This window comes from Schistocerca cancellata, chromosome 8, assembly GCF_023864275.1.
Source record: "Schistocerca cancellata isolate TAMUIC-IGC-003103 chromosome 8, iqSchCanc2.1, whole genome shotgun sequence".
In the NCBI taxonomy this organism is placed as follows: Eukaryota; Metazoa; Arthropoda; class Insecta; order Orthoptera; family Acrididae; genus Schistocerca; species Schistocerca cancellata.
Window position 1 is genome coordinate 41,163,103 of NC_064633.1, and position 144,179 is coordinate 41,307,281.

Here is a 144,179-nt window from a genome sequence, read left to right on the forward strand (position 1 = left end):
TTGTGGCGATACTTTCGTTGCGTGTGTGAACCCGGCTTAACATAACAGTCGCGACACTTCACCTCGATTTTGTTGCCTACCGCGCCAGCAGCGTCCTAAGTGGCCAGTAACTTAAACTGTGAGTTCGACGCGATCGTGAAAGCGAACAGTGGTTGTTTATTTTGATTTCTACAATGACTTTCACAAGCGGAGCGTTTGTAGCGCAATAAATTGCAGCAACAATAGGAAGAAGACACCACAGCTGTCTTTTTTTTTTTAGGTTTCCTAAGGATCCTGAGAGGTATATACCATCATGTTACTAAACTGTATCGTCAGGATTCACTTGCAAACTACATGTGCATTAATAATTAATGTTAATTTAATCCGGTATTTTTTGAAATTAAATGTGTTTTCCAGCCTCTAGCACGAGTGCAATCAAGGCTGGGCTCTGTTAAAGACAATCTCGGCCTGAGGAGACCAGGAACATATAAAATCCCGTGCCACTGTGGGAATTCTTATATTGGCCAGACGTGTCGTACGGTTAAAGACAGATGCGACGAACATAAACGTCACACGAGGTTGGATCAGCCAGAGAAATCTGCAGTTGCTGAACACTGCCTTGACACGGGACATGGCATTAACTATGAAGAAACCAAGATACTCTCGTATGCTTCCACACTTTGAGACTCCATCATCAAAGAGGCGGTCGAAATACGTACAAACAGTTACCTAATAAACAGAGACACGGGGTTTCACGTGAACAAAGCCTTGGAGCCAGCCTTGGTGGCACTAAGGAATCGTCAGCCACATGTTAGCAACTGCAGCGAGTCAACACAGATGGGAAGCCTTAGCGTAGACGCTTAAATCGCGCGCCAACACCTCGCGCGCGCGAACGGACTCCGTCGCTCCCGGCCGCAGTTTCCTGCGCCGCCGCGCGCCACCGCAGACCGAGACCCTTTTTTCCAGCAGAGGGCTCTGGTATTCAACGCCGTCTACGATTGGCCTTCGATGACGTTATGCCACCGCTGGCGCCTGCGCTGTTCAAGAAAGCCAACATATAAATTGGCGAGCCTCTTAGCGACGCTACATCCACCCTCACCGCCCCGCCCTGCCTCCACAGGCTGTCCTTCTCCTTCGGGAGTCCCGCCGCCTCTACCGCTCTTTTCTCCGCACTCGTGACCGGGATACACTTACCCGCCACCGGCAATTACAGCGACACATCCGCAACCTGCTTGTTGCGAAGAAACGCCGAGCCTGGCGCCAGACATGTACACACCTCAACACCACGCTCCCCATCAACTCTTCCAAGTATTGGTCTGCTTTCCACCGCCTTACTGGGAACCGCCCCACCCCCCAGTACCCTCTCCTCCTTAATGACCGTCCCTTTCCTGACAACCTCAGTAAGGCCAACCACTTTGCCTCCCACCTCTCTGATGTTTTTTTCCATCCCAGATGATCCCCACTTTGATTATTCCCTCTTCCCTGATGTCATGGACCGTACGAATACCTCTGTTCCTCCCCTTGCTCCTAGCTTCCAGTACTTGGGCCACACCCCACCATCTGCACTTAACACTCCCATCACTACACAGGACGTCAGCCTCACACTCCGCGCTAAACGCAACACTGCTCCCGGCCACAACTGCGTTACCTACCGCCACCTCAAACACTGCCCTCCCTCCTTCCTTTCCCTCCTTGCCGCCCTCTACAATGTTATCCTTGCCACTGGCTTCTATCCCGACCTGTGGAAGACCTCCCGTATCCTGATGTTCTCCAAACCCAATAAGCCTCAATCTGATGCCTCTTCCTATCATCCTATCTGTCTCACGTCGGTGTTCAGCAAGCTCTTGGAATCCATCCTTTCCCGGTGCATCCATCTCCACCTCCACCAAAACCACCTCCTCCCAAACACCCAATGTGGCTTTCGACCTTCCTTCTCTGCTGATGACCAACTCCTCCGCCTCACTCCTCTCCTCTCCCTCCAGCTTAACTCCCATCGCTCCGCCATTTTTGTCTCACTTGACCTTGAAAAGGCCTACGGCCGTGTCTGGCATCCCGGTCTCCTGTTTAAACTCCAAACCTACGCCCTTCCTATCAACTACATCCATCTGGTGGCCTCCTTCCTCTCCCGCCGCCCCTCCTACGTTACCATCCATCATGCCAATTCCCACACCTTCTACCCCTCTGCCGGTGTGCCCCAGGGCTCTGTCCTCTCCCCTCTCCACTACCTCCTGTACACGGCAGATATGCCCCAACCCCCCCCCCCTCCAGTGCACCTCTTGCAATATGCTGATGACACCGCATTCCTCGCCCTCGCTCCTACCCTCCAACGGTCCCAACGCCTTCTCCAGAATCACCTTGACCTTTTTGCTGCATGGTGTAACCAATGGCTCCTGAAACTCAATCCTTCCAAGACCCAGGCAATCATCGTAGGTCGTACCACTCGCTCCTTCCGGCTCCTGGATTTCTCCCTTACTGTCTGCGCACGTCCTGTCCGTCTCACCCCCACCCTCACCTACCTTGGCCTCACCATTGACCGTCACCTCACCTGGATCCCTCATCTCCGATCCATCCAATCCAAAGCCCACAACCGCATCCGCCTCCTCAAACTCCTCTCTGGCCGGACATGGGGGTTGCACCCCTCTACCATCCTCCACACCTACAAATCCTTAATCCGTCCCATCCTCTGTTATGCCAGTCCTGCCTGGATATCTGCCCCCCCCCAAATTCTATCAGTCCCTCCAGATCCTTGAGCGTCATGCACTCCGCCTCGCCTTCCGTATCCGCCTCCCGTCCCCCACGCGGATCCTCTATGATCTCATTCCTTTCCCCCATCTGCTCCTCTTCCTCGAACATATCCGCATCCTCTACACCTCCCGCCGTCTTGAACCCCCTCACCCCCTGGTTGCTCCTCTCCTCTCCCATCCTCGCCCCCTGCCACGTCTTCACCGTTGTGTCCCCCCTACCCTCCATCTCTACACCCTCCATCTCCTTTCCCAAGGTGGCTTCTGTCAACTCCCCCTCCCGGATGATGCCCTCTCTCCCTCCATTTATCCTTCCTATCAACTCTGATCCTCCCTCCCCCTCCTTTCCTCTGTCCTTTCCCTGGGCTCCCTCTTCCCCCCCCCCTTCCGTCCTGTTTCCTCCCCACTACACCTCTCCCTACCTCCCTTCTCCCCCCCAGTCCTTTTGTATTCCCCTCCTCTGCCTACCCCCCTCCCTGTCGCGTCTGCCCCCCACCCCTCTTATGGGTCCTCATCCTCCATCAGCTCCTTTCCCGGTTCCCCCCCCCCTTCGCTTTTACTCTCCTTTCCCCCCCTTTTTGTTTTCCCATCTCCTGTCCAGTTTCCCCCCACCTGCTCTCGACTGTGGTGTCACCTTTGCCGCCTTTTTCGTGCTGTGTTCTAGTGACTATTCAGTGTTGTGTTGCGAACAGAAACCATGCTGTCGCTGGGTGTGCATTTTATATACTTTGCGAACAGAATCCAGACTGTCGCCGTGTTTTTTTTAATTGTCTATTGTTTTCCCTGTCTGCTCCGTATGTATTTTTATTCGCTTCATCATCCCTCTGTTGTTTGTTTTAATTTCCCCGTTTTCTTTTCACCTTGTTACTCACTAAGTCCCCGATTTTATCACCTGTTTTTTTATTATTATTTATTCTCCTGCTCTTTGTCAGAAAACCTGTAGGCTGCAGAGCGGCGTCCTAAGCTGCTGCCAGCCCGCCCCCTTCGGGGGGAATTGAAATTCAATAAATGAAAAAAAAAAAAAAAAAGCGACGCTACAGTAGAACCTGAAGATGGTGGGCAGTTGTCTCGCTGAAATATTGTGCGGTTTTTACAATACTATCCGGCGTAATCCCTGGGAACCTATTAAACATGGTAATTGGATGCCTCTATAGGCCCCCTGGCTCAGCAGCTGTTGTGGCAGAGCACCTGAATGAAAATTTGGAAAATGTTTCGAGTAGTTTTCCCGACCATGTTATAGTTCTGGGTGGAGATTTTAATTTACCAGGTATAGACTGTTAAATATTTTTTTTGTGGGATCTAAAATTTAAAAAACCTCTCCCACACCGGCCTGATTTAGCTTCACTGATCAGGATAGTAAAAACATGCGTATGTTAAGGGAATTTTCATTCACAAAGCAGGCTTATCACATTCACACAGTTCAATACTGTTCTATCCTGATTAAATCGAGCTTAACGTAAATTCCATAAGGCATTGAAGCAATTTCGAAGTCTCGGTGCGACGAAAATTGTCAGTCGATCTCCTGAAAACATTTGTAATAATTATTAACTTTCGGTGATCACATGGGGAAGACTGGAGATCTGCTGGTAAGACCGTGTTAGCCTATTTATTTGAAGTAGCTGGATATCTTGAGCATACAAAACGGCAGGTTCGTTCACTGTAAATCAGACGTTCCCCACTGATCCCGTGCAAAAAAGCGTAGCAAGGAGACACTGTCAATAATAATCAGTTAAATAATACGCGATCACACTTACTTTAGTTTAGTTCATGTATTAAATTCCTTCTCATACAGAATCTCATCAAGATGGCACTAGCTCAACAATACATACGTATACATCCTCCTTCTTTCACGACTAATCGGCAAGAATTCCTTCATTCTTTTCCTAAGAGAAAACATAGATAGCAGAGAAGCTATTCCATGGAGTAAATGGACGCTCCAAGGAATAATTGGGCTTGAAACTACTTTGCATTGATAATCGGTAAGATAAGAAGAGATATTTCGAGATATGTACTGAGTTATATAATTTATAAAATTTCTGAAAATATCACGGAGAGACCACTGCAAGAGACATTACAACTGAGAGACTCAAACGTTTATAACGGGTAGGATAGACAAAGAATCCAGTGAATTTTTTTTAAAGTGCATTATCTGAAAACTAAGTTGAGCAGTTAAACAAAGAACAGACTCAAAGCGCTAACATATTAGACCTTGTGGTGACAAACAGACCCGAACTATTTCAAACAGTTAACACAGAACAGGGAATCAGCAATCATAAAGCGGTTACTGCATCGATGATTTCAGCCATAAATAGAAATATCAAAAAAGGCAGGAAGATTTTTCTGTTTAGCAAAAGTGACAAAAAGCAGATTTCAGAGTACTTGACAACTCAACACAAAAGTTTTATCACAAGTACCGATAGTTTTGAGGATCGGTGGACAAAGTTCAATACCATCGTACAGTATGCATTAAATGAGTATGTGCCAAGCAAGATCGTAAGATATGCAAAAGAGCCACCGTGGTACAACAACCGAGTTAGAAAACTGCTACGGAAGCAAAGGGAACTTCATAGCAAACATAAACATAGCCAAAGCCTTGCACACAAACAAAAATTACATGAAGCGAAATGTAGTGTGAGGAGGGCTATGCGAGAGGCGTTCAACGAATTCGAAAGTAAAATTCTATGTACTGACTTGGCAGAAAATACTAAGAAATTTTGGTAGGTGGATAAAAACAAAATGTCCAGACACTCTGTGACCGAAATGGTACTGAAACAGAGGATGATAGACTAAAGCCCGAAATACTAAATGTCTTTTTCCAAAGCTGTTTCACAGAGGAAGACTGCATTGCAGTTTCTTCTCTAGAATGTCGCACAGATGACAAAATGGTAGATATCGAAGTAGATGACGGATGTATGGAAAAACAATTAAAATCGCTCTCTTAGGCTAACCTGATCATCAAACTGAGTAATAATGATGTCAGCTGCATCAATTCTTCCATTATCGTTTTCCTTCAATATCGACAGTGTGAAAGCTCCTGGATCAAATCGTAGCCTCTGTAGAGCTTCTAGTCTGCCAAGATTAGCACAGTGAAAAAATAAACAAACATAAAATGCTGCAGCTTCGCCAGCAAACCATTACAGAGTTTACAAATGTGAGACTTCAAGGTTTTGACAAGAATAACTGTGTTACAGGCATACATTTAGACTTGTGCAGGACTTTTGACACTGTTAGCCATAAAAAAACTAAGAGAAATTGCAAATGTTTGGTCAGTCTTGCCTGAAAAATAGGAAGTAAAATTTAGAGATAATTCACATGTCTCTTGATGATAAATGTTTAGTAAAACCATTGTCAGAGAAGAAAAATAAAATACTGGCATGCCTCAGGGTAGTGTATTGAGCTCATTTCGGTTCTTAATGTATATCAGTGACGTCCCAGACAGTGTGAGATATGGAAGAAAATTCTCTTTGCTGATGACAGTAACATCATGTTCCCTGATAAAACACCAGAATTCCTCATAGAGACGACGAATGAAACCCTGAAGGATGTTTACAAGTGGAGAGTATTTAAGAAATTACCGTTGGTCAGAAAGAAAACAAAAAGCATGCACTTCAACACAAAGAGGGGAAACAACTTTTTCACATCCAATATAGATGATAAATCTATAGATCATGTAACAAACACTAAGTTTATAAGGAAGAACACCGATTGTCAACTGACATAGAATGAACACACAAAAGCAAAGCAAATCCACACAATCTTGCCCCGATGGACCAGTCGTTACAGACTGGCCATTGTATCATCTACTGCCAAAGGCATCCTCGGATGGGGTACAGAGGGACATGGGGTCAGAACACTGCTTTCCAGGACATAGTTGGCTTTCTTCGCCTTGGAGCCGCTACTTCTATCTCAAGTAGCTACTCACTTGCCACGTAGAGGTTGCATGCACACCATTCCATTGTTCCAACCAAGGATAAATCCCTGCCAGTACTGGGAATCTAATCTGGGTGCTCTGCATAGTAGCCAAGTATGCTGACTACTGAGCTACAGAGGCAGACAATGAACACACAAAAAACGTCATCAACATGCTTGAACAAAACATTTGTTTAACAGCAGTTTGTAGCAGCCAAATATCTTGTGATGACAGACTCACTTCTTAGCGATGAGATTCTTTTTCTGGGGATCAAAGGAGTGAAATGTGGGCATACTTTTTAAACTGCAGAAAAACATCATTAAATAATAACTAAGAGCAGCTGTTGGGCTCTTTTTGAAGAACTGTTTTAAAAACTGGGCATTATTACTGCACCACATATATCTATCAGTCTCTTGCACATATAAGAGAAAACATTAATAAATCTTTCACTACATATTAGTTCTATACTTAATCGTCGAATAAGAGCCAGTTTGGACTTGCATTTACTTGCAAAACCTCGAAAAAGCGTTTTCTACTGGGGAATAAAATTGTATAATAAATTGTGCAAGGAACTGACAAAGATTACTTAAATATGTCTGTTTAAAAAGGCAGCTATAGCTTACCTCATAAATATGTCATATTACACAATTAAAGATTAATTAGATGAGTCAGAGTAGGTTTTAATAACATCTGCAACACCTTGTCATGTTACAATAATTAGTCACTGATGATGATGATGATGATGATGATTTATGGTGGAGGACGCTAGTTAGTGGACTGTGGTGCAATTGCTTGTAATAGCAATAGTCGCAATGTAATGCTATTACAAGCAATTGCGCCACAGTCTATAGTATCCTGTCACTCTCTTGAACTCTATGTCTCACTCATCAGACACCACTGGCGGTCCTTAGTATATGCAGTGAGACAGTGCAAAACTATGTTTGATATCTTATCTGGCGCGTAATGTGTGTAAATTAAAGAGCATTGTAGAACAGAGACACTAAATAAGGCCATGTAATTCTTGAGAAACTGACCTGATGGAGTTTGCTCTGTCTAGTCATAATGGTTCCTTCAACAAAGCAATGGCTGACCTTCTGTCCTGTTCTCATAAACATACGTATATATTTTATGTGCATGTGAGTTGGAGCTATATTTGGTTCCATTGTTTTTCATTTTATTTTTTTTATTTACTCGTCACGTTATGTAGGACCAAATTGAGGAGCAAATCTCCAAGGTCATGGAACATGTCAGTACATGAAATTACAACATAAACGTAATAACAGGTAAAAAAAAATTTTCATGAACCTTAAAAAAGTCAGTTCATAAGTTTAAGTAAACGCTATCAGCAATACAATAAAAATCAGCTTAATTTTTCAAGGAACTCCTCGACAGAATAGAAGGAGGGACCAAGAGGAAACTCTTCAGTTTCGATTTGAAAGCGCATGGATTACTGTTAAGATTTTTGAATTCGAGTGTCAGCTTTATTGAAAATGAATGCAGCAGTATACTGCACACCTTTTTGCACAAGAGTTAAGGAAGTCCAATCCAAATGCAGGTTTGTTTTCTGCTGAGTATTAACCGAGTGAAAGCTGCTTATTCTTGAGAATAAACTAATATTGGTGACTAGAAACAACAATAAGCAATATACGTATTGAGAGGCCAATGTCAAAATACCCAGACTCGTGAACAGAGGTCAACAAGAGTTTCATGAACTAACACCAATTATAGCCTGAACCGCCTGTTTCTGAGTCAAAAATATCCTTTTAGAATGAGAAGAGTTACCCCAAAATATAATACCATACGACAATAGCGAATGAAAATAAGCAAAGTAGACTAATTTTCGTGTCGAACGATCGCTCACTTCTAATACCGAGTAGTAAAAATGGCAGTATTGAGTCTTTGAACAAGATCCTGAACGTGGGCTTTCCACAACAGCTTACTATCTATCTGAACACCTAGAAGTTTGAACTGTTCAGTTCAACTAATCATATGCCCATTCTGAGAAATTAAAACGTCAGGTTTTGTTGAATTGTGTGTTAGAAACTGTAAAAACTGAGTCTTACTGTGATTTCGTGTTAGTTTATTTTCTACAAGCCATGAACTGAGCTCATGCACTGCAATATTTGAAACCGAGCCAATGTTGCACACAACATCGTTTACTACCAAGCTAGTGTCATCAGCAAACAGCAATATTTTACAGTTACCTCATTGTTATAAATAAGGAACACGAGTGGCCCCAACACTGATCCCTGCCCCCCCCCCCCCCACTTGACAGTACCCCACTCAGACCCTACATCCCAGCCGTTATCAACATTGTGAATAGTGCCCTTTTGCTGCCTGTTGCTAAAGTAAGAGGTGAACAAATTGTGAGCTACTCCCTGTATTCCGCAATGGTCCAACTTCTGGAGTAATATTTTGTGATCAACACAATCAAATGCCTTAGTTAAATAAAAAAAATATGCCAAGCGTTCGAGACCTTTTGTTTAACCCATGCAGTACCCCACAGAAGAAAGAGAATATAGCATTTTCAGTTTTTAAATGACTTCTAAAGCCGAACTGTACATTTGATAGCAAAATAGCAAATCGTGTGATATAAAATGATTAATTATACTTAGATACAAAACCTTTTCAATAACTTATGCAAGCACTGATGGCATAGAAATAGGTCTAAAATTATCTACATTATCTCTTTCTCACTTTTTATAAAGTGGCTTTACTACTGAGTATTTTAATCGCTCAGGAAACTGACCATTCGAGCGGTCTAAGGCGCTGCAGTCATGAACTGTGTGGCTGGTCCCGGCGGAGGTTCGAGTCCTCCCTCGGGCATGGGTGTGTGTGTTTGTCTTTAGGATAGTTTAGGTTAAGTAGTGTGTAAGGTCAGGGACTGTTGGCCTTAGAAGTTAAGTCCCATAAGATTTCACACACACACACTCACACACACACACACACACACACACACACACAACTGACCATTCCTAAAGGAAACATTACAAATATGGCTAAATACAGGGCTAACATGTGCAGCACAGTACTTTAATATTCTGCTAGACACTCCTTCATAACCATGAGAGTCCTTAGGCTTCAGTGATTTAATTATTGACTCAATCTTCCTCTTGTCTGTATCACAGAGGAGTATTTCAGACATCAATCTCAGAAAGGCATTTGCCAAGAAAGTTATATGATTTCCTGCAGAAACTTAAATTTTTATTTAATTCACCAGCAATGCTCAGGAAATGATTGTTAAGTATTGTACATATATCTGATTTATCAATAACAACAATATTTTTTACTGTGGACTGACTTTATATCATCGACCTTGTGCTGCTGACCAGACACTTCCTTCATAACTGACCATATGGTTTTAATTTTGTCCTGTGAATTAGGTATTCTATTCGCAAACCACATACTCTTTGCCTTCCTGATAACATTTTAAGCACCTTACAATACTGTTTGTAATGGGCTACTGTAGCTTGATTGTGACTACTTCTAACATTTTGATATAATTCCCGATTTGTTCTACATGATATCCTTATCCCACTAGTCAGCCACCCGGGCTGCCCATTACTGCTAGTACCCCATTTAGAATGTTCTAATGGAAAGCAACTCTCAAAGAGCATAAGAAATGTGTTAAGGAAAGCACTGTATTTATCATTTATAGTATCAACACCATAAACATCCTGCCACTCTTGTACCTTGACAAGGTTTAAAAAACTCTCTATTGCTGTTGAATTAACTTTCCTACATAGTTTGTAATTAAATATGACATTGGTTTGAGTACAAAAGTCTTTAAGTGTCAAAATTTGTGCATCATGGTCTGAAAGGCCATTCACACTTTTACTAACAAAATGCCCATCTAGTAATGAAGAATGAATAAAAATATTATCTATGGCTGTGCTACTGTTCCCCTGCACACTAGTTGGAAGAAACACAGTTTGCATCAGATCATATGAATTTAGGAGAGCTACCAACATTCTTTTTCTTGCACCATCATATACAAAATTTATATTGCAGTCACCACGTATAACTAGTTTCTGGTACTTCCTACAAAGGGAATCAAGAACCCTCTCTAGCCTGTGCAGAAATGCTCTGAAGTCGGAGTTAGGGGACCTATAAACAACAATTGGAAGTTTTGTTTCACTAAATACAACTACTGCTGCACAACATTCAAATATCTGCTCGGTGCAGTGTCATGATACGTCTATGGTCTCAAATGGAATACTGTTTTTTACATACAGAGCCTCTCCCCCACCACACAAGGAACATTTTGAGAAACAGCAAGCTAATCTGTAGCCTGGTAAAGGAAGCCTCTGAATTGTCAGATAATTTAAGTGGTGCTCTGATATACCAATAATTTCATAGTCAACATCTATAAGTAGTTCACTAATTTTATCCCTAATACATTTTGATGAAATATGCTAATTCCTTCTCTACTTGGAAACATTATATCCTCAGAAGACGAGCCCTTAGTTAGAGGGACTTTCTTTAAGCAGGTATACCTATCAGCTGCCTTCAATCTAAAAAAGGTTCACCTCTAACACCAACTACTACAGGAGTTTTTCCATGAGTGACATCACCACAGACACTACCCACTACACTGTCACCTATAAGCTTAGCCAGCATCCCCTTCCCATACCTATTGAGGTGCAGGCCAAGCCTAGTTAAACCCGATCTACTGATGTATTACAAGAAATCCTATATCATTTTAAAATGATCCCTATATGAATGAATAAATAAATAAATGAAAATATCTAAATAAATTATGTGCTTGAAGTTGCCTGTTGCTGGAATGACTGAGCGAAAATAACGTTGTTATTGTTATTATTACTTTTACTTATTTCTTAATTGTGCTGATGTCCCTCGAAAGAAAAGCTGATCTCAGTCACTGGAAGAAGTCACTGGTTACACCCACTTACAAGAGGGTGCGTACTTTATATAGGCTTCTCATAAGATTGTGTGGTTGCTGAACTTGTAACTGTAAATTTCAGCTAATATACTGTTATGCTTCATAATATGCTGTTATGAAGTATGGGCTTTTTACCGTAAAGTTTGACACAGAAGTTTGCAGTAGTTTCAATTAAATGATAACAGTCAGTATTACGAAACTTGTCCCATATCTGTTTCTATCCATGTGCAAAACTGATGAAGTGGATCAATAAAACAATACGATACAATACAGATCCTTTCTGTAGATGTGATTCCAACAAATAAGCTAGTAGCTTTGGAAAGATAATTTCTTGCAGTAATATGCTGACTTCAGGTTACCATAATACATTTTATTATCATTTTGTAGCAACTGCTGCAAACTTCTCTGATGAACTCTTCGGTAAAAATTGGCTACTTCGTAACAGTATATTATGAAGTTACTTGAAGCAGCAAACGACGAAAGAAAACTCTACTTTTTCGGATAAGTTGACAAAAGATATGTTAATAAACAGTTCACAGAATGTTGGAAATCAAAAGAAGTGTGAAAGCAGCGTAAATTTTTCCCACAACAACGGCTGTGAAGTGTTATCTACGATAAATTACGAAAACTCCAAAAGTAAACAAAGTGCTCTTGCATTGTCAAGAAGTAATGTGTTTAGTAACTCCTGTAAAATAAATAACGACAGCTACGAGAAAGTTTTAAGTACTGGAAAGCGTGCAGATACAAGACACAAGATTTTATTTCTATCTGATAGTCATGGAGGACACTGCGCTAGTTTATTAAATCAGACACTTCCACCAAGATTTTTGAGACGTCCATTGTCATGCAAAATACACAATTGAAATATGTTGTTAATAACATTGAAGAAAAGGTAAAGGACTTCGGTAAATTAGACTGTGTTATTGTTATAGCTGGAAGAAATGATGTAAAATAAGGTACCAAGGATTACCAATGCACTGTGAACATGTTACTAACATAAACTATGAACACTAAAGTGATTCTGTGTGCAGTACCCTACAGATTTGACAGGGTGGACTGGAATGACAAAATATACAAAATGAACATGCTCTTGATGAAATATGTGCCCAGTACAGTCACGCTAAGATATTGGACGTTAATATGTTTTGAAGGAGGACTGATTATGCGAAGCATGGGCTACATTTGGTGCTGTCACTGATCTCTGTTAATTGCTTGCAACAGGCAGATCAGTCACTCGTCGAAACTGTATGCTTACAATATGGGAAAATAACAGAAGGCGAAACCAAAAAATTAACAGTAAATATGCATACTATGGAACGAACAAGTGACAAGGAAGCAACACAGAAGACAATATCACCACAGTATACAAAAATAACAGAAGAAGAAACCAAAAAGTTAACAGTAAATATACTTCCAGCAGAACGAACAAATGGCAGGGAACCAGAACAGAAGACAATATGACCATGTAAAAAGACTGAGGAGGAAGCCGTAGCAGAGTGGACAGAAGTAAAAACAAAAGATCACAAAGAAGCAGCAGGCAGAAGTTAGCATCCAAACAACATATGAATGATTTTTTTTATGGCCTGGCCCACTTCAGAGGAGACCAACTAAGAAGAAGTCAAGGACTCCCCGGAGATGAAAATCAGGATAGAAACGAAAAGAAGACTAGAGCCTACTCTTCAAAGAATTAACCAGGCAAAAAATGTGCCTCTCATTGAACTGATTAATTCATTAACTCTCTTGTATCATAATGTACAGAGCCTAACCAGTAAGGAATATGAGCTAGAGGTTCTTTTGAACGTTTCATTGGAGGAGATTTCTATCTTGTGTGTAACTAAACACTCGCTGCAAGAAACACAAAAATGTGCAGTTGGGATTTCAGACTTCCAGTTGATCAGCAGCTTCTGCAGGGAAACGTACAGAGGGGGTGGAATATGTATATATGTAAGAACAGGTATTAAATCAAAGGAAATTAGGCTTAAAATTTCTGCTGTATTGAAATAGATTTTGAATATAGTTTATGTGAACTAACAGATGGTTAAATTATAATGGCATGTTTATAAAGGTCATCATCTGGCAATTTAGAATTGTTCTCTGAACATTTGGAAAATCTTATGAACTATCTAGTTATTCAAAATACAGAACTGTGCTTGGGTATTTCAATGTTAATTTCAAGGACAACTGTAAAAATGAGCAGAAGCTGATTAATCTACTAAAAACATACAATACAGACATGTGTGTAGAAGATACCACAAGATACAGCACCAAAAGTGAAAGTACTGTGGACCAAATATCCACTGACAAATCAAAATGTGGCTTTAAATCTGACGTATTGGATATGATTTTCTCTGATCATCATGCAGTTAAATCTCATGAGAAAATTGACAACAAGAGATATATTGAGAGAAGGTTAATTAATGGTGACAGTATTTGGGTGTCTAATCTAATTTCAAAGAAATGTAAATCCAATAAGTTCTCGTCAAATTATAAATACTGCTATGATATTTCATTCCCTCTGAAGAGAGTGAAAATAAACAAAAACTCAAAATCAAGTGAAATCAAACAGTCATCAGAATGCTATATAAGTGTGCATAGCAAAATACTAGCTTGAAACCATATGTTAAGTGCTATAGGAAAAAGCACAGGTAAAATTGCTGAAAAAAAGAAGCACAATGATTAATATATCAGAAAGGGTAACAACAAAATGAAATCCATGTGGAAGCTTATTAATAATCATACAGGCAAACATGAAAATGCAAGTAATAATATCACCATAAATCACAGAAATGAAATTGTTGATGATCCATATAATGATCATTATATTAATGTAGCCCAAAACCTGATCACCACTCAATATAATCCAAAGACAAAGGTAATAACACTAATAAATGAAACGACAATGTACCTGTATCCCATAACACCCAAAGAAGTACAAACAGCTATCAGCAAACTAAAGAGTAAAATGATATGTGGATTTGCTGGTATCCCTGACAAAATTATTAAATATAGTACCAGTGATGTTGTCTCCAATGGCTCTTTTGAAACTGGTGTGTTTTCAAGTAAACTGAAGCAGTCAACAGTAATATCAGTTTATAAAAGTGGTGGCAAGATTGACATTAAAAATTTCAGGCCTCTATCATTATTATCTGCAATTTCGAAAATAATTGAAAGAGTAATGTATGACAGATTGCTAGACTTCCTAAACAAAAGTAAAATTCTTGTAAATGCACACAATGGTTTCAGAAAAGGAAAATCTACACAAACAGCTCTCTTCAGATTCCTAAAACTTGTTTACAAAGCTATTAAGGACAAGAAACTGATCTGTGGGTTGTTTATGGATCTTTTAAAAGCAGTTGATCGTATAAATCATGAACTACTGCTGTTAAAACTATAATTATGGTGTCTGTGGTGTTTCCTATGAGTGGTTCAAGTCATATTTATCTGATAGTAAATAAAGAGTACAAATTTCTCGGGATGGAAATGTGTACCATTCTAAATACAAAAGAGTTAATTATGGGGTGCTCAGTATTGGGACCATTGTTATTCTTGATTTACATTAATTACCTACCGCATCAGCTGATAATATATTATTTTGCTGATGATACCAGCTTCATTATAAAGGGAAGAATGATTATGAGATGCAGCAAAAAACCGACAAAACAGAAGAAGTGGCAGAAAAATGGTTTAAAGATAACTGTCTAGTTACCAATGACAAGAAAGCTGTGTGGATGAACTTCAACTATATAAGGAACAAAAATAGCACAATGTAAAACTCCCATTATTGAATAGCCAAATTCAGCAAAAGAATCACATAATATATTTAGGATTACGGGTGGATGTGCACCTAAAATGGGAAAAAACATGTAGAAATGTTTAACAAAAAATTAAGCAAGTACTGTTATATATTAAGAGTGCTTAAAAGTTGCTGCAATACTGAAACAGTGTTAAGTGCTTATTACGCATACATCAATAGTCTACTGAAGTATACTATAGTGTTCTGGGGAAATACCTCTTTTGCAAAGCAGTCTTTTAAGCTCCAAAAGAAAGCTGTAAGATTAGTAAGTGATGTTTCTTCCAGTGTGCCATCTTTAAGGAATTAAAAATCATGACCTTACCATCTATATTTATATTTGAAAGCATCTGCTTCATTAAAAACCATCAAGTCTCAGCTTTAATATTAAACAAGGAACAGGAATGACTATCACAGGGACATGGACAGTGCTGTTTACAAATCAAAAATTCTGTACAGTGCATTGCCAAATAGCATTAAAAATACCAAAAATTAATACATTCATAGAGGAACTAAATAATCTACTAACAAACAACAGCTTTTACAGCATTAATGAATACCTGGAATTTTCTCGAATCTGTAGGTCTGCTTCATACCTCTCTAATCAAAAATTCATAATTATCAAACCATTCCTAGATAAAGCCATGTATGTATCTTATTGCGCACCTAACTTTTGTTCCATATGTTACTATGCATAGTTACCTAAAGTACTGGTATTTAATAGTTTTAGTAAAATCAATCAAGGTGTTTCGCTAGCTTTTATTCTATCTGTATGTACATATATAATTTTATAATCTAATTAAACAGAATAATGTTTTTGTTGTAAAGATGTGTTGATACCAATGATAAGATTAAATACACAATGTAAATATGTAATATTTTATACTGTTCTGTACTTTGCCAAGTCCAGTATCATGAATGTTATAATACAGATGCTAAATAAATAAAATAAATCTGAGAGTTACAGCTACAAATTCAGCAGCCACACAGTCTTATGAGGTGCCATTATACAATATTTCCCAGATATACACGTGGTCGTTGTTCAGACTATGTTCTACGATTCTACAACAAAATGAATGTCAGAGATATTGGGTGGCAGTTTTGTCCATCACTTCTGCTACCATTCTTGTAGATGGTTGTGACTTTCCAACCGCTTGGAACGGTTTTCATTTCGATTACAAATTTAGAGCACCTGCCATGCCATCTGCACTCCGTGAAATCTAAAATATAATCTTGTCCTAGCCAGGCCATTGATGGCACAAGCTATACTGTTGGCTGCTTGATGACTTCAGCCCAGAGGTAGCTGTGTGTAACCTCGAAGATTACGAGATATCTCGAACACAATGACCTCTTTCATTTCACTCTGCATGGATTCCAGAAGCATCAATCGTGTGAAATTCAAGTTGCACCTTGTTCATGTGATATACTGAAACCTTTGGACCAAGGCAGTCATGTGGATGGTGTAGTTTTCGATTTCTGGAATCTTTTTGACTTATTACCACATCTACACTTATTACCAAAAGGACGATAACATGGGATTTCAAACGAATTTCGTGACATGACTAAGGATTTTTTGATGGTGAGAACGCAACAAATTGATGGCAAGTTACCTGGAGAGGTGGCAGTAACTTGAGATTTGCCCCAGGATAGTGTGCTGGAACTCATGCTGTTCATGTTGTGTGTTAATGACCTTGCGGACAATATTAATAGGTACCTGAGACTTTTTGTAGATGATGCAGTTATCAGTAACAAAGTACTGTCCGAAAGAAACTGCATGCATATTCAATCACTTGTAAACATTTCAAATTGATGCAAAGATTGGCAATTTGTTTTTAATGTTCAGAAATGAAAAACTATGCCCTTCATAGAAAGAAAAAACGTAGTATCCTGTGAGTATAATATCAGTGAGTCACTGTGGGATTCGGTCAACTCATACAAAAATTTGGGCGTGACAATTTGTATGGAAATAAAATGAAACGATCCCCTACTTTTAGTTGTTGATAAAGTAGGTGACAGACTGCTATCCTGTGGTAGAATGTTAGGGAAATGCTATCAGTCTATAAACCAGACTGCATGCAAAAACTCATGTGCCCCATCTTATAATAATGCTCAGATGTGTGGGACCAATACCAAATGTGTTGAAGAGGGGATATTGAACAGATACAAAGAAGGGCAGCGTGAATGGTTACAGTTTTGTTCAAGTGATGAGAGAGTGTCACGAAGATACTGAAAGCATTGAACTGACACACGCTTGAATATAGATGCAAAATATCCATACGAACTAATTAGAAGGTTTCTAGAACCAACTTTCAATCATAAATCTAGAAAAATATTACAACCCGTGCATATTGTCCCATAGAGTTGCGAAGACAAGGTAATTCTAATAACGGCGTGCACAGAAGCATTTAAGTAACGAAGCTTCCAATACTCCATGTATATCTATCTACATATATAATCTGCAAACCACCATGGGGTGCATACTGCATGGCAGAAGGTACATCCCTTTGTAGCAATTATTAGGCTTCTTTCCGTTTCATTCACTTGTAGAGCGCGGGAAGAATGAGAGGTTGAATTCCTCTGGTAGTGCAGTAATGATTTTAATCTTATCCTCACGATTCCTGTGTAACCGATACGTAGGAAATTGCAGTATATTTCTAGAGTAACCATTGAAAGCCGATTCTTGAATCTTTGCTTTCTCGAGATAGTTTATGTGTATCATCAAGAGTGTTCAAGTTTAGTTCCTTCAGTATCTCTGTGAGCTCTCCCACAGATAAAACAGACCTGTGATCATTTGTTCTGTCCTTTTGCGTGTACATTCAATATGCCCTATTAGTCCTATCTGGTATGGGTCCCATACACTTTGGTATTATCCTAGAACTGTGATTAGAAAGCAATCTTCTTCATAGACTGCACTTCCCCAGCATTCTAGCAATAAACCAAAGTCTACCATCTGTTTTACCCACATACGAGTCTATGCAATCATCTCATTTCATATCCCTAAAAAGTATTAGGCCTACACATAGGCATTTGTATGAGTTGGCCGATTTCAACTGTGACTCATCGATATTATAGTCATAGGGTGCTACATTTTTACGTTTTGTGAAGCGCACAATTTTACATTTTTGAACATTTAAAGCATGGTGCCGATCTTTGCACCACATTGAAATCTCATCAAGATATGACTGAAAATGTATGCAGCTTCTCATTATATAGATAACTGCATCATCTGCAAATCCTCTGAGGTTAGTATTAATATTGTCTGCAAGGTCATTAACACACCATGAACACTAAGGGTCCCAACACACTTCTCTGGGGTGCACATGAAGTTACTGCTACGTCAGACGATGACTCTGCATTCAAGATAACATATTGCGGCCTCTCTACCCAAAAGTCATCAATACACTCACAAATTTCCCTTGGTGCCACACGTGATTTTACTTTGACAAAAGCAATGGTGTGGTATTGAGTCAAATTCTTTTCGGACAATAAATACTGCATCTATCCGACTCCAAACATGACTGGAACGAGAAAAACGTCTTTTTAACTGGTATAACAGGGCGTAACCTCAGCCATGCACTTCACTGTAGTTTGCTGAGAATGGATGTAGGTGTGGATATCCTTGATGTTTGCAACAATTTTAAAACAAAATGAAGTTGATATGTTCTTCGAGGAAAGTGTTGTATTAATGAGGATAGATCCAATGTAGCTGACATCCTGTATGGTGCGCCTCAGCGCTTGGTGCTTGGCCCACTGCTTTTTCTGATTATGATTAATGATTTACCATCTAATGTAAGTACCCATTCTACAATACAACCTTTATCAACAATGACCCTGACATTGAATTGTTAAAAAAAATATAACAGAAAATACCATCAGTGAAGAATCAAAATGGTTCAGAGGAAACGGTTTTTTATTAAATGAAAATAAAACACAGTTCATGTTTTTCAGCTTAAGAGATATCTTTTTTCCGAATATTTCAAATAATGTTAAATTTCTTGGTATATATTTAGAAGTAAACTTAATTGGAATTACCATATTAACTATATATCTGCTAGGTTTTCTAGAGTAATCTATTTGTTGAGAAGGTTAAAAGGTTGTGTATCAGATCAGTATATTAGATCAGCATATTTTTCCTCCCTTCAGAGAATTATTTCTTATGGTTTACTATATGGGGAAACTGTAGCCATGTACATGATATTCTTCTACTGCAAAAAAAGTTGTAAGAATTATCACCGATTCTGATAGACTAGATTCCTGCAAGCCATTGTTTGTGAAACTTCAAGTTATGACTGTTGTTAATCTCTCTATATATACTATTGTTCTACATACCATGAACAGTTTACCAAACCAGCAATTAAGAGAAAATACACATTCGTATAATACGAGAAACAGGAAACACATTGATGTACCTTTTCAACATTTAACTAAGTCTTTAAAAAGCTATCATGTAATAGGTTACAAATGTTTCAATGAATTTTCTCTGTGTAAATTCGATTGTCCTATTGAAAAGATCAAGCCAAAACTGTATGAGTGGCTGGTCGCGCATTCTTTTTATTCCCTTGATGAATTTCTTGATAGCAGTCAAAAACAAATAATATTATAAACTTTGGCTGCCCCTGATATACCATATTAATTATCTCATTAGCAGTTCTAATTACCTATTTGTTAGTAGCTAGTATTAATATTAATTATTTAATTAGCAGTTCCAGTTACCTATTTGTTAGTAACTAGTAATAAGCATTAATCTGTTTTTCTCTGCACCGTTGCAAAGGGAAGTTATTATAATCTGATGTAATATTTCTTTGTATATAATATGTTTTCATGTCTTGGTATTCTGACTTTTTCCTGTATTTTGTACTGGTACATTCTGATTGATTTGATTGTACTACCTCCTGTCAATTGACTATTTATAAAACTATTGTAATATTGTACCTATAGCTCCTGCATATAGTTTTGTCTATATTTTGCAGTTTGACGTTGTCTATTGCTTCTGTAAGCTTAACGTGAATAAAATCTTCTTCTTCTTCTTATTATTATTAATAAATTTGTTCGGAAGGGAGTGCAAACACTTCTGCGACCCCATTCGATTGGAGGAGGTCTTGCAAAGTCGATTGTTCTTTCGATTAGACTCTAATCGAGAGGCATTGACCAAGGATCGAAGAACTCGACTGTCGATTGTCGAGGGTGACACATGTTTTGAAATTTCGAAACGTGTTGCTGTGAGATGGAGAATAAATCTAAGCGATATGAAAAAATTGAATTTTTAGGGGAAGGCCAGGTACATTAATAAACACACAGATAACAGTGTAAAAAATTTCCTTCTTCATTGACGGTTACTGTGTGCGATGGAAGCACGTGTATTATATCTGTCATTGCATTTCCAGTTATATCTGATACTTCCACTGTTTACTATTTCAGTTTGCAACAGTTTATAAGGCGAGAGACATAGTCACTGATGCAATTGTTGCCGTTAAAAAGGTAAGACATAGTATGAAGGCATGACAATGTTTCTCGTAATCATGATCCGTAAATTTTCCGTTTCTACTCAGTTTGGACCTGTGTTTTTTCGTCTGTGTATTTTATTGAGCTTTATTTTTCGCCAATCGTTGTTTCATTCGTTTTGTGATCCTCTTGACTTTCGTGAGTTCATTTCTCGTCGGAATTCAACATCTAGTTTATTCATGAAAGGATAACGCACTAGATCGTAATCATGAAAGACCCATCCAAATCTTAACTGTAAGAGTAGATCGTAGAAATGAAGTAATCGCACGCTGATCGTTAACGTTTCTTCTGTTTGATTGCAATCACTTACTTAAAAAAAAAAGAAAGAAAGAAAAAAGGCGAAGCAAATCGACTGCTATATGTGGTCAGTTGCATATTTCTTTGAGTTGCAGAAAATAGCTATTTAAGTAATTCATTAAATTGATATTAATGTATTAGTTCAGTTGGTAAATAATAACCAGCACACACTATGTACTGACATGCAGTATGTTAGGTTGCATCTGCGTCTTGCATGCTATACTGTGCAAAGTATATCAACCAAGTTGCGTATTTATGTATGTGTGAAAATGCGTTGTTTTACTCTGTTCACCTGTGATAGTCCACTTATCTTGTAGAAAATGCCTTATAAAAGCCAATCCGTTTTTTGTTTAAGAGATCCACAATGTATTAGGGTTAAGAGATGGGCTAACTAGCTACAAGGTTTTTGAGTGCCACTGACATTGATGTATGTGTAATTTATTTTTGCAGTTGTGTGAGATTGAAATTGTGACAGTCGTTCTTGAACTTCCTTATAAATATTTATTCTTACAAATATTTAATAACTGAGTTCAGTAGTTTTACCTTTTTTGCAACACTTCCCAGAGAGCTGCATCAAACCAGTCTCTGGACTGATGGCTGCAACAACAACAATAGGCCTTTAGACACCCAAATATCTCTCTTTTACTGTTTCTTCCTGTTGAAAATTTAGATTGACTATAGCTAACTAGAAGAACTGATTTGTTTATAGATTATAGTTTGCCTTGTTTTGGCTACATACACTCAACTGTGTCTGCTGTACTCAACATCTCCTCACCCTTTTTTTAAAGTTAACATAATACGGGTGTTTCTTGAATCTCATTTTCTGATGCATTATTAATAGGCTAATTTAATAATATTGCTATGTTACTTCACAGATTTATATATCTTACTAAGTGTCGATATAATGTCATTTACCATATTGTTGGATGAACAGCTACTGAACCACATAAGTTGAAGTAGTCAGCTCTCATTGCTTAGTTTGAATACACTGTGCTGTTTAAGAACATCCATGAGCTTCATAAGTCACTCTAGTCTTTTATGCATCAAAAGCTGATGATCAGTTTTTGGAGATGCATCCTTGTCTCCCCTTGTGCTAACTACTAGTGGGTTCCTTTCACTCAGGCGTCTGAGTGACCTCTCCTTCCTTTTAACCTTCCTCTAACTATCCCTCTTTCCTTGCCAAGGAAGGAATGGATAGTTCTGAAAGATAAAACAGTTTTCTGTACATTCAGATGTGCTGATATTTTTTCTTTACTTTCTCTTTTTCAGCAACAGTGACAGACTTTACAATAGCAGTTTAATTTGAAATTTGTTTTTTAAAACTGCCTAGCACCATTCCATAAAGGTAACTTTTACCCCATTCTGATGCCTACTTGATTGTCAATTCTTAAATCATTAACTGAGCATGAACGTATGGCAATCTTTCATTGCTGTGAAAGGGCGTGTGAGGCAATGGTTATTGTTGGACCATGTTCTTTATTCTTCAGAACTCCTGTACCATTCATAGATTCATAGTGATGATGCATATGACTCAAGCGGTCCTTCTGTACGTCTGTTTAAGCAACTAAAATGAAAATATAACTCACCTCTCTCTCTCTCTCTCTCTCTCTCTCTCTCTCTGTGTGTGTGTGTGTGTGTGTGTGTGTGTGTGTGTGTGTGTGTGTGTGTGTGTGTGTGTGTGTGTGTGTGTGTCACACATAGACAGTACTTTCACAAATTGCATAAATTGTTATGTTCTGCTTCAGATTAAACTTGGAAGTCGAGATGAAGCCAAGGATGGTATCAATAGGACAGCCTTGCGAGAAATCAAATTGCTTCAGGAAATTAAGCATCCTAATATAATAGACTTAATGGGTGAGTTGTGTTGCTCAGTAGCTGTTACTGATATGTTTATAAGTAATAAAATTATTTGGTTTGTTCCATTTGATTGTTGTGCACCATGTATGTTTGTGATATTGGGAATTCACTAACTCATTCTAATTTTTTAATGTACAGTGTATGTGGCATAGTACAAAACTATTAACAAAAATTTCAGCAATAGTGAAATGTGTGGACACTGTATTGTGGCAATCTGCTGCAAATGTTAACAAACGAGAACATGACCATCAGAGGGTGAGAAGTGGAAAGGAGAAACAAGACCCGCCTCCCTCTCACAGGACTGGCAGCCAGTGTTCTGTGCTTCTATAAAGGCAGAACTGACATGTGGCCATACTGATCGCCAATCTCTTCTGATATTTCGAGAGCCTTGCTAGAACCTTGTGATGCATGACAATTGATCTCTACACTTACAACAAAATAAGAATAGAAAACAATGAACAATGTGTAACATGCAGCAAAATGGAGTACACAAAACTTTCTGCAATGGCTACTGCACAGTTGTTTGTTGAGATTTGCAGTGTCATGAACTTGGAAGTTCGAGATATATCGATGTCTTACATTACCGTAGTTCAAAACATAGCCCACATAAACTGCCTTCTTAAAGTGTCCACATATCATATACTAGTATGCAAAACTGAAGGACACAATTAACTTTCGGATAATTTGTTACTGCCAAGTTACATAGCTTGCTGAAACTTTTACCACAGATAGAAAGAAATGCCACAGTACAGTGACGAGGGTAACTGAAAGAAATACACAATGAGATGAACAGAAATGACAATTCAAAGACAATAATTAAACTGAATGCACAGCGATTTATGATGGTTTCTTGGACATGAAAAAAGGTGGGACATGGTTCTTATGGTTCATGGTATAGGTTCCTGTTGTCATGTCCTAGTTCATGAACCACGGGCAACGTATGAGTGGCCAAGTAAGTGGTCATGACAGTCAGGATACCAGTTACTTTGGAATAAGGCTGGGCATCTCGGACAGATTCTGAGTCGTGGTCACCTTTGTGCTCAGATGGCAAAGACTACCAAATCCAGCAGTTAGTCCCTCAACCGTTAGGGGTAAAACCCAATGGGATCCGGGGCAAGTAAGGCTAGCAACCTGCTTCCCTGGTACTTTAAATATGATGCTGGCAACAATCAGAGCAAAATGCCTCGGACCTATGGAGGTGACGGAGCCCCACCTCCAATTGACAAACCAGGGACTCCTAAGATAAGACTCGGCAAAAGAATGGTAACGAGATGGGGAGCTATTAATATCAATGGGGGCTACTCTGGGAAGAAGGTAGAGTTGGCAGAGGCTGCAAGTAAGATGGGGTTGGACGTTTTAGCTGTTAGTGACATTCGGGTAAGGGGTGAGAAAGAATACGAAGTGGGAGAATACAAGGTTTACCTGTCAGGAGTCAAAGCAGGAATAGCACAGTGGGGTGTAGGGCTTTACATCAGGAAAGAAATGGAATCCAGCGTAGCTGCAATAAGGTTTGTAAATGAAAGACTGATGTGGATAGATTTGACAGTGTCTAACAAGAAAATTAGGATTGTGTCAGTATATTCGCATTGTGAAGGGACAGATCAAGATAAGATGGATAGTTTTTATGACGCACTCAGTGACGTAGTTGTTAGAGTAAAGAACAAGGACAGTGTTCTGCTCATGGGTGATTTTAATGCCAGGATTGGAAATCGAACAGAAGGGTATGAAAAGGTTGTGGTAAATTTGGAGAGGATATGGAGGCCAATAGGAACAGGAAACAACTCGTGGATTTCTGTGCCAGTATGGGCTTAGTAATCACAAACACCTTTTTTAAACATAAGAACATTCATCAGTATACTTGGAAAGGCAGGGGAACCAGATCTGTCATTGACTGTATAATAACAGATCAGGAATTCAAGAAGGCTGTGAGGGACACACGTGTATTCAGGGGATTCTTTGATGACACTGATCACTATTTAATCTGCAGTGAAATTGGTATTGTGAGGCTGAAAGTGCAGCAGGTCAGGTCCATATGTAGGAGGATAAGAGTGGAGAAACTTCAGGATAAGGAAATCGGGCACAAGTACATAACAGGGATCTCAGAAAGGTACCAGTTAGTTGAATGTAGTCAATTACAGTCATTGGAAAAGGAATGGACAAGTTACAGGGACACAGTACTAGAAGTGGCTAAAGAATGTCTTGGAACAGTAGCGTGTAAAGGTAGGATGAAGCAAACAGCTTGGTGGAATGACACAGTCAAGGCAGCCTGTAAAAGGAAAAAGATGGCGTATCAAAAATGGCTACATACTAGAACTCAGATAGACAGAGGAAGTTATGTTGAAGAAAGAAACAAAACCAAACAGATAATTGCAGCATCCAAGAAGAAATCTTGGGAAGACTTTGGAAACAGGTTGGAGACTTTGGGTCAAGCTGCTGGAAAACCATTCTGGAGTGTATTTAGCAGTCTTCAAAAGGGAGGTAAGAAGGAAATGACAAGTATTATGGACAGGTCAGGAAAACTGCTGGTGAATCCTGTTGATGCCTTGGGCAGATGGAGGGAATATTTTGAAGAGTTGCTCAATGTAGGTGAAAATACGATCAGTAATGTTTCAGATTTCGATGTACAATGGGATAGGAATGATGATGGAAATAGGATCACATTTGAGGAAGTGGAGAAAATGGTCAATATATTACAGTGCAGTAAAGCGGCTGGGATGGATGAAATTAAATCGGAACTCACCAAATACCGTGGAATGTCAGGTCTTAAATGGCTACACAGGATAATTGAAATGGCGTGGGAGTCGGGACAGGTTCCATCAGACTGGACGAAAGCAGTAATCACACCAATCTTTAAACATGGAAACAGAAAAGATTGTAACAACTACAGAGGTATCTCTTTAATCAGCGTAGTGGGTAAAATCTTCTCAGGTATTGTTGAAAGGAAAGTGCGAATATTAGTTGAGGACAAATTGGATGAAAATCAGTGTGGATTTAGGCCTCTTGGAGGTTGTCAGGACCAGATCTTTAGCTTACGGCAAATGATGGAGAAGTGTTATGAGTGGAACAGGGAATTGTATCTATGCTTTATAGATCTAGAAAAGGCATATGACCAGGTTCGTAGAAGGAAGTTATTGTCTGTTCTACGAGATTGTGGAATAGGAGGCAAACTTTTGCAGGCAATTAAAGGTCTTTACATAGATAATCAGGCAGCAGTTAGAGTTGACGGTAAATTGAGTTCATGGTTCAGAGTAGTTTCAGGGGTAAGACAAGGCTGCAACCTGTCTCCACTGTTGTTAATATTATTTATGGATCATATGTTGAAAACAATAAACTGGCTGGGTGAGATTAAGATATGTGAACACAAAATAAGCAGTCTCGCATATGCAGATGACTTAGTTGTGATGGCAGATTCGATTGAAAGTTTGAAAAGTAATATTTCAGAGCTAGATCAGAAATGTAAGGACTATGGTATGAAGATTAACATCTCCAAAACGAAAGTAATGGCAGTGGGAAAGAGGTATAAATGGATTGAGTGCCAAATAGGAGGAGCAAAGTTAGAACAGGTGGATGGTTTCAGGTACTTAGGATGCATATTCTCACTGGATGGCAACATGGTGAAAGACCTGGAAGCGAGGTGTAGCAAAGCTAATGCAGAGAGCACTCAGCTACGATCTGCTCTCTTCTTCAAGAAGGAAGTCAGTACCAAGACTAAGTTATCTGTGCACCGTTAAATCTTTCGACCAACTTTGCTGTATGGGAGCGAAAGCTGGGTGGATTCAGGTTACCTTATTGATAAGGTTGAGGTTACGGAAATGAAAGTAGCTAGGATGATTGCAGGTACTAGTAGATGGGAACAATGGCAGGAGGGTGTCCACAATGAGGAAATCAAAGAAAAACTGGTAATGAACTCTATAGATGTAGCAGTCAGGGCGAACAGGCTTAGATGGTGGGGGCATGTTACACGCTTGGGAGAAGCAAGGTTATCCAAGAGACTCATGGGGTCAGTGGTAGAGGGTAGGAGGAGTCGGGGTAGACCAAGGACAAGGTACCTGGATTCGGTTAAGAATGATTTTGAAGTAATAGGCTTAACATCAGAAGAGGCATCAATGTTAGCACTGAATAGGGGATCATGGAGGAATTTTATAAGGGGGTCTATGCTCCAGACTGAACGCTGAAAGGCATAATCAGTCTTAAATGATGATGGTTCTTATCAGGGTGTACGATCACCACAGATGGCAGCACATGCTCCACAATGTGCTCCCCTGATGGCCACAAAGTTGGTAAAGAGCTCTTGTGGTAGGGTGTTCCATTCCTCCGACAGTGAGTTTGACTACTGCTGGATGCATCTTGCAAATAAGAAAACCTCTTCAGCTGTATGAAAATCCTTTTTATTAGGTTCATGGCCAGTTCTGTGGCGTTATACCGTATCTTCAGATGAACATCTAGATGTAAACACATGTACATTATATTTACCCTATAGTATAAGCACATTATTTAAAACATAATTGTGATAGAAGGTACTCGCATATCTCAGGCCATAAGATGCTCGACACTTGGAATATATGGCAGACACAATATTAATCATCAATTTAGAATGGAAACAAAAGTGCCAACAAGGCAGTATGTCAAAAATAAAAACTGTAATGTAACAATCCAATCACTGGTTAATTGAAAAGGCCTACAATAAAATACTGTGTGATACACAATTGAAACAGGTGAACTGTGTGTAGTTAAATAGCAAGTTAAATTGGATCAAAAAGAAATAACTTGCCAAAAGCTATTACCTGGAAGTATAAGTCAACTAGTTGAAAAGATAAATAGCGAAAACCAGTGATAGATCAAATGCTAGATTTGTACGGTAGAAAAACAAGTATCTGAGAACAAAATAAGTGCTGACAGTAAGAAGGAGCAGTAACTTGCTATTTACCTACATAATATTTGTATGGGTTTATTAACTGTCACGCAGTATCTTACCAATTAATTGGGAATTGGATTGTTATGTTGCAGCTTTTATTTTTAACATACCACCTTCTAAGTGATTTATTTTTCATTCTAAATTGATAATGAATGTTGTCTTCCATACATTTGTAGTGTTGGTCATCTTATTACCTAAGATACACGAGTACTTTCTATTAAAACTATGTGTTAAATTAAACTCTTATACTAGAGAGTAAACATAATGGTTGTGTGTTTATATGCAGATGTTCACCTGAATATGGGGTTCTAATGCCACAAAACCAGTTGTGAGTCCAATAAAAGGGATTTTCTTACAGCTGAAGCGGATTTTAATTTCCAATATGTGAATTTGCAACTCTGGTTGCCCTGACTATGTAGTCTTTTGCAACTGCTGGATGGTTGTTTGTAATGTGGACATGCTGCAGTACATCTTCCCAGTTCATCCCACACATGCTGGATGGGATTTAAGTTGGGGGAGAGGGTGTGTGTTCATTTCCCAAATGCTGTCCTGTTCCAAGAGCTGCTCTGCCTGCACAGTTTGATGCATTTATGTATTGTCGTCTATAAAAATGAAGTTAGGCCAAATGCACCTCTGCCAAATGCACACGGTAAATACTACAGTGTCATGATAATGTTGGCTGGGGAGTGTATGGAGCTCAAAGATTTGGAGGTCAGTATGCCCATGCAATATTATGTCTCCCTACACCGTAGCACCTGAACCACCAAAACAATCCCATTTGACTATGTTCTTAGGTATGATAGGTGTTCCGACCTTTCGCAATATGAGGGTAGTCCAGAATCAATATTGAGACTGAATCTGCTCTCATCCGTGAAGAGTGTGTCACCTCATTCATCGTTTTCCAGTCCTTATATTCTTAGCAGCATTGCAAACAGTGCTGACAGTGCGCTGGTGTCAATGGAACACAACATATATATTAGTCATCAGGCAAAGAGACCATGTCCGTGCAGTTTCCGTCCACTGTGCTGCATGAAATTGCGCACCTTGCAGTTCTGTTAAATGTGGTTTCAGTTGCACCTGCTGTTTGACGTGGGTTCCTTCTTGCCTGTTGCACAGTGTAGCTGTCATCTGCTGCTGTAGTTGACAGGAGTTGACTACCTCATCTCCTTCGGGCAGCAGTGCCTGTGGTTCAGAATGCTCGAGTTGCTCACGAAAGCAATACTGTGAACAATACCTAACTCCTAGGCTACACTCACACACTTAGTCCTTTTTCCAGTTTCCTGTTCAGTCTTTCCAGTGTGCATTTAAATGATAAAACCAGCTGAGACAAGTGTCACATAGTGAGAATTCTTGAGTGTGCAACTAGTAAAATGCCAGAAAGAGTCTGCAGTGCAATGAGAAGTCTTTTCCAGTGGTGCTGGAAGACTACTGAGCTTTGTCTCCAGGCGGTGGTGCAGTGAACAGCATAAGAGTGCACCATAACTGATCACTGATTGACACACCGTCTTTTCCCCTTCCTTCAACTACCCCATGTTGTGTGTGTGTGTGTGTGTGTGTGTGTGTGTGTGTGTGTGTGTGTGTGTGTGAGTGAGGTAGGGAGGCAGGGTGCAAGCCGCATTTTTCACTATAGTCATGCCGACCTCACTCCATGTGATGTCTGGCTTTTTTTGAGCAACTGGGCGACCTCTGACAACCTGCTCCTGCATTTTCATTCATTTCCCCTGAGTTGTTAATATGTTTATGTTATTTTATCTGTGTCATCCTTAAGTTTTTCAAAGCAGTGTAGATTTGTCTGTAATTGTTTATTTAAATGTTAATGTCATAAAGTGACATAGCCATTTTCTTGTCTATTGGCACACTTTAACACGAGTAATTATACAACATATCACTTCATTTAGTTACACATCTCCATTGTAAACTTTTCGTTTCACTAAGTAGTCCTTCAGCACCACTGGAAATCTTCTCACTTACAATGCGCTGTAGACTCTTTGTTAGACATTTTGGATAAATTCTAGTGTCAGATTCCACTCGTCAGCTTTGAGAAATGACGTCATACCTAAGGCAAAGACGCTGCATAAAGGCAATCTATGAAAGGAACGGATCACACTTGTAAAGAAGTGAATGTAGCATGTGATAAAATTACTCTCACATTTAATGCAATTATTATTTACACACACATTACATCCAAACAAGTTGAAGATAACGAAAATAAATAAGAACAACAATGGAAAAATATTATGTGTGATTAGAATTATCATAATTTATGCAAGTGGAGGGGCACAGAGAACCATTAAACTGCATTACAGTACAGAGCATGGTGAAATCATAAAATTGCATTAGTTTTAATATTAATTATTCATTCAAATGGGAGACCTGCAGGAAAATTGGGGTTTTTGGTGGGGAGAAACTAAATTACAACAGAAAAATTAAGCAGATTGTAACTAGTATGAATTACTAACATGAAATATGGAGACACAAATATCCTAAGTCCTAAAAAAAAGGAGGTACATAAGTAAGGAAAATCCATAAAAAGTAACAAATGTTGCAATTGATAACTAGAATTGACCTATATACGAGGTCAGTTGTAATTACCAATTCCAATGTTATTAACTTTTTCACAGAAGTTCAGAGAGTGGTTACGAGTGCAGAAATGGTATTACATTTAACACACGTCCTGGAAAAATGATCTAATTGATGGGCCATCGAATAGTTGGAATCGGTAACTAGAATTGACGTATGTAGGAAGTCAATTCTAGTTACCGATTCCAATTTTTATAGGTGTTTTGCAGTAATTCACAGAGCAATCACAAGGTGAAAAAGAATATTACATTTGACACACCTGCTGAAAAGACCGATCTGGTTCATAAGCCATTGAATAGTTGGAATCGGTAACTACAACTGACCTGTACAGGATGTTACAAAAAGGTACGGCCAAACTTTCAGGAAACATTCCTCACACACAAAGAAAGAAAATATGTTATGTGGACATGTGTCCGGAAGCGCTTACTTTCCATGTTAGAGCTCATTTTATTACTTCTCTTCAAATCACATTAATCATGGAATGAAAACACACAGCAACAGAACGTACCAGCGTGACTTCAAACACTTTGTTACAGGAAATGTTCAAAATGTCCTCTGTTAGCCAGGATACATGCATCCACCCTCCGTCGCATGGAATCCCTGATGCAGCCCTGGAGAATGGCGTATTTTATCACAGCCGTCCACAATACGAGCACGAAGAGTCTCTACATTTGGTACAGGGTTGCGTAGACAAGAGCTTTCAAATGCCCCCATAAATGAAAGTCAAGAGGGTTGAGGTCAGGAGAGAGTGGAGGCCATGGAATTGGTCCGACTCTACCAATCCATCGGTCACCGAATCTGTTGTTGAGAAGTGTACGAACACTTTGACTGAAATGTGCAGGAGCTCCATCATGCATGAACCACATGTTGTGTCGTACTTGTAAAGGCACATGTTCTAGCAGCACAGGTAGAGTATCCCGTATGAAATCATGATAATGTGCTCCATTGAGTGTAGGTGGAAGAAACTAAAATGAGCTCTAACATGGAAATTAAGCATTTCCTGACACATGTCCACATAACATCTTTTCTTTATTTGTGTGTGAGGAATGTTTCCTGACAGTTTGGCCGTACCTTTTTGTAACACCCTGTATATGAGGTCAATTCTAGTTACTGGTTCCAATGTTACAAATTTTCTTGCAGAAGTTCAGAGAGCAATTATGAGTGCAGGAATTGTATTGTAGTTAACACACATTGTGAAGAAATGATGTAATTAATCAACCATAAAATAGGTGGTCAGTTCTAGTTACCTATTCCTATAATAATAGTACTACGGAAATCCCATCACATTTCATTGCACACATCTGTTACAAAAAGTTCTAAATTATGAATGATAGAATAGTTGGAACTGTGACTAGAATGACCTACATAAGAGGTCTGTTGTAGTTACCAATTACAACTACTCAACCGTAGAATGGTGGTAAGTAGAATTGACCTATATATGGAAAAACATGGAATGTTTGGAATCGGTAACTACAATTGACCTACATACCAGTTATCAGTTCTATGCTTTCAATGGTAAATGATACATCAATATAGGTCAATTGTACTTATTGATTCCACAAATCATTTCTTCTCAATGTCTTATTATGTTGCAGTATTTCTATTTTGCTGTTACTTTCTGTAACACTGCAATAAATAAGTTGTCATGGTAGTACAGAGAGAAAAGAGGCAATGAAAATACTGAAAGAAACCCCTGAAAACACTTGTTGTAAAAATGCAGAACTTGCATACCTTGGAATCGACAAAAGATTTCTCCTATACAAGACAAATTTAATAATCCATTTCAAAGAACATTATCAGTAGTAAAGAAAACATTTCCAAAAGAAATGAAAATCTTTAAAAACATCATTACACACTCAAAAAGTAATACACAAAATCACCAGAACATTGGAACCAATAACTACACTACACGTATCTCACATCAGCGACAATAGCTCGAAAATGACAAACAATAGAATGAAAGTCAGATTGGCAGAACTATAGGGCAAAACATCGAAATGGAAAACATAAAACTGGCCACGTAAAAAGGAGCTTATCACATATAGACTTCCAAAGGAGTGAAAGATCGAGGCTGGCGTGAACAACAAAATAAGGACGTAACAAGAAATAACAATATTAGAAGGTCAAACTGTAACTAAATATGCAAAAACCAGAATAACTAATCAAAAAAATTAATAGGAAACACTAACTGCCAGGCACGAAAGAGGCAGCACTCAAATCAATTCTTCCCCACTGCCTGCCCACTAGACCCAAAATTTTAATATACTAAAGACAAATAATATCACAGGTCAGTCACATAAACCCACAGGTACAAGACACAGCAACCAAACACTTACCCCACCGTTTTACCCAAAAATTATTAAAATGACAGAAAAACCTCCCCCTAGAGAAACCAAAAGAGTACCAAACCCACCGATTATGGGAAAAAAAAACAGAAAACAAGAAAAAAATATGAAACCCACCCACACCTAACAGACAAAACGAGGCTAGTACATTTTGCTGACTATTTTCATAAATGCTAGAAATACACAATGACCTTTAGGAATATTCTTCCTCCAACAGTATTCATCCAAATGACCTTGCAACACTGAAATCCTTCTCTTTTCCTGCCCGACAACAGATTTTAAAGCCTCCCTAATACCCCTTGATAGTATTTGTACATGACCCCGTCTTGTAATTTTTAAACTCAGTATTTACAACCAAATAATAGCCCCTGTCACCCAATGTCTTGTAGGAAGCAAACCCATATGACATTACTATTGAACCTTCTTCCACATAATCTTCAGCTGAAAACGTTAACACATCTTTTGCACAGTTTGGAACGACCCTAAATACATCATCAGCATAATCCCCCCCAGAAATTATTACTCCAAAAACCCAAAGCCCAACAAACTCGTGCTCCCTTTCATACTTTCTGCTTCCAAAATGTGACTCACTACTTCAACTGTAACCCTCCCCCCCCCCCCCCCCCCCCCAAATTGATCGCTCTGTACTTTGTAAATTCCCCGCAGAATTCTCTACAAAATGAAAACCAGTCAACTACAGTGCTACATGCAACACCTGTTTTGTGCATGACAGATTTAGAATATCTATTGTAAAAATAGTAAGTTAACTTCACTATTACTTCTAAATTTAGCCTCAGTCTTTCCAACCGAGGCCCACTATGTCTAGACCTCCGTATATTATTTTTTCTGCACCTCCACATGTATTAATTGGAAGTTCTTGTAGATGGAACATTTGTCAACACCATATTATTACCACAGACACTGCACTTGCAAAATTCTGCAAATGATTGCAAAAATCTCATAGTAGATTTACAGTCAGTCATTCTGTCAAGGAGCATTTTCACTGTAAACACAACTGACCTTAGTGAAAACCAATTGTGTAAGAAATCAGAATCGTATAAATCACAAATATTTTCATCATCAAAAGATACCGATTACAAATTACGATATGAAAACAAAACAATATACATCAGATTTTTAATATATGTGTATAACAAAGAAACCCAGAGAAAGTATTTAACATTCATAATTACAATCTGCGGCGTAAACAAAATAACATCACACATGACATCTTTGGTCAAAGCCGACGGGTGAAATCGGACACTAGAATTGACCCAACATTTAATTAGACGTAGACTTAAGAATTCTCATCTTATGTGGCACCTGACTCAGTTGATTTTGTCAAGTAAATGTTCAGATATTCTCTTTGTAGTATCTTCGTTTAATGAAAGTACTGTTTTATGTTGTAGATTCACATAAACAGGAATGTCACTGTTTTGTATTAGTAGGAGAATTCACTTTGGAAAATGGTAAAATTAGAGAGGCAGAATCTCCAGACTGAAGCTGGCATAGGTTTTTACCACTAATGTACTATCATCAGGGTACGAAATTTCAATTGTTGCTGATACATGCATTTAAAAGTAGAAAAAAAAAACCTGTATCTAGCATTTGGAACTGTTAACTGTTCTTCACCTAGGAAAGAGGGGTAGTTTAGGGAAGGTTGTGAAAGAGGTACAGGACACTCAGACCCTAGGTTGGGAGGCAGCTACCTATTGTGATGTTGTGCGGAAAGGGGGGGGGGGGGGGGGGAGGAGAGGCAGACACAGATGAAGCAAAGGTGTCAGAGAGTAGGTGAAAGATACTACAATGGATAATGGATGTGATCTCCGGACTGAAGCTGCAAAGGTTTTACCACTAATGTACTATCTTTGATGTCTTGACTGAAGTCTAGATCAGGGCCAGCGACAGTCGTCCATTGGTGCACATCTCGTGGGTTAATTGCAGACATGCGAAAATGAACCAGATGTGGTGAAATGACTACGTAGCATACCAAGTTAGTGGATCAACGTTATTTAATTAAATCATTGTAAAAGGTAGATAGATCAATGTTTATTAGTAACAGAGTCAGAAATTTGAAATATTAATAAATATTGTTCCACCTACCTTCGCCCTTGATTTAATTAAGAAATTTTGATCCACTTACTCAGTGTGCTCGTGCAAATCGATTGCATAAGTACACAGAGTGGGAAAACATTTCACTGGTTTTTTGAAAATATTGCGGATTGTGATACTGTCCTTCGTTTGCAGACACTAACACAGCTTAAGTATCTGTGACTCAAACAAGAAGCAGTTAAATTTATAATCCTTGTGTACAGCAATTTTTCACCCTTTGTTTTGAATATATTATTTTGAAACAAGTTGTCTGCCTGCTGCTCTCTCATTGGTTGTGTAACACAAATGGCTGACACACCTTCTGTTGTTCCCATCATCCTTCACAGCAAGTGCCGACATCATTTCTACACGAGACATGTAAGTACTACACTGACTCTATTGTAGACATTATCAGTGCTGATGCATAACTCTTTACTCTTCTCTCCCATCCTCACAACAGGTTGGCCTCTTTGAATCTATGTTCTGAGTGACATTGCTCTCCTTTCCAACCTTCATCAGCCTATCCCTCTTTCCTCCCTAGTGAAGAAAGTGACAGCTCCAAATTCTAGTACAGTTCATTCGAAGTCAATGTATATCAGAAGGACTTGAATTCACCATTCTGTCTTCCTGTGATTTTAATATCAATATTTTTACATTTTGAAGTCATTTCCCTATGAATAATTAAAAAACTGGACTGTCTCAAAAAGTCTCTTAAATTTTGTGTTGGATCTTTCAGTTTTCCTGTAATATAATTCCATTCTAGTAAGTGTAGTTCAAAAAATACCCCAGTATATTATGCACTTTTGTGAGCATTTTTTGGTGTAAATATTAGTGTTTCACAGCGGCACCTGTGATCCTCATTATACGAGGGTAAGTCAATTATTATCCGCATTTTAGTTATATTTTTCTTTGTTTTGGTAGTACTGTTTTTTTTTGTTGATGATACATGCTTTGTTTATTTGTTGTTATATCTTTGCAATTTTCAAGCTGCTAGGATAGTTTCGTTATCGCTGCCATGCTGTTAATCATGGCTGCTTCGCTGTCTATTTGCAACAAAGAAGAGCAAAGTTCAGTAATCCATTTTTTGTGGTCAGAAGGCATATCAGGGGCTGAAATTCATTGACTTTCGGAACAGTTCAGGAACATTGTTTTGCTACAATGGAGTGTCTACGAATGGATTGAAAAATTCTGAAATGGTCGCACAAGTGTTATGTATGATGAAGGAGCCGGATGACTGTTTACCGCCACAAATGAAGACACCATTGAGCATTCGCATGAAATGATTCTCTTAGTCAATCTATTAACTATTGACGAAGTGGCACATCATCTGCAAATTAGCCACGGTTCTGCCTTCGAAATCATCCACAACAAACTTGGGTTTCATAAAGTTTGTGTAAGATAGGTCCCAAAACAACTCTCACAGTTGCATAAACAAACGTGCTTGGACATGTGCAAAAAAAATTTGGATTGATATGGTAATAAAGGGGACAGCTTATTAGACAGGATCATTACTAGTGATGAAACATGGATCCATCATTACGAGCCAGAGAGTAAATGGCAGATTATGGAATGGAAACATCGAAATTCGCTGTGCAAGAAAAAGTTTAAGACCCAACCGTCCGCAGGAAAACTGATGCTTACAGCTTTTTGGGTCGCACTGCCCCCACTGCTGAAATGCTCCAGAAACTCAAATTTGAAGTACTGGATCATCCTCCATATAGTACCGATCTTGCCTCTTCTGACTATCACTTGTTTGGTCCACTCAAACAGGCATTAAGGGGCCATCAATTTGCATTGGACAAAGCAGTGAAAGAAGTGGTGCATTCCTGGCTTGCAGTTCAACCGAGAACCTTCTTTTATGAGGGCACCAGGAAGTTTGTACAACGATGGATCAAGTGCGTTGAAACGCAAGGAGACTATGTTGAAAAATGATGTTCTTGTAAGTTTCCTATTTGATTACAATAAAGTTTTATAACTACTTTGTGGATAATAATAGACTTACCTCATAGTTGTATGATATAATTCCTAAAATTTTTGGAATCGTCTTCCTCCAAACTCATTTTATCAATAATTATGTATTTCTTCCCTTTGTTACCCAAAACTTTGAATACTTTCTTATTCAGATGTAATTAATTTTCCCTGTGACTCTGCACTGTATGTGTTGGACAATATTTGACTGAAATTGATCCCTATGACACTCTATACTTGACTGCTCTGACTTCAGATATGCATCTGTTCTCTGTAGTCAAGCAGCTCTTTCTGCTCCATAGCCATACTTGCTGCAGTATCTTGGTTAATACAAGAGTTACAAAGAGTCAGCAAAAAATGGTACTATGCACCCTTCTGCATCCTACAGTTTTCTGAAAAACTAGCTTTGACACTTTGCACAGTTCATATAACAGTGGTGTTATCACCTTGTATTCTTGTTACTGGTCTGGTAGATTGTCACTTTTTTCGTGGATAAGATGATGGGTCCACTATGCTGTTTGTAGTAGTTTACCCACACTCCTAAATTCTTGTTGATGATTAGGCCTCCTTGTGGATTACCTTAATTTGATTTTGTGTTAATAGCTCTGTACTCACCTGAGAATCCCTATTTCTTCCTGCCACTGAGCTTTACTAATTCCCATTATACAGTGTGTCTGAGAAGTCCTCGTACCATAGGTCAAAACAGTGAGCATGTGATGGAGTACTAACGTATAAAAGTTATGTATCCATCAGATCTCCGTGTATATCATTGTGACTTAGACAGAGACCTATGTACGTCTTGACATATTATGTCTTGAGGTGTAATTTGAGCAGCTTCCTCAACACCTATGTACAATCCTCTATTATTCTTGTACTGACATTGAGCCACATCTGACTTAATTATTCCTAAGAATAAGATGTCTTGTGCAGTAGATAGCAGGCTCCATGGTGACCATTTCTGTGGGTTTCATGTTTTCCTGTGCTCATTAAATGGCCTGTATTTGACACTTCCTGAAAGAAAAGCACATTTCTCCTCATCAGGCAGAGTTGGGCCTTGTCAAAGCAACTCTGTCATTATTTGCACACGCCGGGAAAGCATACATTCACATTTACTGTCTGTAATGTTCGTGCACCTCTAAATATGCCACTAACTGCTCATCAAAATTGTAACTGTGTCCACTTACATCAGCCATGGGTTAAAAAATAAAACAATGCAGTACTGGACCAACTGCACAACACAATACTAACGACAATGTTTTTTGGCAGCAACTATGTGGGGGGATACTAACAAAACAACTATTTATCCCCCAGGCTGTGCCGAAGTCAACAGAGGAGGTTCTTCTTGGATACCCTTTAACTTCAGTGTATCCATTTCTCTCTTTGGATACTTTCCTTGCCTACTTGATTATGGAGTCTAACAATCCGTACATTGATCTATAGTGCAGTACTAGGTCCCCCCTCCCCCCTTGATGATATCCCCCAGAGCATTCACTGCTCAGAGATACAAATAGTGGGGTATATTACCTCCAGAACATTTTGCTTAAGGGGATGTCATCAGTAAACCATGCAGTATGACTGTATGCCATCAGGAAATGTACAACTGTAGTTTACACTTGCTTTCAGCTATCTACAGAACTAACAAATGTTGGCTAACGTTACAAAGGCCAGATCAGTCTGGTGTCTAGACTGCTGTCCCTCTTCAGAAACTATGTTATTCTGGGCCTCTCTGCAGGTACTCCTTGAGTGTGGTATAGTTACCTATGTTGTTCCTGTAGGCAAGTCATCACACCATGGTGAGGTCTGTGACTCATAAGGGAGTACAACATTGTCACAAACAAATGTCTAACTGCTCCTGTGCAATGCAGTTATTTGAAAAATTCAAACTGAGTAGTCATTCATCTTATTTTTATGTAACAGTGCTGATTATTGTAATTAACTAACTGAACTGCAAGTTTAATCCCTTGTGTTAAACAGTTGCTTCCACATAGAATAACGATATCAGTATTTGGAACAGTAAATTTTGGTACACATGGAAAAATTACTTCGTACATTATGTAGCTTGAATTTGGTTGTACATGAATGGGTCAAGATTACAACCAGGCAAGATCTTATCCATCACAAGCGGTATAATCCTGTGGTTTCAACAGTCAGTGACAAAGCTGCTTCACTGCACTAATTTCCAGAACAATTAGCAGCCCCCAGTTTTAATTGACAGAGAAAAAATGTGCACTTAAAAAAAATGCACCACAAAGGAATTAATTTGAATGGGACTGTAATTGGTAGATGTGATGTATATGTACGGACAAACAAATGATTACAGTTTTAGAAAAATTGGATGATTTATTTAAGAGAAAAAGCAGATTCACAAATTTAACAAGTCAGTAATGCTTTGGTCCATCTCTGGCCTTTATGCAGGTGGCTTGGCATTTACAGTGTATTACAGGATTTTACAGTATCTTGTAGATTTGAAAATATAATATGGAGTGTAGAGATTTATTAGCATGTCTGATTACAGCTCTACCCATCATTCATGAGGGTGGGAAAGTGGAAGAGGCATGCAATATGATGAATGAATAATGCATACAGACACATTTCCAAGAAAATATTAAATCACAAACTTGTGAAACTGATTCCTGTATTGAAATGTATATGTGCATATATAAAAGACGTGGCAAAGTGTGAAAAGATATTGGTGTAAAAAAAATCTCATTTGGATTGTGGTAAGGAGAGAAAATATCATTTATAGTGAGCTGCTAAATAAGAAATACAGTAGTATTCAGCTTTTATGATTACTCATTGCGCATAGGATAAACTATGTTTTAGTTGTAGCAACTGCAACAGCTTCTCCAGGAGTATGGTTACTCAGACTTATTAACTTTTCTAAGTGTTTGTGTTATTTGTTTGCTTGTGCTTATTATTTAAAAAATCCCTCATTACTGCTTTCTTTCCATCAATCCAAACTTGTTCCTTTGTTTCTTTAAGTTAAGGTAGTTATGCAACTTTCCGCCCTCCTCAAGATACATTTTCTTTACTCTACCCAGTGCTCTTGATCTTCTGAAGAAACGATTTGAGATCTGAAAGTAGATGAAATGTTAGAATTGGTTTCATTATGATACACCATGGTCTGCGAAGATTTTGATCATCAGTTCTATTATTGTATTAACTTATAAAAATTAATCGTATTAGATAAATTTCCACTCAAATGAATATTTTAACTAAAAGGCTGCCTTTCATTTGAAACATACAGCTGACAGGAAATTTATCTTTTGTGTAATTAATAAAATGCAGCTTGAAGCCCACCAAACATATCTGCAAAGATACTATCTTCAGAGTCGTACATACTTCATTTTCAAATGGGTGCTAAAGGAGAAGGAAATGTAAAATAGTTTTGTCTTTGTTGTAAAATAGAACTAACATCTTATTTCTGCTTCTTTTTGTCCAACCTAGTTATAGCTTTATATTCCATATAATTTACCACCTGTCTGTTAATTTCATTACTGTTTTCAGTTTGACACTTACCTTCCAACTTCTTTGATATTTTCTTCTTTTTTATTTGAAGTGCACAGAAACAAATTATCATTATTCAACTGAGCAGCATCTGAATCAACTTGTGTCTTCATTGGGCATATATCTGGATTTTCACGTCAACTATTAATCTCAGGATTATTTCTCTTTGCATCCTTAGAAATTCTCTTTTTTTCGGTAACATGTTATCTAGAATTTTCAAACAATGTATTGATGATGTATGATTAGTTGGAGTAATAGCATAAAGGCATTTGCGTATCTGTGATCAATTTAGCAAGATGTTTGTTTTCTTACAGATGTATTTGGCCATAGGTCTAATGTTTCACTAGTCTTTGACTTCATGGATACTGATCTAGAAATTGTAATAAGAGATAACACTATTGTAATGACACCAGCAAATATCAAGGCATACATGCTTATGACTCTTCAGGGGTTAGAACATCTTCATTTGCACTGGATCCTACACAGGGTAAGAAAAAAATTCATAATACATGTGATCAGCATATAAAAAATTTCCACTTAAAAAGCTTCTCATTGGTGCATCATTATTTCATTAGTTGCTATGACATTGGATTTATTGCCACAGCCTAAGACAAGTGAACTGCACTGTGTGGTTCAATTTGAGTTTTGTTTGATAATTGGTTTTTCTGTAACTGGTTTCATACTGTGTCATAAGTGTAGCTGTTGTTATATCTATCATTATTTGGTTGAGATACTTAAGGACTGATTTGTGAAAGTCCCAGTTTTTAAAGGGAACAAGTTAATTTCTTTGATGCTTTTTATCTCCTTGGAATGTTTTAGATTGCTAAAAAAAAACAATTTGCAACATTTTTTTTGCAGTTTACAAATTATCCAAAATGTTCCTTCTTCTATTTGAGACCTTTTACCATAATCCTTTCCAGATTATATAGCTGTCATGATAGGACCTACTTTATATATTTCCTTGGCTGCTTCATTTTTTCAAATGTAGAATTAATTTGCAACAATAACAGTAGGGTGTAACAACAGTAATTAAAGGTCTGAATGTATCTCATTTGTAGTTTTAACATAATGTTTTCACCTGCATGATCCACAAATTCTATTTTTCTCTCAATATGGTTCATGGAGGGGTCCATAAATCTTGGGTGAGCAATTGCTGCTGAAATGTTTGGGATGTGTGTGTGTTTCGATGTTTTATGCCAGGATTTGGATTAAGAGTTGACAAGGTATTGAATAAATCAGGTTTTTATATACTGCACTTTGAATCTAGTGCAGGGTCATTATATAGATCACCAAACAAAATCACTGTTGTGTCGTGTTGTGGTTTTGTTTCTGGTTGAAGAGTTGTAAGTTCTGTAGTAAAATAGTGGTATCATCAGTTGATGATGCTCCCTGTACATTTGTAACTGCTTTCTTTGGATATTGTTTCTGTTCCTGATGCTAAGATGTGAATAAACAAGCTTGCATTTCATTTAGGTGCAGTTGTACCATAAAATTCAGAAATGGCAAAGCTATTTGGAAATACTGCTGCTTAAAATAGGAAGAAAATAGACCAGTTCCATTTAATGTGTAAGGAAGACTTTCTATTAGCACATATTTTAAATAATTTTATGTAATTTATTCACACTGGTAGACCAAGTGAAGACTAGGAAAATAACTTGGATACCTCACTTCACTGTATTCAGTACACATACTACATTCACTGGAAGTACTGAGATTCTTTCATGTGCAATACAGGGAAACGAAAAGAGAAGAAAATCTTTGGCATGAATACTGAAGAAATGTCTGAAATTTCCTCAGAAATAACAAATACTTCAGTCTCTTTAATTTCTGCTCCAAGTACCAAGTGTGTAAGTAAAGAATTTACCTTATTTCAGCAGTGGTAAGCATTAGCCCAATTGGTGCGTATTATAATAATGCATTTCTTTAAAATAAGTGGTTCTACCTAGCATTGAGACTTGATCACCAGAGACATATTAAAATGAATTAACCATTTTTCTCAAATAACTTTGATGTTATATAATTTTTTCCTCAGAAATTTGCCTTTGGTTGTACATTAAAGAAATATTTCTGTCAAAGACTCCATTGATACATGGCTCTAAAGACATTCCTTTTCCCCCTGAATGTTCAAAATGCATTTATTTTGTTGTTGGGAAATAATGACATTTCAGTTGTACTGGAGGCATCAGTGATATTTCAGATGCTTGTTTTGAAAATAGTTTGCTTTTCTGGCACAATTACATACAATTATATCTTATTGAAATTATGAGGAACAAGCATATTTTATTTGTGGCTCTTTCTATTACATATTTTTCCTATTTGAGTTTTGCACCCTATGCTTTCTTTTCAAATTGAAAGGTATTTAATCTTCTGTCTTCCAGTTTTCATCATCTGGAAATTCTTTGCCCAGCAGCTAATCACTTCTTAGTCTCTAAGATCTGTGAGTATACAAGCTTTCATATCTCCTGAAAATAGCACAAACAAACAACATGCCCCCCCCCCCCCTCTCCCTTAGTTCACTTTAATTCACTTTCTGGTAGTACCCTTTTTGTGTTCTTTTGTCTTGACTGCCTTGACTGTCAGCACCTGGCTCATGCTTGTTATAAAATTCACTTATTTGATGAAAAGAATAATGACTATTATTATTATTATTATTATTATTATTATTATTATTATTCTGTCTTGCTCAGAGGCCTGGTGCAAGTTTTTCATTGGGACACCACAAACCCAGTACTCTCACCAGGGGAAGGTGATCTACAGTTTAACATTAAATCCAAACCACGTGTTCTTTCTGGGAAATCTTCACATAACTGAGAAGTGGGTAAGAGTAACATGAAATATTCCATGTTCTGACTGGGATTCGATTCTGTGAGCTTTTGGTTTCCAGGCACGCACTTTACCAATAGACTACTGGACCCAACACTCTCTTTACATGTAGTACAGTTAAAACACACATGAACACAAGGGCACGCACACACACACACACACACACACACACACACACACACAGTACTGGCACTGAGTGGAATTATGCAGTGGTTGTAGCACTGAATTTGTATCGCAGAGAAGTGTGGTTCAGATCCACTTCCAGCCATTCAGATTTAGGCTTTTTATTGTGAAATCATGTCAGGAATGCTGATCTGCTCCCTTTGTGAGATATCATGAGTTATTTCCTTCCCCATCCTTGTCTAGCGTGAATTTCTCTCCTATGATCTCGACATGAATAAAATGGTAAACTTGCTAACTGCCCTTCCACTCTTCTCTCATTATCAGCATATAAAAGACATTGTACTTTGGTGTTAAATTTAGCAACTATTGTTTTATCTCTGCTTACAAATGTCAAGAAGTGAGAATGTTAATGTGAAACATTGTAGAAGATTAACACTGACAGCACAGTAAGGAAATGTCTAGAGGTTTGTAGTTTTTGCTGTTTGGCATTCATTTATGAGGAACTGTATAAATGTAAAGGGATGGTATTGATGCATTCAGCAAAACACAGTGAAGAACTCTAGCGTTCCATTGTAATAGAACTAGGGCACAATGCTCCTTGCATTTCTACCTTACTATTTTGTGTGTCCCATGGGTCATTTTAAAAAGCAAGCACTTCACAACCAATGGGTTCATTTAATGTGGCAGTGGATTGCTGACATTTTTGGAATGTAGTGGTGTTAGCTTAACTCTTTGGATTGGTAGCATGGTACAGATCTCTATAAAAACGAGGAGCATTGTAAGTAGCACACCAGTTTGTTTACACCCTGCACAAGCTATGTGGTGGGGATATTTTGTACTCAAAGTATGATAAGCTTGCTCAGTTATGCAGGCCTTTGTCTGAAGTGACTTCTGTTCTCCCAATATTTTGGCAACTGAATTGGAATCTGTTTGGCTTAACAAAAACATTCCTCATGTTTTGAGTAAGCCATTGATTAGTACACACTCCTAACCAAAAGACATAATGCAGATTTTCCTATTCTGGAGATTTATAAGACAAGGTATTTTCATACATTCATAATTGAAAAAATACCTGGTCTTCTTTATTTACAGATTGAGCCTTTAACATAGAGTTCCAAGTTTTATTATTTTAACAGAAAATTGAAATCCTGAGTACACTCAAGCAGCTTAAGAACATACCTTTGAAAAAATAAACCCTCACATACATCCATTTCAGCACTGATAGATAAGTGTTTAACCGCTGCAGAATGTCCGCTCCTACGGCAGAATTCCATTTTGGCCACAGTAGCTGGAGATGTTGGTCATGTGTGTGTGTGAGGTGTGCGTGTGTGTGCAAATGTGTTCATTTTCTTTTCTGTATAAGGCTTCAGCCGAAAGCTCAATGTGTAACTGTCTTTCCGTTGTGCCTGTCTGCAACTCAACATGTCATCTTTCCAGTGAATAGCAGTCTATTCTTTTCATAATATTATTGATACTCCGTGTACTTTCCATTGTTCAAATGTGATTAAAGTAATGTTTTGAAATACAATAGCATTAGCCAATACCATGGCTCTCTGTAGGGAAAGTATTCTGTTCAAGGCAGGTTTGAGTATGCAGTTTGTGCATTCTGATTCATTCCTGAACACAGACAGTGGAAAGGATTGCTTTTTATACTGGGCTTAAAACAGAAGGACCAAACTGATGCAACAAAGTAGTCTCTGCTCTATTCGATTTTCTCAGAAACCTTGAAGTGTGCCAGCCAGAAATTGGTCCTAATGAAATGCATTTATTTTATGACTTCTGTACCACTTAAAAATTGACACTAATGCCCTTCATGAGAGAAAGAACATTTAATGAACTGGTATATTATTTCCTTATTCTTGGTCACAGCTATATGGCTCCTGATAGAATATGTGGTAGAGTGGAAAAAGACTACTGAAAAAAGGAAGATATTCTTTCACATGAAATTTCCTGGCAGATTAAATCTGTGTGCCGGACTGAGACTTGAACTCGGGCAAGTGCTCTACCAACTGAGCTACCCAAGCACGACTCACGACCCATCCTCACAGCTTCATTTCTGCCAGTACCTCGTCTCCTACATTCCAAACTTCACAGAAGCTCTTCTGCGAACCTTGCAGAACTAGCACTCCTGGAAGAAAGGATATTGCAGAGACATGGCTTAGCCACAGCTGGGGGATGTTCCCAGAATGAGATTTTCACTCTGCAGCAGAGCGTGTGCTGATATGAAACTTCCTGGCAGATTAAAACTGTGTTCATATCAGTGCACACTCCGCTGCAGAGTGAAAATCTCACGGGCAAGTGCTCTACCACTGAGCTACCCAAGCACGACTCACGACCCGTCCTCACAGCTTCAATTCTGCCAGTACCTTGTCTCCTACATGCCAAACTTCACAGAAGCTCTTCTGCAAACCTTGCAGAACTAGTGCTGGAAGAAAGGATATTGTGGAGACATGGCTTAGCCACAGCCTGGGGGATGTTTCCAGAATGAGATTTTCACCCTGGCAGACTAAAACTGTGTTCATATCAGCGCACACTCCACTGCAGAGTGAAAATCTCATTCTGGAAACATCCCCCAGCTGTGGCTAAGCCATGTCTCTGCAATATCCTTTCTTCCAGGAGTGCTAGTTCTGCAAGGTTTGCAGAAGAGCTTCTGTGAAGTTTGGAATGTAGGAGACGAGGTACTGGCAGAATTGAATGTATGAAGACGGGTTGTGAGTCGTGCTTGGGTAGTTCAGTTGGTAGAGCAGTTGGCCGCGAAAGGCGAAGGTCCTGAGTTCGAGCCTCGGTCCGGCACACAGTAATTTTCTGAGGCGAATGTTTCCTGGAAGGCTTATCTCTCGGATGGGGGATCTCAAGTGACCCACACAAGCAATGGACTTAGCCCCATGTGATTTTTTTCTTTGGGTTACCATAAGTTAAAGGTGCATTACAACCATCCCAACAACCTGGAAGTCTTACAGAACAATATTGAGGCTGAAATTGCAGGCACACTATAAGACATGCTTGAAAGAGTGGATGAGAATTTCAGAAAATGGCTGTGGCAGTGTGTGGTTTGTGAAGGTAGACATTTGCCAGATACACTGTTCAAACCATGTACACTACTGGCCATTAAACCTGCAACACCAAGAAGAAATGCAGATGATAAACGGGTATTCATTGGACAAATATATTATACTAGAACTGACATGTGATTACATTTTCACGCAATTTGGGTGCATAGATCCTGAGAAATCAGTACCCAGAACAACCACCTCTGGCCATAATAACGGCCTTGATACACTTGGGCATTGAGTCAAACAGAGCTTGGATGGCGCGTACAGGTACAGCTGCCCATGTAGCTTCAACTCGATACCACAGTTCATAAAGAGTAGTGACTGGCGTAATGTGACGAGCCAGTTGCTCGGCCACCATTGACCAAACGTTATCATTTGGTGAGAGATCTGGACAATGTGCTGGCCAGGCCAGCAGTCCAACATTTTCTGTATCCAGAAAGACCCGTACAGGACCTGCAACATGCGGTCGTGCATTATCCTGCTGAAATGTAGGGTTTCGCAGAGATCGAATGAAGGGTAGAGTCACGGGTCGTAACACATCTGAAATGTAACGTCCACTATTCAAAGTGCCGTCAATGCAAACGAGAGGTGACCGAGACGTGTAACCAATGACACCCCACACTATCATGCCAGGTGATACGCCAGTATGGCGATGACGAATACAAGCTTCCAATGTGCGTTCACTGCGATGTCGCCAAACATGGATGCGACCATCATGATGCTGTAAACAGAACCTGGATTCATCCGAAAAAATGACATTTTGCCATTCGTGCACCCAGGTTCGTCTGTGAGAACACCATCGCAGGCGCTTCTGGTTGTGATGCAGCGTCAAGGGTAACCGCAGCCATGGTCTCCGAGCTGATAGTCCATGCTGCTGCAAATACCGTTGAACTGTTCGTGTAGATGGTTGTTGTCTTGCAAACGTCCCCATCTGCTGACTAAGGGATCGAGACGTGGCTGCACGATCCGTTACAGCCATGCGAATAAGATGCCTGTCATCTCAACTGCTAGTGATACGAGGCCATTGGGATCCAGCACGGCATTCTGTATTACCCTCCTGAACCCACCGATTCCATATTCTGCTAACAGTCATTGGATCTTGACCAACGCGAGCAGCAATGTCGCGATACCATAAACCGCAATCGCAATAGGCTACAATCCGACCTTTATCAAAGTCGGAAACGTGATGGTACGCATTTCTCCTCCTTACAAGAGGCATCACGACAACGTTTCACCAGGCAACGCCGGTCAACTGCTGTTTGTGTATGAGAAATTGGTTGGAAACTTTTCTCATGTCAGCACGTTGTAGGTGTCGCCACCGGCGTCAGCCTTGTGTGAATGCTCTGAAAAGCTAATCACTTGCATATCACAGCATCTTCTTCCTGTCATTTAAATTTTGCATCTGTAGCACGTCATCTTCGTGGTGTAGCAATTTTAATGGCCAGTAGTGTATTTAGAAACTTCCATTATTGTCCAGTATGAGGAAAATAAAAGTGTAAGTTTCTAAGGGTTCATTTTTTATTTCATTTCCAAATCAGCAATTTAGCACGCTCCACTGTATAGAAATGTATGATACTGAAGTGATACATTGTAGTATATTATTGTATTTCTATACAAAATTTATTGTAGCTTGCTTTGTAAATAATGTTAAAGGTAAAAAAAATCACTTTCAATGTGTATATTAACAAAACTTTTAACTTTCAATTATCAACTTAAAAAGCCCTTGGAAACTTTGTCCCCTTACTCTGATATAAACAATGAAATGTTTAGAAAAGTGAAAGATACAATTTTAATAGTATCTACAAAAGTAGTGAAAATGTTAAAGTATCTCATGAGTGTAATTTGTATTTTGGTGTGATATTTAAAAACTTCCTTTCTTCAAAAAGTTATTTTTTGTGTATTTACAGACTGTTGAATAAACATTCCTGAAATATATTATTTTCCCTTTTTTCTTGATAGGGAGCTATGGTTCACCCTCCCTGCACACAAGATCAGATCTTGATATGCGAGTATTCCCAGTTTTTATTTATGAATTGTGTGATTCATGCCAGCTAAACACTGAGACACGCATGGTGGGTGGCGTTGGGAAACATTGCAGCTATGGCAGTAAGCAGGAACAACAGAGTGTATCTGTTCGCTGACAGATGGCAGTATGTGACTTGCAATGTTGTTGTTTTCGTTGTTGTGGTCTTCAGTTCAGAGACTGTTTCGATGCAGCACTCCATGCTACTCTATCCTGCTAACTGAGTTGGGAAACATTGCAACTATGACAGTAAGCAGGAACAATGGAGTGTATCTGTTGGCTGACAGATGGCAGTATGTGACTTGCAATGTTGTTTTTGTTGTTGTGGTCTTCAGTTCAGATACTGGTTCAATGCAACTCTCCATGCTACTCTATCCTGTGCAAGCTTCTTCATCTCTGAGTAACTACTGCAACCTACATCCTTCTAAATATGTTTAGTGTATTCGTGCCTTGTTTTCCATCTACAATTTTTACCCTCTTCATTTCCCTCCAATACTAAAATGATGATCTCTTGATGCCTCAGAATGTGTCCTACCAACTGATCCCTTCTTCTAGTCTAGTTGTGCCACAAATTCGTCTTCTCTCCGATTCTGTTCACTACCACCTCATTAGTTACATGATCTATCCATCTACTCTTCAGCATTCTTCTGTAGCACCTCATTTTGAATGCTTCTGTACTTTTCTTGTCCAATCTATTTATGATCCATGTTTCACGTCCATACATGGCTACACTCCATGCAAATACTTTCAGAAAAGACTTCCTGACACTTAAATCTATGCTCGATGTTAACAAATTTCTCTTCAGAAATGCTTTCCTTGCCATTGTCAGTGTACATTTTATATCCTCTCTACTTCAACCATCACCTGTTATTTTGCTCCTCAAATAGCAAAAATCATCTGCTACATTAAGTGTCTCATTTCCTAATTTAATTCCCTCAGCATCACCTGCTTTAATTTGACTACATTCCATTATCCTCATTTTTCTTTTGTTGATGTTCATCGTATGGGCAACTGCCTTGCAGCAGTGGATACACCGGTTCCCGAGAGATCGCCGAAGTTAAGCGCTATCGGGTGTTGTTGGCACTTGGATGGATGACCATCCAGGCCGCCATGCGCTGTTGCCATTTTTCGGGGTGGACTCAGCCTCGTGATGCCAACTGAGGAGCTGCTACTCGACTGAATAGTAGCAGCTTCGGTCAAGAATACCATCATAACGACCGGGAGAGCGGTGTGGTGACCCCATGCACCTCCTATCCGCATCCTCCACCGAGGATGACACGGCTGTCGGACAAGACACTGTCCATTCCGTTCAACTGTTCTTCCAGGTCCTTTGCTGTCTCTGACAGAATTGCAATGTCATTGGCAAACCTCAAAGTTTTTATTTCTTCTCCATGGATTTTAATTCCTACTCCAAAATTTTCTTTCGCTTCTCTGCTTGCTCAGTATACAGATTGAATAACATAGGAGTTAGGCTAAAACCCTGTCTCACTCCCTTCTCAACCACTGCTTCCCTTTTGTGCCCCTTGACTCTTATAACTGCCATCTGGTTTCTGTACAAATCGTAAATAGCCTTTTGCTCCCTGTATTTGACTGCTGTCACCTTTAGAATTTGAATGAGAATATTTGAGTCAACATTGTCAAAAGCTTTCTCTAAGTCTACAAATGCTAGAAACATAGGTTTGTCTTTCCTTAATCTATCTTCTAAGATAAGTCTTAGGGTCAGTATTGCCTCATGTGTACCAACATTTCTACAGAGTCCAAAATGATCTTCCCCGAGGTCGGCTTTTACCAGTTTTTCCATTTGTCTGTAAAGAATTCATATTAGTATTTTGCAACCATGACTGACTTATTAAACTGATAGTTCAGTAAGTTTCACAACTGTCAGCACTTGCTTTCTTTGGGATTGGAATTATTATATTCTTCTTGAAGTCTTAGGGTATTTCGCCTGTCTCATACATCTTGCTCACAAAAGGGTAGAGTTTTGTCAGGGCTGGCTTTGCCAAGTTTATCAGTAGTTCTAATGGAATGTTGTCTACACCCGGGGCCTTGTTTCGACTTAGATCTTTTAGTGCTCTGTCAAACTCTTCACGCAATATCATATCTCCCATTTCATCTTCATCCTCTTCCATAATATTGCCCTCAACTACATCGCCCTTGTATAAACCCTCTGTATACTCCTTCCACCTTTCTGCTGTCCCTTCTTTGCTTAGCACTGGTTTTCCATCTGAGCTTTTGTGATTCATACAATTGGTTCTCTTCTCTCCAAAGATCTCTTTAATTTTCCTGTATGTAGTATCTATCTTAACCTTAGTGATATATGCCTCTGCATCCTTACATTTGTCCTCTAGCCATCCCTGCTTAGCTATTTTGCACTTCCTGTCGATCTTATTTTTGAGACATTTGTATTGCTTTTTGCCCGCTTCATTACAACTATATTTTTATATTGCAATGTTAAGCAGTCATAAAATTTGATACAAAGGGCATTGTCTGTCTGAAATTTGGTCTTTGAAAGATATAAGACTATACACAGTAATGGGTATTGGACTTCTTCTGTGAGCATTTGGGTTGAGAATTGTTGTTAATAAAGAATGGAGGAGAAATGTTAAACGTAAAATATATCTTGTTTATTAATATTCACTTTGACTGTCGTGAAGAAAAAATATAAGATCTATTGGAACAGAAATCAAACAGCCTTCTGATATATAATGTTTGCTACACTGAGTGTAAAATGAAGTAAGATATGTAGAAATTTTGCTTCTGAAGTTTGTTAGCTATAATGTTCTTGCAAACATAATTTTAATGCGGATAAAATTTAAGTCCAATAACTGAAAATTATATCATGATACTGCACAGCTTTTTCATTATCGCGTAATTTTTAAAATGAATTTAATTTGAATACTGCTTCATACAACGCTAACTGTGCCATTATTCCTATTGTATGAAATGTTTGTTAAAAGCCATGGCTAATTTTTCTCATGGTGCTATCACCAGAAATATCATATGTATCCCAACATGAAGACATCCATCTTACTCACAATGGATTAAAAATCTTTCTTTAATATTGCACAATAATCCATTAAACACAGTGATTAATTATTTTTTCTGTGAGGCTCGATGCTCCAGGATAGTTGCCTATGTGTAGTGGCAGCGTACACATTTATAGATACTACTATTAATAAAAAAACTGTACCTCTGGCCTGATATGAATTGGAAAATATTACAAGACGCCGTTTTCAGTTTATTGAGATTATTCTTTTTAATACGTTTAGCATTAAGTGACCGTTAAAAGAACTTATATGATTTTTGTCATCAGTGGCGTTGCTACAATAATGAGCCTACACAAAATGGCCAGGGCAACATTTAATTGTTACGTAACTGAATTATATGCAGGATAGGTACTTGCTACTGACAAAAATGCATATTGCCATAATTAATTTCATATATATTGAACAAAATGCTATTATTACTACAGATAATTGTACCAGTTACAGACCGTGAACAATAAGCGTTCGTCAGCTAGAACATCAGGATCGATAAGACAATGAAACAAAAAATAAAATACGCTCACTCTTCTTCTACAAAAAGGACAAAGATCGTAATACAAATTGCTATTCTGAGAGCGCAGATCACGCTTCCATTGTTGAATATCAATAACTTATTTATACTCTTTTTTTTTTTTTTTTTTTTTTTTTTTTTGCCCCCTGGAGGCTATGCTATATCATTCACATCAGCTTTATTAACCACATCGGTGGTAAAAGATATATACCATTGCAAAAAAGGTATTTCATTTTAAATGCTTAAATAGAGCTGAAATTCACTGTGTGTTTTTACTATATTATAGCACGTGACGCTCTGGCATGGAGCCAAGGATCAAATCTAAAATTGCAAACTTTTGTCTTGCAGACTTAATAAATATTTCGACTGCCAGTGACATACAATAGATGACAGTTTTATAATACTAAATTGGCACTGCTGTTTGTGATTGTTCAGCATCCATTGAGATGTTCTTAAATCAACATATTTTCAATAAAATGACACTTCTATTTCATGCATATAATTTCGTGTTAATTCCATGTTTTTCCTTCTCAGTCTAGATCACTTAACACTCGTGAAGCTTAAACTGGTCCTTGTAACATCATTGTAAGTACTCGGCATAAATAATTTTTTGTGTGGGTGACTACAGCAGCTAATAACACAGTTCAACATTGGTTATGATATTGCCTGCTTCACACATAGTGGTTGAAGTAAATCTTTCTAGCTTTTGGTGCATGGAATTTCACAGATATTGGAACCAAACAGATGAACACAAGCATGGAGATCCCTGATGACAGTATATAACTAAACTCTCGCTCGTTGGTGTTAATCATCATCCCTCAAGGGAGTGACGAAACACTTACGTTTTCTTTATTCTTCCATCTACTGCAGACTGTTAACATTCTCATAAGTCAAAATAATAGTATTCCGTTACAGTATGAAGAATGGTGATCAAGGGAGGAAGAACTTGTAGGACAAGATCATGGTGAACTGTCTTCCAGGAGTGCTATTTCTGCAAGGTTCACAGAAGAGCTTCTGTGAAGTTCGGAAGGTAGGAGACGAGGTACTGGCAGAATCGAAGCTGTGAGGATGCGTCGTGAGTCTTGCTTGGGTAGCTCAGTTGGTAGAGCACTTGTCCGCGAAAGGCAAAGGTCCTGAGTTCGAGTCTTGGTCCTGCTCAGAGTTTTAACCTGTCAGGAAGTTTCATATCAGCGCACACTCCCACTGCAGAGTGAAAATCTCATTCTGGATAATCAGAAATACTAGAATGGCAGTGAATGACCCAAAGGAAGCCATGTCAAAAAAATCAAGATAAGATTGAATGAAATATCCAGGATGGAATAATAACAATGTTATGAAAAGGAAAGATTGCTACTCACTATATAGCGGAGATGTTGAGTTATAGACAGGCACAACAAAAATACTTCTAAACAAGTAAGCTTTCGATCTAAAGGACTGCTTCTGAAGTAGACAAAACACACACACACACACACACACACACACACACCACACACACACAGTCTCTGGCTCTCAAGGCCAGTCTGTGTGCGTGCGTACGCATTGTCTACTTCAGAGATAGGTCTTTGGCCAAAAGCTCACTTGTTTAGGAGTCTTTTTGTTGTGCCTGTCTGCAGATCAGCATCTCCACTAAGTGGTGAGTAGCAATCTGTCCTTTTCTTAAAATTGTCAAGATAAGATGGAAGATTCCCTGAGTGACCAAGTCAACACAGCTAAAAAGATAAACAGGACATAGTTTATAACTGAAATGTTATTTAAATGCCATGTATTGTCAGCTGCTTTATTCACATTGTCATAGACGAAACCCTTTTAAACAGCATCTGTTAATTAATATTTTTGGAAAGAATTCTATTTCTGTCATAATGGAGGTTACTCTCTGATCGATATTCTCTTTAAAATTGTTTATTTGGTGCTATAATCATACAGAATTTCAAGAGAAATTGCCAGTTGCTGTCTTCTTCAGCTAGCTGGAGATGTCCAGTATGAAAACAGCGAAACACTGAGAAAACCACATTTTCAATCCACATTGTAAATGTAGGTGCACCTTATTTCACAAATATTTTTAATATTCGCTAGTGCTCTCCCATTTTGCATCAGATTTGAATAAGAAAATACAAAAAAAACAATGTGGGGAAAAACCACAACATGCTGACATGCTGACAGCAATTTTTGACATGATGACACCAATTTTTTAGGAGAAGGTAGAAAAAGATGAAGGTAAACTTGTGAGTGATGGCTCTTCTAGTTGCATTTATACAGATATAACAGTTATACAACTGAATTGTTAACTAACAGCAACAGAGTGAGATCTGTTTGGATTATATTGGTATTTTACATTTAATGTGTACAATATCCTTATTGTTGCAGTTGTAATGGCTAATACAGGTACTTACCTTTTTATCAATATATTCTTTGTAGAACATTAATATTTAATGTAATTGTTTGATATTTTGTTTAGGATTTGAAACCAAACAATCTCCTTGTGAACAGTAAGGGAGTTCTCAAGATAGGAGATTTTGGTCTTGCAAAGTTTTTTGGGTCGCCGAATCGAATGTACACACATCAAGTGGTGACCAGATGGTACAGGTAAGTAGCACAGGAATAGTGATACAATGTGTATTCATATATAATGTTTAATAATATCATATACATAGTGAGTCAGGAGGAAAGGTATGTGTTTTGACAGGTGATAGCATTAGTGATTCTGAACAGAAAACTTGATGTGGACATATGCCCTATTCCAAAATGATTTCCAAGATAGAACACATTTAATGTAAATTTCTATTTATTTTATTTTTTACAACGTACCACAATAGTATAGAGGAAGTTGAGATGAACATTTTGATACAGGACACTTGTGGTCTACCAAGTCGGAGAACTACCTCAAACTGGCCTACAAAAAGGTATTTAAGCTACAGTGCATGCACGATGCACGAGGTTTCCAATATTCTTGTGATCTCTTCATGCAAACTCTTAGTCCTAGACAAAATATAAACTGGACCTTTTTTGGTTGCAAATTTAATTTACTTTGATTGTGTACTGAGACGCACTTTTGTTGGAGTGTGTGGTTTTCGAGTTATTAAAGAAAAATGCACGAAAGTGATGTTAAACGTGTTGTATCTTGGAAACCATTTGCAATAGTGCATATGTCCATATGATGTTTTTTGTTCAGAATCACTAATACTATCACATCGCAAAGCATGTACCTTTCCTGCTGACTCACCCTGTATAGCATGGTTGTAGATCATGGCTGTTATATAAAATAAATTGTTGATGGTGTACAGCAACAAGCCACAAACTGGTTTTAGGTTACTTTATTCAAAAAGTACCGTTACTGGCTTTGAATTTTTAACAGTTGATTTTCAGACGGTTTTTCATGCTTTTATCAATACAGGTTAGAGATTGGTTTCCTGTGAGTTGCCCAAGGATAAACTATAATTTACAAACTCGAAACATGTGACCCAGATGGGTGCAAAGGTAATCTGCATATCAGATTACAAGTAAAAAATACAGGATGGAATAATGATGATAATATGAAAAGGATAGAAGCTACTCACCCTATAGTGGAGATGCTGAGTCATAGATAGCCACTGCAAAAAGACTGCCAAACAAAGCTTTCAGCCAAAAAGGCCTTCATCAGAATTAGACCACACACACACACACACACACACACACACACACACACTTGTGCGCGCGCCTGTGTGTGTGTGTGTGTGTGTGTGTGTGTGTGTGTGTGTGTGTGTGTGTTTTGTCTAATTCCAATGAAGGCCTTTCTGGCTTAAAGTCCTAGCCTTGGCAGCCAGGGACAGTGGTTTTGTGTGCACATGCAGATGTTGTCTGTCGTCTATTCTGATGGCCCTTTTGGCCGAAAGCTTTCTTTGACATTGTTTTTGTTGTGCCTATCTGTGATTCAGTATCTCTGCTACATGGTGAGTAGCAACTGTCCTTTCCATAAGACTGCAAGTAGATAATTATTTATTGTTAGTTTTTGCAAATAATGTTAGTCCTGTCCATAATCTTCATAACACCACACTCTGTCGTCCATATATTCTGTACATCAACTCTACTGCTTGCCTCTTGCTGATGCATTGTAAAATGCTTATGGAGGAAAAAGCTTCATCCTGTTACCTTGCCATCTATATTGCAGGGTCATTACCTGTTAGACATCGACTACTATGGGACAGCCATGTTGCAAATCTTGTCCGTGATTTAGTAAGTGTAAATGCAGTTTGTGTTGACTTGTGGGGATGACTGCATAACATGCATGTGGAGATGGTTGCATAACTTGCACTAAAAATCTGGTAGTCCATGAGTCTGTACCAATATTCAGTTATTGTTTTCATGTCCAAAGGATATGCAACATATCATAGTTTTCTCTGTTGTATTGCCACCACTTTTTCGAACAGCTTGTTATTCCATTAGTCAAAATATTCTGTACTATTTGTGGTTGTATTGTGTGTAATTTTCCTTATTTCCGCTCACGTGTTCACATCCTCCCAAATTTTAATCAGTCTTGCAATCTCACATACCTAACACCTAGGTCATATTGCCATCCTCACATGCCTCTATGTGACATTTTTACCTGTGTAAACACATTCTTATTTCCATTTCACCTTTTTACATTTTGAAACTTCCTGGCAGATAAGACTGCACACTCCGCTGCAGAGTGAAAATCTCATTCTTTTTCCATTTTCTTTAATTGGCTCTTAATCATATAATATTTTTGTGTGTGTCATCACTACGTAAGTGACTTACCTGATTTTTTTTAAATTTTAATTTTTTATTTTTTTGCCCATTCTCTTGTCCACATTATTAATGCACCTACCACAAAGAATTTTTCATTTCGTGTTGTATGTGAATCATACTAAAGTTCTGTTTGACACATTTGTTGACCAATGCAGTTAATGTTTTATTGAAACATTTTTATTTTGCTTATTGTAACTCTTTCCAGATCCACACAGTTACATTAATTTCAGACTTAATTTTGTATTGAGAAACTTGAAACTGGACATACAAAACTTGTGCCATTTACATAATGAAAACATTTTTTTTTTTTTTTAATTCTAAACACTAGTATTGATTTTGGTTACCAGTGTTGTTTATGACGTGTTGCCAGCCTTTCTACTTAGCATCACTTGGATGGCTTGCATATCAATGTAACTATCTCATGTAATTACTGTGATGATGACGACGGCGATGAGGAGAAAGCTTAATACCTGCAACTTACTCCTCATGAATATCGCCAAGGGGAATGCCATGCCTACTGATTTTGCCTGTGAGAGCTGTCACAGTCAACAACACTGTCACTTTCTTTTATTTAATAAGGTTTGTAATTTTGGGATATATCTCAGGATATTGGGTCACACGCTAGTGATCAGGAATTTGTTTGTGAAGGCAAAATCTAGTATGACTGACTGAAAGTACAGAGTAATAAAAAATCTGTGTGATGGCAGTATACTTGAGAAAGAACGAAGAGTGACCAAAAAAGGTAACACTCTGTCTCACAAGTTGCTTAATTTGGCGAAAAGAGGATGTGGTTTGTAGAGTACAATACTCATCAAGAAGTTATTAGGAACATTACGGTAGTTTCACAGTTAATCTCAACTTGACCGTTTTATAGTTACTCTCGACTTGATCAGTCATGCTCTAGGCAATGAGCTATTGGGGTACTATGAGTGTGGGAAACAAGCTTGGCTTAAAGGTCTTGTATCTTAACTTATGGTTCGTGTATAATATTTCCTTTTATTTGCATCAAGAGTAGATCAGTACAGTGTAAAATGTTAAGATGTCTTACTCTGTACGGTTGACGTCTCCTAAAAGACTGAACATTTTATATGTTGGCAGAAACTCGAAGTTACATATTATTTACCTCTGTGGTGAGGGAACATATCATTACTTGCCGAAGTTAGATAAATCACAGCTGCGCGGGGTAGCCACGCCATCTGAGGCAACTTGTCACGGTTCGCGCGGCTCCTCCTGTCGGAGGTTCGAGTCCTGGGTTTGTGTATTGTCCTTGGCGTAAGTTAGTTTAAGTTAGAGTAAGTAGTGTGTAAGCCTAGGGACTGATGACCTCGGCAGTTTAATCCCATAGGAACCTACCACAAATAAATCACAGCAGTAGATTGAGATGGCACTCTGGACTTTGGTTTTGGTACTGTGTCAAGACCAAACTGTTGTTCCAATGTTTGACATACTGTGCATGATATTGATTTTCCTGCTGCTGAGTGCAGCACTCAATGTACTGGGCTAGCTGTTGTTTATGAGTTTATCATTATACTTGTCGTCAGTTGGAGTTTGTTTCCAAGGAATTAGTTCGGCTTCTTTTGACGAGTGCTTCAAAAATTCAGCATTTTCTTGAGATTGGCTGGATGATGCTTCTTGGTCGCAGTCTGACTGGTAATTTCATTCTTAACTGCTCAGCATTTGAATGTTTCCGTGACTGAGAGAGTAATATAGTGAACCCCGCCTTTACTCTTTTCATTGTTGGAAAATGTAAAACGTGGGAAACAACATTTTATCAGTAAAGTTACAGATTGGATCCCCCTTTGCATTTTTGCACTTTATGTTTGATGTATACACAAATAGGCATCAAAATACTTGTTAAAGACTTGTTTATTATCTGATAAAGGTTTATTATCTAATAAAAACCAACGGTATAACTGGAACTGGTAATTAACTGGAAAGTAGAAACGTTTGACTTAATTTGATAAAACATAATTGATGTTTTTGGAAAGCCTGCAGCTGTCATTCATCATTTAAACAATGAAGCACTGCACCAGTTACATATTTTTTCATGCTTAACATGCTGCATTTCTAGAATTTTTTCTCATTGTCAAGTGCAAATATTTACGTAAGTATATTGTGTGTTGTTTGCATGTACTCCATCTCTTGCATTGTAGCCACCTTTTTGAGGTTATCAGGTGCTATGCTTCCTCACTTATGTAGAAAACCACACATATGCAAACTAAGACTCACATTGCTTGTTTGTGAAACATCATAAAAAATATGTACGTAAATATTGCACTTGGCAGTGAGAATAAATTCTTGAAACGTGTCTTGCTAAGCATGAAAAAATAAGTAATTGATGCTGTGTTTAAATAAAAACATCTGAGTAATGCAAAGTCAGTGAAGGTATCAACTAGTGCTACAAGTGGCCAAATGACGAGACATGCTAAATATGGTTCAACAAACGTGTCATACAATCACGAAGCTACGCGTGCGCATAACCATTTGGAAATGTTTGTGATTGGTTATGATATCTTCATTCGAGTAACCAAGTTACTCTGATCAGCCACCCCACTGAATAGAGCTTGGCGTGGCTGGAGATACAGCATTAATTGTTCCAACTTTTACCCATTTACCTCTCAGACCTGCTGAGTAGAGTGCTCCGGTGTCAAAAAATTTAAACCACGTATCATTTGTAAATATACTTGACAATCAGTGCCATGCCAATGTCATTTTACATCAGTTACATTAATTTTTTCTCCATGGGAAAATTAAAAATATATTAATCCAAAATCGTGTTTAAATTGACATTGTAGACATGTGAAATTTAACGGGAGCAATAAAAAATGCCATAAACAGCAGGAAAAAGTTTATTCCAGAAACATAAAAGCAGGGTTATACATCTCAACACTCTGTGACCAGTCTTGCGGAAAAAGCTCTGAACGATGCTGCTGTATCCAAGTTAGGGATAGGTTTAAACTTTACACTGACACCCATGTATTTTATAAGTTCTGTTGAACAGGCTGTTTTTAAACTACCTCCAGATGCTGCCAAGGTGGTTAGGAGAGAAGCATGTCATTGTTGACTTGGGCACTGTGATGTTGTCCTGTTGTAATTTTTATTTATTACATATTCTCTCCCCCAAATTTGTTGAACACCACGTAACAGTTCTGGCAGCAAAGAACCTCAATCAAAATTTTGTGTTCTTGGCTGTGTATCAAAATTCTTCATTGATCAATAATATTAATTTCCATTTTTATATAGCAGTTTTGGCTTTGTACAGCGTGAGAAGGAAAAGATAATAAGATAATGGAGACCAAAGATGATGACTGCGATAAAGTTGTAATATACAGGATGATTCAAAACAAAAGAACAGATTTCAGTTGTTTATTACAGACAAACTATGAAAGATAGAAACACACTGCACATGTTACTGAATTGTGGATGGTTCACAGTTTTACGTTTGCACAGATACTATACTGCACACTCAACATAGGCATCCTGCATTACTCGAGAAAAATTGATATGATAGACAATTTCATCCTACACACATATCAACAGGTCCCTAATTATTGAATTGGCAGCTTCAACAGCTCGATTTTTCAGCTCTTATAGAGTAGCTGCCAAAAGCAATGAACAAGATATTGTTGACCACCTCTTTCGCTCCAACCTTACGGGATGTTGTTAAGATAACACCACACTTTAGTGTGAAAGTGAAGTGGGGTGCCGTCGTGCACAAAAATGAAATCATTGGGATCTTCATAAAGTTGAAGAAACAACGAATTCTGTAGCTTGTCCAGGTATGGCATTCCTGTCACAGTATCCTCCACAAAAAAGAAAGGTCCATAAACTTTGTGAACAGAAATGGCACACGACATGTTCAGTTTCGGTGAGTCTCTTTCACATTCAACGACGACGTCAGGATCTTGTGACCCTCAAATTCTTACATTATGTACATTACTTTACCTGATACATGAAACATCAGTTTGTAAAAACATATGACGCGTTCAAAAAAGGTGTCCTCTGCCATATCCTGGAGAACTGAAATGCAAATTTCAAACCTTCTGTTGTGGTCACCAGGATGCAGTTGCTGCAATAAGTGCAACTTTTAAGGCTTCGTATGCAGGCATTGTTTCAGAACTTGTCACACTGAGGAAGTTGAAGTTTCTGGCCTGGCCATCTTGGGGACTTTCAAGGGCTCCATGTGACTGCATTTTGGATATGCTCAGCATTTTTGTCAGGGGTGCCTGACCGATCAGTTATCCTCCCTTTGAGTATGCCATCAGCTTCCAAGAATTGTATATGCCAGTCATAAATCTGCTTGTGCAGAGGTGGCCTTTTGCTGAATTGAAGTGGAAAGCATGTAGCGCTGAAGCAATAGATTGACTTCACGCAAATTCCAACACACATTATGATTTCTCTTGTTGTGGTGTAGTAGCCATGTTGCTACAGACAGACAGCAGCCCAGCTGTGTTAAACCTTCGAACCTTCTTCTATGTACTCACATGCGCATTGTATTTTTATCTTTTGTCTGTAATATTCAACTGAAATCTGTTCTTTCTTTTGAATCACCTGCTATTTGTCATCAGTGGCATTCTTTAAATCGCCCCAGAACTTCTGTATATGGTTCAAAAATATTAAATCAAATTCTTCTCTCTTAAAGCTGTCTTCATATGACTAAATAATTCACCAACCTTTTGTCATACATCCCATAAATTACTTTCTCGGTTCCTGCTTGTAATAAAAATTTGTGTGCAGTTTGGATCCATTCTGTGGATTTTTCATGGAAACATCGTGATAAAATCTTGTATTAATATGTATTTTTATTATCAATCTCTTTAATACAGTTGCTACATAGCATAGTATAATGGTTACAGAATAGATAAATTCCAAGTTTGGGCTGGACTGTCACTGGCCAACAATGTAATCACTTTGTGCCGGATTTCCCCCCCCCCCCTCCCCCCCCCCCCCCTCCCCTACCACCACCACTGCCACAGCTCTCACACTTGCTTGGCCCTGGACTTTTTGGATTTCTTTTGACACGAGCTTTCCTCCGACTTACATTTCCCATGATTCTGAGTATATTTACAAGTCGTATGAGTGATATCTTTCATTATTTTTTAAGTTTCAGTTTAATACCAATTTTCACCCATATTCTGGCAAATATTTTTATTGGCTCACTTTGATTCCAGTAGTCCTCCACAAGCTCTTCGCAATGACACCCAAATCACTGTCCTAGCTAAACACTTTCCCACACTACACCAATTTATAAGTTTCGCCAGTGCTAATTTATAACAATCACATGCGTGCACTTACATTGGGCCGTTGTCATCATGGGCAGAACAAATACTGCATGATAAACACATACAGATGTGCTCTAACCATTGTGGCTCAACCGTTGTTTACACATTATTAGTCTCATAGTTATTAGTGATCATATTTTGTAACACAAGAAAATTCGACTGATGAGCAAATGGAGATTTTCACTTCAAAATTAAATATATTTTTTGAATGATTTTAATTTCCACCTGCCCCATAAAATTTAATGTATTTGGTGTATTTATTCAGATCAATCCATTTCTGTTAACGTAGCTATGAATTACAGTGAAAGTTTCATGGAAAAGACAGGGACACTATGTGAATGTTGCTCTGCTTCAGTACTTTACAGCTTGAGGCCAGCTATTTGTCACTGTGGCCTGTCTTCAGAGGCATCACACATTCTTTCCGTGGTCAGCTATTACATGTAAAGAGAAAAATAAAGTTTACATAGTCATGTAACTAACATGTAATTTAATATATTTAAAAAGAAAGATGATAAGACTTACCAAACGAAAGCGCTGGCAGGTCGATAGACACACAAACAAACACAAACATACACACAAAAATCTAGCTTTCGCAACCAACGGTTGCCTCGTCAGGAAAGAGGGAAGACAAAAGGATATGGGTTTTAAGGGAGAGGGTAAGGAGTCATTCCAATCCCGGGAGTGGAAAGACTTACCTTAGGGGGAAAAAAGGACAGGTATACACTCGCACACACACACATATCCATCCGCATATACACAGACACAAGCAGACATTTGTAAAGGCCCAAACTCTTTGCCTTTACAAATGTCTGCTTGTGTCTGTGTATATGCAGATGGATATGTGTGTGTGTGCGCGAGTGTATACCTGTCCTTTTTTCCCCCTAAGGTAAGTCTTTCCGCTCCCGGGATTGGAATGACTCCTTACCCTCTCCCTTAAAACCCATATCCTTTTGTCTTCCCTTCTCCTTCCCTCTTTCCTGACGAGGCAACCGTTGGTTGCGAAAGCTAGATTTTTGTGTGTATGTTTGTGTTTGTTTGTGTGTCTATCGACCTGCCAGCGCTTTTGTTTGGTAAGTCTCATCATCTTTCTTTTTAAATATATTTTTCCCACGTGGAATGTTTCCCTCTATTATATTCATGTAATTTAATATATAATACAACTTGTAAAGTGGCTTTAACGTACATTGGGTTGGCGATTAAAGGTATCAGATGTCACCGACAGCTTTGTCATGTGACATCACATTCACCCAAGAGTAATATTATACCAGCTGAAGGGGCTGCTTTGCATTCACACTGGGTGGAGCCCGATATTCTTGTTTTTCTAGCTGACAGAGGCAATGCTATGGTTATGTTGGAAAAGCAGAATTATGTTCAAAAGATGAAGCACGTAGTATTTAATCCTGTGTATTGTGGACTCAGTGGTAATGTGGCACAAAAAGTGTTTAGTGGAAAGCTAACAACCTTCTGAAGAAAAATGCATTGTTGCAAGAGACTAGCAACAGCTATAATTCTTTTTGTGCTCTCCCCCCTTTCTTACACCCTCTCTAAGATTGTCCATCCTTCGGCAGATCCACTAAGACAGGGCTCCTCTTAGGTCGGTGTGTGGATCACGTAAATAACTCATCAGATATCTTAAGTCAATTAGAGGGATTGCATCTGAATGACTCTAAGTTTTGATGTGGTCTCTCTCTTCATTCGTCCTCCTCTGCCTGATTTGTTACAGTTAATTTAGGTTAGGTTTGGTGTTGAATTAACAAACCTATTTCAGTACTTTTTATTTGATGACCAGTTCTTTGAAAAGACACATGGAGTTGCCATTCTTTTTATGGAAGATTTTGAGGTTATCACCATCTGGCTCAGTGTGAAAGGGACTCTCTCTACGTAGGTTCCTAGAGACCAAGCCATCGCAGATTCTGAAAGTTTGTTAGCAAAGTTAGCCTCCCTCGAAGCCATGTTTCGCCAGAATGGTTAGAATGAAAGACAGATCAAGCACACACAGTGCTGTAGACCAACTGCAAATTGGGTGAGTGATAAAAGTAATGAGGTGGCACCTAAGTCTGTGACCCTTTTGCCTTGCACAGGTATTATTTCTAACAAGATTTGTTGTGGAAACACGGTGTGAAGCCAGGTTTTTCAAGCACAAACTAAGGTTAGGGCTGCTTAGGAGTCTATAAAGGATGATGTTGGTTTGCGTAAGGCAAATGGATTAGGAGATTTGAGAAAATCATGAGTTCACAATTTCTATTTCACGTCTGTATACCATTTTGTGTGACAGACTTCAGTACCGCAAACCCTGTGTGGGACGGGTTCCCAAGATGCTGTCTGACCATCACAAAACACAGCTAATGGACGCCACTGCAATGTTTCTGGGGTGCTACCATGAAGAAGATTTTTTGAATAAAATTTTCACTGGGGACGAGACATCGGTAAATTTCTAAAATGAAGAAACAAGAGAGCATTCCAAAAAAGTTGATGTGTTCTCATTCCTGAAGTAAATCAAAGAAATGTGAGAGAATCTTAGTGTATGGCTACTGTGTTCTGGAACCAAGTTTTGTTGATGGAATTCATACAGTGTGACGTGACCATCACCAGCACTTTATTATCTACGAAAGGCAATTCAGAACAAGCGAAGAGGAATGTGGTCATCAGGCATTTTCCATCTTCGTGACAATGCTCGGCCACACACTGCAGCTGAAACAAAGATACTCCTATAGCATTTTTGATGGGAAGCATTTGACCATACAGCCCATAGTTGATTTTCTCTGGTTTTCATCTCTTTGCTCACATGAAATGCCAGCTGCAGGAACAGCATTTTTGCACAGACAGTGAGCTGGAGACCAGTTGGGAGAATTGGCTGAAAGTATAGGTGGCTGCCTTTTATGACGAGGGTATTAGAAAGTTGGTACCACACTATTACAGACATATTAAGTCAAAGCAGTTACAATGTTGAGAAGTGCCATTTCGCAACCGATTGGACCTTTGTGGTGGGGGGGGGGGGGAGGAGTTTGGGGGGGGGGGGGTGAAGGTGATGCAGTCTTGTACTGTTATGCACAGCACTTCCTGAAAAACATCACTTGTATTGTTTTCACTGCCTCGATCAAAATTTGACTAGCTGCTACTTCCTTTTGTACAGGCATTATGAAGCCTGCAAAGCACCGACTAAAAAATGTATGGTTTTTGACTCTGTTTCATGAACTTACTTCCATTGCTATTAATTAATGCTAATAAAACACTGATATGAAGACTGTTAGTAAAGCAGAGAGTTATATCTTTAGAATGGGGTGATGCTCGAGTGTCGTAGTGAAATACCACTGAAAATACTGTGCAGAACTGATTATGGCTGTTGTTAGTAAATAAAAGTGGAAGACATTTTCTCTTCATTGTAGTAACTATAGTATGTTAATTTATTTCAGTTGCATTTTATTTCAGGTGTCCAGAGCTGCTGTTTGGTGCACGCATGTATGGCACTGGTGTGGACATGTGGGCCGTGGGCTGCATCTTTGCAGAGCTGTTACTGCGGGTGCCCTTCCTGCCTGGCGACTCTGACCTTGATCAGCTGACACGTATTTTCCAGGTTCTTGGTTCACCAAATGAAGAGAACTGGACGGTTTGTAATGATTTTATTCTTGCAAGCTAACTTGAGCATATGTATGTACAGTACAAGCTTTGTCACATAAATTATTTTTTAATTGCTTGATTATACTGAAATATTGTGGGACAAATTTCAGTACATGCACACATAACAGGAGGAAGAGGGACAGGCTTTTAACAAGAAGTTTAAATATGGTGCTTCAAATCATTTGGCCCATTTTTCATGTAACAGTTGACTGGGAATAACAACAGCAGAGAAAATAATGTTAGTGACAAGGACACAATATCAATTTTCCTAGATTGACATGCAGATATGTGAAGGAAGGTGACAGTAAATGATTGTAGGCCATTACTGTCATAAACTTTTATAGTTTGAAGCTCTGTTTCAGTATGACATTTTCTTTTTCAGTCTGTCTTTATTGGCAGTATCCCTGTTTGTAGGGTACATTAAACTTGTGTTGAGACTATTCGACCATATCTACCTTTCTATAATAGTAGATAAATACCTTCACATTCAGGAAATGAAGATGCACAACAGTGTAATTTGGGTCTACATGCAAGTGTTAGTGAAGGTGGACCAAGCTTTTGATATATTGAGCTTGCCACTGATGATAGGTGCTTCTGGAAGTAAGCTTTGATTACAGGCTGCTCTTTCCTGCATGCTGGAAGAGTATACACAAATTTTGCATTGTATTGAAAGAGTATGATCCATAAACAACACTATTAATGGTTTTAGAGAGAGAAGAATATTTGACAGTGATCTATGCCTCTCATGACCTTTCACGATGACAACTGATGAACATATGGAGAGTGGTCATGTGATGATTTGCACAGTTCATCAGTTAATGAACTGACAGGTTGTCAACTAAGAGGGCATCAACAAGGGATGGGGCCAGGCAGTTGTAACAAACAGACTAAACAGAGTCATTGTAAACTTTGTCCCTCTCTTGCTGATATGCAAAAAGAAAGGGAATTAGACCAGTGTCAGTAAGATGATATCTGAAAGTGCAATTAGTGATGAAAACTTCCAAGAAAAAATATTGTGACTTATATTCGGACCACTGAAACAATTCACTTCAAGCCACTCGACAAACGCCTTAGAGTTGGCAGTATGACTGATACACAGATGAGGAACTTTAGGTGCTTCATCTGCTGAACCAATTACAGTACAGCAATGTAAGCCAGGCCCTACATCAACAGTACTGTGTTACCGGCTTCTGTGTATGTAGACGTGGTGTGTTAATGTGCTACTGCCTGCTGTTAATTGTGTTGCGTCACTGCTTTGAATACAGTATTTAAACTGGTGTTCAAAATTAAAGCAAACTGCTATTTCCCCGTCCTGTGTCTAATTCACAGTATAATCATACAAACTGTTAAGATGTCATTATGAGTGTGTTCTGCATGTAAGATGGCATTCCTTTTAATGAACAACCATGCCAGCAATGACATCAGGGCACCTATCAAGCGGGATAGTGTTTGCATGTTGGTCCCACATGGACAATTGCTGTGTACACAGTCACTGACATGCAGTATGGCACAGGGAAGGTGCCCCAGGCATTCTGCTGTGGAGGGTCATAGGTTAGAATGGAAGCAAGAGAGTCGCAGACTGATTTGGCCTGATAGCCTAAAGTGAATTTTCTGTTGTTTCTCGGATGAGGGGATAGTTTATAGAGACCGAAACTGTATCCTGGAGATCAGGAAAGGGCTGACAATGTGTGAAATCACAGAGTGGACCGTTATTTGGCTGTAAGGGCATGATCATACCGCCTTAGTACTGCACTGCAACACTGACCTCGCAGCATACCCTCAACGTGTTGTATTGAGGCAAACAGTGTACAGAAGGCTTCAGCAGAGTGGCCTTTAGTGTTCGAGATTGCTGTCTGTTTACCTCTTGCCTGTCTTCACAGAAGGGAATGTCTAGAGTGGAGCTGTCAACATGCCATCTGGATGGTCGAATGGTGGGCCAATGTTCTTTTGACAGATGAGTCCCGATTTGGTCTTGAGAGTGATTCTCATTGAGTTTGCATCTGTAGGGCACGTGTAACACTATTTCAGGACCCAAACATTGTAGAAAGAGACCGATATCGAAGAGGATCCCTTATGGTGTGGGCAGGGATTATGTTGACTGCTGGATGAACTCTTCATGAAATTGTTCGGGTGAATCAGCATGATTTAACTGCTGTCATGTACCGTGAGGAGATCTTGGAATCTCATGCGTGGTTGTTGTGAGGTGCTGATGGCCCAGACTTCGTATTGATGGACGATAATGCTCGACCTCATAGAGCGTGGGTGGTTGATGTTTTTTTTGAAAACGTAAGATACTGCATGCATGGCATGGCCTGCTCACTCTCCCAATTTGAATCCCATAGAACACGTCTGGGATGCACTAGGGAGATGGGTTCAACACATCAGCCTCTACCAGGCACTCTCCAAGACTTGTGAGCAGCTCTGCGGGAAGAATTGGCATTATTGCCTCAACCTGGGATTGATGTCATCATTCACAGCATGCCCCATCGTTGTCAGATCTTTATTGGTGCCAGAGCTGGTCACACCCCATCCTGAGCACATTAACCAGTTGTCAGAATGTATGTGCAAATCTGTAAGTTGGAAAAAAATGAACATTTTTGCCTACCATTATGCATGTTGCAGTTGATTACATGATGCATTCTTTACATTGTTTCTACTTTACTATAACCTGCTTATACTGGTTTGTGGAAAAGTAAATGCAACTGTGCAAAATTTTCTTTGAATGCATTAATTTTGGACACCAGTGTAGTTATTAAAAAATGTTGCCAAAAGACATACATTTACAAAGTGACAGTCCTATGTATTGTGGAGTGCCATTAAATAGCCAGGTTTTAGAATTGCTATAAAGATTGTGCCAGTTTTAGTGCAAGAAAAAGAATTTGTTTCTGTTCATGGGCACCCATCAATTTCTGCTGATAAAGTTTTAGAGCATACCTTGAAAACCCTAGGACTCAGTGAAAGAATTGTATTAAGGAAGAGTGTGATACTTCAGGAGTTAAGAGATACTGAAGTAAACTGTGTGAAACAAAGCCCTTCTAGAGAGAAAAACAAGCAACCTCACCCATTTACAGATCTTGACTCATTCCAAACCAATGCAGTTTGTCAGCATATTTATGGGTATTATAGAAGGAAGAAATACCCCTATACAGCGAAGTTGTTAATTTGTTTGAAAGAATCTGGACTTTTCTCAGGGAAGAAAACATCACTTAAAAAGTTAGATGCATAAGAACTGTTATTCAAAATATCTCATGCTGTTAAAGTTTGTAAACAAAACTTGTACAACTAGTGACTGCAAAGAAATTGTGGTGCAGTGGCAAGAGACATAGCTGCGCACATGAGTATGTCAGAGCGGCTGTTATATTCACTTTTGAAACAAAATAAGAGTATTACACCTATATGTGTTGTAGATGAAGTTGCAGTCAGTCAGGAAAAGGGAGAGAAGGAAACATAGTAGGTGAATATGGATTGGGGGGAAGGAATGAAAGAGGAAGCCGCCTTGTAGAATTTTGCACAGAGCATAACTTAATCATAGCCAACACTTGGTTCAAGAATCATAAAAGAAGGTTGTATACCTGGAAGAATCCTGGAGATACTAAAAGGTATCAGATAGATTATATAATGGTAAGACAGAGATTTAGGAACCAGGTTTTAAATTGTAAGACATTTCATGGGGCAGATGTGGATTCTGACCACAATCTATTGGTTATGAACTGCAGATTGAAACTGAAGAAACTGCAAAAAGGTGGGAATTTAAGGAGATGGGACCTGGATAAACTGAAAGAACCAGAGGTTGTACAGAGTTTCAGGGAGAGCATAAGGGAACAATTGACAGGAATGGGGGAAAGAAATACAGTAGAAGAAGAATGGGTAGCTTTGAGGGATGAAGTAGTGAAGGCAGCAGAGGATCAAGTAGGTAAAAAGACGAGGGCTAATAGAAATCCTTGGGTAACAGAAGAAATATTGAATTTAATTGATGAAAGGAGAAAATATAAAAATGCAGTAAATGAAGCAGGCAAAAAGGAATACAAACGTCTCAAAAATGAGATCGACAGGAAGTGCAAAATGGCTAAGCAGGGATGGCTAGAGGACAAATGTAAGGATGTAGAGGCTTGTCTCACTAGGGGTAAGATAGATACTGCCTACAGGAAAATTAAAGAGACCTTTGGAGAAAAGAGAGCCACTTGTATGAATATCAAGACCTCAGATGGCAACCCAGTTCTAAGCAAAGAAGGGAAGGCAGAAAGGTGGAAGGAGTATATAGAGGGTTTATACAAGGGCGATGTACTTGAGGACAATATTATGGAAATGGAAGAGGATGTAGATGAAGACGAAATGGGAGATAAGATACTGCGTGAAGAGTTTGACAGAGCACTGAAAGACCTGAGTCGAAACAAGGCCCTGGGAGTAGACAACATTCCATTTGAACTACTGATGGCCTCGGGAGAGCCAGTCATGACAAAACTCTACCATCTGGTGAGCACGATGTATGAGACAGGCGAAATACCCTCAGACTTCAAGAAGAATATAATAATTCCAATCCCAAAGAAAGCAGGTGTTGACAGATGTGAAAATTACCGAACTATCAGTTTAATAAGTCACAGCTGCAAAATACTAACGCGAATTCTTTACAGACGAATGGAAAAACTGGTAGAAGCTGACCTCGGGGAAGATCAGTTTGGATTCCGTAGAAATGTTGGAACACGTGAGGCAATACTGACCTTATGACTTATCTTAGAAGAAAGATTAAGAAAAGGCAAACCTACGTTTCTAGCATTTGTAGACTTAGAGAAAGCTTTTGACAATGTTAACTGGAATACTCTCTTTCAAATTCTAAAGGTGGCAGGGGTAAAATACAGGGAGCGAAAGGCTATTTACAGTTTGTACAGAAAGCAGATGGCAGTTATAAGAGTCGAGGGGCATGAAAGGGAAGCAGTGGTTGGGAAAGGAGTAAGACAGGGTTGTAGCCTGTCCCCGATGTTATTCAATCTGTATATTGAGCAAGCAGTAAAGGAAACAAAAGAAAAATTCGGAGTAGGTATTAAAATTCATGGAGAAGAAGTAAAAACTTTGAGGTTCGCCAATGACATTGTAATTCTGTCAGAGACAGCAAAGGACTTGGAAGAGCAGTTGAACGGAATGGACAGTGTCTTGAAAGGAGGATATAAGATGAACATCAACAAAAGCAAAACGAGGATAATGGAATGTAGTCAAATTAAGTCGGGTGATGCTGAGGGAATTAGATTAGGAAATGAGACACTTAAAGTAGTAAAGGAGTTTTGCTATTTAGGGAGTAAAATAACTGATGATGGTCGAAGTAGAGAGGATATAAAATGTAGACTGGCAATGGCAAGGAAAGCGTTTCTCAAGAAGAGGAATTTGTTAACATCGAGTATAGATTTAAGTGTCAGAAAGTCGTTTCTGAAAGTATTTGTATGGAGTGTAGCCATGTATGGAAGTGAAACATGGACGATAACTAGTTTGGACAAGAAGAGAATAGAAGCTTTCGAAATGTGGTGCTACAGAAGAATGCTGAAGATAAGGTGGGTAGATCACGTAACTAATGAGGAGGTATTGAATAGGATTGGGGAGAAGAGAAGTTTGTGGCACAACTTGACTAGAAGAAGGGATCGGTTGGTAGGACATGTTTTGAGGCATCAAGGGATCACAAATTTAGCATTGGAGGGCGGTGTGGAGGGTAAAAATCGTAGAGGGAGACCAAGAGATGAATACACTAAGCAGATTCAGAAGGATGTAGGTTGCAGTAGATACTGGGAGATGAAGAAGCTTGCACAGGATAGAGTAGCGTGGAGAGCTGCATCAAACCAGCCTCAGGACTGAAGACCACAACAACAACAATGAAGTTGCAAAGCAACAAAGTCATATGGTAAGCAGTCTGCTGCCATTTCAGCACAACTGAAGTGGTTTGGAGTTATGTTAAGACTTACATTAGAAATAATAGCAAGTCTTTTACCATAACAGAAGTGGAAAGGCTGTTATGTAAAGATCTTGATGCTGTAGATACCACCTCATGGAGTAAGCAAGGTAGAGCACATTGTTAAGCTTATTAGAGAAGCACAGACTGTAGATAGTATTGTAAGTGAGAATGAATGAATAATGATTTCTCTTGATGATGATGATGATGATGATGATGATGATGATGAAGATAGTGACAGTGACAATGGTAGTTTTAGTGCCAAATCGGATGATCGTGATGATAGGGAATTGGTTGGAATTGCACGATTGTTATCATAAATTGGTGGGTGTACAGTTACAGATTTTGCTTATTTATTTTGTAAACTATTTCTTGGATTTCACATTTTTTTGTGTATTGTCCGAAGCATGTTTACAGAATTAATTCTTTCACTCTGCAACAGACTAAGCTCCTATTTCTTTATTTTGTTCCATGTTTGTCGATATAGTGTGTTCTTTGTTATGCTTAGGTTTACAATAATATATTTTATATGCAGCTATTGCAGTAACATTTTGGAATGGTTTTTCATAGACACTGTCATTAACTTTGGTTGTTATTTATTTCATGTTTTCATATATAATCAAATGCTTTTTGCCTGTAATTGTTTTCTCCGTTGTCAAAAACACATTTTTTGTTATACTTTCATATATATTATTTTGTGCCGACATATTTACTCAGTGAGTATAGCCTGCATTTTCCAAACAAACTTGGAAGCAATCAGCTGTGGGCTTGTGCGGTGGCAGCCATTGGAACCCCACAATTTCAGTATATTAAACACGTGAATGTGACTCATATATTTCAGCAGCCTGGGTATAGATGCGAGACATGATTTAGAATTAGTTTTGTATTTATGATGGTGGATTGGGGAAAGGTCTGCCCAAATAAAAATGTGGTTGATTGTGTTTTTTGATTTGCAAGGCATAGTGCATTGCTAGTTCATACCCAATGGCCATATGATTGGGGGAGTGTGTGTGTGGGGGGGGGGGGGGGGGGAAGGTAGCAAACAGTATATATATAGTACATATATGACGAGCTATCAATAGAAAGAGACTTGAAGAGCGGAAAAAATGATTTTCTTTGTTGCATCAGGACACCACATTAGTTCACAAATCACTTCTGACAACCTTTGCCTGGCAAAACATTACACAGCCGTTGGATCCCATCAATAAAACATTTTCTTCCTCCCCAGCTTAAAACAATTATGAAAAGGCCTTACCTTTCAAAGTAGAGATAACATCTAAGAAGTATTAGTACAAGAATTTTATGCCGGACTGAATTATGGAGGTTGGGAAGCTATCCATTAATGGAAAAAAAGTTTGAGAAAGGTGCATTATAGGAGAAAAGTCTTTTGAAAGAGAAAGTGTGAAAATGTAAGAAACTTGTAAAACATTTACAGTGCATGTAGATATTCCTCCCTCCCTCAGAATATCCTCATGCAGTAATGAAAGATAAATATTTGAGCACACCAATATATATTATGCAGTTTGTACAGACATGAAGTCGTTCTGAGTCTTCTGGCAGCAGTTTATGGTGGATCGTTGGAGCAACAAAGGGTGCCAACAGTTCGGGGAAAAAATGTAGGTCATTCCATTTTTCAAGAAAGGTCTCTGGACAAATGCACATAATTATAGGCATATTACTAGCAACCTGTTGTAAAATTATGAAAGATGTTTTATGCACCTTTTTGGTGTACAAAAATGTGTCCTGCAAAAACCTATATGGACTCTGTGAACAGATATCTTGTAAAATTCAGCTTGCTCTGTTCATCTTAGAGTCTGTTCATCTTAGACATCCACAGCACTATAGAAAGTGGAGCCAAGGTTGATGCTGTGTTCCTTGACTTGGGGAAGGTGCTCATTACAGTTTCGCAGAGCTGTTTAAGGAATAAAATTGGAACTCACATAGTGGCAGACTAGGTTTATGACTTGCTTAATGACTTCTGTGCAGATAGAACCCTAAACTTTGTTCTTAATGGACAAAATATATTGATGTAAAGGTAATTTTTGAGGTGCTCCAAGGAAATATTATAGGGCTGCTGGTTTTAGTAAGCTAGTAAATAACATCTAATGCTCTGAGAGAGTTTCTGTGGGTGATGCTGTTGCCTATAGAAAGGTTGCAGTGCCAAAACAATTATTGAAAAATGCAGGAAAACCGATGAAATGGTACAGGGACTGGCAGTTGGCCCTAAATGTGAATAAATGTAATATATTGTGCAAAAAAATGAAAGAACTCCATTACTGTTAGTTTACACTACTGGCAATCACTGGAAATGGTAACAACTACAGAATGCGTAGTGGTAACTGTCCAGCATGTTCTGAAGTGGGATGACCACATAAAAGTAGTTACAGGAAAAGCTTTGAAACATGGAAAGAATATTAAGGAGTCTTCTCATGATTCTAAGCTTGTAATTCACCTGTAAAAGGAGTGGCTTACAAATACTTCTCTACCCAATTCTTGAGTATTGTTCATCAGTCTAGACCTATCATCAGATAGAATTAGCAGAAGAGACAGAGAGGAGCTTGTGACAAGTGCCACATATAGTTGTTCGATTATTTAGTAACGCTGTGGGAGCATTACGTAGATGCTCAATAAACTCCAGTAGCAGACACTATGAGAGAGGCTCCATGCATCACAGAGCTTTATTGGTGAAATTCTTAGTGTAAACTCCGTGAAGTTTCTGCCAGCATATTACTTCCTCTCACATATGAGTTAGAAAATGACCATGATGAGAAAATGAGATAAATTGAAGCATATGTGGAGGATTACGTATTGGTCATTTTTCCCATGCAAGTGTCAAGAATGGAACAGGGAAGGAAGGAAATAATAACATTACAGGAAGTATCTTCTGTCATACTGTTACATGACCATACCATATTGTGGCTTAGGGAGTATGGATTTAAGTGCAGGAGGACAAGAAAGGGAGACAATAGTTGAGAAATAAGTTAGACGTGTGTAGAGTAGCCTCCATATTATTCAGTTTGGAAATAGACTAAGCAGCAAAGGAAATTAAGAAGAAATTTGGTGAATGAATTAAAGTCCAGGGAAAAAAATAAAAAAAAATAAAATTTGTCAACAGCATTGTAATTCTTTCAGAGAGGGAAAAGGATTTGGGACATCACTTTAAGGGGATAGACAGTGTCTTGAAAAGAAGTTAAAAGGTGAACATCAGAAAAAAGAAAAATAAGGGTAATGCAGTGTAGTCAAATTGGGGCAGCTGATGCTGACAGAATTATATTAGGAAATGAGATGGTAAAAGCAATAGGCAAATTTTACAGAGGGTGGGAGCTTAGCTTTATGTGAAGGTATAGACAGGATGAGAATAGAAGCTTTTGAAATACAGTGCTACAGCAGAATGTTGAAGATTGGGTGAGAAGATGAAAGAACTAATGAAGAGTACTGAATTGAAATGCAAAGAATAGTGTTAGAAGGGATGGGTTGAGAGAACATATACGGAGACATCAAAGAATAGTTAATTTGATGTGGGTTTTCCAGTTCAGATTGTGATCTGGCTGTTTTGCCCAGAATTGGACACTATTTACGTATGTTTATTTGAATGGACTGTAGTAATAGATAATATAATTCTGTGAGATGAATTGTATATGCTGAATTTTGTGGTAATTAATGACAATGTTGAAGTTTTGAAACATATAATTAGCTGTTGTTTTAATAAGAGGACAGGAAGTGTTTTTTATTTCTATACTTGGTTCATCCACAAAATGCCAAGTTGTCATCTTTTGACAATGCAAGATTGTTAATGAATGTTAAAGACAACAAAGCACTTGATATAAGCCTGTGATTCCTTCACATTGCTATGTGATTGACGTAAAACTGATGCACCTTTCTACCGTACAGATGAGATTCATCTACATTTACAAAGTAATGGCTTGTAGAACAAATTGTGTCATGGTAGATTCCTTGGGATTTGATGGAACTTGTGAAACAGTTGTTGTTCAGACATAGACTTGACATGGTATGTATCAGATGACACAAATAGAGTGACAGTTCCCTTGAAGAAGAGTCCAGAATCCAAGTCATGCCACGTAGCAGTAATCATAGGCGTTTAAGTACTATAAGCAACCAAATCCTCACATTGTGCAGAGGCATGAATTACCAAGAATGAGAGCTATGGAAATCCAAGTAACATTCAAAGATTGGTACCAAGAATTACCTGCACCTATATACCACACTCCGTCAGGTGGCTTGCAGAGTATGCAAGTGTCTGATAGCACTAACTGATCCTCCCCCTCCCGTTCCACATGCAAATTGCACTTGGGAAGAATGATTGTTGGTAAGCCTCTGTATTCACTCTAATTTCTCGACTTTTCTCTTCATGGTCATTTTACGAGATGTATGTGGGAAGAAGTAATCCATTGTCCGACTCTTCCTGGAAAGTGCTGTCTTAAAATTTCAATAGTAAACCTCTCTGTGAGGCACTATGTGTCTGTTGTAGCGTCTGCCTGTGGAGTTTGTTGAGCATCTCTGTAGCACTCTTGCGCCTACCAAATGATCCCACGCTGAAATGCGCCACACTTTAATGGATCTTCTCTATCTCTTGTATCAGTTTACCTGGTAAGGGTCCGAAATTGGTGACCAATACTCAAGAATTTGTCAAACAATTGCCTCATAGGCCACCTTCGTGGCTGAATTCCTATGAATCCGTCTACCATATGCTTTACCTACTATTTTTTTATGTGGTCATTCCAATTAAGTTTGCTCTGGATAATTGCTCCTGCATATTTTATTTACAGTAGATATAGTTCCCAGCAGTTTGTCATGAACAATGTAGTTGTAAAGTAGTGGTTTTCTTTACATGTGAAGGCACAATATGTTACGTTTATGTATGTTCAGGATCAACTGCCAGTACGGTCACTGAGTGATTGAGTAGGTGATTTCAAACCACTTATTGATGTAACATAAGACCAAAATCTCTTAGGATTTTAGGGGGTTCAGCTGACAGAATTTTACTTTCAAACTCATTGAAAACTTGGCTGATTGCTCTCCTTACGCTAATTTTTTCTTTGTTCAGCAGTTGTGTCAGATAGATTTTGACACAATATCATGTTGGAACAGGCTGCAGTGAAAGTTATAAAATTTCATTGTAGTGTTGTTATATTGCCTACGGTATACTATGAGTGAACAGCCAATTTTCATTGTTAGTATATGTTTTTGAGTGAACTGCCAATTTTCATTGTTAATATATGTTTTTGGAATAATAGCTGTATGTCAGTTTGAGGTAGGTATATTGGTATTTCTGCAGAAGTTGCAAAAGATTTGGAGGGCAGTATCAGTGCACGCTAGATATCTTTGACTGAACATACTCTTCTATTTGCTGTACTAGGCATAGGGCTTTTGTGGCATCAGTGTGATTTCTGCAGTGCTGCAATTTAAAGTTGATGTTTTTAATTATTATTGTGCTTTAATATGATAGGACAATAGCAATACCACTCAGCTGTGATATCTGTATATCAGCTCTTCTGTCAATAGTGTGTGATGAATCCGTAGAAAAGTGTTTTAAACTGTAAAAGTTAACTGTGCTGTCAATAAATTTGTGTTTACAGGGTGTAACTGCCTTGCCAGACTACATACAGTTCAAGACATTTCCTGGAACACCTTTGAGAGACATCTTTACAGCAGCAGGTGACGACTTGTTAGACCTGCTGCAGAGCTTACTCAGCCTTGATCCATGTAAACGCTGTACGTCATCAGAAGCCTTGCAGATGCCATATTTCCGGTAAGTGGATGCATCTTTAATTATCCAAATTGATGAAAATTGCTTGGTTAACTACATCTGTTAAAAGGGCCACACAATAACATTTGAAAATGGTGAATTGTCCGGGATAATAAAGTATAATTTCAACAAGTAGTCTCTGGTTTCGGCTGTCAGCAGCCATCTTCATATCTACAAGATGGATAATAGTGAAAATAAGTTTAAAATTCAAAAGTGAAACTAAGTGGACCAAAATGTCAAAATTAAAACATGTAAAATACAGTAATGTCATACCATAAGAGGAAGCAGAAGTTCCTATCCATAGGACTTGTGCTGTGAGAGTTCTGTACATAATAAATTTTTGTTGCTTAATGGCTTGGCAAAAGCTTTTCTATTGGAAGTTACTCTGACCACTTGCGTTTCCATAACCTACCCCAGTTATCAAATTGGGGAAAGGGAACCCACAGTTTAACGTGGAATTATAAACCATGTGTTGTTCCTGATGATTCCTCACATCATTCAGAGATGAAGGCTAGATTAAAACTAAAAGTGAAAAATCCATGATCCGACCAAGATTCAATCTCATGACCTCTTGGTTTCCAGGCGTGTGCTTTACCACCAGATCACCGTGTGTGACATGTACACTATGTGATCGAAAGTATCTGGACACCTGGCTGAAAATGACTTACAAGTTCGTGGCACCCTAGATAAGTAATGCTGGAATTCAGTATGGTGTTGGCCCACCCCTAGCCTTGATGACTGCTTCCACACTCGCGGCATATGTTCAATCAGGTGCTGGAAGGTTTCTTGTGGAATTGCAGTCCATTCTTCACGGAGTGCTGCATTGAGGACAGGTATCGATGTTGGTCTGTGAGCCCTTGCACGAAGTCGGCATTCCAAAACATCCCAAAGGTGTTCTATAGGAGTCAGTTCAGGACTCTGTGCAGGCCAATCCATGTTATTGTCATGTTATCACTCTGCCACAGGCCGAGTATTGTGAAAAGGTGCTTGATTGTGTTGAAAGATGCACCCACCATCTCTGAATTGCTCTTTAACAATGGGGAGTAAGAAGGTGCTTAAAACATCAATGAGGGCCTGTGGTGTGATAGTGCCACACAAAGCAACAAGGGGTGCAAGCCCCCTCCATGAAAAACGTGACCACACCATAACAACTGGGGTAGGTTAGGGAAACGCAAGTGGTCGGAGTAACTTCCAGTAGAAAAGCTTGTGCCAAGCCAATTGATTAAATGTATGATGAGATAAAAGAAATAATTCAGGTAGTGAAGGGAGATGAAAATTTAATAGTCATGGGTGACTGGAATTCGACAGTAGGAAAAGGAAGAGAAGGAAACATGGTAGGTGCATATGGATTGGGGCTAAGAAATGAAAGAGGAAGCCGCCTGGTAGAATTTTGCACAAATTTTGCACAGAGCATAACTTGGTTCAAGAATCATGAAAGAAGGTTGTATACATGGAAGAACCCTGGAGATACTAAAAGGTTTCAGATAGATTATATAATGGTAAGACAGAGATTTAGGAACCAGATTTTAAATTGTAAGACATTTCCAGGGGCAGATGTGGACTCTGACCACAATCTATTGGTTATGACCTGTAGATTAAAACTGAAGAAACTGCAAAAAGGTGGGAATTTAAGGAGATGGGACCTGGATAAACTGAAAGAACCAGAGGTTGTACAGAGTTTCAGGGAGAGCATAAGGGAACAATTGACAGGAATGGGGGAAAGAAATACAGTAGAAGAAGAATAGGTAGCTTTGAGGAATGAAATAGTGAAGGCAGCAGAGGACCAAGTAGGTAAAAAGACAAGGGCTAGTAGTAGGAATCCTTGGGTAACAGAACAGGTACTGAATTTAATTGATGAAAGGAGAAAATACAAAAATGCAGCAAGTGAAGCAGGCAAAAAGGAATACAAACGTCTCAAAAATGAGATCGACAGGAAGTGCAAAATGGCTAAGCAGAGATGACTAGAAGACAAATGTAAGGATGTAGAGGCGTATATCATGAGGGGTAAGATAGATACTGCCTACAGGAAAATTAAAGAGACCTTTGGAGAAAAGAGAACCGCTTGCATGAATATCAAGAGCTCAGATGGAAACCCAGTTCTAAGCAAAGAAGGGAAAGCAGAAAGGTGGAAGGAGAATATAGAGGGTCTATACAGGGGCGATGTTCTTGATGACAATATTATGGAAATGGAAGAGGAGGTAGATGAAGATGAAATGGGACATACGATACTGCGTGAAGAGTTTGACAGAGCACTGAAAGACCTAAGACGAAACAAGGCCCTGGGAGTAGACAACATTCCATTAGAACTACTGACAGTCTTGGGAGAGCCAGTCCTGGCTAAACTCTACCATCTGGTGAGCAAGATGTATGAGACAGGCGAAATTCCTAAGACTTCAAGAAGAATATAATAATTGCAATCCCAAGGAAAGCAGGTGTTGACAGATGTGAAAATTACTGAACTATCAGTTTAATAAGTCACAGCTGCAAAATACTAACAAGAATCCTTTACAGATGAATGGAAAAACTGGTAGAAGCCAACCTCGGGGAAGATCAGTTTGGATTCCGTAGAAATGTTGGAACACATGAGGCAATACTGACCGTATGACTTATCTTAGAAGAAAGATTAAGGAAAGGCAAACCTATGTTTCTAGCATTTGTAGACTTAGAGAAAGCTTTTGACAATGTTGACTGGAATACTCTCCTTCAAATTCTAAAGGTGGCAGGGGTAAAATACAGGGAGCGAAAGGCTATTTACAATTTGTACAGAAAGCAGATGGCAGTTATAAGAGTCGAGGGGTATGAAAGGGAAGCAGTGGTTGGGAAGGGAGTGAGACAGGGTTGTAGCCTCTCCCCGTTGCTATTCAATCTGTATATTGAGCAAGCAGTGAAGGAAATGAAAGAAAAGTTCGGAGTAGGTATTAAAGTCCATGGAGAAGAAATAAAAACTTTGAGGTTCGCCAATGACATTGTAATTCTGTCAGAGACAGCGAAGGACTTGGAAGAGCAGTTGAACGGAATGGACAGTGTCTTGATAGGAGGGTATAAGATGAACATCAACAAAAGCAAAGCGAGGATAATGGAATGTAGTCGAATTAAGTTGGGTGATGCTGCGGGAATTAGATTAGGAAATGAGACACTTAAAGTGGTAAAGGAGTTTTGCTATTTGGGAGCAAAATAACTGATGACGGTCGAAGTAGAGAGGATATAAAATGTAGACTGGCAATGGTATGGAAAGAGTTTCTGAAGAAGAGAAATTTGTTAACATCGAGTATAGATTTAAGTGTCAGGAATTCGTTTCTGAAAGTATTTGTATGGAGTGTAGCCATGTATGGAAGTGAAACATGGACGATAAATAGTTTGGATAAGAAGAGAATAGAAGCTTTCGAAATGTGGTGTTACAGAAGAATGCTGAAGATTAGATGGGTAGATCACATAACTAATGAGGAGGTATTGAATAGAATTGGGGAGAAGAGGAGTTTGTGGCACAACTTGACTAGAAGAAGGGATCGGTTGGTAGGACATGTTCTGAGGCATCGAGGGCTCACCAGTTTAGTATTGGAGGGCAGTGTGGAGGGTAAAAATTGTAGAGGGAGACCAAGAGATGAATACACTAAGCAGATTCAGAAGGATGTAGGCTGCAGTAGGTACTGGGAGATGAAGAGGCTTGCACAGGATGGAGTAGCATGGAGAGCTGCATCAAACGAGTCTCAGGACTGAAGACCACCACCACCACCACCACAACAACAACAACAACAACAACCATAACAACACCGCCTCCAAATTTTACTGTTGGCACTACACAAGCTGGCAGATGATATTCACGGGGCATTCATCATACCTACACCCTGCCATCGGATCACCTCATTGTGTACTGTGATTCATCACTCCACACAACGTTTATCCACTGTTCAATCGTCCAAGGTTTACGCTCCTTACACCAAGCGAAGCGCCGTTTGGCATTTACCGGTGTGATGTGTGGCTTATGAGCAGCCGCTCAACTATGAAATCCAAGTTTTCACACCTCCCGCCTAACTGTCATAGTACTTGCAGTGGACCCTGATGCAGTTTGCAATTCCTGTGTGATGGTCTGGATAGATGTCTGCCTATTACACATTACGAGCCTCTTCAATGTCAGCAGTCTCTGTCGGTCAACAGACGAGGTCGCCCTGTACGCTTTTGTGCTGTATGTGTGCCTTCACGTTTCCAATTTAGTATCATATCGGAAACAGTGGACCTAAGGATGTTTAGGAGTGTTGAAATCTCGCTTATAGACGTATGACACAAGTGACACCCAATCACCTGACCACGTTCGAAGTCCGTGAGTTCCGCGGAGCGCAACATTCTGTTCTCTCATGATGTCTAATGACTACTGAGGTCGCCGATTTGGAGTACCTGGCAGTAGGTGGCAGCACAATGCATCTAATATGAAAAACGTGTGTTTTGGGGGTGTCCGGATACTTTTGATCACATAGTGTATATTCATACTTCATATACAGGTTTTGATGAGTGAGGGTGCAAGTATAAAAATATGTGACATATATCCTTTGATTACATTGACTTTTGAAGCTTAAATTGTTTACACTGCCATGGGACTGTAGACTGTTGTATTTGACAAAAATTTCAATGGGACACCTCTATCCATTCCGTAGAAAAAGGGGCGTTAACAGTCATACAGATAACAAAGTGATTTTATAATACTTCTGTTTTTACAGATTCAAGTATGGAACCTTAAAAACTGCCATTGGTCTGGGTAAGTGTAAGGAGCATCATGCATATAAAGGCCATTCTCCTGGTTTAGCATGTAACTAACTATTCATTTCTGCTATTCCACATACATTCAAATGTTTAAGCCAATTTAAAAGTGCATATGTAAGTATTTTTAGTCAGGATTACCAGTAAAGTTGCATTACAAAGTCTGTAATTTGTTAACATTATGCTCACCACATTGAGGAGGCACTGAGTAACAGAAGACAGGCACATTTTAAAGGACATAGAAGTAGACCAAGATATGGGACAAAGCACTTCTTCACATTTAGAAAAACACAGAGTTGTCTGTGGGTACTGAGACCTGACTGAGGCCATGAGTGGTGAGGGATATGAAAACTGGATGAGATGGGGACAATACAGTATTGCTGCCTTTGGAAGTTTGCAGGAGATGGCAGGGGCAGGATGGTGAGCTGCTTGGTGCAGCACTGGGGGGGGGGGGGGGGGGCTGTTGTGTAAAACAGGAGGAGGGGGAGGGGCAGAAAAGGGGAAAGGAGGACTATTTGGTTGGAGAGAGGGACGGAGACAGATGGCATGTGTGTGTTAGGCTGGAGTGGGAGAAGGAAAGGGCATAAGTAGATGGAGGAGAGGGACTAGCAGTGGTTGAGGCTAGGGGGTTACATGAATGAAGGATATGTTGGAGGGAGAGTTCCCAACAGTCCATTTCAGGAAAGCAAGTGTTGGTGAAAAGAACCCAGACGTCATGGCCTTGAAGCAGTTGATTAAGTTGAGCACCACCTTGTTTTGTGGCATGCTTTGCTACTGGATAGTGGCTGTCTTCCAGTAATTCATTTACCTTTGTCAAACAACACAAATTTAATACACACCGTTAGATGCCACAGAATCTCAATCTTTATTTCATTTCTTTGAAACTGGAGTGCACTTTCCTCCTCATTGCTATTATACATTCAGTTTTTTTGACACACCTTTGCCCACCCTCAATAAAGCCACTCTGTGTTGCAGCCACTATACTTTTCAGTTGCGGGAAACATTGTTTGATTGTTGAATACTTGCACTGTAACGGCATGCAAATGGTTGCTGCTGCTGCTGCTGCTGCTGCTGCTGCTACTACTACTACTACTACTACTACTACTACTACTACTACTTCTACTACTGTCGTTGTCATTGTCGTCATCTACAGTCTAACTACTGGGTTGCTGCAGCTCTCATGTTTGTCTATCCTGTGCAAGCCTCTGTATTTCTGAATTACTAATCTACATTCATTTCAACATACTTACTGTATTCATCTCGTGGCCTCCTGGTGCAATTTTTACCACCCACAGTTTCTTCCATTACCAAACTAACAAGTCATTGATGCTGTAAGATGTCTTGTACCGTCCCCCATCTCTTCTTTTAGCCAAGTTGTGCCATAAATTTCTTCTGTCACCTGATTTGATTCAGTACTTTCTCATGAGTTATTCAACCTACTCATATAATTTTCAGTATTCTTCTGTAGCACCACATTTCAAAAGCTTCTGCTTTCTTCTTGTCCGAATTGCTTAGTGTCCATGTTTCAGTTCTGTACAAGGCTACACTGCAAACAGATTCCTTTAAAAAAGCCTTTCTAACATGTAAATCAATGTTAGATGTTAAAAAAGTCCCCTTTTTCAAAACTGCTTGTCTTGCTGTAACAGTCTGTGTTTTGTATCCTCTCTATTTCGGTCATCATCAGTTATTTTTTTGCCCAAATAGCCAAACTGATTTATTACTTGTATTGTCTCATTTCCTAGGTCAATCCCCTCAGTATCATTTCATTTACCTCGTTTCAAAATGCTGTAAATTCCATACAGCTGCTTTCCAAGTCCTTTCCACAGAATTGTGTCCTTGGCAAATGTCAAAGTTTTAATTTTTTTCTCCTTCAGCTTTTACTGTTTGGTCATTGTTCAGATCAAATAACATTAGGGAGAGGCTACAACCCTCTAGCCACTCCCTTCTCAACCACAATTTACCTTTCACGTCCTTTGTCTCTTACAATGGCAGTCTGGTTTCTGTAAAAGTCGTCTATAGCCTTTTTTTCCCTATATTTAGTCCCTGCTACCTTCATAATTTCACTAAATCCACGGATGCTGTATTTCTCCATTCTTCTGTAAATAATTTATGTCAGTATTTTCCGAGCATGGCTAATTAAACTGATGGTTCAATAATATCACACCTGCCAGCAACTCCGTGCTTTGAAATTGGAATTATTTCATAGAAGTTGAGGATGTTCCTCTGTCTCATGTATCTTGCATACAAGCTGGAATAGTTTTGTCATGGCTGGCTCTCTTAAGAATCTCAGTAATGCTAGGGAATGCTGTCTACTTCAGGGACCTTGTATCAACTTAGATATTTCGTTATTCTGTCAAATTCTTCTCTTCTCACTGTATCATATCTCCATCTGCTACATCTTCTCTTTTCATAACACTGCCTTCAAATTCCCTTGTATATGTTGTGTCCAGGTGGATGAATATTCAAGAACATGTCAAAACTGTAGAAGGATTAAAATATAAATGTATTTATTTATAATATATTCAATATGAAGCACACTCAAATTTATATCCTGTAGTCGTCCCCCCCCCCCCCCCCCCCCCCCCCCCCCTCCCCCCGTGGGTACGGGATTTACAATATTCACCAGCAGTGGTAGTAGCACTAGTGTTGTGCTAGGCTCATAAAGTTTCCACCAGACGTCGACAAAGGCACCATTGTTACTCCAGTATGTCCCGTATACGTATTCTTTCAACCTTACTTTATTTGCTTAGTATTAGGATCCCATGTGAATTATTGATATTCATACAGCTGCTTCTTTTTTCTCCAAAGGTCTCTTTAATTTTCCTGTGGGCTGTGTCTGTCTTTCTCCCAGTTACGCATGCTTGTACAGTCTTGCAATTGTCTCCCAGCCATTCCTGCTTATTCATTTTGCATTTTCTATCAGTCTCATTTGTGAGACTATATTCCCTTTAACTTGCTTCATTTACTGGGTTTTTATCTGTTCTCCTTTTGTTAATTAACCAATAAGTTATAGTTAGAGTCTACATGTGCCCCTGGAAATGGCTTACAGTTTTTAAATCTGGTTTTGAAGTCTCTGGCTTACAATTATATAATCAACCTGAAACTTTACGTGTCTACTGATCTTTTCAGTTATACAAACTTTTATCATGATTCTTAAACATAAGAGCTGGTGGTGATGATTAAATTACGTTTTGTGCGAAGGTCTGCTGGGTGGCTTCCTCTTTTATTCATTTCCCCAGCCCATGTTCTCCAAGTATTTTTCCTTCTCTTCCTTTTTCAACTATCAAATTCCTGTCCCCCATCACAATTAAATTTTCATCTTCCTTAACTATCAGAATAATTTCTTTTATCTCGTCATACATTCTTTCAATATCTCCTTATCATCTGCAGATCTAGTTTGCACATACACACTTACTCCTGGGGTGAGTGTTGGCTTCATGCCTACCTTGGATATGGTATTGATTCACTATTCTGTTAATGGTACCTTATCCACATTTCCATTTTCTTATTCATTATTAGACTTACTCGTATATCACCTTTATTTGATTTGATATTTATAGCCCTGTATTCACCTGACCAAATTTTCTGTTCTTCCTAACATTCCTATGCAATCAAGGGGTCTCACATTCCACATTCCAACCCTAAAATGCCAGTTTTTCCTGAAGATATCTCCCTCTCAGGAAGAGTCCTTACTCATGGATCCAAATGATGGACTCTTTTTACCTCTGGAATATTTTACCCAAGAGGATGCTATTTTCATTTAACCATGTAGTAGAACCAAATGACCTTGGGAAAAATAACTGCTTACAGATACCTGTAATTGTGGTTGTATTACAAAATGGTTGTCTGTATTGCTGAGGCACGCAAGCCACCCCACATTGACAAGATCCTTGGTTCATCTAAAATATTAATATTGGATATCTTCCTGCTAACAATGCAGTCATGTGCAGTCTGTGGACCTCCATGTAATTCATACTGTGAGGCAGTGTAATAAAATGAATGAAAAGCAAAATTAATTTGTGTTTCGGATATTTACTCCTTTAAATAAACTTCATTGTTGGGTATTAATTAATCTAATTTTGGTTAATAAATCCTTTGTGTACTTCATTATTGATAACACGTCTTGCAGCAGGAGCAATTGCGTATAATTGGTTACATATTGTGTTGGTTCAGTTTCATGGCAGTGCATTATTTTTCTTATTTGTAACTATTTTTTTCACAATGTCTCCATATGATTCATTTAATATTTGATGGGGTTTCTCATCCTTGTTTGATGTTCATTGTTTCTCCATTTTCTTTAACAGGAACAAACCATACCCTTCACCAGGTGACCAGCTGCCTCTACCAGCATCCGTCAGAGGCAATGACACCAATGATACAAGCAAACAGAATCTGAAAAGAAAATTGACTGATGGAATGCAAGGTGGTGTGTACCCTGGATATTTATTTTCTTTAGTTTTGTGATATTAGATGCATTGTGGAGGACTGATTGTTGTTCCAGTACCTTTGCAAATATGTTGCATATCGTCGTCATGTATCCTGTTGTCCCACTATGCAATATTTATTTTATTTAGAATAGCATTACCAGTATCTAAATTTTGTGGAAGCTTTAATTCTCTTGCCAAAGAGTAGAAATATCATAAATGTGATTTGAACCCAAGGGCATATAATGTAAAACAATGGAAAATCCACACAGAATGTAACAATATTATGAAAAGGATAGTTGTTACCATATAGCGGAGATGCTGAGTTACAGATAGACACAACAAAGACTGCCAGAAGTGAGCTTTCAGCCAATGATGCTTTCGTCAAAAATAGACAACACACACACACACACACACACACACACACACACACACACGACTATAATCTCTGGCAGCTGAAGCCAGATTGCGAGCAGCAGGGCACGATGGGAGAGGCAACCAGGTGGTGGGGATAAGGAGGAGGCTGTGGCAGGGAGGAGGGGGAAGGATAGCAGGGTAGGGGTGGAGGACGGTGAAGTGCTGCTTGTGGAAGCATACAGGGATGAGATGGAGAGAGGGCAGGGCAGCTGTTGATATTGGGAGGTGCGACGGGGCGGCGGGTGGAGGTGAGCAGTGGAAAAGGAGAAAAGTAAAAAGACTGTGGGTGCAGTTGGTGGAAGAGAGGGCTGTATAGTGCTGGAATGGGAACAGGGGAGGGCCTAGATGGTAAGGACAGTGACTAATAAAGGTTGAGGCCAGGAGGGTTAAGAGAATGTAGGATATATTGAAGGGAGAGTTCCTACCTGGGCAGTTCAGAAAATCTGGTGTCGGTGAGAAGGATTCAGATGGCACAAGCTGTGAAGCAGTCATTGAAATGAAGAACATTGTGTTGGGTGGCATGTTCAGTAACAGGGTGGTCCAGCTGTTTCTTGGCACCAGTTTTTCTGTGACCATTCATGCAGACAGGCAGCTAGATGGTTGTCATGCCCACAGAGAATGCAGCATATCTTGTAGATAACATGTGAAACCAGTAATGTGATCTACAAGCTAAGCTGCAACCATTGTGCTGCATTCTACGTGGGCAAGACAACCAGCAGGCTGTCTGTTTACATGAATGGCCACCAACAAACTGGTGACGAGAAAAAGCTGGACTGCCCCGTTGCTGAGAACGCCGCCCAACATGAAGTTCTTCATTTTAGTGACTGTTTCACAGCCTATGCCATCTGGATCCTTCCCAGCAACACCAGCTTTTCTGAATTGCCCAGATGGGAACTCTCCCTGCAATATATCCTATGTTCCCGTAACCCTCATGGTCTCAACCTTCGTTAGTCATTGTCCTTACCTATCTAGTCCTTTCCTGTTCCCATTCCAGCACTGCACAGTCCTGTAGTCTACTATTTCACCTCCAGTCTTTTTACTTCTCTCACTCCTCTCCCCTCCCCTCTGCAACTGACTCACCCACCAAGACCATCACCACGAAGCCTATCAAGCTATACTTTCATTTTAGTGTAAGTCTGAAATAACTGATATTGGACATTTTTGCTGTAGCTTTTTTAAGAATGCCATAAAAATCCAAAGCTGCTTATGTAAAGCTGTTCAGAAAATAAAATTTTTTGCTTGAATTTATGACCACTTCAGTAGCTAGTATGACTTCTCTTCAACATGTTTGCCATAGAGCACAGTTAAGCATGCCTCTCAAAACAAACCATTTTTATTGATTTTCTGAAGATAAATAACACAGAATTAGTTACATTGCCGTTTTAATTATTGTGAAAAGTTGGATATTGAAAGCAACATGCATTCATTTCTGATATTGATAAATATTTTAATGTATCCTTTGTATACATTCCAAATATGTACTAATATATTTCTCACTTCTTTCTTTAGGCCCCCAAGCAAAGAAGCTGGTGTTTTGAAAATGAGAGGTACCTTCAAGTAGATTTGACACTTAAATTCAGTTTCAAAATGGAGCATTCAGCTGCCATTCTGGAAAATGTATTTTATATGGGATACTACTTTGCATCAGAGTCTCTTATGTAAATACCAAATTGTGAATATTTTGTATAATTAGCAGGAAACCTGCATGAACAATCATGAATTTCTGTCCTGTTTTTATGGTCATGTAAATAAAAACAGAGTTTGTTGTATGTTGCAATATTTATTGTATATATATAAATGAGGTGTTATTTTGAGCACTTACAATTTTTAATGTACTGTAAATTATTGACCAAAATATCAGAAGAAATAACTAACTCTTTTAAAGATGGCTGCTTCATTTCATGTTAACCCATTACCTCCCAGTGATCTATTTTTAGACTCCATCGTTTTAGTTACCGGTAATAATAATGTAATAACTTACATTGAATTCCAATTATTATTTTATAAACCTGCAGTACTAAAAGTAATTGTTGTAATTTTTCTATTTATATAATCTATATTTATCAGTTGCTTACAGTATCTATTGACTCTGATTGTGCAGGAAAAGGTTCATAGAGTAATACTGCAAGTAAATAATTTGCCGTTGTTGTTTAGCAAGTGTAAAGACAAATGATTTATTTTTAGATCACTGGGAAGAAACTGCTTGCTGACACATCAGTAATAAAAGCAATGTGATAATAGCATTATGTTCTAGTAATGGAGTTGGTGAGTGAAGTTTACTTTATTCAGTGTAGCATAATAAAGTAAAGAAAATGGAAGCAAACTATGACGTAATGTACAGAGGCATTACAATGGATGAAGTGTTAGACATTATAAATAATGATAATTTTGAAGGACTGATTGTGAAGACAATGAAAATGTTGATGTGGTGGTTGTTCCTCTGGAGACTGATGCTTTGCCAGAAGAAGGTGAGGCAGATAATGGTGCAACAGGTTCTGTGAATGTTCTAGATTTTTGTGGATCGGCAGAAGTTCATTTTCAAAGAACTGAAAATACATGTTTGGGAACTGTGGACACTGAAGTAATGGGTGCTGAAGATACAGGGCTGCCACAGGTTCTGTAAATCAGGATATATCAAGGAATTTCTAACACGTCAGGGGAATCAGGAAAATATCAGAGAAATTTGAGAAAACACTGGAGAAATCTTGTTTTTGTCTCAGTAGATGAAATGGTTTGTTTACTGAGGTGTCATACATCGTCATTGTCTCGGTGCAGCTGAGTACATTCACTGCTTCCCTACTGCCTCATTACTACTGCTTTTCCCCTTCCTACCAGTTCCCTCAGCTTACAGTCACTGCTGCTACCACTTCTTGTCGCTAGTGTAGCAGCATTATTGATTTTTAGAGTATTTGAACAAGTTATCTTTAGCATGGATTGATCACTGTGGTCTCATTTCATCAATCACACAATACCTGTAAAATATATCTAAAAACAAAGATGATGAGACTTACCAAACAAAAGTGCTGGCAGGTCGATAGACACACAAACATACACACAAAATTCAAGCTTTCGCAACAAACAGTTGCTTCATCAGGAAAGAGGGAGGGAGAGGGAAAGACGAAAGGATGTGGGTTTTAAGGGAGCGGGTAAGGAGTCATTCCAGTCCCGGGAGCGGAAAGACTTACCTTAGGGGGAAAAAAGGACTGGTATACACTCACTCGCTCACACACACACACACACACACACACACACACACACACATATCCATCCGCACATACACAGAGACAAGCAGACATTTATGTTTGGTAAGTCTCATCATCTTTGTTTTTAGATATATTTTTCCCACATGGAATGTTTCCCTCTATTATATTCAATACCTGTAAAGTAATAGATATAACACCGTGGGTAATAACTGACAATAACAAACATAGTAGAACCAACATTTTATTGGCGGTCACCTACGCTGTCGGTTTAAAAACACATACCATTTGACTTGCTTTCTTCATTCAAAGCAGTTCATTACAAAATATGTTGATGTTAGTATTTAAGACTTTTGCTCACATCAGGAAATGCCATTTGCTTGCAAGTTGGTGTTTATTTTTTAATTTTTTTTCTCATTTGCACTATTGTTTCTTGTACCGTAATTGCAAAGACAGATTGTCAACTTGCATCTTAACTCACGCTTGAGATCTCAAAATTTGTCAGGTCAAAAGGCTAAAACTTATTTGGAAATCAGAGAATACGCTTGGGGAAACTTGTGACAACCCTGCTAGAGTAAACTAAACAAAATTGAAGAAACTTCGCAGCCAACTGCCGACTTCAGTAAAATATATACTGCAACTCCTAAAATTAATGTTTCAAATGATGCAGTTCTAGAAGAAATGAAAAACAAAATAAAGTATCTCACGCCATTTGAAGTTGGAGAAAATATCGTGAATTTCAATAACACATTTGATTATATCATGAGAGAATCAGTGTAAAGTGATTTGCAAGTTGTTGTAAAAATGAATATGACTACTCTTTTGACACAGAAGAACCGAGTGTACTCCTACGCTTACTAATTTTGTCAAGGTACCACAGACTTCCATCAGAAACGCATTACCGGTCTGAAGATTATGACCTAGGACTGGAAATCGGCAAGAAAGCTGTCTCGAAATAGGTACCAGGAGATAGTCTTTAAATTCAGTTTAATGATAATGATCAAGCTTGAGACAACATGGTAGACGGTTTGAAGTTAGGCCACTAATTACAAAGATGAACAAGTCCTTCCAGCAGTTTGGTATATTTTTGGAAAATGTGAGTGCTGCTGAAATTATTGTGAAGTATTATGGCCACCATACTCTAGAAGAGTTCATTCAACGCAAGCCAGTTTGATTTGGTTGTAAAGTATGGACGTTGTGTACTTATTATGGTTAATGTTTCAGCTCTGATTTGTTCTGAGGTAAGGAAGTGGCAAATAAAAATACTGACCATGGTGTTGGATCTTGTGCAGTGCTCACTATGCTTGCGTTTATTGAAAATCCTCAGAGTCGTACTATTTATTTCGACAAGATCTCTTGCTGCATCAGTGAAACGTTGGATTTAGGGCAACGGGTACAGTGCAAGAAAACAGAACTGAAAAGTGCCCTCGTCAAGAAACACTGCTATTGGAAAAATTGCCTCGTGGCACTTACAACTTTGCCTTTGATACAAGTGGTGAAATCGTGTTGTCAAATGGATTGATAATAAATGAGCCTTTGAAACTTCCTGGCAGATTAAAACAGTGTGCCCGATCGAGACTCAAAATTGGGACCTTTGCCTTTCGCGGGCAAGTGCTCTACCATTTGAGCTACTGAAGCACGACTCACGCCCAGTCTCTCAGCTCCACTTCTGCCAGTATCTCGTCTCCTACCTTCCAAACTTTACAGAAGCTCTCCTGCAAACCTTGCAGAACTAGCACTCCTGAAAGAAAGGATACTGCGGAGACATGGCTTAGCCACAGCCTGGGGGGTGTTTCCAGAATGAGATTTTCACTCTGCAGCAGAGTGTGCGCTGATATGAAACTTCTGTAAAGCTTCTGTAAAGTTTGGAAGGTAGGAGACGAGATACTGGCAGAAGTGGAGCTGTGAGACCAGGTGTGAGTCGTGCTTCGGTAGCTCAGATGGTAGAGCACTTGCCCACGAAAGGCAAAGGTCCCAAGTTCGAGTCTCGGTCGGGTACACAGTTTTAATCTGCCAGGAAGTTTCATATCAGTGCACACTCTGCTGCAGAGTGCAAATCTCATTCTGGAAATGAGCCTTTGGTGGCACCATTTTACACAATATGGAGCCACTCACTTCTTGAAGTAGGTGGATCATCCCAATGATCTATTTATAGGTCAGGCAATTCTGTTCATCTGAGTGCTTTAAAAAATAAATAAAGGATATATTTATGTTATTTGACACCACTATATTATATAAACACAGAAAATCATCATCATTAAAAAAAGTTAGGAGATAGTGGGTTAAGCCAACTACTAACACCATGAAGTTGTAATTTAATCTCAAGCTTACAGAACGAAAGCCTCCTTGAATGTGAGGTATGGCAATAAACAGTTCAAAAGTCATAGAAGCTGGCAACCCAAGAGCAAGTCACACAAATTTCTAACATCAAAAAACAATGCCGAGAAGATAGGATAATGGAAACAGGTAAATCCCAGGTCTTTTATCCCAAGCTAATTGTGTTGGTAATACACAAATTGTAAATCTTACTGACATTTTGATCAGTAGGTAACTAGTTAGACGTTAATCATTGGTTGTAGTATTGTTGAAGGGTTATCGAGTTCTGAGTGAATAGAGACAAGCATCATGAAATTATTGTTGTGGCATGGTCAGTAAATGTTGTTGGAAATGAATACTCATGGGTTTTCATTTTTGAATCAAAGGAAAATTTTGAAATAGAGTGCAAATGTGGTAGGTAAAATGGAAAAAGTGGATTTCTTTACTGTTGATTGATTAGCCTTCTCTGTTAACTATGGACTATGAGACATTTTGTCTTGTCACTTGTGCACAGTTACGTATTTCTATTCTCCACACATCAATCTGCTAGAGAGAGTGGTTGCCTTTCTCTTATTTTACATAGAGTACCACGTCTGCAGTATGTAACATGCTACATCTTCCATCTAGATTGTGTCAAAACAACTGAGGGAATTCATCCATTGTTGGTGAGTTACTGGTCTGGCGAACTTGGGGTTCGTGGTCTAATGACTGGTAGATGTAGCAAAGCCTCTATAAACATGAGCTCTATACAGGTTTTAGTGGCCACTATGTGTCATCTGCAAACAACTGTGAAGTGCACGGTAGAGGATACTTCTCGTTGAATGACATGTTAGTGTTTCTTAACATTTCATTCATGTATCTGAGAGTGATACATACAGGGTGCGGCAGAACCGACTAAACAGTTTTAAGGAGCAATAAAAAATAAATCTGGATGTCTAGAGAAAAAATGTTTTTATTTTCTAAATTAGTACAATATACCATTTTACATTCATTTTGTTTTGAAAATAATGTCCTCAAGATGGCGACTGTTAGCTTCAATACATTGTTGTAGACGAGCCTTGAAGTTACAAGCAGCTCTTGCACACACGTCGAGGGGTATGACATTCACCTCATCAATAATCTGCTCTTTTAACTCTGGTAGGGTGTAAGGACGGCTTTTGAAATACTTTTGCTTCAGATATCCCCAAGGAAAGTAGTCACAAATGCTCAAATCTGGTGACCGCACAGGCCACCCGACATCACCCCTCAAAGAGATGAGGCGTCCCGGAAACATTTCTCTCAAAACATAACGTGAAATTCGATCTGTGTGAGCAGCAGCTCCATCCTGTTGGAACCACATCATCCCCCAGTGCATGTTCTTCAACAATCTTGTCCATTCTAGGTTGCAGAAAATTTTGCAACATTGAAACATAACAGGCGGAATTCACTGTCACGGTCACTCCTTCCTCCTCAAAAAAGTAAGGGCGTACCAAGCGAAATTGTGATATGGCACAACACACTGTCACTTTAGCAGAATGTTGCGGTCTTTCATGAATAATTCAGGGGGTATTTTCAGCCCAGTAGCGAAAGTTTTGCTTAATCACGCACCTACTAAGATGAAAATGTGCCTCGTCACTACTGAAGAAAGCTGCACTCGGAGGGATCTGAGCAAGCATTTGCTTACACAGATTTTGACAGTTGGCATAGTCTGCTGGACATAATTCTTGAGCAATCATTATTTTGGAAGGATGGAACTTCAAATTGCCTTGCAGAATCCTTCTCAAACTACGGTCTGAAATCCCCAATGCAACAGCATGTCGTCAAGCAGAATGTTGCGGCGGTTGTTGAACTGCTGTTCTCACCCGCTGCACATTTTTGGGTGTTCTGATGGATCTGCATCAGCTATGTGTATCTGTTCTTAGTGTGCTACCAATTTCCTCCAACTGCCAAACCTAGGACCGAATTATGTTTGCATTAGGAACGGCAGTGTTGCGTGGAATGTTGAACTGTCGCCGAAAAGCTCGTTGTGTAGCAATCGCAGGTCTGTTGTTTTCATAATAGGCATGAATGGCAAAACCACGATGTGCATCGGTCCAGACCGTGTTGGTTACTGAAATGGGGTCAATGACTGAACAAAGGCAGACCATGTGCAACTGCCTACCCTCACCACAGCCCCAGCAGTAATCGATAGAAACTGCGTAGTCGGTTCTGCCGCAGCCTGTAGCACGCTGTGGTACATTCCCCACTTAATGAAATATACAGGTGCAAGTAATGCCTACCCACCACCTTTTACACATTGCAGTAATAGAAATTCTTTTATGGAATAGGAGTTGTCAAGGAGAAACTTTCTCAGTTTGTTTTCAAATTTTACTTTGCTGTCTGTCAAACATTTAATATAACTAGGTAAAAGATCAAAAATTTTAGTTGCAGCATTTTGCATTCCTTTTTGCTCTAAAGACACTCTTAATGTAGATTAATGAATGTAATTTTTCCTTCTGGTATTGCAGTTATGTACATCATTGTTCCTTTTGAACTGTAGTCGATTATTTACAGCAAACTTCATGGGAGAATAAATATACTGTGAAGAGTAGTCAGAATACAAAGTTCCATTAACAATGGAAACTCCAGGTATGAATATCAATAATACAAGTAAAAGATAGATTGCTACTTACCATAAAGATGAGATGTTAAGTTGCAGACAGACACAATCAAAAGACACTTACACATTAGCTTTCGGCCCAAGCCTTTGGCTTTGTCAGGAAAGGAAATAAATACATGTTCATTCACACAAGCAAGCACACTTCACACACATGACCATCATCTCCGGCAACTCGGACAGGAATACATTGGCATTCTGGTCTGAGCTACTAGAGATGGCAGTTGCGTGCGTGCGTGCGTGTGTGTGTGTGTGTGTGTGTGTGTGTGTGTGTGAGAGAGTGTGTGTGTTTGTGTTGCGTGCTTGTGTGTGTGCGTGCTTGTCTGACGAAGGCTTTGGGTGAAAGCTAATGTGTAAGTGTCTTTTTATTGTGCTTGTCTACTGCTTAACATGTCATCTTCACAGTTTGCTTATACGGCCAACTCCTTTCACAGATGTCTACAAGATGATTATGGATGAGCACCACGTATTACTCTTACAACATGTTTTTGAGTAATGAAGACTTACTTTCTTAAAGATGAATTACCACAGAGCATTATTCCATATGACATTATTGAATGAAAATATGCAAAATATAGAAGTGTCTACAAATTCAGGCCTTTCAATATTTGTGCGTTGCAAGTCAAACAAACATACTTTTCTTTATATACATTCAATATCTTGGTTATTCCTGCTTGGTATGGGTTCCATACTCTTGAGCAATATTCTATGATAGGTTGCACAAGTGTTTTGTAATCAATTTCATTTGTAGACTGATTGCATTTTCCTATTAGCATGCCAACAAATTGAAGTATGCCAACTGGTCTACGTATGATTGAGCCCTAAAAATGACATCCAAGTGATCTTATGAGTTGACTGGTTCCAGTTTTGACTATTGATATTGTACTTGTAGGGTATTATGTTTTACATTTTATGACACGCACAAATTTACATTATGAACGCATGATGCGGGTTTCCAATCTTTGCAGCATTTTGAAATCTTCTCAAGGTCTAACTGGTTTTTTTGTGTAGCTTTTTTCAGATAGTTCATGATAGGTAATTAGTTAATTACATTATTTGCTAACCTTGACCATATTGCTAATATTGACTGCCGGCTCGGTAGTATTTAACAGTAACAGTCCAAATGCACTTCTTGGGGAACGTCTGGAGTTACTTCTACATTTGACAACACTCCATCTGAGATGATCTGCTACATCCTACCTACCAAGAAGTCCTAAATTCTGTTACAAATGTTGGTTTCCTGATATGATTATATTTTTATTTCTGAGCATTGGTGTGATACTGAGATAAAAGCTTTCCAGAAGTCAAGAAGTACTGCATCCACTTATTTGGCAGGTACTGGGTACAAGTTTTTGTTAGAGGAATCTGCAATATATTACGATTAAGAGAGTATCAATCAGCTGCAAATTCTGTATAGAATCTGGAAGGGTTTCTGTCAGGCAATGAGACCTTGTTTAGTTTTAGCAATTCCAACTGTTTTGCAATGGCAGTTGCATTAATATGTAATGAGTGAACTTGTACTCCAACAAGTAATTAACATACAAGCAATACTACCAGAGAACAAACCCAAAACAAAAGAACTGTACTGAATACATACTTGAGGGTGAAGAGCAAAGTCGACATTACTGTTGTTAACAAGTACCATTAGTGAATGGAATAAGTTTGTTTCCCAACAAGACACGCAGCACGCATTGCACCTACATTTGTGGTGTTGTGCAAACATTTTCAAATTGATAAAGGCAAAGATAATGAAGATAAAGTGAATGGAACTGAACAAGAGTGAAAGAGCAGTTGCAGACATTTTGTCAATGTTACCACCATTAACTTGTGCACGTGAACAAGCATTTCCATTTGTGTGAATGGATGAGAACATGAAAAATGAACATATCCTATGAATACTGGATTGTTGTTTTTGGCACTAATAATTGGAACACAAGATATGATACAGTATAGTTAGAGCCATAATGCAAAACTTTGTTATTCAGAGGGGCTTATTTTGCATAGTGAGTGCAGTTCCTGGTAAAGCAAGCAAAAGCACCATTTAGATCCTGAATTTGTACAGAAATGTGAAAACTGGGAGGAGGGAGTGCACTCAACAATTGCAGCTCCAACTTTCTTTTCTGCTAACTTCTAATTACAATTGAAGAGGAAATTTAAAAGCAGAACACCAAACACTCTTGTTGTTAGGAGTTAGCGACATGTGCGTTGTTTGTTGTTTTGTATTTCAATAGCTGCTGTATCTCAAATAGGTTTCTGATGTCTGCAGTGACATATATGAAGCATTTCAAGTATGTTTTAGGAAGATAGTGTCAATAGAATATTATTAATGAAATGTGAAATATCTATATGATTTGGTAGTCTACTTGATAAAATCTGCTATATGGTTTAGATATTGCTACTCACCATAAAAATGACACGTTGAGCTGCAGATAGGCACAATGAAGAGACTGTTACACATTTAGATTTTGGCCAAAGCCTCCTTCAGAAAAGTGGGCGCGCACACACACACACACACACACACACACACACACACACACACACACAAGCCCACCTCATGCACACGACTGCCATCTCCAGCAGCTTGGATCAGAATGCAGATGTCATGTTGAATCTGGAATGGAGGGGGGACAGCAGGGTATGTGGTGGTTGCAGAGAAGAATGCTGTCAGGACTATATGGAGGCATGAGAAGACTGCCAGGCACAGTTTTGAGAGGCAGGAAGGTGGTGGTGGTGGGGGAGGGGGGGGGGGGGGGAAGGGGGAATCTTTTACTCCACCACCAGCTTTTCTGCACTGTGCAGCTGGGAGTTACCCTTACAACACATTCTCCACTCCTGCAATTATCCCAGCCTCAACCTACAGTAACCTGCCATCCCCTACACTCTCCACCCAATAGTTTCTGCCCCCACTATCGAATCACCTTCTTCCTATTCGTATCCTCTCACCCTCATTATGTGCTGTCCTCTCCCAGCGCATCTGCCTGTCTTTCCCCTTCCCAGCTCTTTTCCTTTTCTGCCCCCTCCCCTCTTCCCCACTAAACTCCCTGTCCCAAGGCCTCCCGAAGATGCACCTACACCCTTCTCACACTTCCATTAGTCGCTGCACTTGCCATCAAACAGTGATCTATACTGTACAGGGTGTAAAAAAAAGAATCATCCGATTTAGCACGTCTATATTTCTGAAACTAATGAATTTTGTTTTTTGCTGAACGGGAAACTCTAAAAGTTATTTTTTTTTTCATACCTTTTCACAGGTGTTCAACTTGCCCCCCCGTGAGGCACACGGCATATGTCAGTGCGGTATTCAGATTGCTCCCATACTCCAGTGAGCATGTATGGAGTTACAACTTCCACAGCGCTGTTATGCGATGTCTCAGTGCACGCATTGTTGTTGACAATGGAGGCACATAAACAGAGTCTTTTATAAACCCCCACAAGAAATAATCACATACAGTCAGGTCCAGTGACCTTGAGGGTCAATAACGTAAGGCTAAATCATTTGATCCAAAGCGACCAATCTGTCGTTGAGTAATCCTTTGATTTAAAAATTCCTGCACTTCCGGATGCCAATGTGGTGGTGCCCCATCCTGTTGGTAAATGAAGTCATTCAAATCAGTCTCCAACTGTGGGGAAAAAAAGTTCTCAAGCATCTCAAGATATGTTCTTCCTGTAACAGTGTTCTCGACAAAAAAAAAAAAAAAAAAAAAAACTGGAGCATTCACCTTTTCCCATGAAACTAAACAAAACACATTAAATGTTGCAGAGTCTCTCTCATGTTATACAACTTCATGTGGTTGTTCCGTACACCATGTTGTCACATTATGATGGTTCACCTTTCCATTTAAGTGAAATGTTGCCTCGTCACTAAACACTAAGTGTGGAAGAAAATTGTCCTTCTCCATCTTGCCAAGAACAAAATTACGGAACTCCACATGTTGTTTGTCACCTTCACAAAGAGCTTGCAGTAGCTGAATTTTGTATGAATTCATGTGTAAACATTGACACAACACATGTCAGATTTACAATGGGGGCATATTGAGCTGTCCAGCTGCACGGCAGGTGGATTTCTGCAGACTCCTTGTGAAACTATGGTGGATGCGTTTGACGTCTGTGTCAGACACTCAGGGATGGACTGGCAATTTGCCTTTACACAAAAAAATTGTTTCTTGGAATGGTTCATGCCATTTTCTAATGCTCTGTGCTGTAGAAAGATCCACATCGTTCCTAGTACGAAAGACATGCTAAACAGTTATTACTGACCTGCACTGCACAAAACGTGGAACACAAAATGCTTTCTATTACCCCGACACCATTTTTACTAGAACTTAAGTGGGTGCACACTGCTGCTATGTAGCGGGAACTATGTAAAACTTGAGAGTTTACTCTTTCCAACACTAAGTTTTTCATGCACATATCTCAAGTAACATAATAGTTATGATATTTTTAAAACAGATGATTCTTTTTCACACACCCTGTAGTTTGCTCAAGGGTAGACAGTGTGATCCTGGAGAAGCCATTATCTATCATTAAAAATATGTAACGTAAAAGTGATACATCAGTTTTATAATTACAGATAACATGAATGTAAGTAACGACAATGATACAGTCTTTTGTATATTTTTAATTTTAATCAGCGTAATGGATACATATTCACACTTGTTTACACTCAGAAATATTTATTGTGTTTTCATTTTTCATAAAAAGAAATACAAAACTTGTGCTTATCCGCTTCATTCCTATCTGATGCAAGCATCTAATGAGTTTATCATCTTTCTCATGTCCCCAGTAGGAGCTTTGAGTGCTTCAGCACTTTTCAACCAGTCATATCTCTTTTCCCTCAGCATTTGTGCTATGGGTCTCTTGGATCCCAGAATCACATGTGATATTTATACTACTCCACTAGCAACATTACATTCTCTTCAGAGCATTCCATTGCTCACGTAACTTGTGTCCACAACAGAAGCAGACAGGATAATAGAATAGCAGACGAAAGCTTAGCTTTCTGTAGGGTCTGTTCTGCTAGTACCAAAGCAGAGAGGATAGAACTGTCTTTGATGGTTCAATTTAAGACCAACAGGCTGCAGAACACAAGTGAACACTAGCGAATGTGAATCAAACAACAATGTGCCCACTCTGGTACAAACTTGGCTTAAGAAATTAAACTAAGTTGAACTCATACATATAGACGACATTGTCCATAGGAGAACAGCGATCTGGTGCTGTAATTTTGTTAAAATAACAGTCTAGACTGCAGTGATATTTATTTATTATGATTGAATTCAACTTTAAGTCAAAGTCATCTTCAGAATGTGCTGCTTGTGGCTCCTTGGCTATTCTTGTGGTAGCACGATCATTACTTCGTATAAATACAGATTCAATGGATGTAAGCAATGATAATGTGCTACCATGAGAACATCTGAGGAGCTACCAGCAACAGCCATAGGAGGCTCTCATTCTGAAGATAACTTTAAGTTAAAGTTGAAACCAGTCATATTGAATAAGTACCATTATGATCTAGTTTATTTTAGCCAGCTTAAGTGGAATTATTCTGTTATAAGCCATAGGAGACCATGGGTCCCTTATACTTTATCTTATTGCACTTTGTAAAATATTCTGGGCACACAGTGATGCAAGTGTACACTCAATTTGTGGATCAAGAGGTAAGCACAAGAATTTGGTGAGGTAATTACCCATTTAGTGTATGCTTCCAAACATAAGGATCATTAGTGCCCCATTTCACTAAAGATGTGCTATATCATCATCTGTCCAATGAACAATTTTTGTGCATCTTTGACTATAATATTTCTATATCTGAAGTTCTGAAATGAAAGTACTTGGAGCAGCTCAGGGAAATTTTAACACTTAAGATGACTCTCTTATAGTTTATCAACCCATTGCTACAATACCCCAATATGTATGCCTGATTACAATTGTTTTACATTTCAGTGCCCCAATTAGCAGTACTAGATCTTATTTTATTTCACAGTTGTTCAGGCACTTAATCAGTTTAATACACAAATTTCAGTGATATCTGAAAGTGTGGTTTCAGTTGCCTGAGACTGCAGTCATGTGTGTGAGTTGTGTTTGTGTGTGTGTGTCTATTGATGACAAAGGCCATTGACCGAAAGCTTTAAGTGTGAAAATCTTTTTGTTGTGCCTTTCTGCGACTCAGAATCTCTGCTATATGGTGAGTAGCAACTTTACTTCACAATATTGTTACATTCCATCCTGGATTTTCCATTGTTCAATCTTGAAATAAGCTAGTTCGCAGCCTCCCTCAGCACAACGCATGCAGTTGCTGTATATTATCACCATACTTATATTGTCCTGCCATAGAGACTGACTAGAGTTGTGGCTGCAGACTCAGCTCTAGCCAAGGCATCTCCATCTGTTTTTCTACCATAGTCCACCAAAGAGTTCTCAGCACCCACCTAAGATGAAGTCTTCTCTGTATGCTATCACAGAAACTGTGCTGGGTCTTCCAAAGTCAGAATCTCTCTAGCCAATTACAGTAAAGATTGAAGTACTGATGATTGAAAAACAGAGAAATATGTTATAAAAAATCTCTTGCCTTGCGTATTTTGACTTGATTAATAAGTGAGATTAATTGTCTCCAAAAGTAGGGGCATAAGTTTGGAGTTATCTCCTGCCAAGAGCATGTTTTTTCATCCCGGCCAATAAGACGGAAGAAATATACACACAAGCAACCCCTTCCTCCAGCTATGAAAATATTATTTGTGGAACAGTCAGAGTTTGTTTTACAGGTGTGACTAACACCTGGCTGTCTACTTTCTTACTATGCGGTATTGTTCTTCGCTTTCAAAGTGTGCCATGTTTTCTCGACCCTACAAATCCGTACCCATCTAAAAAAGCATTCTTATGGCTCCTCAATGGCCCTGAAGTTCTACAGTCTTCAAGTTTCACCAGGATGACCCCTGCTGTTAGGAATGTTTTCAGATGGTTTTAGATGTACAGGTTGGCTGCCAGTAGGGACTGGTTTCAAAAATTTATTTCAGAGGCCCAGTCAAATCTTTGCAAGTTTTCTCCAGAGCAACTTCCGCTGAGCCTATGTGACACAAGTTACCTGCCTTTCAGAACCGAGGCACTTTTGTCTAGTTAAAGCTGCTGACAAGAGATGCTTTGAGCTCTCTGCTGAAACTGCTAGTGAATTCAACCCATCGGTTTTAGCCAATAGCGTGTGTGATATACAGGTCACGTGTGTGGATGCTGGAGGATTCTTCAGTGCAGAATACAGTTGCCTTACTCTCTTGTGATCCAGATCTTGCGCAGAACAGACGTCTTTCCTAGGAGGCAGAGCCTCTGGCTCTGCATTCCATAACCAGCCACCAACATCAATTAACATGAACTGCATCCCCATCTGTTGCCCACTTATTTAATTGTTCGACCTCCTAGACTGGCCTAAACCTGGTAACTTCTGACCCTAGGTGCATCCCTTGTGTACCATACATTGATATATATTCTCTTCATTTTACCTAATTTCCTGTTCTATCATTTAACAGCAGACCTGGATGCCCACTTACAAGTCCTAACCACTTGACCTCCTGTACATTGTTGTCGTAAGCAGAAGCCAACAACCTTTTCACCCCTCTCCGTGCACATGTACATTGGTGTCAGAAACATGATTTGTTCCCACCATTCGGTCCATAGGGTGGCGATTTACTTTTGGCTCAGGTTTGATGTTGTGGGGTTGGTCAGTATTTGCCATTGTTACTCTGCTATGAGCCAAGCTCGGGTACTGCAGTGCCCGGGCTACGATGCCGCGCCAGGTGCTGCAGCCACACTTACCAGTGCTTAGGGCAAAGTCTACTTCCTGCCTCTCGCAGTGCACCAGTCGAGTCTTTATACATGTGTGCTGAGTACAGTGAGTCACCATTCGATGGTCGCAGCTGGTCCAATTTCTCAGTTGCCACCAGCTAACTCTGAGCCAGTCGCTGAGGCACGAAGAAAATGCGTGAGGTGTCTGTGCCACTGCTGTGGCTCAGCGAGCAGACGGACATGCTATTCAAGGTTGGTGCGGCTTCTCTGCCGCTGCCCACCTGCTACTGTCATCGTCCACCTCTGTTGCCACAGATGTCACCTTCTGCTGAGTGCAGCATGGCAGGCCATGATGCCTTGATGTGATGCAATGGCCAAGATGACTGTGCCGTGGGCTGTGCTGTTGCTGCTGACTAGCTATGCGACCTGCCGCTGTGACACACCACATTCACCACTGGTCAGGCCCCTCACAGCCATCTGTGTTAGGGTCCTGGCTTCAACACCCGGGTGTGTACTTTCAGCACCATGCAGGCAGCTGCCCCACTGCCCATGCCACTGCTACATGGGTACTGCATTCATATGGCCCTCAGTTGCCACTCCACCATCGCCACTGCATTCTATGCATCGTGACCTGACGATTGCAGTGTAGGTGTAGATATGTACTACGGCACTGCAGCCATTTGAACTTTAAATTTTTGTGAGTGTAGTTATTGGGAGGTACTTTGAATGTGTGATTGTTCCTATATAAGTGCTTCAGATGTATGCTGGTTGGATAGTTGATGCCTGTTTAATTTAAAAGCATACTTCTGTTGAATATGTGTATTACAGCGGATTTCCTGTACTTCTTTTAAACTCTGTTGTCCTCAAAATATGTCATACTTAGTTGTTGTGATGAGGAGTTTCTTGAGGTATTTCTTTGAGAGTTTTTGATTAATCTCCTGGGAAGTGCAGGGTGCACAATGTGTTTGGCAATCACAGAGTTCCCAGCCATTCATGGCATTTCCTTCCATTTTGCTTTCATGTCATGATCAATTCTGTTCTCTTTCATCTTTCCTATAAGCATCATTCCTGCACCCCCTGATGAAAGTGGGTTCCTACTCCTTGCTCCACAGACATGAGTGCTTTAAGGGCTCAGTAACCCCCTATGTCTCCAAGCCATGTCTTCAAGGTTTCTGAAATCATTGGTGCACTAAATCTTTTTACCTTGATGGGAATTTGTTTTTATTGCAAGATCAGGCACAGATGTGAAATCAATGTCTAGGCCTTGTAATAAAAATGACTAACCATTAGATTCGAACAATTCTAATATTTCCCGTAGTTTACTATTGACTAGAGGCCCCATGCACAAACACAGTCATAATTACACAATTAGCACTTGTGTTGCTGAAACTGATAGGGTGCTGTGGGACATGCTGGATTGTGGAACTAAAGGAATGAACTTTTTCTGCCTTCTCTTTCTCTTTTTTCTTTGTTTCTCTACATTCTCTTTCCTGACCTTTTTATTCTTTTTCAGTCCATGCCTACTGTCTTTTCTAAGTGGAAGTTGCTTGACTGGTTAACTCAGTGCATGACAGTAAGATGTATTAAGCAATGTACAGTAATAAGAGTTACAATAATGATGAACGAGAATTGATGTGTTGTACTGCTGTAAGTTGTTAAGTGAGGATATGATGACTTTTGGTTGTTATCTCTGAGACACCCACCTCCCTCCAATATTTCAACAAAGGCTCAATCAGTCTCATATCAAACAATTAAATATTATATGAATATAATAGAGGGAAACATTCCACATGGGAAAAATGTATCTAAAAACAAAGATGATGAGACTTACCAAACAGAAGTGCTGGCAGGTCGATAGACACACAAACAAACAGAAACATACACACAAAATTCAAGCTTTCGCAACAAACAGTTGCTTCGTCACGAAAGAGGGAAGGAGAGGGAAAGACGAAAGGATGTGGGTTTTAAGGGAGAGAGTAAGGAGTCATTCCAATCCCGGGAGCGGAAAGACTTACCTTAGGGGGGAGAAAGGACAGGTATACACTCGCACATGTCGTCTTGTCTCCTCCTTCTGTTTTTGCCAGTAGTTTCACTTTGTATTCACCTTCTCCTTTCTACCATAATCTACTATACAATTTTATCCCACCGATATATACTCAATAATATGTAATACGTTATAATACGTAACCCACTTCCAAACCATAACCAAAAAAATTTTTTTTTCTGCTTTCAACACTACCGCTGCTATAAAATCCACCGTTTCTAGTTCACAAACAGTTCCTTTCACCTATTAAACAACCTTTTCGGCTAGTTCTAATAACTTTTGCTTTATTTCCATTTCTGTTTTTTAGCCGCTTCCCACAGGTTTTAACATCATTATTTCGTTGTCAGACAATTGTTAGCCTCATTTTCATAATCTGCCACCACAAAACCACTCCTTTTAATACATCTACACGTAGTTTTTTCGAAATTTTCCCGAATTTCTCCACCCTTTAACGTGTTTTGGTGGCAACACAACCACCTAACCTTTATGCACATCGTTGTCTACCTACACAAGTTCACCACAGGATCAAGATAGCCCAGCTCTAACCAACACTTTTTCTCCTTTTCTCACACCAGATCTCCATTTGCTTTCTAGTTCACCTTTATCTCTTCCCATATATTTTTATATTTATTTGGATATGTGTGTGTGTGCGAGTGTATACCTGTCCTTTTTTCCCCCTAAGGTAAGTCTTTCCGCTCCCGGGATTGGAATGACTCCTTACCCTCTCCCTTAAAACCCACATCCTTTCGTCTTTCCCTCTCCTTCCCTCTTTCCTGACGAAGCAACTGTTTGTTGCGAAAGCTTGAATTTTGTGTGTATATTTGTGTTTGTTTGTGTGTCTATCGACCTGCCAGCACTTTTGTTTGGTAAGTCTCATCATCTTTGTGTTTAGATATAATTAAATATTATATGTGGAGATAGGAAATCATGGGAACAACTGAAATGGCACGTCACTTCACTGCAATTTGAATTTATTGTAACACTTGGTAACAGACCAAGAAAATGTCATGTGTTACACTTGACAGATAATAGCACTAGAACAATAATAAACACCTGATTCTGTTTTCTGCACTTTAGTCAAAGTTCGACAGGTGAACACAATTTAAGTTCTCCCGTAAATATAAATATGCACGAAGGTGCGTTAAAAAACTGGTTATGAAACAGTCACTTATAACATCAAGGCAGGCACACTCCATTTAAAGGGAAAATAATTAGAACATTAAGGTGAATAACAGGGAAGTGCACCATCCACAACACCTTGCGGTGACAGTTAACCTCCAATAAGTTCCTTTCTTTACAATATAACATTAAGTACAGCTCAATAGTAATAAAAAACATATGCACATAAGCATGATTAAAAACTGATGGAAAAACACTAAATTGGAAATTGACAAATCTATACTCAAAGGAGCCGCACTCCATCTAAACACCCTAAAAATGGCAATTTAATGGCTACCTAGAGTAACAAAATTAAGAATAGCATGCTTATAGATTGACTAGAATAAAGGAATAAATAACACATACACGGCTTCTGATGGCTGACAAACTGTGTTGGACTATTGAGCAGTGATTAATTTAAGCTAGCCACAACATACGCTAACCAGGTTGGTGGCATATTTAAAGACAAGCGTCAAGCAAGAACCCTGGTCAGAAGGTAATGAAACCAGTACTAATTTACAAATACCTACAGCATTGTAATCAACTGACGACAGGTTGACCATTACTGAAGTGGTGTACAATGGACAGTCAATAGACTGAACACACAGCTGAAACCTGAGTGTAATGCTGAGGGGCGAAACATCCAGCCCAAAGCATGGTTAGCACAGACACCTAGTTTGGAAACAAAACAACCATGAAACAACAGGATGATATTACAGCTTGCAGTAAAAATTCCAGAGCCTGAGTATAGCCTTAATCCAAGGCAAGGACTACAGCACACTAGTTTTTCTGTCAATTAAAGTTTCCAAAACAATCACAACTAGCTAGATTTCTTTACACGGCAGATGTGCCAACACTTCCGTTCATACCCCAGAATCAACTAGCACAACATAAATCATTGACACATTTCAGGTAATATTTTAAAACAACATACTTAAATACCTTTGTTTACCACAAGCCTTGATTAGTTAACAGGTTAGGCTCTGTTATTGATGCCACGCAAATGAGGTAGCAAGTTAAGGTCTACAATTCTACTTTGCCATTTAACATGCGTTGTGACGAGGAAAGAAAGAATCCAGCTAATTAATTGAAAGTCACTACTTGGATTCAGTATTTGATGGTGTGCTTAAAATCAACAGACAAAGGTGAGAGTCAAGTTTACATTTGAAAGCAGCATATGCAGAACACAAGCATAAGGTGAGTATTAAATAAAGTGCTCCTTGTTCAATCATTTACACACTGACGAAACAAATAATCTTCACCAAATTACTGCAGATGCTGGAGTCTGCAGTTGCTTGCAAATGATGAAAATAATGGTTAAAACATCTTACTTTAAGTCTGATGACATCCGTAGTATAGGAGTTTCAATGGAAAACCAGGCCTCATCACCTTGGATCCGCCTGCGACCAAGACAGTAACATTTTCTGCTATCACGGCTTTAACGATGCATCACATCTGACACGAGTCATGCCAAAACATCAACAAAATGGCGTGGCCTCCTGTACGCTCCCAGATGTCCACAATCAGAGTTTCTCCTCCTGACAGACATTCTCCTGCAAACACGGCAGGCGGCTGGCCGCAGCAACGACACAGCACCCTCTGGCTAGGGTAAGAAAACATCAGAGTGCGAAACAGTAATTTCAAAAGGAATGTGCTACAGACAAGGAGGAAACGCAGAGAACCAACTGTGACATTTTGTCATGATTCAGTCCCCCAGAGAATGTTTTATTGAGGTTATTTGTGAGCAGGCAAGAGGTCATGTCATTCATTTCGTTGAAGGTAATTATGTGCAGGAAAGAGTTTGTGTGTCAGTTGTTTTAAATGATGTTATTTCTGTTGAACAGATAATGTTTTGTTGTGGAAGTTGAGAAGGATACAATGAATGCTAATTATGTTGCTCATTGTATGAGAGAAGATGATTCAGTGATGTTAAATGGTTTATTTTATTCTGCCACTCCCAGAGGTCAGAGCAGAACTGTTAACAGTGATTTGGTATACTGTGGAGCGAGTTTCCAGTTGAGACTATGGGTTTTTTTAGTCATTTTAATTGCAGGCTAGGTTTCCAGTGAATGCTTACTATAAGCAGAGAACGCATGGTGCACACACATGGACTGGCACAGCTTTCGCCTTGTGATAAGCCAGCCACACCCCCATATGCTACCACTTCTCTCCCCCTTCTTCATCTTGTCTGCGTAATTAAGTCTAATGTTCATATTTTTATATGATTTGTAACTCAATTATTGCATAGGTTTTGAGTGACACAGTATTGAGAGTATTATATAGATTATAAATATTAACTGATTGTAAGTAACCACTAATATTTTTTGTGAGAAGGATGGCCCAGGTGCATGCCTATTTGTATTATATGGACAGTTTAGGTATTTTGAAGATTTTGAGGTGTTTAAAGGTATGCTCTCCCAACTACTATATAAGTCTTTGTCATGTGATGAATTAAGCTATTTACATTGTTCAGCTTTGTTGTAGAATTTTGGTGTTGTTTTGTATTTCACTTGTAAATCTCTTTTATTGACAAGATTTTTGTTTCGTTTTTCAAAAGAATGCATCAAGTTTACCTTACTCAAGGTTTTCTACAATGCTACTTCTTACAAGCCTACATCATTAAATATTTCATTTCGTTGTCAAAGCTAGAGTGTGCAGCCCTCTTTGTGGTGTCTATTCTACTTGTTTTTTATTGTCCAAAGGATGATTCTACTTTGAATCTTCATCTGATTTTCATAACTGATACTCCACTGCTCTGCAGACAATCTTAAGTCCACTGTCAGTCCAGAAGCATTTATTTCCCTGTTTTCTTTCAAGCTGCCATTATGAGTTAAAAATGATTGTGCAGTTTTAATTCTCATGTCTACTGACTTGACTGTTTCCATTCAGTCTCTGTTTACAAAACATTCCTCTCCTGTGTCCAGTAAAATTAACATTTACTTTTTTCTTATCTACATGTTTCACATGGTACACTAAGTCCTGCAGTACTCTATCATATGCTCTGACCATTACCTATCAGAATTTTCATCATCTTGAGGCGACTCTGTTGTAATTTTATGCAGATGACTAATTCCTAAAACAACTGACCAGTGTTTTCTGAATTTTGTGTTTGCTGAAAATCAACACAAAGATGCACTCTGTCATCCTATACCTGTTTCAGAATTAATGCAAATATTGTACTAACAATTTGAAGTAAGCCTTCTTAAATGTTGTTTACTGTACTGCCATGCACTTGGTTTTGTCCTATAATAGTTATGATATTTTCATGTACAAATTTGGTGAGACGCTGTGTGGATTATAACCTGTATTTTACCATCTGTCAGCCAGCAGTGACTTTCCCTGCTTTTGTGTGTGCTTAGCATTATACCACCGGTGCAGGGCACCAGCTGTGTTTTAAAAAAACGTAACAAGGACACGTGCGCTGTGCTGAAGTGCTGAAAGTGCCACTGTAGTGCTTTGATAATTTCTGCATAAGTTCTAGAACCACTTGGCCTTCCTCTGCCTTGAACACACAATATTTTAAATACAAGTGTGAGAGAGACAAATCTGGCTTACTGCACATTGCATGTTTGTGTGTGCAGGTCTAAAAATAGTCACAAGCAAAATGTGGATGCGGCGGCCGAACGGCGGGCGACAAGTACCTGCTGTACGATCCATAGAGTTTCAGTGTATATGTAGAGAAGAACAAGGAGTTTTTATGTATTATTCTGTGCTTTTAGTGACTGTGATAATTGTTAAGGACAAATGAAGAAATGATGTTAGACTTTCAAGTAATTCATGTGTTGGACTTGCTAGAATCAAGACATGTCCATAAATTATGAGGTTGTTAAACCAATGCTATTGTAAATGTATTTAATCACGTCTAATGCGAGACGGATCAGTTGACTTGCAAACTTTTGAATATTTATGTGAGAAATGGAGAATTTGTTCTTTGTGGAAGTTGAAATATACCAGGACTAAACTAAAAGTATTCTGTGAGTATCCACTTATTTCATGAGTAGAGAGAGAGAAAGAGAGAGAGAGAGAGAGAGAGAGAGAGAGAGAGAGAGAGAGAGTGTTGGGTAAATTCCCTTAACCAGCTTTATACTTCGGAGAAGGAGTTTTTGGAGATCGAAGTGGCTGACTATTCTGGCAAATCAGCTTCACATCAATTCTTGTCATCTAAAGCGTTAGACCAACTTTCCCTCCCACTCTTTCCTCTTCCACAAGACATGCGTTACAGCACACATAATACCTCCCTCCATCACCCTAATAGAGAGAAGTGCCATTGAAGTTTGTCCACATCAGACATGCATGTATCTTCTCACCCGTCATGCAAGCCATGTGCTCTTCTCCTGTCAGTTGTATGTTTGTTTACAAACAGCATGTGTTTGTGTCAATAGTCTTCACAGGTTTGCTGCCAGATCACATTGTGCAAACTCCAAAATATTTCGTTGGAGCAACTGTCCAACATCTTCAGGTGGCTCAAACTTGCTGGTGGCTAGGTACGACTGACAGGATCCGTATGTTGATGCATGTGCAATGATTTGCAGGTAGATGGTACCATATTCAAACTCCCTCTGCTGAAAATTGCACAGCAGCTCTCCTCCACATGTGCTGTATGCTGCATTTGCCAACAGTGTGGCCAGATGTTACTCATGAATGACTATACTAGAACAATGTTATGACAAGTCTGTTATCAAAGAATTTTGATTTTTGCATCATGATTTAATAGCAGCCAATACAGTGTTGCAGGCTGTGCTCAGTTGAAATCCTGCATCTCTGTTGATGAGATTATTGGCTTACGGATGTGTACTGCTTCCTTAATGATGCAACCCCAGAAAGATGCTGCCTGGGATAAAACTTCCGTCTTTTCATTCATCACAGCATTCTTCTACTATGCAGCATGTGTGGCCTATGTATGCCACCCCACATTGACAAGAAATCTTGTACACACCCCATTTCCTCAGGCCAAGGTCATCCTTAATCGAACCCAACAGGTTTCTCAGTTTTGCAGATGGTTGAGAAACACACTTAATTCCATATCATCTGAGAGCTCTTCTGATTCTTGATGACATGGCACCATAATACGGCAAAATGGCTATAGTGGTGGGTGTCTTTGTATCTTCATTCTGCTCCATAGAGTGAACTCACCTGGGCATGAATGCATTACATATCTGTGTCTCAGAATAACCGTTTTGTCGGAACACTGTCTTCAAATGTTGTATTTCACTTGACAGGCATTCAGGATTAGATACCCCTGTGCTCTATGAACTAATATATGTAATGGACTACTGCACTGTGCAGGATGATGGCAGTTTATGGCCTGCAGATATAGATCTGTATGTGTTGGCTTGCAGTAGATGCTGTGTCCCAAGGTTCCATCTACTTTCCTTCATACCAAAACATCAAGAAAGGTAAAGTACCATATTTTTCCACTTCCATTGTGAAGTTTATATTAGGATGGAGAGAATTCAGATGCTGAAGAAATGTAGGTAGAGAGTCAACGTGGCCACATCACAGATGTATCATCCACACACCGCAGAAAACAAGAGTGTTTGAGAGTGGCTGACTGCAGTGCTTTTTCTTCAAATTCCTCCATAAAATAATTGACCACCACAGGAGACACAGGAGACAGAGGGCTTCCCATTTCAACATCGCCCACTTGTTCAAAATATTGGTCATGAAATAAGAAGTATGTCGAAGTAAGTAAGTGTTTAAAAAATGCTACTGTGTCCTCCTCAAACTTGTTGCTAATGAGCTCCAAGGAGTCCTACAAGGGCAGCTTTGAAAATAAAGACACAACATTGAGACTTACTAAGAGAGCCAATGATTGCAATCCAAGAGTTTTCAGGCAGCCTATGAAATGGTCACACTTGCTTATGAGAGGCCCCAATAGTGATGTCAGATATTTGGCAACAAGATAGGTAGGTGCTCCTGTGTTACTTACAATGGGATGGAGAGGCACCCCATTCTTATGGATCTTGGGTAGGCCACAGAGTCTAGGAGGAACTGCAGCTTGTTGATGCAAACCCTTAGTGACTTGCACTGGAATCGTGCTCTTCCTGATGAGTTCCAAAGTCTTTCTCTGGATCCTACCTATCGGATCACTTTTTAACTAACTACATGCAGGATCATCGAGCAGTTTGTATATCTTGCTGTTATATTCTGTGCATAAGATGAGCACAGTAGCATTTTCTTTGTCAGCAGGTAAGATGATCATGTCTTGGTCTTCTCTCAGTTCTTGTAGAGCATTTCTTTCAGCTGAGGTGATGTTAAAGTTGGACCTCTTAGGTGAAGCTTGAGTCAAGATGTGGCATGTGTCACACCTAATCTCTTTGGCAGCGTCCTTAAGAAGTTACGAAACAGCCTGCCCTGTTCCACTAATCACGTCTCAGATGGGAATGGTTCCTGGTGTAGGTGCAAAATTCAGACCCTTCTCTAGCACCAAAACTGCAGCATCATCCAAAGTCTTCTCCATGAGATTAAACATGGTATGTCTTCTTGCATTCAGGCTTCGAGTCAATCATATTCAGTCATTTGATGAACCTTAGCTTCTCATTCAGTCCAGACAGCCAGTGTCCAAGTGGCGCTGTCTACCCAGTTCCAGGATACTGCTGAAAGGTTCACTGAAATCTTCAGATGTAGTAATAGTAATTGACTGGACACCAAGTACAATTCCTGACACATATAGCACACTCTTCCTCACAAGTGCCACACTTGCCTGTCATTTAATTCTAATGGCAGCCACAGAATTTATACAATGTTTAAATTTAGCAAACATAGGAATGGTTTGCTTGTCTCGGCATCTCAGTCAAAAAGCAAGGCTGTTTAACAATCTACCTCTCTTGTGACGTAACTTGTTAAACTCACATATGTTCTTCGCCATCTCCTCCCTGTAAAGGTACCAGATGTGACTCTTCAAGCTTTCCTGGCAGATATGTTGTAAATAGTCTTCACGGGTTTGCCGCCGGACCACGTTCTGCAAATTCCACAATATTTCCTCAGAGCAACTATCCAACATCTTGAGGTGGTTCAACTTAGCTGGTGGCTAGGTATGACTGATGGGATCTGCACATTGATGGCCCATTTCTAGAACATGTGTACGAAGAATACACAGGTGCAGAAATCATGCATGTGCAATGATATGCAGATAGATGGTGCCATATTCAAACTCCCTCTGCCGAAAATCATACAGCAGCTCTCCTGTACGTGTGCTGTATGCTGCATTTGCCAACAGTGTGGCCAGATGTTACTCACCAATGACCGTAGTAGACCAATGTTATGACGGGTCTGTTATCAAAGAATTTTGATTTTCGCGTCGCGATTTAATAGCAGCCAATGCAGGGTTGATGAGATTATCAGCTGTATGGACATGTATTACTTCCTTAATGATGCAGTCCCAGAAAGATGATGCCGCGGATAAAACTTCTGTCTTTACATAAACCATGCCACTCTCAAACCCTCTTGTTTTCTATGGTATATGGACGATACATGTGGTGTGGCCACACAGACTTGATACTCTACTTACATTTCTTCAACATCTGAATTCACTCCATCTGAATATAAATTTCACAATAGAAGTGGAAAAAGATGGTACTTTACCTTTTCTTGGTGTTTGGTATGAAGGAAAGCAGATGGATCCGTGGGCTACAGCATCTACCACAAGCCAACACATACAGATCTACATCTGCAGGCCACAAGCTGCCATCATCCTGCACAATGCAGTAGTGCATTACATAAATTAGTTCATAGAGCACATGGGGTATTTGATCCTGAAAAGCTGTCAAGTGAAATACAACATTTGAAGACAGTGGTCCGACAAAACGGTTATTCTGAGACACAGATAAGTAATGCATTCAGGCCCTGGCGAGTTCAGTCTATTGAGCAGAAGATACAAAGACATACATCACTTTAGCCTTTTTGCTGTATTATGGTGCCATGTCATCAAGAATCGGAAGAGTCCCCAGAAGATATGGAATTAAGTGTGTTTCTCAACCATCTGCAAAACTGAGAAACCGATTGGGTTCGGTTAAGGATGACCCTGGCCTGAGGAAATGGGGTGTGTACGAGATTTCTTGTCAATGTGAGGCAGTGTATATAGGTCAGACATGCCGCACAGTACAAGAACACTGCAATGAACATCAGCGTCATACATGCTATCGTCAACCCGAAAAGTTGGTAATCGCAGAACACTGTTTCAATACAGCACATCACATGAGATATGAAAAGATGGAAGTCTTATCCCCAACATCACCTTTCTGAGAATGCATTATTAAGGAAGCAGTACATATCTGTACAGCTGATACTCTCATAAACAGAGATGCGGGATTTCAACTGAGCACAGCCTGGAACCCTGTATTGGCTGCTATTAAATCACAACATGAAAATCAAGATTCTTTGATAACAGATCCATCATAACACTGGTCTAGTACGGTCATTGGTGATTAACATCTGGCCGCACTGTTGGCAAATGCAGCGTAAAGCGCATGTGTAGGAGAGCTGCTGTGCGATTTTCGGCACAGGGAATTTGAATACGTCACCATCTATCTGCAAATCATTTTGCATGTGCAATTTCTGCACCTACACATTCTTTGCATGAGTGTTTTAGAAACAGGGCGTCAATGTGCAGATCCCATCAGTCATACCTAGCCACCAGCAAGGTTGAACCACCTGAAGAATTCGGACAGTTGCTCTGAGGGAATATTGTGGAATTTGCACAATGTGATCTAGTGGCAAACCTGTGAAGACTATTTACAACATATCTGCTGGCAAAGGTTAAAGAGTCACAGCATGTGTTTCTGTCACACCGAACCACATTCTAGCCTTGAACCTTTTTGTATTTTGTGAACAGATTAAATACTCACTGCATTCTTTCCCTTCCTTTACGTGAAGTTTTATGAACAGGCCAGGATATTGTTAGTTTTCTTTCATGGTTGACACACATTTTAATTATCTTTTCTAGAGTATTGCCTGTGTGTTTCTCCAAGCCTATAATTCTGTTTTACAAGCTTATTTTATGCCATACGATAGTCCCCAATAATCTGAAAACAGTAACCTCTAAGATCAGTAGTTAAGACAGATAGGTTTTCTAGAACTTTGTCATTTTAGAAGAAAAAATAAGGTTGTAAATGATCCTCATTTTCAATTGACAATCCAACAAGTGCAGTTTCTGGTCTTGTCCTTTTGATTTTCTAGTTGTAATTTTAGTTACAGAGAATAATTTGTTAATAATTATTGTAACATGTTTGCACAGCATTGTGGTGAGATCTTAAACTCTTGGCACATTTTCACACTATACTTTCTTAGATAAATGTGAATTAATAACTTTTCATGTGTTTTTCTGCTAAAGGAATTTAGAGCGGTACCATTGTTTTGATGACTTAATAACAAGTATTTTTGTGTAACTCTAATGAATGTTAATGATTTATTACAGACCTATTCCCTCAAGTACTTTTACCTTATGTTCTTTTTATAAATCTGATGTAATGATGTGATACACGTTGATTATTTTATTTTCTGCAACTAATGAGTAAAAGTGGAAAATGTGTTATAACTAGGAAGCCCTTACACTAGGTGCAGTCACTCTACAAATATTTAAGATCATACCAGATCCTGATCTGGCAATTGAACAATACTGTGTTCTATCTTTAACACTAACTTTTGAGAAATATTTATTATAGCTGCCCATTTATGAGACTTATATTATCTTTCAGACAAATCAGCAACCATTCAGACCACAACTTGGTCACATTTTCAACCTTGTTAATTGTCATTTGCTTCAATTATATCTAATTATTTTACATGTCAAACTAAGTGATACACATAAGCACTATTATCACACAAGGTAACTTAAACTGGTTTTTAAATGAATAAGCATATCTTTTCTTTTGCTTTTCTGACATTTTCGCTACTGTTTGGCTGCATTGGCCATTTCTAATGATGTATCCAAGTTGAGGCAGTGATAGCTCATCAGATGCTCTGGCTAGTTTATGCTACAATTTTTGTAGTTTAAACTGCTGAGTACTTTTGACCTAAGTGTAATATATCACCATTTTTTTCTTACTATGTATTTCTAAACATTCCAGTAAGCCATGTTTTGAAGGACAATTGGTATTTTAAAGTGAGAAGGTAGCATTTTCATATTAGAAATTCATGGGTTTTGCTGTTCCCTGGTTTCATTCATAATTCCAGTATTTTATTGGTATAAGAATAGGTTTTGTACGTGGTATTTTAATGAGTTAATATGGTTAAATATTTTCAGGTGATTTATGGTACATCATCTCTTCAATTTGTTAACTGTATCCTACATTTTACTGAAATGTGTTAATATTTTGTAGCTTGTGCAACTTTGTGCAGCTACTACCTGCAAAAATAGTCAGATGATGTAGCAAGATTTTACTTAGGTTATTACTGTTTTGAAAATGTACATAATCCAGTTCTTACCTAAGTCAGGTGTTAATGACTGCAACAAGCTGATTTATTATATTTTTTATCCAGATACTCTGACTTTCATAGAATTCTGTCATGTTGTTGTCATATTTTATATTTTGGTACTAGTTCCACTATGTAGTAATGAGATTAATATTTGCCAGAGAACACAAACAACTACTCATTTCTAGGAGCCCCTGTAAACCATTAAAAGATCAGCGCTGATTCAGCTCAGCCAGCATCTACTTTCTGTGACACTAAGTTTAGTACTGGAACAGTAAATTAATAACAGATGTTTTTGTCCCTCAACCTACCAGAAACCATAATAGTTCACTCCTCTTTTGTGAAGCCTTCTGGTATGATTTTAACTTCATTTATTTTAAGAAGTGATTATCTGGACAATGATGATTTCAATTATTACAGGAGCTATTGTATTACTGCACAAAATTTGAACAGTTAATGTTTTGCTGTTTTCTTAACTCATGAAATCTGATAAACTTGGCTACATGTAAGTCCCCTCCCACTTCCACTAAATGAAATGTAACAGATTTCTCCTGCGGTATTAAGGTCCCTACTAGAGCAAACCATCTTTCCATGGAGTGACTGACCCCCTTTTGTAAACAGTGTGAGTCATTACTCCTCTGGAAGGGAGAAGGAATGTACAGGGTGGCAGCCAGTCAAGGAATATTTTAGGGAATTGGTTTAAAAAATTTATTTCAAAGGCCCAGTCAAATCTTTACAAGTTTTCTCCAGAGCAACTTCCACTGAGGCTAAGTCGCACATGTTGCCTGCCTTTTGAAACCAAGGCAGTTCTGTGTAGTTAAAGATGCTGACAAGAGATGCCTTGAGCCCTCTGATGAAATTGCTAGCATATTCATACCTTCGATTTTAACCAATGGCGTGAGTGGGATACACATCATGTGTGTGGACACTGGAGGATTCTGCAGTGCAGAACACAGTTGCCTTGTTCTCTTGTGATCTGGATCTCAAGTAGGACAGATGTCTTTCTTAGGAGGCAGAGCCTCTGGCTCAGTGTTCCATGACCAGCCACCAACATCAATTAACATGAACTGCATCCCCATCTGTTGCCCACTTATTTAGTTGTCTGACCTCCTAGACTGGCCTAAACGTGGTAACTTCCGACCCTAGGCTTGTGTACCATACATTGAAACATATTCTCTTCATTTTATCTAATTTCCTGTTCTAACATTAATGGCAACTCTGGATGCCCTCTTAAACTATTTTTGTGATTTGAATAACTGAGAAGCTAATTCATAATTTAAAGACCATGCTTAAAATATGACTGAATATTTTCAGATACTTAAATTTAAACAAACATGTAATTTCCTTAGCTCTGTGGGAACAAGACACTAAACAAAATATTTTGATAAGTCAGAACCAGTACAATTTTTTTCAAATGTTGATGTCTGGTCTCCACTATTGTTGGAAACGTTTTAAGGAATACCGAATGCATTCACCACAACTTACAGGTGTGAAAGCAGACTATGGTGGCAATGCAAGTAAAAATCAAGAAATTCAAATACTCAGATAACAATAATGGAAATTTCTGGATGGAGCAATAAGTAAAATAAGGGAAAAGCTCTTGCTGTGGCCATGTAAGTGTGAATTAGGGTGTTTGTGTGTGTGAATGTGTGCCAGGATAGGAGCCAGTGCTCAAAAGCTAGTGTGAATGCTGTTTCCTGTTACATATTTGTGTGCTCTTCATACTGATCCACTATAGGTGAATGGTTGTCTTTCCCTTATTATACAAATAATTTTGAGGTTGACATACAGTGTCCATTGGCAGCCACTAAAATTATATATACAAAAGGGTAGGTGCTCATTGTTTATTGGTTTAATAAAAGAAACTTACAAAACTGTATTTTATTTACTTGAACATTCCTAAGCAGTATTCATCATTAGGCACTTCAAAAATAGTAGTTTTTTTCTAGTCTTAAGTTAGTTAGGTGCCAAACTGCATTGGTGGTATTTTTTGATATCTGAGCTCGAACTGGGGTAATGGCCTTAGGAAAACAGGGAACCATTGTTCCAGGTGGATGCCCTCATTTCCTTATCTTCAAAGAAATCCAGTTTTCATCCTTTCTTCAGCCATCTACTTTGATATCCTCTTAAAGTGTCTGTGCCAAAGCAGACGTTTCACTTCAACTGTTTCTGTAGCTGACTTCCTGAAATTCTTTTGTGGTGTTATTTTGCATATGACCCATTCATGAAATGCCATAACTACTGTTCTATAAGCCCATTTCCTGTATGAGCAACCTTTATAATTGTCTCTTATCTATAAATGCCATTACCCACAAGTGCTAATACTTGCCAACATTTTTATAGAAAATATATTTGGTTTTCATTACAGCCATGATCCACAATATGGAATTACTCAATGTGCTGCACATTTAACCTAACTGATCTTGCTGGGTGGCTGTACTGTGTAATGAAACAGACTCCCAAATACTTAAACACTGTGCAGCCATTATTATTACCTGTCTCAACGAATAAGACTTCAACTGCATTCTGTCTTATCTGTCAATATTCTGTTGTCTCTAAATTATTTTTCATGCTCCTTTTTCAATTTTTATGCATATTAATTTGCATATTCCATGTCTCCTGCTACAACTACCCAATTAATAGCAACATAAAAAGATGGAAGCCCAGGAAGGAATAACAGAATTATTAGCAAAAGGGTTGTTGTCATAGTGTAGCCTTATTTAAATCCAATTAAAACTGAATATTCTAAATAAATTTTGTCACATTTGTCATCTTTGTAATCTGCATTGCATGTGGCAAGAGAGTGATTCCTATATGGTGTAACTGCTTAACTTTCTGAGAGAAAGTTGTTCTCTGCAAAGAAAATGCATTTGTTACAGCAAAGGATGCACTCAAAAATGTTGCAGCAAAAGATGAAAGTAATAGCGGACTTCGTAGATATTCTGTTGGTCATCATAGTGATTTGTTCTGCAGATCTGGACAATCATATGGATAGCCAGTACCAAATGTCCAATTCACTTAAACTATGTATTGTGCCACTGTCAAATCAAGACATGTCAATTGTGCAACTTTTAATATTCCATAAGGTGTCCACAAAGGCGAGTTAGTGCATAGTCCATAGCAGAATGTTCCATCTAAAAAAAAACAGTGTGTAAAGCATAAGCAAAAATCATGAAGTGAAGTTCCAATTTGTTTAGTGACTTTTACTGTTATTATATTGTGAGTGGCTTGGCTCACTAGATGTTCCACGGTTGAGGAAATTGGCAGCGATGTGAAGTATGCAGGCTTTCCTTGGCCACCACAACTGAGTTATTATCGAACTTCATACATATATTGAAACTGATGAAACAGAGTGTGCATCAGCAGGTGAGTGCAACTTGCAGTGTTTTAGTGTTCGATCAACCAAGATTTACCATATAATATACAATAAACTGTGGTAATTATACTATTCAGTGAGAGTCAGCTGATACAATTATTTTACAGATATCAAAATATTACTTACAAACTGAATAATAATGGTTGTCTGCACTTTCAGATTGTAAGTTTTCATTATGATGGACCAAGCTTTCATGACTGAAATCAGACAGGCAGTACCATCTTCCCCATAAACCACTAAAAATCCTAACAAACCTCCATCACAACAGTCTTTTATGTGTGTGTTCTGCCACTGCTTGGTGAAAAGGTTTTTTTATCTATCCAATTAAATAATTTTAACAAACCTCCAGTATGACTTGACATTAGCAATATCATCATCATTAATATAATCATCATCGTCATCCATACATAATAATCAGCTGCAGTTACCACCATCTGACATCCACTTCTGGACATAGGCTTGCACTAGACTTCTCCATTTCTCACCCCCCCCCCTCCCCCTCCCCGGCACTTCAGAAGCTTCATTATTTAAAACTCTGTTTAGTTTACCCAAAGTGCTTAGTGTCATTTTTACTCTTCTGCTTATGTCTTATGCCATGAATCCTGTCATTATCTGAAACTGCCCTAAACAAAAAAAGTCAACAATTAGTTCTGGGACTTCATTGTTAATCTGGACAATCTTCTTGTCAATTTATCCATTACAAATTTCATTTGTCTTATTGCATTTCCATATTACTTTGAAACTGACAGTTAAGTTTTTGTATTTATTGCATACATTCAGCTGCACCAAGGTGAACACTACATCATCATCATCATCTGCAATGTTTAGTTTGCTCAGACATGTGCCAAAATGCAAAGCTGCTTGGGAAATTATTAAAACAGAAATAAACTGTTATGATAAAGTATACCACATACCAACTCCACCTGATATTCTAAACGCGCAATTTGACAGCCCTCAGTCAGATGACAGCATCATGGAGGATGTGAGCAAAGCAGAGGCACTGCTGTCAGAAATGAACAGTTAGCAAGCCTACAGCTTTCACTGGATGTGTGTAAGTGAGCTGATCATAGCTCAGTCATGCTAGAGCAAAGATTACTATGGCCTCTCAAACTGTGTTATTAAATATATCAGAACTCAATGTGTAATGTCACTGACTAAAATAATCAATGAAATTTTAAATGAAGGTATTTTTTCAGAGTGTTTAAAAATATTTATTGTTACACCAGTAGATAAGCAAGGAGATACAACATTACTAGATAACTATTGACCTATATCACTTACACCCATAACATCAAAAATATAGAATACTGCATGTATAAACAAATGAGTCAATATTTTGAACATATGGTATACTTGCCTCCTCACAGTATAGTTTCATATTCATCCTTTCTACAGTCAAAGCAGTTGTGAGCATATTAGCAAAAATATACAACTGTGTTGAAAATAAAGATTTTATCTGTGCAACACTGTCAGACTTCAGGAAAGACAAAGCTCTTGCCTAATGCAGTCTAATTTGGACATAGAAAACAGTTAGTTAAGGTAAGTAATCAAATGTCAGAATGTCTTCCAGTTGAAAGGGTATAACTCAGAGATCTGTCCTTGGATCTTTTTTTTTTCATTATTTACATAAATGATTTCCCAACAGTTATTCCATATGATGCAGTGTTATATGCAGATGACGCAACACTCATCACAAGTGGTACCAACCTTTAAAATGTGAAACACAGCATGGCAATGGTAATGGAGAGGTAAACTACTTGTGTTGAGGCAAATTAACTGCAAAAGAATGATAGTAAAACTGAAGACATTGTTTTACAAAATGCATAACACTGTGCTGCTTGTGATTGTGTTATTTTATTATGCTACCAGTTTCAGCTCTAAACCATCATCAACAGCAGAAAAATTATCACAGATGTATCACATGTCATACATACTTTGACATAAGTTATCACTGAAAACCATAATTGCCAATAAAAAAAGATTGTGACAAGATTAAAATATAATGGCACACTGACAAAAGGACATGTCACAAAATTTGTACATGCTATTGACCATCACCTAAGCAAGATGAAGACATTGTATTTAGCCTGAATGCAAACTAGCATCATCTGCCTGCTGTACAAGCTGAGGAGCAGTGTCGGTAAAGAAATTCAATTATATGCATATTTTGCATTCTTCCACTCCCACCTGAGTTATGGGGTGCTGTTATGGGACAATTCCATAGGCTCAAATTTAGTGTTTCAGTGGCAAAAGAAGGTGCACTGCAGGACTTATCTCATATGAATTTGAGATTTTTTTTGAAAGAAACTAAATGTAATGACAATTCCCAGCAAGCAATTCCTCAAGTGTTTGTCAAATGATACTCTGCTCAAGAGTTAATTGAGTATTTGTCAAATGACCCATATTTCTTATGAGAATGAACAATAAATTAACTACAAACTTCACATATGTCACACTGTGTAACTATTTTATTACTGTTTATATACTTATTCTTAATTATCTTTTTGATTACTTAGTATGTTTATCATTCATTTATCTAGATAGTTCATTTATCTCGTAACTGCTCTGTTAGGAAACTTTTTGTTGTTAATGGCATTTATTTAAGTATGCAGTGTATCTCTCTTGGATTATTTTCTTATAGTTAATGACATTTGCCCGTGTTTATATTATTATTATTGTTGTTATTATTATTGTGTTACATTTGGTGACACCAATTGCATGTGAATATGCTCAAAGATGCAAAATAAATAAATAAATAAAACATTTGTAAAAAATAAAACATTTGAAAATGTGTTCCTTCCACTTTATCCTTGTTCAGGGTTCTCAAAACATCCTCTTAAGGCTGCTATGAATAGTTTTAGTTTATGTATTCTCCTGGTCTGACTTCTCTTTTGATTCAATATTTCTCCCTGTTGCAACAATGTCTAAAGGAAGGAAGAATTGGCATACATTTCTTTGGCACAATAACACAAACTGAACTGATGTGTTGCATCTCAAGTGCTGTTTGGTCGAAACTGAATCAGAAGCTTACTGAGAATCTATGAACCCATAGTAATTCATACTCATTGTTCTAGAAGACATTTCTGAATAGTTTTATTTAGTTTAGGATATACTATCAACTTTAAGAAACCATACCAATCGAATTATTGAATGAAATTGTCAAAATATTGCAAATGACCTGGTCAAAATGTTTGCAATTGTGGGAAAATGTCTACAGTGTATGCTTGTTGCAAGCTTTTGTAAACTTTCTTGATGAAAATCTGAAATGGCTGCAAAGCCAAATACTACTAAATGCAAAATAATTATTTACTAGTAATAGGTATTAAACCATGTGCTTAATTCTGGGATATGAGTGTGCATGTCTCAAGACTTCTCAAAAATGTTTCTCATGAGACTCATGACAATTTAAGCCAGGAAAATGAGAGTCTAAGAACAACAGGTTCATAAGCCTTGCAGAATGGGCCAATTGGCTGAGTAACGAAAGGAGGTGTGGCCTTCTGTTCACAGTGAATAGCACACATGGTATCTATTGCAGCTCCAATGGCAAACAAAGAAAATCCTGTCATTTCATTTGAGCTATACTGAGTGTGATACTTACAGCATATATTGATGGAACAAAGAGAAAATATTTCACAGATATCACAGAAAAGTGCAATATCATATTTGCTCCCGTATAATAGTTTCAAAAGCCAACATACAATGGACATGATTCACCATTTAAAGAACTATGAAATATTTCGAGGCAATCAGGCATCAACAAATAATTACTCTTATTAGCAGATTACTGGTGTGGGTAGGACTATAACAACATTATGTTACTCGTTTTCCATGTACTCCGTCTTCAGGCCACGGGTGGCCTACCATCGGACCGCCGTGTCATCCTCTGGGGAGGATGCGGATAGGAGGGGTGTGGGGTCAGCACACCACTCCCACTCTCCCGGTCGTTGTGATGGTATTCTTGACCGAAGTCGCTACTAATCAGTTGAGTAGCTCCTCAAATGGCATCACAAGGCTGAGTGTACCCCGAAAAATGGCAACAGCGCATGGCGGCTGGATGGTCACCCATCCAAGCACCGGCCACGCCCAACAGCGCTTAACTTTGGTGACCTCACGGGAACTGGTGTGTCCACTGCGGCAAGGCCGTTGCCGATACTCATTTTCCATGTGTGAAAGTATTTTTATATGTGGGATAAATTCGTTTAATAATATTTCTTGCTCATGGATCCACAGTCTTAACACACTTTTTTCTTTTTTTATGAAAAACTTGTCCATTATAGGCTGGAAAACTTTCGGATCTATTTGATGTTGGCCAATTTTGAGTTCTCAGTCATTATCAAGCCCATGATAGACAATGATTTCATTTGAAAAATAAAATCATTTGACTGTGTGCCCCTAAGTGTGATATGTATTAAATCAGTGTTTTATGTAGTAGTGTTACCTACTTCATTACCTACCAAACTCTGCCCTGCTTCACGTTACTAGGTATAAAATATATTCAGGTACCTAGATATTTCAGTCTTGGAGCTTGTTTAGGAGATGAATCACTGTTCTAACAAGGTCACGTGCCACTGATTGCAGACACTATTGTATTTATTTTACATGTAATGTATGCAAAAAGAGGTTAAAATGAAAACATAACATCAAATAAAATAAACCTCTAGTCAGTCATGCAATTTAGATGTGCCCTAAGTATTCTAACATGTTTTTGTTTACTAGATGCTGTGATCAAATTATTGTGCTAACATGAACTGATTATATCTGGAAACTTAGCATTATGGAACAAATGAAACCCGACATTGAAGGTTGTGTGAATATGAATTACTGTGGCAGTATCAATGAGGAGAGAAGGCTGAAAATTAAAACTTTTGTCAGGCTAGGTGTCACTGTAAACAGATATGTATTCTTTGGAAGATTTTGTTAGTTGATTCTACCAGTTCTGATAGACTTCTATTTGCAAAAGTCTTTTAATGCAGGATTCTTAGGTTTTTCATAAATTTTCAACATCTACAAATTAGGAAACTGGAGTATCTTCAGCTACTTTGGAGTGTTGTACAGAAACAACATTGCAGTATTTTTTGGAAGTATGCTTAAACCCATTGTCCTGTTGGAAGATCAAATTGTTTTAATCAACATTTATATTCTGTAAGGTAAGTTAAGGCATCTGGTGGACCACTGATCCTACTCCAAACCTAGTTTTTCCACACTTGCATGTGTTTGACTTCAATATATCAATATGTCATGTCAGGTTTCCAATTGCAACACAACATACTATGCACTCACAAGAAAACGCTGATTCACCTCTGTACTTTATGGTTGGTATTACTTTACTTGTTTGGGCTGCAGTTCGGTATGAACTAACTTAAAAATATAAGGGAAATCAGCTAATTAAATACCTTTGATACAGGAAAAACACACCCTTAAAATAAAAAATAAAATAGAAATGCATCAGGAGAAGACCAAATCATTGCAGAAGTATGGGAAAATGCAGACAAAAATCTTATTGTAAAACTCAAAGAAATTGTAGATGAAATCTGGAAAACTGAAAATATCCCCACAGATTGGAAGACAGCAATCATACATCTCTGTACCAAAAAGGAAGTAATACAGACCCCAACAACTATCGTGGAATCTCTTTCTTCTTCTTCTTTCGATTTCGGCCATCTTTGGACCACGTTCAACAATTCACTTGCCCGGCTTTTTGATCTTTTTTTCTCTCTTCCCAATATTTCCTCATCATTTTCGAGTGGTTCCTCCTCCGCTCTTCCGACCATTTCCTGTTATTATTCTTTAGTTTCGTTTCTTCTGGAAAACACTTAATTTCGTTCACTATTTGTCTAAACTTTTCCCTGTCCCTGATTGACTCACGGGTGACATTAAAATAGGCCAAATCCTTTTTCACCATCTGTATCCATTTATTGTTGGTTTTTTCGTTCCTGTTACTATCTTCAAACACTTTTCTTGTTAGTCTGTTTCCATCCATCCTCGACAGGTGACCATAAAACGTTAGTCTGCGTTTACGCATTGCCTCACTCACTTTCTCAATAGTTTTGTATATTTCCTTATTACTCTTTAGCTTGTACTCTTCTCCAATCTTTCTCGGTCCTAATATTTTTCTCAAAATTTTCCTTTCTTTCTTTTCCATGTTTTCTATTTCCCCCTTTTTGTTAAGAGTTAGGCACTCCGATGCATACAGGCATTCTGGTCTAATGACAGTTTTATAGTGTCTTAATTTAGCTTGAATTGAAATGTTTTTTTTGTTATATATGTCTTTGGTTTTTTGAAAAGCAAATTCCATTTTCCTTGCTCTCGCCTGGTTTGCACTCTTGTCTAAACCATTCACTTGAATTATTTCACCTAAATACTTAAATTTTTCTACTCTCTTAATATTGCCGTATTTAGTAATAAGATTTTTCCTGTTATTTCTATGATTAGACATATACACGGTTTTTTCAAATGAAATCTGCAGTCCAGCTCTGGCCGAAACTTCTTGTAGTTTCTCCAAGTAGTTCTGAGCTATTTCTTCGTTTTCTGTAATTATTGCCAGATCGTCTGCAAAAGCTAAACAGTCCACTTCTATTTTTTCTTTTTTTGTTCCAATTCTGATGTCATTCTTGGTGCCTTTGAGTTCTTCTTTCCATATTCTCAATATCTTTTCCAGTACGCAGTTGAAGAGGATTGGGGATAAACCATCACCTTGTCTAACACCTGTTTTAATTTCGAACTTCCTTGAAATTTCACCCATAAATTTAACTTTGGCCTTACTGTTTGTTAGCGTCTGTTTGATAATTTGAATTGTTTTCTTATCGACCCCAAATTCTTCCAATACTTTCAGTAATGTTTCTCTATCTACCGAGTCGTATGCTTTTTTGAAATCTACAAATACTATTGCAAATCTCTGGCCTCTTGAGATTCTGTAACGAATTAGTGTTTTCAGGTTAAATATTTGTTCACCACAGGATCTACCTTGTCTAAAACCTGCTTGATATTCACCTATTTTTTTATCCAGAACTGGCTCCACGATTTGAAGTAATTTCCTTGACAAAATTTTGTATCCTACTGGTAGTAGCGAGATCCCTCTATAATTATTAACATTCATCTTATCCCCCTTTTTGTGTAGTGGGTGTATCAGGGCACACTGCCAGTCTTCAGGAATTCTTTCTTCGTCCCAGATCTTCTTAAACATATGTTCCAAAACTTGTGGGAGGTTGGTATCCATTATTTTTAGGATTTCTGGTACTATGGAGTCTTCACCTGGGGCTTTATTGTTTTTTAGACTGTGTATTATGTGTTTTATTTCTTCAGCGTCTGGAGGTTTTGACTCGGTATTAGTATTTCGGTGGTTTTCAAAACTCATTTTATCTTTGGGTGGTTCACAATCTCTTTATTGTCAATAACATACAAAATTCTGTCTAAAGCCCTACTCAACCAAGCAGGACTTCAGCTGGATTCAAAACTAGGCAAATACCAAGGTGAATTCAGAAAAGTTTGATCATCCATAGAGCAGATCCTTAACTTGAAAAATTTGATGAAATATTTGCATAGTACTTCAAACAAAAGTTATGTCACCATGTTTGTTGACTTTAAAAAGGCATATGACAGTACAGACTGAGAATCCCTTTTTGAAGTGTTAGCAGAATTTGGACTAGATCAAAAGACAAAAAACATCATAAAAGAAACACTCACGGAGACCAAATCCAAACTAAAATTTATGGGAGAATTGAGCACAGAATTTGAAATAGACACAGGAGTATGACAAGGGGATGGACTGTCCCCAGAGGCTCTTCAATTGTGTTCTTGAAAAAGTTGTTCGAGAATGGAGAAAAACAGGTGCACCAGCACACAGACTGGGACCAAAATGTAAGGGCATATCATTAGACTATGCTGACGACATGGCACTGATCGCCCAAGACATTACTGATGCACAGGAACAGTTAGAATTATTACAAGAGCAGGCAATAAAAATAGGATTAGAAATTTCATTTGAAAAAACAAAATTTATGACTGACATCAAAGATGCACCTTCTGATCTCAACAAAAAGAGTCTCTCATGGAACTGCAAAATACGACACAACACAACAGTAATTAAACCCGAAGCTCTCTACACATCTGAGACACTAAATCATCAACACAGAACACTGAAAGGGGCATCCTAAGTGAGAGAACGTAAAATAATGAGGAACATCCTAGGACCAACAACTAAAGATGGTGTGCATTATCCGAAACCCAATGCAGAAATATATAAAAATATCTCCAAAATAACTGACACAATTTGCATGAGAAGAATCCAATTCATGGGGCATTTGGAAAGAATGGACTCAAACAGGTTAACACACAAAATCCATACATTTTTAAAGAACAAAACTACAAGACCAAACTGGTACAAACAGATGGAAAAAGACCTGAGAGAATTAGGGTCTCCAAATCTGCATGACAGGAATGAAATCAGAAAATTCACAAACACACAGGGTTTTGAGGAAGAAGAGAGAAAAACTAATCAACATATGTAGTCCGCTCAACAAAAAATACCACATTCAGTGAGTATGAAGGAATACTGGGTGAAAAGGAAGACCAACAAATGTTGATTACACGTGGTCCTAAGTGATCCATCTGTGAAGAAGAAGAAGAAGAAGAAGAAGAAGAAGAAGAAGAAAATAAAGTCACAAAGGAATTATCCAAATGGGATGGAAATCAGAAGATGCACAGGCAAACAAATGATTACAGTTTCAGAAAAATTGGATGTTTTATTGAAGAGAGAGAGTTTCACAAATTGAGCAGGTCAATAATGCATTGGTCCACTTCTGCCCCTTATACAAACAGTTATTTGGTTTGGCACTGATGTCCTCCTGAGGGATATCCTGCCAAATTATGTCCAATTGGCGTGTCAGATCATCAAAGTCTCAAGCTGGTTGGAGGGCCCTGCCCATAAGGGTCCAAATGTTCTCAGTTGGAGATAGAGATTCAGCAATGTTACTGGCTAAGGTAGCACTTTGCAAGCACAAAGACAAGCAGAAGAACTCTCACCATGTGGAAGTGAGCATTATGTTGCTAAAATGTAAGACCAGGATGGTTGGCCAGGAAGGGCAACGAAATGGGGCACAGAATATCATTGACATACCGCTGCGCTATAAGGGTGCTGCTGATGACAACCAAAGGGATACTGCTATGAAAATAAATATCAGACTCCTGACTGTTGGATGATGGTCAGGTTGGTGTCCTACTAGTGTCTGGGGCGTCCCCACACACGTCTATGCTGGTCACTGGGGCTCCATTTACACAGGACTTGTCACTGAAGACAGTTCTATTCAATTGAATGAAATTCCAGTCTGAAGAAGTGTCTGGAGATGCCCCACACAGCTGTGAGTTACTGTGGTGTCACCGCCAGACACCACACTTGCTAGGTGGTAGCTTTAAATCGGCCGCGGTCCATTAGTACATGTCGGACCCACATGTCGCTACTGTCAGTAGTTGCAGACCGAGCGCCACCACACGGCAGGTCTAGAGAGACGTACTAGCACTCGCCCCAGTTGTACGACGACTTTGCTAGCGACTACACTGACGAAGCCTTTCTCTCATTTGCTGAGAGATAGTTAGAATAGCCTTCAGCTAAGTCCATGGCTACGACCTAGCAAGGCGCCATTAACCATTTCTATAGAGAGTCTCACTTGTATCATCAAGAATACTGTATACAAATGATGGAGTAAAGTTACGTATTTCAGCAGCTACGAACTTTTCTTTATAGCATTCATTAAGTATCCTGTTCCAGACTTCACGCCAGTCGGCATGAGTTGACGCGTGCCCTTTCGGTATCCTCGCCTTGTGTCTAGACTGTCTTGTCTAGACACAACAGTTACCAAACTGACTGTTGCCCACAATATGGCCCAACAACAAGAAGCAATGGTTTGGGGGTGCCATTTCATTTCATAACAGGACCCCTCTGGTTGTCATCTGTGGCCCCCTTACAGCACAGTGGTATGTCAACGATATTTTAAGCACTGTTTTGCTGCCCTTTATGGCAAGCCATCCTGGGCTTACATTTAAGCAAGATAATGCCTGCCCACAAATGGCGAGTTTCTACTGTTTTCCTTTGTGCTTGCTCTTCGTTGGCTAGAAGGTCACCAGATCTCTACCAAATTGAGAATGTATGGAGCATTATGGAGGGAAGGCTCTCCAATAAGTTCGGGGTTTTGATGATCTAATGTGCCAGTTGGGCTGAATTTGGCACGATATCCCTCTGGAGGACATCCAACAACTCTGTCAATCAATCCCAAAGAGCATGAGGGCCAGAAGTGGACCAATGCATTACTGACTTTTTCAATTTGTGAAGCTGGTTCTCTTGAATAAATCATCCAATTTCTCTAAAACGGTAATCATTTGTCTGTACATGTACAGGTTGTCCATATTTAAAGTTCCAGTTTCTAAATACTGTAGGAATGGAACCACTGCTCAGAACAATATCAAATTTGAACAGTATATTAGTGCACAGGAAATGGCCTGACTGTTGGACATGCCTGCAAGCACAGCGCGTAAAACTGTACAAAACATCCTGCATTGCTATCCAATGTTCAATGGCCATGGAACATTCTGTAGACATTCAAAGTCCATTTCCATCTCCAAGGACATGTCAATATGCAGAATATGGGCAACAGGAAATCTGCTTGCACATCAACAGATACCCACTTCACTTTGTGATGGTGACAATGTGGTGTGGGTTGATGGCGTGGTTAATTGTAAGGCTGTATTTTTTCAAGGAGATGGGTCCTGTTACCTGCACCGTCACTGGTAAATACCATGAGTGTCTTTTGTGCACCAATGTCATTCCAACCCTTCAACAGTGTGGATGTGTGGGTAGGGTCATTCATACGCAAGATGGTGCTCCTCCACATATTGTACAGCCAGTGAAGAGACAAATGCAATCTGTGTGACTTTTGGCTGTGGGGTTATCTGAAAGATGTTGTGTTCAGTGCTCCAATTACAAAGAAAGTTGAATTGAAGGCACGCATTGCAAAACGCATTCTGAACATGGCTTCTGAGACACTCTGATCTGCTGTTGAACATGCTTTTTCTAGTTTCACCATGTGGCAGAAAACAATGGCCAACATACTGAACATGTCTTGTGCCTGACTCACAACAATTAGAAACAGATGTCATTTTGTTTCTTATGTGGTTTTTGGCCCTGGACAACTAAAAACTAATTTTCCCATCCCATGTGAATGGCCTTGCCATGGTGGATGGGCTTACCTAACTAACTGTTGACTGCTGAACTTGTCCGGTCATGCATGTTGAACAGTGCAGATGGTGTAATGTGCAACTTGAACCATAGCTGTTGCTTTGTGATTCATCTGTCATTTTTAGCTAACCTCAGTTACGTTAAGACACTTACAGTGCCATCTATTGGTCAATTTTCTTTCTTTTTTTGGTCCACGCTGTTCAGATTTGATGTCATTCTGAGCAGTGGTTCTCTTTCTACAGCATTCTGAAACTGGAACTTTAGTTATGGACACCATGTACATTAGACCTAACGATTTCTGTCCCAGTCACATAATTCCTTCATGATGTGTCCATTTTTTGTGCATATCTTACAATGTATGTTTGCTTAAGGGCTCCAAAACTATGTTCATATATTATTTATTAATTTGATCTTACTGAGAATATAGCAAACTGTTTTGGTTGTCCATACATTTTTTCCTCAACTACAGAGTTTAGAACAGACCAACCAGAATAATTCAACAAAGGAGCAAATACAAATTTATTCGATGAAAAACAATAAAAAATACATTTATCAGTACTATTTAAACAATATTTTGTTCTATGTAATTTATTTTGTAAATAATCTTATTTCGATATTAATTTAGAGTAGACGTTCTAATGAATAGTCCAAAAATGAGGCCATTAAGACTTATACTGACTGTCCATTTGACTTTTTTTTTGTATGCACAAAAACTGTGTTTGAAATTGAACAGCCAATATGTAGCTTAACTTGATACCACATTTCTAGAGAGCAGTAGTACTTAACATTAACATTCCAGATCCAGAGAGGGCAGCACGTTTGAGATGTTTTTTTTTATAGCATTACAATGTCCCACCCACAATCATTAATTCTCATTTCTCCTTATAAAGCACTGTTTCATTAATGCATCTGCAGTGCTATGAGGAAAAAGAGCTTACTAGTTTTGTTGAATTGTTTCTACAGCATATATACCTTTTGGACACCAGCAGTGTAATTTGTTTACTCTTTATCTTTACATTTATCTATGAAGAAAACAGTAACCATGTAGCCCATTAAAATAAATTTCCATGTTTAGCTTTGATGTATCATGTATTGGAATGTGAAGACCAATGCCTTTTTGATTCAATATTGTCTCATAATTTCCTAATTGCTTTGTAAAATATTAAATATTGCTAGAAAATAGAATAAGTACTGAAAACAGTTTCACGTTTTAGTCTTCATTTTATCATTTTCCACCAGGATGAATGAAATTTGGACAGACAACTTTGATTCATTAACTGGATTTATGTAGGGTCCGAACTTTTTACATTGCTGTTGTTAAGGTCTGCAATGTGCAACCAACATTTTGTTTTAAGTCTGCTGGGCAACTCAGATCATCCATTCTGTCATCAATCTTCATTGGGTCCCCTTTCAAAATATCAATCTTGCACATGTTTGCTAATGCCTACAGCTGACTCAAATTTAATTTGTGATCTGATGAAGAAGAAGAAGCTAAGAAAACTGTTTTCATACTATGTGGTGGCAATGTATTGTCAAAAAGTGACACATAATGCCAGTTTCGACCAGTAGCCAAACATGAGCTTTATTACAAACAGTAAAAGATGATATGGGATTTTAAAAAAGTGGAGGTGTGCTAAGTTATGCTTCAATGCAGCAAAATTTATACAGGGTGTATCAAAAAGGACTTTACAACTTTGAAAATTTGTACAAAACTTAATTCGTACATCTTACATACTTAGTCTTGGTGTCATCTTGAAGGAATATAGGTAGATTATGTTTTGACTCACATGGTCCACTATTACAGAATCATGACACTGCAAGTGTTAGTGGCAGAGTCAGTGAAGATGGCTCCCTTTAACTACAATGAATGTTCTTGCTATGTGTTCTTATTTAAAGAGCTGAAGTCTGCAACAGCTCTGCAATAATCTTCATACAGAGTATGGTAAAGATCCCCCCATTAAGCTTACTATTTATGAGTTGTGTAAGTGTTTTAGTGAAACTGGATGCTCAGTATGACATAACAAATCCTTAGGTTATCCCCACATGCCTCATGATGTCAAAGAGCAAACTTTGTGAACAGTGCTTCTCGAGAGGTGGGCATTCCACACATGACCATTTGGTGTTTTTTTTTTTTTTAAGAAAACAGTTGCATCTCAAACCACAGAAGTTTACAATAGTGCAAGAACTAAAAAGATGCTGACAGGACTGCTTGTAAGAACTTTTGTGTAGAAATGTTACATCAGTTGGATGAAGATTTAATTGGAAAGATTACCTTCAGTGATGATCAACTTGGCAATTAAGTGGTTAAATTAATAACACAAATGTAGGATTTGCAGTAGTGGAAACCCATGAAGAACCCTGGAACATGAATGTGACAGAGCAAAATTGAATGTATTTACTGCATTGAGCAAGAGCAAAGTTTCAGACTTTTCTTTTTCCAAGAGAAAATTATCAGTGGCATAGTATACTTAGATATGCTAGAAAACTTTTTAATCCCCCAGATTGATGTTGTTGACCAAGAACACAGCATACAGTTTATGCAAGATGGTGTACCATCATATTATGTCTCTGATATCTCAGATTGCCTAACTGTCTGCTTTCAAGTAAGGGGTTGAGCCAAGGTGTATCAATTGCATGGCTCCCTCATATTCGCTGGACCTGACACTTCTTGACTTTTTCTTTTGGTGATTCATGAAGGACACTCTTTTTGTTTCACCCTTATGAGAGTTCAGAGCTGGAATCCACATTGCACTGAATGAGTCACACCTGACATGCTGCAATGAGTTTGGCAAGAAATCGACTTCAGATGGGATATGTGCTGCATAACCAATGGAAATCACATTCAATTTATTTAGGTATAAGGTAAAAAACTTTATGTATTCTGCTATAAAATGACACCAAAGCTGTTTCAGTTGTAAAGTACTTTTTGATACATCCATTTTGGACAAACAATTTACACAATGGAAGATCAATGTACAGAAAATGAGCATCATGCCCACTTACTGCAGTCCAACAAATCTGCAATAGCAGAACAGTGCACTGGAAATGGACATAAAATGAATTACCAGCAAATGAAAGTCCTGGCTACCACTGATAAATTTTGGGACTGCATTTTAAAAGAAGAAATTGAAATTTGTGTGACTGATAATTTAATCAACAGAGATAGTGGCTACCCACTGAGCAAGGCGTGGGAGCCAATACTAAGCTCCATCAGAGCAAAACGTGACACCTGGATGCAGGCGGAAAGCAACTGAGACTTTCTCCTGCACTGTTGCAGCTGCACCCAACCCTGCCACCGACACAGTGGGGGGCCGGCAGCATGGGGCTAGTGAGGTCTGAATTCTGCACTGGCAACTATCAATACCACGAGCCCACAGCAGACACATTATTCCATCAGCACCAACTGATGATGGGGCAATGGTTGTCCACCAAAATATTATTGACTTTTGATGATCAGACCTGGCAGTACACCTGAGAATCATGGAAGCTCGCTCCTTATTGTGCCACACTTGTTACTGGCTGGTGACAAAAAGATATTTGTGAAATTCTTTCCTTATACAGCTTGCTGAAATACAAAGATGGCCATGAAAACCGACAATGGTTGGGAGAGGAGTGTGCTAACCATGTACCCCTCCATGCCCATACCCGGTTACACTGTGGGCTGAAGATGATATGGTGTTCGATCAGTACCATTGGGCCTTAAAGGCCTGTTCAGACAGTTTTTTTTTTTTTTTTAATACAAGATTTGGTCCTGGCCTTGTCGTTACCACCATTCTTAGTGACTGACACTGTTCGAAGTTTTTCTTAAACAAATTCTGATGTGAAATGCATTCCTTTTTTTCTACACAATCATTTTTATAGCCCCCTCCCTATTTGTACATCACCAGTGCATTTCCAATACAGAATTTCAGCAATAGTGCAAAATGTGTCACAGGCACCATACCACAACAAACTCTCAGCTGTCCCCCACCGATAGTTAGTGGCCAAGATATATTACCTCACATTTAAGTATCGTTGTTGTCCAGTAGAAACAAATTTAATTTTGCAAACTTCAATCACAAGTACAATCTACAGTTTTTGCAAACATTTCTTGTGCATGTTTGTAACAACTGTTCATGAGCTATGCGACCATTTAGGGTCCTATAAAAACAGGATCTGATGACTATGATTCTTCTGGCAATATATGAGCAGCTTCATATCTTAATTTAAGCTAAAGCCCTGACTGAGTCTAGGTACCAGATAATTTTTATTCATTCACAAATTCTAATGTTCTGTGGATGACAAGAGACAGTGTGATATTGGGTTGCAAGGCTCCCACGTCTCTTAAGTCAGTTAACTTGCACATTGTGTGTAGCCAATCCTCTTCTCTGGGTAATCAGCTACATTGATCTCCCAAAAGCTTCTTCTCCAAAGACTATAGCAGGTTAAAGGAATTTATTAAACTACTTCTCTATCCTTGAAATAATATCGGTACTTGTAGAATACTTTTCAGTTCAATCACTTTATATTTTCAACTTCCACAGACAATAACTTCTGCAAGCAAACTTAGTCCTTAAACTTTAGACTGATTTACACATAGTCAAATATCATTGGTTTGATAACCAAATAATTTATGAACATCATACATGTGTCTTGCTTCATTCACAGCCAAGACATGAAGTAAGTTAAAAGTCTCTAGTCTCAAGCGAGTCCAATATGTGAATGTACATGGAAATCCATATTCAGTTGTTCATTAGTCTTTTTACAATCAACACAGACACTAAAGATCACAGAATACTGCATAAACTTTTCTTGTTCTTCTCTACCCGCACACGGAAACTCTGTGGACTGTACAGCAGGTACTTGTCTGCCGCTGTTCGACTGCTGGGTCCATCTTTTTCTCGTAACTGTTTTTTGACCTGCACACACAAATAGGCGATGCGCAGTAGGGTGTATTCGTTTCTCCCACTCACCTCTAAAATATTGGGTGTTCGAAATGGTGGAAGGTCAAGTGGTTCTAGAATTTACTCTGAAGTTCTCAAAGTACTACAAAATGTGGCTACTGCCAGTGTGATGAAGATGACCAACATCACTTAATTTTAATAAATCGGCAGTGTTAATCACTCAATAACTTAATATAAAAACTGAATTTATCCTGTTGGGGTTTCACAACTATTGGATCAGATATTCAAGTTTAGTGATGCTTTCTGGGAATGGACTGAGGACATTGCCTGGTAAATTGTTCCTCTTTTACTACTCTACCAGCATACCTTATTTTATATTAATGGAACTTCCTTTCTCTTACATATCCCATCAGTGACCAATCTATGTCTTATGCCTTCCCATGCACCATCATTCACATATGCATCATAAATTTCCCCAAGTCTTTCCCATTTCAAATTTTTTAATCATTTCCACGACACTACTTGTTCTCCTGCAATTTTGTAAAACATACCTGGTTATCCTGCATTGCACTTCTATCTTCTGTGAAAGGTATCTTTGCTGGTGATCTCTTATCCCTGCAGCATATTCCAACTGTGGCCTTACAAGGCACATGAAGACTATTCCTTTGTATCCTTACTTGCACCCTTCAGAACCCTCATTAACATCTGAAAAGGCTTTGAAACTCTATGTGGGTCTCTTGTCTTTAAGTTATGACAGCAGTCGGTTGTGTTTGGTCACTGTACAGAATGAGAACACTGTCGGAATGAGAACAACAACTTGTAAACAACATGTTATACTTGTGGGTCAATTAACCAAGTAAAAGTTGAAGGGCAATTAAGGGATCTTGAAATCTAAGTCAAGTCTGAGAATGACAGATTGTAATTGTTCTTTATGATGCTCGCAATTCATGTAAAAGGCCATGCTTTCAACTTTTTAGAAGAAATTTATAAAGCAAAAAAATAAGAGCCAGCAGAAAAGCTCAATGGGCAGAGCAATTTTGTACCAGTGCCTATTTTGGTTTGTTTGACAATGTTCTACTTTAATCATTGAAAGCCTCTCTCATATGTATCTTGCATTTGTCTTTACTTAGTATAGAATGCTTTATATATTCACTTTGTTTTCTTAAATTGAGCATATAACTCTCACATTTTCTTGTCCCTTCTCTGTTCGTATAATATACTTCATTAACTAGATAATTTGTTTAATGGACTGGTACCATGTTTTATCATTGTTTCCTTGGAATAGTGTGTCACAGGGTGTGAGGGGCTCTCTGTTGGTTAAGTTACTCTCACGACTTCTCGTCTATGCAGTATTCTGGTGGTCACGCCGTAGTGAAACAAGCGCTGTAGCATTTGTGAGATACAGTGGCGAGCGAGTGTGCTGGAACTTACCCCAGTTCACTGCTAGTAGCGCCACATCACCATAATGCATCTGCATGTAGTGCACAAGTATTGCACCATAATTAATTTCTTTCATAAGAAGTCACATGTCAGGAAATATTTTTTTAGAAATTTGTGGTATGTTTCTATGGGACCAAACTGCTAAGGTCATCAGTCCCTAGGCTTAGACACCACTTAATCTAACTTAAACTAACTTACACGAATGACAACACATTCACCCATGCCCCAGGGAGGACTCGAACCTCTGACGGGGGGAGCTGAGCGAACCGTGGCAAGGTGCCTGAGACCTCACAGCTACCATGCGTGGCTCATTTGTCAGGAGATGCTTTGTGGTGGTCAGCTGACATAATGATAAGGTGCAAAACCCTTTCTGAATTTAAATCTGCATGTCTTAAGGAGTACTGGTCACACAACAAACAAAATAGTGTCTTTAAGAGAGTTTTGGAGTGGTAAAAAGTTTGCTCCAGGACGTGAGCCAATGAAAAAGTTCTCTTGAAAATGAGGTTCAAGACTGTCACATCTGACAGAAAAGATGAAACCGGAAATGATTATTATGGGTCTATAAAGTAAGCTGCCTTGGTACTGGCAGAAAAGAATCGTTTTTGCACCTAGGGATAATGTGGATAGGTTCATTGAGTATTTAGAGTGAGTAGAAAGAGTAGCTGCTGCTGAGGACCAGATACAAAATAATAACAGGTCTTCTAACAAGCATGTAAATAACAGAAATAATGACAGTGGGAATGTGAATGTTAGAAGTGTGGAGGTTCGGAATATGAAGTCTAATTATCATAATCGTGACTGTGGTAGAGGAAGAGGGGGTAGACAGTCACCGCACTTTTGCAACAGTTATTATGATGAAAGTAGAAATGTAAATACTATACTGTGGTGTCACTGCCAGACACCACACTTGCTAGGTGGTAGCCTTTAAATCGGCCGCGGTCCGTTAGTATACGACAGACCCGCGTGTCGCCACTATCAGTGATTGCAGACTGAGCGCCGCCACACGGCAGGTCTAGAGACACTTCCTGGCACTCGCCCCAGTTGTACAACTGACTTTGCTAGCGATGGTTCACTGAAAAAATACGCTCTCAGTTGCCGAGACGATAGTTAGCATAGCCTTCAGCTACGTCATTTGCTACGACCTAGCAAGGCGCCATTATCATTTGCTATTTATCTTGTGATGCATGTACTGTCAGACCGATGTTCACCAATTATGGATTAAAGTTAAGTATTCCCGAAGCTACGTACTTTTCTTCCTACTATAAACTCCTATAACTGTTCCAGACCTCACGCCAGCCTGCGTGAGCTTAGACGCGTGCCATTCGGCTACCAATCATAGTGGCTTGGCTGTCTTGCCAAGTCACAACATATGCAGCTGAGACAAGGCGGAGAGCAAAATGCTACCCTATCTAATAGTGTATCAAATGAACATAGCAGGCCACGTGTGAGAAACTGAATCCCGTCTATGAGGAAACTGGCACTCACAAGGCAGGAACTGTAACACAGCCAGTAACAAAAATGCAGACCACAGTCAGTTAACACATGCAAACAGAAAATACGGATGATGAAATAGGAACAGACAGTACCAGTGATGTGTTAAACTACTCTCATAATATAGCTGACAGCATTTTGGACACTTTAGAAAAACAGGTCAAGGAAGAGAAAGAAGACATTATAGTTAATAGGGAGGAAGAAATTAGTGGGTTTGAATCTAATAGGGATGAATATGAAATAAAGGCTTACATCTTTGACAATGATGGCAATCTGAAGAGTAAAGTTGCAGTAGAGGAAGCAGAGTCAGTTTTGCAAAGTTTTAAAGTGGAGGTACTGATGAGTGAAGCAGGTTGCAATAATAATGAGATCAAGGAACCTGATAGCTGTATTGACTTGCCACAAACTGTAAAAACTGATGACAGTATAATAGGTAGCAATGCTGAGCAGGGACGCAGCTGCTCAGAGGTAGAGAATAGTTTAGCTGATGTGCAGGAAACAAAAGTAGAGGGAGTCATCAAGCACTTTGATTTAAAATTAGTGGACAGTTTGGAAAAGGCAGCTAAAAATGTAGAGAGTGATGAACCCCAGAATTTAAGTGTGAATGTAACTGCATCTGAACAAAAATACTTCAGCTGGAAACAAATTGAGAAGGATTAACTAGAAGATGTTTAAGGAACCTGTTCAGACTAAAATAACTTACCCTATTATAAAATCTGACATCTCAGAAGTATCACTGTGTTGTATTCTTGATAGTGGTAGTGAAGCAAGTATCTTGTCCCAAGCAGTCTTTGATGCTATTCCTAATGAGAATGAATTAGCTGAGATGAAAGAAAGAGGTTTAAGAATAATAGGTGCGACTGGAAAAGTTTCTAGAGCAGTACAGCATGAGGCTTTGATACCAGTTGATATAGATAACGTAACAATAGACCAGATTCTGTATAAACAAGGAGGCAGTAATAATAAAGCATGGGAACTGCCTCTTACATAAATGAGGAATGACGGATATTTACAGGAAGATACTGAATTCAATAGTAAGGTGTAAGATGCTAATGTGGAAGAGAACTGTATCCCAAAAGAAGTAGATGCTAAGGCATGGCCAACAAATCAAATATCTAGTAAAAGAACGTTGGATAGAAAAAGAAGGCATGACGCACAAGCTTTCCCTACTAGTTTTATCATTGATTAGCTAGTAGCAGTCAAAACTAAAGAAATTCCTAAAACCAAGAAGTTTATGCAGGGAAATCAAGGACCATTCAGGATGATAACAAAGCAATTTAAAAATAACAGTAACTGTGTAGGGTGTCTGCAACTCTTTGGCGGACACACAGTTTGACAAACTGTGCGGTCACAGCTGGATGAATTTTTTTATCTTTTTCGAGTTTGGTTCTCCTCTTCTGTTCTGTCTATACTAGTTGCTGTAGGGAGTCAGCCACTCTTTGGCAGCTACACAGTTTGGCGTACGGTGCAATCCCAGGTGGATGAAACTTTATTTCCTTTTCGAGTTTCATTCCCTCCTTCTGTCCTATCATAGTAAGTAAAGAATATATGTCTTCATGTTGTATACAGGCAATTAGGTTCTAATGGTTTCCTAGTGAATAAGAATAATTCCCAAACATGACTATATCCGAATGATGACTTACAAAATAATGTGACAGGTAGTTTGCAGGAGTAAATTCAAAAGGTTTAAAATAACAAGCGGTAATTTTAATTTTTGTGCGCCAGTAATAGGAAAAGCATGGCTAAAATAAATAAATAAAAATCAGATCCATAAAAAGGGTTAGTAACTGCAAAAATTGAGAGACACTTTGCATTAAGAGAAGTTATTGAAGATGGAAATTCCTAAAATCTGATCCAACAGACCCTGCATAAAGTTATGATTTTCAATAGGGAATAAGGTTGTCTGAAGGTAAGAAAGGGTAAAAATGTAGTGCCCCTAGAAGCAAGCCGTAATGTTATTAACATTAATTAAAGGAGATGTGTGGAACTGGTGTGAGGATCACACCAAATGTATAAATAAACAATGTGGTCAGTAGGCTGATGAAGAGAAAAGGGAGAAAGAAGTGTCGAAATAAGTTATAAATGAAAGAAACAACGTATATGGTTAAATGATGGAAAATTGATGAGTAATTTCCCTCATGTCTCATAAGAAGAGGTCTGAGAAATGCTTAATCTTGCTTAAGATAGATGGTAAATTTAATTGATAAAAATAGACAACAGAATCCTACAAATATGTTGAAAAATGCTGATTTATTTATTTATTTATTTATTTGGTCCTGTTGGTTACATATTGTACAACCAGTGTACAAGTAATATAGGACAAGTCAATTGATACAATACAGTAGTACATGAACATTTATACATCATATTGCACAGACATTTGTTTATTTATACAAATTTTAACTGCATTCCTTAAGAAGAGGTTTAAGTAAATGCTCAAGAGTGTGGGATACATAGGAGTTCACATTTTCTCATAATGACATAGATAAATTTACATTTTATCACCACAATTTCAGTTAAACTGCAAGTAACAGCATCACACTTTTTTTCATTAATTTTGTGATTGTTAACATGTATTTCAGGAACTTTATTTTTTTATTTTTTGTCAGAAACTGCATCATATTGGTTTTTGAAAGATTTAAGGTTAGACTATTCGCAGTGAACCGTTTGTGTACTTGAGCAGAGACTGTCATGGCTGTATCCTGCATTGGGTCTTTTTACGAGGATACTTGTTTCATCGGCAATCATTACTACTTTTGCTCTGTTATTAATTGTGATTGATAGATCATTAATGTAGATCAGGAAAATTAGTGGCCCAAGAATCAAGCCCTGCCAGACTCCATACTTTATATTTCCCCAGTCTGATTTTAATGCTGCACCTGTCCCCCTTAAGACAACCCTTTGCTTCCTGTTCTTTAAGTATGATTCTATCCAAGTCAAAAATTTGTCTTGGATGCCATAATGTGGAAGCTTTTTTAAGAGTGTGTTGTGATCTACACAATCAAATGCCTTGGCAAGGTCACAAAATATCCCTATTGGATACCTTTGTAATTGAGTTCACCTAAAATTTCATCTGTTATGTTAAATATAGCTCTGTCTGTGGAGGAGCCCTTACGAAAGCTGAACTGTGTAGGAGCCAGTAAGCCATTTTGTGTAGTGTGACTATAAATCCTATCATACACTATTCTCTCAAATACCTTTGCGAACACTGGCAGCAGAGAGATGGGCCGATAGTTGGATATTTCATCCCTTGTTCCACTTTTGTGGATTGACATCACTACTGCATGTTTTAATCTATCTGGGAACAAACTAGTTTCCATAGATTGATTGCACAAGTAGCATAATATATCACTGATTAAGTCTGCACATGATTTTAAAATCCTACTTGATATGCCACCGTATCCACAGGAATCTGAGTTTTTGAGTATTTTTATGGTTTTTTCAATTTCTTTAGGCATTGTACTTCTGAAATGAATTGCTACTTTAGATGTTGCTTGCAAGTGGTTAAGTAGTTCAATAGCTTCTGTGTGAGACTGTTTCTTATGGTTCACTGTTTTTCCAGATATAGTGAGAAAAAAATTGTTGAAATCTGAGGCTGCAACTTTGTAGTCATTATTGTCAGGTTTTATGTTCCTACTTGTCTCACTTTTTATGATGTGCCACATGGTTTTTATTTTATTGTTTGAGTTGCTAATTTTTTGTGTATAGTGCCTTCTTGATTACACTTGATAGAATTTTATAGTATTTCTTGTACTGTAACTTTACTGCTGGGTCTGTACTAGTCCTCTGTTGTACATACAAATCTCTTTTTGTTACATGATGCCAGTAATTAGCCACTCTTTCCTTTTACTACAGGTTGGTTTGATTTTAATCTGTCTTTGGGGGAAAGAAGTTTCAAAACATTTGAGGAATAAGTTCAGGAAAGAGTTGAACTTCTCATTCACTGTGTCGGTCTGATAAGACTTCCTCCAATCGTTCATGGCATAAACTATTTCTGAACAAGCAAGTAGATTCAGTATTTATTGTTCTAACATGTTTAACTTGGCTACAATGGCCATGTGCTGTTTTTGCTGGCAAGTTTTAGGGTTGTCATTTGACCATCGTGATCAGACAGACCATTTGTTACTGCCCGTGTCATCACTTCATTGTAATTTGTGGGATCTAGGAACGGATTATCAATCAGGGTCTTGCTGTGCCCATATGGAATGAGAGCATGGGGAGCAAATTGGAGGTTGACAGTAATGATTGTAATAGTTTCTGATTGTTATTTTTTGTGAGTAAGTTTATGTTAAAGTCACCACATATGATGGCATTACTACTGTTTCTATAAATTTTAGTAAGAACAAAGAATTGATATGTTATAATAAAAGCTGCTTTTTCATGATGTGCACAACAAAGCAAAGTAAGTGCTGTCAAACAAATGAATTCTTTAGCATACTACTCTGTACAATAATTGAGCCAAATGAAGGTAAAACTTATAAAGGTTACTCAATCTTCTAAGTTAAAGCAACATCTCAAGTAATAAAATAAATCAGAAATTAGCCCAAAAAGTTAATATTTAAGAACATAAATGCAACTTGAACGCATAAAAGCTATGAATTATGAAAAAAAGGAAAACATAAATGCAAAGTTTGTGATTCAGGTTAAATTATGAAGTAAAACATCTCAGCTTTTTTTCTTCTTCTTTGATGTAACTTGTTGCCAATTTCCATTCTGGAAATGTCTCAGTTACTAGAACTATCACCAGAAAATAGAATATAAAATGTGCCGTGTCCTCCCTTAGATGTGAAGTTGAGGACAGAAGCTTAGGCGATGTTACCTGTTTCTCAGGGACATGGAGGGCTTTACGAAAGGCAGCCTACAAGCTGTGTAGGAAAAGGACGCAAGGTCAACATGATCTTCAGGAAAGTATCCCCTTTCCTTTTTGTAATAAAATAGAATGAAAAAGTAAACTCCCACCCATACTTGTAATCATTTAGTGAAAGTGTCGTGTGGACACTCACATTGGTCCCTGCGATTGTGATGAAAAACGCGAATACTGAATAGTGAAAAAAAATTGTGATTTTGTAGGGAGCACATTGTGCTCATGTGGGAGCGATCTATATGCTTGTAAAACAATAAACTGGTAGCCAAGATCGCAGGAAGATCCAATGATGGCGGCTTTAGTTTTGCCGAAACTGGTAATCATGGAATAAAAAGAATTCCTGTGATCTTTACTACCAGTTTATTGTTTTACTAAATTGTAATTATTGAAAATTTTATTTCATGTTTCTATGTAATTTATGTAAATGATTTGTAAAAGTCCATTACGCTATGTTTTTTATGT

At 38.7% G+C, this 144,179-nt stretch overlaps 1 protein-coding gene across 2 annotated transcripts; it reads left to right on the plus strand.

Moving 5' to 3' along the window:
• The first annotated feature begins 20,493 nt into the window (after positions 1–20,493).
• LOC126095045 (cyclin-dependent kinase 7) lies at positions 20,494–88,666 on the plus strand. Of its 2 annotated transcripts, none has more exons than XM_049909719.1 (9): positions 20,494–20,601; positions 20,742–20,801; positions 22,868–22,976; positions 40,700–40,872; positions 54,418–54,545; positions 65,417–65,594; positions 77,135–77,307; positions 86,361–86,482; positions 88,407–88,666. In XM_049909719.1, the coding sequence occupies exons 1-9, from the start codon at positions 20,548–20,550 to the stop codon at positions 88,433–88,435; spliced, it is 1,026 nt and encodes a 341-aa protein (XP_049765676.1). In that variant the 5' UTR covers positions 20,494–20,547; the 3' UTR covers positions 88,436–88,666. The 2 variants fall into 2 exon arrangements, with proteins under 2 accessions (XP_049765676.1, XP_049765677.1); XM_049909720.1 differs by having other exon boundaries at positions 86,361–86,479.
• Positions 88,667–144,179: the final 55,513 nt, after the last annotated feature.

What these genes read in the sequence shown, in the direction of transcription:
- LOC126095045 (XM_049909719.1), top strand. Translation starts at nt 20,548, where the DNA reads ATGGAGAATAAATCTAAGCGATATGAAAAAATTGAATTTTTAGGGGAA. An exon ending in AATTTTTAGGGGAAGGCCAG is followed by an intron (nt 20,602 to 20,741) that starts GTACATTAATAA and finishes TTACTATTTCAG; the next exon opens with TTTGCAACAGTTTATAAGGC. An exon ending in TTGCAGATGCCATATTTCCG is followed by an intron (nt 77,308 to 86,360) that starts GTAAGTGGATGC and finishes TTTCTTTAACAG; the next exon opens with GAACAAACCATACCCTTCAC.